The sequence below is a fragment of the Cyclopterus lumpus genome, chromosome 12 (genome assembly GCF_009769545.1).
Source record: "Cyclopterus lumpus isolate fCycLum1 chromosome 12, fCycLum1.pri, whole genome shotgun sequence".
In the NCBI taxonomy this organism is placed as follows: domain Eukaryota; kingdom Metazoa; phylum Chordata; class Actinopteri; order Perciformes; family Cyclopteridae; genus Cyclopterus; species Cyclopterus lumpus.
This window is the reverse complement of record NC_046977.1, coordinates 9,741,775-9,848,492: the sequence shown is the minus strand read 5'-3', so window position 1 is coordinate 9,848,492 and position 106,718 is coordinate 9,741,775. Positions and strand designations below refer to the sequence as shown.

Here is a 106,718-nt window from a genome sequence, read left to right as displayed (position 1 = left end):
TGTGTAAACATGTCTGGAATGACAAACTCAATGCGTGTGTGTGTGTGTCAAGTGCACTACATTCAAAGCCGACTGAGTGTATGGATCTGGGAAGTGAAGAGGAATGAATATATGAGATCCAAGAATGTTGTTCATTTTCATTAGTCTAGTGGCTCTCAACCTCGTGGTTGAGACCTCTCGGGGGGGGTTATGAAGCAGGTTTTGAAGGTATTTTTCCGATCTTCTATTATTATTATATATTTTCTGCCTGTTTTGTGACAAACTGAATATTTTCAGCCTCTTTTGACACGTCATTAATAGTAACAAGTATGATGAATCATATATTTACAAGGGTAGCCCGTTTGATTGTGTAAGAGTTCAGAGAGTCTCGAGCTACCTTGTGCTTGGAAGAAGAAGCTCCGAAGCCAGAGATATATAATAATCATTATTTAATCATAACAAACAAGAGTCATCTGTATACATACATGGTCCAGGCCCGGACGCGCTCACATGGCTTCGCTTCCACAGTCTCCTGACTTAGCCAACAGTTTCTGTCTGGCGTCACCACGTAAGAGACCAAATTCACGTCTCACAATTAGTTTTATTCGCAGTCCATTCGCTGAGCTAAGCTCCCATTGGTTAGTGGAGGTATTCATGCAAATACCTTTCAGAGACACAGCATGCTACGCTGACCAGCGAATAAGACATAAGGTTCACACCTGAAGGTTAGTTCCATTGGCCACTTCAAAGAATGCCTCAAATCGATAAACTAGCGGGGGTCAAAGCTCACACTTCCGGTCAAGGACAGGAAGTTCCCCTTCAGAATAAAACCCTATTATCCTGCCTACAGAATAAAAGCAACATCTCAGGTTTCAATCGGCATCCCTTTAACTATTGTCTAAACAATAAAACATCCATTCATTCCCATGCATCATACAATGAATCTTTACATTTGTCATTAACAAACAGAATAATAAAACAGTGATCCTCTCTTATGCTTCATAATACATTCCTCAGAATATTCCTCAAATTAATGATCATATCTTTCTTTATGTATTAATTTAAAACATAACCTCTCTTATCTACATGTGCAAGTGTACATAAAATCCACTACAACCTAACAGTCCCTCCTTTTATACTATTCCATAGTATAAACAACTTGTATTGGATTTTATTTCACCGCACTGTAAACATCACTGTAATACAATCTCTATTATCAATACCTGTGGAAGAAAAAACAATATCACTCCCTCCTTTTGACCCTGCTCTGCAAAGTAACTAAAGTCTAGGAGTGTTGTGATCAGATATGTGTCTATCTGTGCATATGTCTATGTGCATCTTCTTCCTCTGCACTCTCATCTTCTTGATGGTCTCCTTTCTCTGCATGCTCATCTTCTCCATGGTCTCCTCTCTCTGCATGCTCCAATCCTCGATTTCCTCGGGTAAAAGGAAAACAGCAAGTTCAAACACTATATTTATTTTATTATCATCATACTTCTGTGTTTTGTTATTTGAATCAATGTGTTAAAGGTGCACGATACTCCTCTGTGGGCAGCTCATCTGTTGGTGAGGTCCATCACAGCAGGCAGTCAGGTACACGATGAAGGTCGACGATGGAGACAAGTGTAGCTGTGGAAGAGAATTAAAAACACACAGAGCGGCTTTCTGCGCCGGCTCTAACTAAAGTTGGATATCTGAAATATATTTGGAAATAATTTTCATATTTCCCGAACCAATTCTCCAAAATGTCTGAGAAGTAGTCATTCTATTTCTATGTTTTCTTTTAATCTTCTCAAAAATGATCTCTTAAGGAACTGAATTATCCAGGTTCGGACTAGCAATCTCAAACTAAATTATCAAGGATCAGCTTCTCACCCGTGGGAGGAATCAACTATTAAATGCGCTTCTGTTGTCCAACGGAGTCTTAATTACTCGTCCAATCCCATCTCTCTTAAATTTATTTCTCTCTTAATTTATTCATCTCTGCGGATTATATTAAATGTAATTGATCAACTCTATGTTCTTTTAACTATTTCAAATCCTGCTAGGATCTGATTGCGAGCTGGTATTCGTTCGGCTCTCCTCTCTTGCTCGAACACCTAGATCTATTTCTGGGGGGAACAAAACTCTTGCCCCTGGGGGTGCAGTTAATGGCAAGTCTAGTGTAGTGAGCAGTGCGATTCAGTGTCGTTTGTGAACATCTTTCTGTGTTGCGGTCCTAACTCTTGTGCCAATGTTTCACTGCTGCACCTACCACAAAAATAAAAAGTAATACCAATATAATTTCCAAAACTATTGCGCCTAGGCAGAAATGTGGAAGTAACCTCACATCTTCTCCTAGTTCTACTTCTCTCTGGGTCTTCCATTCTACTCAGAATTACCCTCCTGATTCTGCAACTCTTCAGCAGCTCGTTGTGATTCTTTGGCCTGCGGATCTGCAAATACACAATATGTTATAATGGTGCCATTTTGTTTTCATGAGGCCTCTTACCTGGAGGGCGTGTGACGTTTTATCAACGACTTCAAACAGCCCTGTCCACCTTCTTTCGTGAAGCTAGGACTTTCTCCTAGCTCTCTGTAGAGTCCGCATGGGTCTCCTTGACAACTCTCATGGCGAGAGAAATGTTCTCCCTCCTTTTGGAAGATATTTAGCCATTTTAGAATTAATTGTTTAACTAGCTCTCTTGACTAGGTGATAGACTGCTCTATGTGAATGTGTTCCATCTATATATATTTCTTAACTTCTTGTCGGTGTTTGTTTGCACAAAAATGTGTGTGTGTGTCATTGTCAGACCTAATTCTCCTTAGAACACCATATCTCAGTATCAATTCTCCTTCCTCCCTCCTTTTCTGAATCAAATCCAATTGATTCAGAAATCTGAAGGAAGGGATCGGTGTCGTCGTCATTGGCTGGTGCCACATTTCTCCATGGCTCCTGCAGGCATGTGATGCTAGTTGGGGACATCCTCTCCACGTCGTCTTGTTCCATAAGGTCGACTGTGGCAGTCCCTAACCCAGTGTCCAAGCTTCCCACAATTATGACAGGTTAGCCGATCTGTGCCAACTCTGTTGTTTCCTCGTCCGTCTTGACAAGGCTGGTCTCTGTGATTTTGTTCCCTTTTCTTCTCTTGCTCCAGAGCATTGGCCACTGCTTCTTGGATCTGGGTGGCTATGTCACTCACAACAGTCATCTGGTTCTGTGTTCTCAGTCCTCTCCTAGTAGCTTCCGCATCTTCTTTTGCTATCTGTAGCTTCAGCAGTCTTAGCGACAACTTCTCCTTGTTCACTCTGTCTTCTTCCTCATCCTCATGGTGCAGAGCGATGTGGTGTGTGATGTGTTCCTTCCACACCTCATAGGTGGCAGCATTTGTTTACGTGGACCTGTAGTCCTGTAGTTGATGTTGGATCTTACTTGGCTCCTGAGTCTACTTGGCGTGAGGTCAAGGCGGGGGAAGGGTTCCGCTACGGGTAAAGCGGGAGGTGACACAGGATGCTGGGTCTGTGGTGTGACTCCACCACATGGTGATGGAGGTGGGGGTGAGGGGCTGCTATGGCTCTGTCTATATGCACCCATCCCCCGTTCTTCGGTTGGTGTTTCTTCCTCCAGCAGGGTCTTCACCTCTATGCATTTCCGGGCATCGATGGCTTTACTCTGTGAAATTCCATATAGCAGCAGTCTTGCCGACACAATGGCTTTACCAGTTCTGGTGATGTCCGCTGAGCGGGACGTGAACCATCCTTTCCCCTTCTGTTTCTCCCTTGCCACGTCATGCCTCAGCTTGAGCACTGTCATCAGCTGCAACTTCTGGTCTTCTGTGGGCCCCTCCAGGGTTGTTACATCCAGTAAACCCTCGGCATTCCATTTCTGGATATTTCCCATCAGCTTCATGTGTGTCTTCTCCCTCCTTCCTGGATTCATCATGTCCATGGCGGCATGGCATGCTGCTTCAACCCATGTGAGTGGGGTCGTGGTTGGAGAAGGCTCTGACATTGTTAAAGGAATCAGGTCCTGACTCTGGCGCTATATAAGAAAATGTAAATGTAGGAAAAAAAAAAATCCTAAAAGTAAAATAAGTGTCTAGACGTGCAAGTGTGGTGCAATTGGAATAAATTGTTAGTTAGGGGAAAACAGAAAAAGTTACACACTTCACAGACAGTAACTGCACTGCAGTTCCATTGGCATTTATCATACAAATCAATATATTGACAATAAAACTGGAAAAAAAGGTTATGTCATTACTATCATCAACATACTAATGAATACATCAACAACAGTAATGCTCTGGCCAAATGTTCCAGCGAGTCAATGAGTTAGTTGGTTAAAGGCTGCAGCACTCTGGCTGGGGGATTTTCACACCTGGTGGCTATTCAGCACTCCCCACCCCTATTCAAATGAGTGAGTTTTAATGGCTGCAGCACCCTTTGTCTGAAAACTCATTTTCCTCTATTTTAACAAACATTTCTAACGTAGTATTTACAAGACATTAGCACACTGTACTCTATTTACAACGCGTTTGCAGTAATACAGAATGGCAGTTCAGCGACTCCATCTGGCTCTTACTGTGTTATATCAACTGGTTATCCAATATTTAATTGTCCGCAAATTTCGTTGTCTAGCCCGGAGCTTTGGGCCCTCAACCGCAGGCGTCGTCATAAGCAATTTAAATTTCGGTTTCTAGCCATGAATTCCTTGCCTAGTAATTCATGCGTCGTCTTTTCCAGACCATAATTTATCCGTGCATCCAAACAGAACCTGAGAATTAGTATATAGACACAACAGAGCACCCGTCGGTATAACTCAGCGAACTTCCAACCGTTTCCCACTGCAGACCGCTAACATCTTAGCTCCTACAGGCATATCAGACTTCAGTTCTGTTGGAACTCAAAACGCACAAGTGTATGGAAAACCAGTATCTAACATATGGAATATTTTCGCTTCCCAGCGAGGACAACCGGCATGCACAAAACTTCCAGTCAACATATATTCATCCATTCAACAAACAAATATACTGATGACCCCTTCACCTCTTAGGTAATAGTTTAGAATCTATGTCGTGTTTCACGCTAAATTTAAAACCTCGCACAACCAGCTCTGACATCCCCACACCTAAATGTTTCCTGTATAATCTACACAGACTTCGGTCAAACGGGCTCTGCAGACCGTGATTAATCAGCGCTGTGTGTGGGAAAGTTCAGAGAGGCCGTCCGAGAGGCCCAAACAAAGTTCAGCCTTCTCTAAATCATGCTACTCTGTAGCCTCGAGCCACTCCTCAAAACACAAGGCTCACTCGAGCCCCACGTTGGGCTCCAAATTGTAAGAGTTCAGAGAGTCTCGAGCTACCTTGTGCTTGGAAGAAGAAGCTCCGAAGCCAGAGATATATAATAATCATTATTTAATCATAACAAACAAGAGTCATCTGTATACATACATGGTCCAGGCCCGGACGCGCTCACATGGCTTCGCTTCCAAAGTCTCCTGACTTAGCCAACAGTTTCTGTCTGGCGTCACCACGTAAGAGACCAAATTCACGTCTCACAATTAGTTTTATTCGCAGTCCATTCGCTGAGCTAAGCTCCCATTGGTTAGTGGAGGTATTCATGCAAATACCTTTCAGAGACACAGCATGCTACGCTGACCAGCGAATAAGACATAAGGTTCACACCTGAAGGTTAGTTCCATTGGCCACTTCAAAGAATGCCTCAAATCGATAAACTAGCGGGGGTCAAAGCTCACACTTCCGGTCAAGGACAGGAAGTTCCCCTTCAGAATAAAACCCTATTATCCTGCCTACAGAATAAAAGCAACATCTCAGGTTTCAATCGGCATCCCTTTAACTATTGTCTAAACAATAAAACATCCATTCATTCCCATGCATCATACAATGAATCTTTACATTTGTCATTAACAAACAGAATAATAAAACAGTGATCCTCTCTTATGCTTCATAATACATTCCTCAGAATATTCCTCAAATTAATGATCATATCTTTCTTTATGTATTAATTTAAAACATAACCTCTCTTATCTACATGTGCAAGTGTACATAAAATCCACTACAACCTAACAATTGATAATCCTGTTTCCATGCTACGGATCATTAATTACTGAGGTCAACCACCACAATATATTACAACTTCACATTGTCCCCTTGATATTTAACCCCGAGATACTCTCTGGACTCTCTGGTGCATAAGCAGAGTCCAGCTGGCTGTTTCGCCCTGCGTTCAGTATTTATGCTAAGCTAAGCTAATCATCCCCTCGTACAGACATGAAAGTGGTATTCTCAATTACCCCTCGGCAAGAAAGCAAATATTCGTATTATGCAACAGGTCTAAGTATTTCTTAAATCATGTAATAATTCAGTTTAATGGTGTGCATAAAAATGTAACCACTGTCTGTCTTTAAAAATATAAATCTGACTTTTGGGAAGGCTTTGAAGATTCAGTCCTTGAACTGCTCAATCTATCTATTTATTATTCAGTTGATATGTTACTGCAGAAACCCAAGCAGGCTGTAATTCTCTTGTCCACGGACACAAGTTAATACTGGACCCAGTACAAACAGAGTTCATCATCATCATCATCATCCCGATGTTCTCAGCCCCCCATGAGTTGACCGAGTGTCTCACTGCGTCTAATCGTTTCTTCACCCACTGTCTGTCTATGTTAGACACAGGGTGACAGGACAGCTGTCTCTGTGCCTCCTCTTGGTCCATGTATGCATGCACAATGACGAATGAGTGCCTTTGCAATAGATCTAGCATGGCAAATTAATGTTATGTGGCTTGTTTGACGGAGTACTGCTCCGGTCTCTGATCCTGACATTTGACCCAAAAGGGGAATCATCACCAAGGAATTTGGGTAGGCTTTGATCAGTGAGAGTGCACGGTTAATGCACCCTGTGAAGAGGAAAATATGACACACTCATCTTATACTGAAGAATGGGTCATGTGTAACTGCAAATGTATCATTCAGTGCAAGTGTGCATTGTCAGTCCGGCAACTGTAAAAATGTCCTCCTGTGGTCAATTATCAATCAAAAGCAAGTTTCCTGCTGTCAAACACAAAGAAGTAATTAACAATCATTGCATCATCTTGAAGGCCAAGAACCACAGATGACATAAAAAACAGGAACCATAATGAGACTACAATTACTTTCCATGACTGTTCACATTCTTTCACACAGAACCTTCAGATAGAAGCTCAACAGATCACAAGAGAGTCAAAACTGCTGCTTGGCATGCGCTAAAAGATGATAAACGTACCATAGGAGATCATCCTTTCAGAGACACTTCACCCAGTTCTCAGTCAGCCTAAAGCATTTTAACAAGAAGTCAGTATCCAAAATGTTCCTCCCGGAGCATCCTGGCATTAATCATGAGCATATGGTAAGAGAGAATGCAGCGGGTCACAGGGTTACGTTTCAAAGATGATTTTAGGTTGTCCTGCAGGATTGCTCTGCTCTAGCTGCTCTATAGTTCCCTGTTTGATTTTTCACCTTCAGGATTGTAGTTGAAAAATAATTTAGAATGATGCAACAATATAAAAGCATGTATTCAAAGCAACCAATAGCAAGGTAATCAAAGCCATATTGACCTCACATAGATGAAATATGAATTTAACCCATGGCGAACCTTGAGAAAGTAAAGTTATTGTAAGGCTATGTCAGCAGGTAGTAGTACATTAATGAAACCTGTGGGATAATACCCGTGGAGCTGATGGGAATATAGAGTCTTTGATGCTTTGAGGATCCAGTTTTCATACCTCTGTGTTGGGTCCTGCAGGGGAAAGGGCCTTGTATAAGCCCTGGACACTAGCACGAAGATAAAGCCGAACAGAAACAGAAGTCCTTTTTTGAGAACCTTTCGAGTGGGAGGAAATGGCCATTCATCATGGATAGCATGTGATGACATGTCTGACCCTATATCCTCTCCCTCTTCCTCTTCCTCTCTCTCTCCCTCCCACTCTCTCTCTCTCTCTCACACTCACTCACTTTTTCACCGTGAGAAAAATTATCAATCGCACAATATATTGCTTACCTAGAGAACGTAGACCTCCGCCAAGGCCATTCTCAAAAGTAAAACAAATAATGCATGGGATTCAGATCTGCTCCGTGAACGGGTTGTTCCTTGGCCCATTCTACACCCTTCCACCAACCTTTCATGAAATTAGGCAGTAGCTTTTTCAACCAACCAACAAACTGAATTGAAAATGGATTGTAAAGCCCTCTGAGGCAAATTTGTACGTTTTTTTTTTTTGGGCTATTCAAAATAAATTGAAAACGTACGTCCTTGGTCTGAGTAATAGTAATGATGCATTGACCAGAGAAATACAAATGGAAGCAAAAAAAGAAGCATTCATACCAATCAGTGTGATCATCTGATTTGTAATTGTTCTGCTATATGGAAATATAGTCCAAATCTGTAGCCCAACAACACCTTTTATCTCTTTTGAAACAAGCAATGTTAAGATAATTTGACCCATGCAAGCAGTAATGCACACAACAACATAAAAGGTATACAAACAGTAAAGATTAATAATGCAAAATAACAATCTTTTTTTATTATAGGCAATGTGCCATGGGAAGCCACTCATGTACAGGTTAGAGCATCTTGCTGATCAGTTCCTCCTCTGTGGTTGAAGCTGAGTTCATCAGTAAAAACGCATCACAAGTCGTATTGCAGGTTGGAATTAAAACCTGCAGACGTGGATCCTTGTTCTACTTCATCACTCTGATCGGAGAGCCAGAGTGTGGAATCGTTAGCCAAATGGAGAATCCTCATCAATTCAACTTTTCTTACTCAAACCTCCCTCGCGAGGTCTCTCAGCCTCTCCTTACAACATGCACCATACTTCACCGGTGAGCCCCGTAATCCACCACAGCTGCTCAACTGTAAATACAATTAACCCCAGTAATTGTGTGATGTTGACTTTGGATTTTGTAAATTTTCTCACTGACTGCCGGTAGCCTGTGCTCTCTGACGATGACATCATGGGGTTTCAGGTTGCCCGCTGTGGCTTCGGTTTCCCAGGGGGTCGAGGGCGGGGGGGAGGGGGGTCCTGATCGTAGACCTGGAGAGCAGATCCACACTGTGAATAGACACTCATGCTCTCTGCCCAGACACAAACACACACAGTGGACTGACCTCTCTGCCACCTCGCTGTGAGCTCGGAGATTGTTACTGGATCAGTTCTAATGTGTTGACAGATGTGTGTTCCTCTCTCGTAGATAGTTTGTCGGTGTTGGTTTCAGAGTTGTTGAAGTACTGTAATTAGCTGAGCAAAGAGAATATTGTGGCTTCATGGACATCTGGTGGGATGGTTTCTCTGTTTAAGAAGCCTATGTTGTCAATTAAGAAACACTGCTTTGTCTAGGAGTGTGTGCTCATATTTTTAGTTCCTCTTGTTTTCAGGAGGGGGAGCTATCAATGCCATCTGTAAGACAGATGACATGCTGTGTGTATTATTGCTTGTACAGTTTGCATTTTCTGTGTGTGATTTTGTGATTTTAAAATGCAGTGACAAGAGCCACATTAAAAGCTTTATGGCCAGTCTGTTTTCAAAAGTAACTTTAACGCTGCAAAACAGAATGATTCAGAACAGAAGTCAGACATCAAGGACAATGCCCACTATTGTTTTGTGAACATTTACAAACCATCAAGGCAATGAAGCAGGAATTCTTTGCACAGGGACCTCGTCCTTGTAACACTACCATGTAAAGCATAAAAATAGGCCGTATAGCTTGTTGTGTGGATTGGTAGGTAGTGTCAGTCATTCTGTCAATCATCTGTTTTAGTTATTTAAAGTCACTGGAGCCTACAAAGTCAACCTCTTCCACTGCAAATAAGCAGCGTGGCTCAGCTTTCCTGTTTTATTTTTCCACTCCCCACATGGACACACCTGGTGATGGCAGCCACTGAATCAGCTACACACACACACACACTCGCAACCAAAACTGAGGCGTCTTCAAGTAAATTCTGCCTTTCAAAATCACCCGGCTTCATGAGGGGAAACCTTTAACACGTGAAGATTGTACACACTTAAAGACAATGTTTCCATAACCCTGTATTGATCCTTCCTAGATGGGCCGTCTGGTGGACGGACACTCTGCCATACCTACATGCACACAGCCACGTGCCACATCTAACTATAGAAGTGAAAACACTCCAAGGTCAATTTGTGGCAGATTTAATGTTGCACAGAGGAGTCGTTCTGAAGGGCTTGAGAATGGCTATTTTGTTTTCCAATTTTAAATGTCAGTCGCAGAAGTCAATGCATTATTAGCTCATTGTACGTAAAGCCTGTGTGGACATTTCACTGCTGATGACTAACACACCGCGGTCACATCCTAATCAGACTCAACTGCCATAGAGGGAGAAGTCAGCTACTTTAGAAAAAGTAGCCAGCCAGGAGTCTCTATAGAAGCTGAAATTAAACCCCCCTGTAGGTTGTTTGCTGCCTATTTTGTCTCTCAACACAAAAATGATAAGACCTACTGGTGCTCTGTAAACCAGCCATAATGAGTCGACAACATCAAGATGAAGAGGAATTGAATTGCATCTGGAATAAGGAATAAGGAATAGTATGATCAGCCAATCTTAATGAAACCTGACATTAAATTATTTTGACCATCTTGAGTTGTTTTTGGTATAAATCTTCCTTTTTGTAAAGAAAACACAGAGACATTTAAAACTAAGCCCACCAGTATGGAGGGATGAGACTTCCTTTTAGGGCCAGTCCATTCGTGATTATCAATATGATACAAAATATCACATTACTAGTGGCAGCAGTGTTTAGTATCCGTAGTATTCACAGAATTCAAAAAAACATATTGAAGAGATTTTTGTTAAAGGAACAAGGCCTTTTAGTATTTCCATGAGATAATAGTGTATCTGAACCAGCCGGCTGTCTCATTAATTGTGCAGCTTTGAGCATGCTGCTAGCATTTTGATTGGCTGAGAGGACTGGAGGAAAAACGGGTGTCTAGGAGGAAGGCAGAAATAAAAACGTGATTGTATCATGTTGCTATTTACAGTACTGTTTATACCTGAGAGTAGTTGCCAATACCAGTGATGTAATTGGCCAGTAGCCTAATTATATGGAACTGGCAGTGATAGGAAGGGGAAACCTCACACAAATAATTACATGTGAAAGCTGGACAAAACACACTAACAATCACACTCCTGTGCATGAATGCAACAAAAAAAAAATCACAACTTGCATTCTTTAATGGATAAGTACCTTAACAGTGAAGTAATGTTGGATCAGAACACTGACTGTGTTGCTGAGGTTTGGCTTGGAAAAAAGTGAGAAACAAGGGTAGACTTCTTTCTGTTATTTCCCAGAGACCCAATCTGAATAAACTTTGACTTGCGGAATGAAAGTAATTTAACTCTATTTGGCAGTGGATCAGCTAAAGACACATACATGCTACTAATGATCAGTATATAGCTATAAATAGATGTGTTTTACTGCATGCTTCATTAACAAATGGACTCTTGATTTCAGCCATTGGATGTTTACACTGGTAGATAATTGACTGAAAAAAAAGAAAGAATCACATTTTAGTTTAATGCTATCACAATCTTTCCTTTCTCTTCTTAAAAAAATACAGCACATAGTTCAAATTTTTCTAGTTAAAAAAATCCTGTTGTAACAATGCTGTAAAAAAACAGATTTAGTTCAGTGTTTTGTCAGGTCATTGTTTACCAGTCAATTCAACCATACAATCTCTCTTGTTGCATTATGGGTAGTGTAGGGTTGAACTTTTCATGGAGCCGGACCTATATAGTCTGTATATCTCACCCTCTGCTGCAACCATTGTTGTTGAGCACAGGCGCCCTAACTTTATGAAAGCGCCCCTTTGATAAGTGTAGTAAGAGTAAAAGTATATCCGTAAACAGGCGGTCTCAGTTTAAATGGAAGAGTCAGCAAGCTTGTTTGAAACACCTGTCTGTGGGACAGCAGTTACCCAGAAATCCCCATCAATCAGTTTGAAGAACTCAGCCTTGGTGACCAACTGGGCTGCACCACTGCTTTAGATGTCTGTCATGAAAGAATCCAGCTCTCACAATACAACAATGATGAATATGAAAAATGGAAATCAGTTGCAATGACTAATGATGTTGGATGAATATCCACGCTCTGCATCTTGCAGTGTATTAGTGTGACGGAAGCAGACGAGAGAGAGAGGGAGAGGGAGAGGGAGAGAGAGAGAGAGAGAGAGGGAGAGAGAGAGAGAGAGAGAGAGAGAGGGAGAGGGAGAGGGAGAGGGAGAGGGAGAGAGAGAGAGAGAGAGGACAATTGCTGGAGTGTGACTGAACACGCAGCCGAAACGTGTGGTTGCATTCTCGCTTTGTTCCATGAGATCACAGTTGTGGCAGATGCAGGATAGACTGGGAGCAGCTGTTTTGCTCTCTGTTCTCCAGTTACAGACGCTGGCACTGCCTGCACTCTGGGGATGGGCAAAGGGGCACGTTGTCGAGTCTTAATAGTGTTTGTTCTCCGAGGGTGGGCACAAAGAGTCCTCAGACGCAGCAGTATACTCCACCAGTATTCTTGGCATCAGAAGAGAGGGACGTGGCCGAAAGTGTCAAATAGAGTGGGACTGGTGACAAGACATAACCAGCAGCTGGTCCCACTCTCACAGGACCTGTGGCGCCATTATTTACACCGACTGCGGAGGCCACGGTGAACTCCAAATATTATTGGAAGGTGCACTGATGTATTGTGCTAGTCAGTGGAAGTCGGATCAGGTAAGACTCAGGTAGAAATCACTTAAATTGACAAATCTAATAAGGTGTAAAATGTACTGGAATTTGTCAGAAAAAGACTTGCTGAGAAGGGACCTGGAAAACGTGGTCGAACAAGAGCTTGTTTTATTGCAAAGGAAAAGGAAAAACTGAAAGTTCTAATGAGAATTTAAACACAGCACACACAGCTGCCTGACTGAGTGCAATGAAGCTCTACGTTGTGCAAAAGAAACATTTATGATTAATATCCAAACAGCGCGTTACATTATTTACATTATGAGCAGGCCTTCCTTTACTGCATTATTGACGTGTGTGTGTGTGTGTGTGTGTGTGCCCAGCTTAAAGCACGACAACGCTGCTAAAGAAATGTACTGAAAAGTTCAGTTTTATTTCTTGAGCTCCAATATTCTCTTAACATACCGCAGTGGATTCAAACACATTGGGTGCAGATGTATTATTCTTGCTCTAAACTTAAACCGAGTGCTGTGTATGGAATTCACACAACAATAATATGTTCTCTGTGTTGTCTCTGGTTTCCATCCATTTTTATTGCTGTCCCATTGATTTTGCATGCACCTTTTTACAGTATGTGCATTATAGTTTCCTGCACTATAGCTTAGCTTGAATTGTAAAAGCCTGATCACAATAACCAAGACTTGTTACTGCTGTTGTATATTCCAGAAGTGCATGAGGAGCACAGAAGGTCTGAATATGGAAACAGTCTAATAAGATGCGTCTGCCAACAAGTTTCCAGCCTTCACAGGCAATAGCCCGAGTCAAGAGAGCAGAAAACAACCAAATATAATAATTCTCTTAAAATCCACACTTTTCCATGGAGTCAGGATGGATTTTACGAGTGTGTGCTGCTGACTGCAGGCACCTTGACGTGGTGAAGCATGCAATGGCCTGCAGAGTTAATCACAGATAAAAGATGTTTGGGACATTTGAGATTAGCTGAGTGATGGGGGTAGTAGAACTAGACTAATAAGCTGTGTGTGAAATATAGATTAATTGATCCAAGCTACTTTTTTCTGCGAGCAACATGAGTCATACAAGTTTCTCTCAGGAAATGTTTTTCAGTCTATGGAATTACTGTAAAGTATCACCTGAAAGCAATGCATCTGTAATTGTTACTAATGCTATTACTCCACTTTTCAAAACATTTAAAGGTTGACTGATTATATATTTATTACTATTTGTGTTGTTGTTGCAAACACACTCAAGATTGGAAGGATTACAAACGTATAGCAAAATGTCTGCAATTAGCTACCATGTAGCGATATATGGGCCAAGCTGAGTTATCCCTCTAGCTAGACAGAAAGGCCCGGTGGGGCTTTGTATTTATTCCCCTCACTCTCTCCAATGTAAACTAAATGTATTGTCAAATAATTAAAGAGTGTAATACATTTGGAAGTGTTCATCCAGCTACTCCAGTTGGACTCTTATTTAAATGTGAATACACTTGAGAGCTGAGAGGTGTTGCTCTACCAGAGGACGTCAGGAGAAAAGTCCATCATATCATACTGCTTTTATCGTCTGCTTTTCGTAGGTTGACACTCACTCCTGGAATGATTTCAAATTCCGGCTCATATTTTACAAATGAGAGCCGAATTCAGACATGCAGTCTGTTCGCTGAAATTGTAGTATTGAAAACTCCGACTGTGGTTGCTGATCTGATGAGGTGTTGTCTTCCTCCCTGTCAGCAGTGTGGGGATGGAGCCCACAGTGATGCGCACTTACAGTAAGTGAAGGAGTGATGTTTCAGCGATGGATAGCATTTCCAGTATTTATCGACTGCTGCGAGGCGGCCCTGGATGACACTGCATTCAGATACATTAGTGGTGGAGGGAGACTTGACGGGCCTGGTGGAGGGAAAGCGGGGCTCGAGAAGTGAGGAGGGCAGACGCTGAGACCTCACCTAGCTTATAGTCTGACACGGAGACATCGATCGCAGGCTCATTGCTCTCTGAGCGGCTTCCTGTGTTTTCATTGTGCTATCATTGGATGAGAGCAAACAACAACGTCAGGGGGAAAGGCTACTGATAGCTTCGTATCTAATGCGCTCGGATCTCCGGGGAGAGAGATTTACATGGGCTAGAATGCCTAATGTAATGTCTGGTTGCCTCTGAATAAGCTATTACTGATAGAATAAGAGCTGTAATACTTACAATAAACTCTCACAACACAATTATATTACGCGCACACACGCGCGCACACACACACACACAATTCCTTGTCTAATATTGGTCTTTTTTGCTATTAAACATGGGTCCCTAGGCTTGTTGGGAAAGCCCTAAGAGACTTTATCCGATTTAGTTTCTACATATAAATTGGCTAAACAGTTTGACTTTTAGATGACAAATTTAAAATAATAAATTTAGAGGTCAGAGGCCCTGATAACATCCCAGAGTAAAACCAGGAGGCCCCTTACATCTACAACATGGTCTAGTAAGTAAAAGTAAGTACAAATAGCTGTTCTAGGTTTTACTCAGCAAAGTTATGCCGATAGTCCAGTAAATCTGCTTTTTGATTTTGTCAGTGTTTGTTGTCACAAAACAATTGGGAATAATTACAGGCTCCAATCTCCCAATCTGTTATACATTTTGAACGAGAGGCCCTTTTGTTTATGGTTGGATCACACTTGGCTCCTTTTAATTATGTTAACACGTTTATGGCTTTGTCCCCTCCCTTAGTGTGTGATATGTGCTTAGGGAGGTAAGATGGTCACACGCGCAGTAATTAAAGTCTGGATGAAATTTAATAGGCTTAGTCAATATGTGTACGGTAGTTTGCATCTAAATAAATTGACTAGAGAAAAACAAAATATGCTTAACAAGAGCCGCTGTATGATGTCAACACTTGTCTGAGAGTTAAGAGGAACAATTCTTTTGCTAATTTCCATATCACAACTGAGCATGAATAACAATGAAAGTGCTCCATACTTTTACACAGATGTTAACTATGAAGATTTATTATGTATCTTATGAGGCACTCTACTCCCTCACAGACAGTCTATCACGAACATCTGTTTTTTTTATTTTCACATTATTTTCCCTCAAATATAAATCTGTTGCCTAAAATAATAAATATTCTGCTACAAATGTAATTTCATCTGTGGATCAGGATTGTAAAGTGCGTTTTAGAGTCTTTCTTTGTACATTTTAGATATGTAATACAACATAGGAACAACTTTGGGAACAGGGGAATTTTGCATTAATTTGTTTCATGGCTACATAGGCAATTTAGTTTCAAACCAAAAAACAGGTGTACATTTTTTTGCAGTATTGTGCGGGGCTAGATAGACGAGAGGGAATACAGACAGACAAGGAGAGGAAGATAAACTCGCTTTTCCACTGAATGACAAGTTTCTGCTCACTAGCTGTTTCTCCCAATTAAGGGAAAAGATGCCTGATTGACAAGCTCCGGGTCAGAAAGCCAACCAGAGAGCGTTTCCCCACCGAGACTGCACGGCCTCCGGGTTTCCCATCAGCAGGGGAGCAAACGGTGTAACGCCCACTCAGGCTTTCCCTGAGGAGAATGGGGAAGTGAGGCAAAGCAAAAAGATTACTGTTAAAAGGATAACAAATATAATTTGTTGTTTGCTTTTATTGAATTGTCAATGAATAATCTTATAATCTTATTTGTTAGACTGTGCATGGGATGGAGATTTAATTTTGCACTCCAGTTACACTTCAAACTCGACCTTCACTTGCTTTCATACTGAACTCCAGACCACTGACATGTAAACTGTTATGGTACTGCTGTTAAATAGAAAGGCTTGTGTTTACTGTTCAAACTTTGTATAACTATGACACATCTCAACTTCAAGAAACAAGCTGTAGTGTATGTCGTGGTGCGGCAAAGCCCAAAAAACGGTAATTGATGCATCAAAAATAAAACCTGAATTCACGTTCCTGGTATATAATTACGCCAGTGTCCAAGGTTCATGTTATTCTTTCATTAATTTCAGTCCCAACATTCACATCTGCTCTTGACTATATCTAAGCTTATTGACTACAGGATGGACAACGGAAATATCTGTTTATAGTGATCATCGGCAAGTGTTTCTCTCTATGATGAGTGGAGTAACAGCTGATTGTGGATATCTTTGTTAGCATCTGCATATCCATCCCTCCTGGACACAACCCACCCTGAGTTGGGAGAAATCGTGAAAGAGTACAGGCTTATAGTGCTGTGACGGATGTGTGTGTGTGTGTATTGTTGATGACAGGAACAACATATAGATATCTATTTAGACCTAAACAATCTGTATTTATCAATTGAAGGAGACAGAACTGCTTAGCAATAATGGCTTTTATGATGAAGAAGACGATGCGGATGTAGTTGGTGGAACAAGTGATGAAGTGTGATGGTGAAGAAGAGTTTGCTCCAGTCAGCAGGGTGTCTGTGTCCTCGGACGCTAACGGTAATGATTAGATTTTATGTTTAACTTCTGCCTCATTTCTGTCATCGCTTCTGGTGTAATTCGGTGAATTTGACATCAGTTAACTCGTTCTTTTTCCATTTCTGTTGTGGAGCGTGGCTGCACTGTCCACTACGGGTTGAAAGGAATAAGTCTCTTTGACCACACCATCATGGCTGGTGGGCAGAACATATCTCTGGTTGCAATTTATGTGAAGAAGTATATTGCTTTCCTCATCATTATAAACTGAATTGATTTGGGTTTTCTTTTCAAAACAAGGTAGACGTTACCTTGGAATATTTTTTTATCAATTGATTATTTTAGAGAATAGTCAACAGATTCATCAATAATGACTGTAAATGTGACCACATCCGAGTGGAATCCAATGGAATTAAATGATTTAATTACAACATGCTGATGTGACTTGGCAGTTTCAGGGTCGTGTGGGGATTTAACCAACTCAAATTGAAGCATCCAGTACATCATACATGCGGTTTTGTCTGACGGATAAGAATGATGGGGCTCAGTGCAGATACGTTGCACTGTGATAAAAAAAGAAACCTCTAGAACCATGAATGTAGCACACAGTGAAGTGAGCTGCACGATGTCCTTACCTGACACATGCTTGTATGTTCAAACATGCAGTGTGATATCCGATTTGTATTCCTCTGGTGTGCTTCCAGCTCAGTGAGACATTAGCAGTCACAGATGAAAGGCAATTCACTTCTGCAAAAGGTCAGTGTTTGATTTGCTCCAACATGGAAATAGGACCGTAAGTATCGACAGCTGTGAGACATTACGACTACCGTGTGTCCTTGTCAGAAAAGGTAACACTTCATTTATCCAGTCAGGCATTTACTGAATTTAATGAGTGGCAATTATGTGCCAATTAGGGGCAATTCATGGTAATGTTATCTTTCCATATCTCTCTTTTTTCCAATGTCTTTATTTGCTGACTGAGTGACTACATATACCCTCCAATTATTATTTTTTACATGGCACCTTTCAAAACGGGTTAAAAAGTCCTATATACTATATTAAATGATATACTGTATGGTGGGGCTAGACCATGTAGCGCTTTAAAATAAGTAATGAGTAAAACCTTCAAACCAATCCTGAAGTTACCTGAAAGCCAAAGCATGGAGGCTGAAATGGGGCTTATGTGATCACCTCTGTTTGATCCAGTTAACAGTCAGTTGGCAGCATGTTGTCTAACTTGAAGGAGTGAAGCTGTATCACTGTAGCCTTTATACCACTCACACATGCACAAAAGAGCTTTCAGCACTACAGCCAAGGGAGGGGTTTGGGTGCGCATGGAAACTATGGCTCCCTCCTCCTGCTCTCGGCCTGCACTCCCTCTTAATCACACCACCAACAACATGAAGCTGGTAGTTTGACCAGAGGCATTGGACCGGCCCAATCTATTAATTGCCTCTGAATTATAAAGCAGTAAAACTAAATTTATCCAAACACCATTAATCATAACGACTAGGAGCCTCTGTTTTAATGAACACAGGCTTTCTGGGGCATCTACGGGCAGTTAATGTGCCATTCAAACCCCACCTGTCTGTGTGAACTAGTCCGTAGAGAGGGGCATAAATGTAGTCCAATAGGTGGTGCAAGTGTTGGGTTGTATCCATTATTTCATGCTTTACTACAGCCAAAGACCGGGCATGTTAAAAAAAACAATCCAGTGGGCAAAAGGCCCCGAGGAATAACATACAGGCTTTTTATTTCCAATCCTGTCAATTGACCTGAATGTTTCTTTGTTCTAAAATAAAAGACTTAGTGCCATTGAAACACCATTAGATGACAGTATTTACTCCCAAACCATTCTAACCAAGGGGCATGAATGCTGGACTTGTCCAACACAACTAATCAGCAAGATCACATTGAGATTGTGCTCGTTAAACATTAACATTAATCAGATTGCTGATGCTGTGATTGGCCAGTTGCACTATTGAACACTGTTTCCCCCTGTGAAGGGATCACTGCGTCTTTTGTTGTCTTGCTCTGATGATGGCCCGAGGCTGAAAGCTCATTTATTTGGGTGCATAAATATTTGTTCTGTAAAAACAGAAGCAAGTCAGATGAAAATGATCAATAATGTGAAAAACACATTTTGTTGTTGCATTTTTTAAATATTTGACCAGAAACATTTTGGGCTGTTCAAACCACAAGACAGGATGACCTTGTTTATTGTTATTGTATAGATAAACACTGGCCTCTTGCAGCCCTCTTTTTTGACACATTTTTAACCCTTTGAAATTAAAATTGGTTAAATTATATTGTTAAATGGTCTACCCACCAACTAATGGACTTGACTTTTATTTAAATATATTTTCATAGCTTTTGTTACAAAAACGAGAATTAAAAAAAGCTGATAATTTAGTGACCACCCTCCTTCATTACTCAGTCTGTCCCCGTCAACTCTGGTTCACACGTTTTGGTTTATATTGCTTTTGACAGATTTGACACAAACCATGTCGTCCAAGCTGCTCTCGTCATTAAACATTTCCTGCAGCTTTGGTACGACATTCCTACACGTGTTGAGTGCACACACACACACACACACACACACACGCTATTAGTGCTTGTTAAAGAGCATGTGATATGGTGAGTACACGACCAGTTTCCCATAATTACAGTATCCTGTGAACCTCAGAGGACGGAAGTGCTATGGGTGACTAAACTGGGGCATCTTAACTTCCCCCTAAATGTAATGCTTCCTCCTCTTTTCACAAAAATGTTGTCTTTTAAACTGAAACTTTTAAAAATTAAACTATTATCTCTGCTTCGCCTCCATTCCATGCTTTTCTTGCACTTTTACATTTCTTTGACCCTATTGCTGTCATGTCACTTCCCTTCCCGCTGGTTATTTAGTGGCTTGCAGGACTAATTGGAGCAAGAGACAGGTGGAGCCCCTCTGTAGCAATCGGTCTTGTTAGTGCTGGGGCAAAAGCTCACACTGGGCGATCTTCTTGTTTTTGCAGTGTGAACGGTGGAAGGAGGGCATGAACTTTTGACACCGCCTTATATGGGGCCCCTTAGCAGCCTGCCAGGCTTAACTTGTTGTGCGCTAATGTCAAAGTTCCCGATGTAACACCAGAAGTTATAACACCTCTCTCCATCAATATGCTCAGAAATACATGCTACTTTTCCCCTGAAAAGGTAGTCTACATTATTTATGTTTGTGTTCATAGAGATATAAGATATATATATATATATGCTCTGCAATGACACTTCTGCATGATCACTTGCTTATTGGACCACTTGCCCTTTACCGTCTCTTTGCTCGCCTTTGTGTCGGTGTGTGTGTGGTAAGTACAAGTTCACTAATGACGTGTCAGTGTGAGCGTGTCCACTGTGCGCTGACATGGTGCAGTATAATGCAACCAGGCAGGTGTGAGGGTCACAGCCAGTTTGTGGGCCAGCGTCTTGACCCCTGCTGTCTGCTTTGTCGGACCGTCAGAGGAACCCCTTAATTAGACCCTTTGGTTTGCGGTGTCGGCCCAACGCAGCCCAGCGAACACTCGGCAACAATCCCTTCATTAAATGCTCCTGGTTGACTTGGCAAGAGGAGCCTCAGTTTGCCAATTCCTGCTGCACAAAATCCATGTTAAGAGATTCTCAAATGTTTCACTTTGAATTGTAAGCATCTGTACCTCTTTTTCATTACTGAGAAGTAGACAATTCTGATTCTTTAAATGTATTGTTGACTGTTTGGTCACTTTGTCTGAATTGATTGTTCCGTCTCTAAATGTGAATTAATGCCAAAAGCATACAACTGGAAAAGCTGCTGAACTGAAACATACTTTAGGTGTAAATACATTCATGTAGCCTATGTCAGATCTATAAAACATGGATTACATGCTTTTATCACCTCCCCAAAATGTGTATCGCAGCAGTTTACACACAGCTAGCACCGTTTTATTTCAACAAAATGTTGCCTTTGGTTTGGTGTATTTTTTCAATCTGAGTACAAACTATTATGTAAGATTTCAGAGTAAGGCCGGAAAATGAAAAGGAACAGAGCTGTGAGTGAATTAACTTAAGTACAGCCCACTGACAGCCATGCCATGCTGACAAGAACAAGGAGGTTTACTCACTAGAGATCCAGCAAGGCCCGGTGACCTTCGGTGGTTGAGAGACTGACAGAGAGAGAGAGAGAGAGAGGGGAGGGGGGGGGGGGGTATTAGGCTGATCTTGGCCGGAGCGTGTTGTTGCCTCAGCCGTGGAAAATCCCAGGGCACTTTCTTAACGGCACCTTGAGAGCCAAACGAACACTTCTTCACATGGAATCCATCTGTCGGGTTGTGTGGCCGATTTTTAACCATCGGTGCCCGAGAGGGAAACCCGAGCCACAGGTGTGTTTCAGGTGCAGTCACCAGTGGGTCCACAGAAAGAGCCTTGTGTGTTGTTGTAATTGCAGCCTTTCAGTTGGATTCAGTGTTTAGTCCTATATAAGATATTGAGATTACAACATCTTTGTCCCTCCGAGTGAGTTGATGACGTTTTCATGAAGAAGCTACATCAGCGGGTAAAAAGAGTTTATGAGGAAATCTTCTCAGGTTCTTTGCCGTTTACACTTTTTCTATGATGTCCCACAGCTGTAGTTGTTTAATACAAGACTCCCTTCAGGCTTATTTCAACAAACTTAAGAAGAAAATGTATTTCATAACATACGAAAAAAGAAAAAAAATGACAAGCAGACCGTAGCTGTCTGTCAAAACAGTGCACACAACTGTTGCATTATTACATCGTCTAAAATGTAACATCATGTTGTCACAGGCATCTGCAAGGCAATTAGTCTGTTATCCTGTTCCAAAACAGGGAAATAAGTTTAATACATTGATGTAAAAGGAAACAAAGCCTATTTAGGAAAATACCCCGAGAACGGTTATAATTATCAGCTGGAGACTCACCAAAGCTTTTTTTGACACGATTACAGTATTACCGTTTAACCATTATTAACCATTCCCCTCGAGGTAGGTTCAAGCTTCAAATTGTATTCCTTCAAAAATGCACAGTTGGACAATAGATAGCCAATTCCTTGTTCATCTGAATAACCATACCAATTCCTGGACCCATCACATCAGGTCCAGGTCCTGGATGTGTAGTGATGGGGAAAAGGAGAAGGTTTCCGGTGGGTCATGGTAGGCTTTGTTTGCATTGGATCCGCTGTTGGACTGGGAACCAGGATATAGATATGTCTACTGGGAAAGGTTTGTTAATATCTATACCTTATTGATATCTCAGATTGTGTGCATTCATATAAATCAATGTGCCCGATATATATATATATATATATATATATATATATATATATATATATTGGAGATTTTATTCATATTGCGTGTGCCTGTGGGTGTGGGAATACATGGGCTCTATGTAAAATACAAAGTGACAAATTGCTGCTTTGCGTGGCGTCTATTGGTTTAGTTTTTTCTTGACACTAGAAGCGGTGTTCAGTGAAAGGTTTATGGGTATCACAAAAGTTTTGACATTTACTGCGTGAAACAGACAATCGCCTTATAGAAACTGTGCGGTTGCAAAACTTAATTATTACCTGCACACTGTGCATCTTTATGCGTGCCTGAAAGCTGTAAATTCAAGTATGTGGATACATCACGTTCTCTCCTTGTTGTCTGGAACGCACTCATGAGTTGTACAACCGTTGCTCTCTTCTGTCAGGCAGGTCAGATCCTGAATTAAACGGGTAAACATGGTATATTCTTATGGGAGCACTTCATCTTCTGTCGAAGATTAATTTTTGAGTGACATGCAATCAATTAACCATGACAGAAGTTGGACAACATAAATATTGGCAGAAAGAAACAATTCAAAGAGATCTTGTTGACGCTTTGTTTTCTTTCTTCTATATCTCACGACGTCGTGAAAGAAAAGAGACAGTGAGACAGACGGAGCGAGAGAATGAGACAGCGTGACAGACAGACGGAGGAAGGGGAAGGAGGGCCAATCTTGCTGTGACAGCCTTTTCACTCTTTATAAATGACGTTTTTCTTCCCGCTCAGCATTCTCTGGGTACTTCAAAGCGTCAATCTCAGTGATATGGCCTCACTATTGTGTGTGAGTCGGGAATATTCATTAGGGTCTTTCTTTTCCTAGAGGACTTAGACTCTGCTTTGGATCTGCAGGGATCTCACAATATAGTAGCAGATATAGATAACGATTGTATAGAGATGGATGCCTGAAGTCTGGGTGTCAATCATTTATATGGATACATCCTCTTTCAGTAAGTAAGTACAGATGCTGGCTCCACCTTCTCACGTGAGGTTTTGCTCTTTTCCGATGTTTTATATCAGAGTAAATTGAATATCTTTGTGTTTTTAACTGCTTCTTGGACAAAAACAAACAATCTAAAGAGTCAAGACTGGAAATAGACATATCGTGGAACTATCGTGTTTTTATTGTTTATGTAGTATTGTTTCTAAAACCTCAATAAGGAGAGGAAGCACATCTTTGTCTCACTGGATGATGAAGATGGTGTCACGCTTTCTTGACCCTTGCAACCTGATTGGACCATCTGGGCCAGACAGCTGTGTTGCCACGGAAATAAACTGCTTTCCAGGATTCTGTGACAGCAGGTTTAACACTGAGCTGCCGAAAATCCTCTTAATTTCACAGAGCTGGGGGTCAGTTTGGCCCCCGGCTGGAACGCCGCTCATGATACGCATTCCATCCCAAAGTAATTTCATCATCTGTGTTCTGCCGTGGCTTTTTGTTTCACAGGTTAGCGGTGATTTTTCACAGTCATCCATCCCGCTCCTCTCGCTGTATGATGAAAGGTGCGTTTGCTCCTTTAAAGTCCTTTTTCTGAAATAAAAAACGTAACTCCTTTTTCATGGCGCACTGTAGCCGGTATTATTGTAACGGGCTCTATTTCATAAGAAAATGTTTGCCTTATGAAATGGAGACAGATTATTACAAACAACCAAACTGCATTAATTGATCTTTGACTGCTGGAGGGCAGAATGTGGGGGATACAGAGTCTGCAAAACAAATTGGAAATAATCGCAGAGCTCAACTACTCCCCAGCCTCACTCCCAAATCCAAACTTAATGCCCACTGTAAGAGGTTAAAGCCAGAAGTGGAGCAGCATGAATAAAAACATGTGCCACCATGACAAGTGAAGAGGTAATTGATTTACTGAAGTATATTATGCGCAATAACTTCTGACTGGTTATGTGGCAAAATATTTACTGTACAAATTGTGTTCAATGAGGTAATATGTTCTCACGGTTTGCAGTGCAGACGGTCTCTGTGTGGCATGGGCACAGCTCCTTGAGGACGCTTTTATTTGTATTCCGATATTAGAACAAGTATTGTAATCTCTTGGGGCTTTGATGGAATAACTTTTGAGTTTACTATGCTATTGTGAACAAAAAGAGCAGTAAGCAGAGGTTCTATGGTGTTAATAATCCTCGAACAGAGCAGGTGTGGCGTCAGGAGTCCCGAGGTGGAACGTTTCGGTCTGTTGAAGAAAGTTCGAGGTGAAACCACAGATCTTATATGAGAACTGGAAGCCATTTTCCATGATGGCCCTCTGGGCACATACACAGAACAACGTTGTCAGGTTCTCCATGTGTTTAGCCCAACGATCCCGCTCACTCGAGTCATTCTGTGGTTGAGCCAGCTTGGTGACTTCCTGCTAACATTTCACACTTAAGAACATTTTACAAATACAGCTCTTTGAGACTTTCACATGTTTTATTGAACCCAGTGGCCTTCAGTAAAGCATGTTTGACCCTATAGGAACACTATAATAATTGTGATACAGCAGTGTATATGGTAATTATTGTGGATAAGAAAGGTTTTTTGGACCTGCAATTCTGATTGTGATCGCTACACCAGAATTGCTTCACAGCCGGGCACTGTTTTTCTTTTCTTTTTTTTGCCGAAACATGTTGCCTTGCAGATCTGTAGTGGACTTACAGGCTATCCTTCACTCTGCATGTCTGTAATCATTGAAGACAAACAATTTAGCACTGCACTTTTCATAAAATTGGGTGGCTTGCAAGAGGGCAAAAGAAGAAGAATTGTCATCAAAATCAAAGCAGTAGAGGATTACCCACATTACCCATAATACAACTCAATCACTTTAAATTGCCCACCCTAGTTTGTAATACAAGCTTTCTGTAAAAACCAAGTTAACTGAACTATTCATGCCAGCATAAACAAAACCTCTATTTTCACGTTAAGTAGTACACTCCCTGATGAGTAAACTGAACCTCGGTGTGGGGAACCGGTGGAGGGACCCTTTAAGGCAGTTTTTGAATCCTTTTCTGGCGCTTGCATGTCTAATGTAACTATTTTTCATTCCAGTTGCAACAAACATTGTGGTTTTGCAGAATGATCAAGGCGCTGACAGACTGATTTCACTGGCAGTATTAATCATCCCATAACTATGTGTGTGATGACAGACGGGCTCTGCAGTTAAGCTTCTAACTAAGAGAGGGAGGCGAAGAACGAGCAAAGTGAAGAGTTAATTTCAGTAAAAGCAAGTTTTCCAACCAGTCAGCCCCACGTTCAACCCCCTTTGTATGTGGTGAAGTGACCCCCACCTACAGAGCTGCTCACTCCCCTGGACCCCCCTCCCATCCCTGTGGGCTCAGTAGGCCGTCTGAGAATACAGGGAGGCTCCACGCTGGGCGTTTGATGGAGCGCAGAAGGGTGTGTGAGGTGCACTGACCCATTCACATTGCTCCCCATGCACTCGTGCTCCAGAATAGGCTGACTTATCACATGTAATGCACAGGCCTGCACAAATCAGGAGTGACAGCTAGAGAGCCATAGGAGCACTGAAGGGAAGAGGTGGCTTCTGGGAGCCGCTGTTCCCACCCAGTCAGACTTTAAGAGAGAACAGGTGTAGACCAGAGAAGCCCATTTGTTGTTGTTGTTGTTGTTGTTGCTGTTGTTGTTTCTCCCTCCTCCATCACTGCTTTAACACCACCTGGACTTTTTTTTTTTATAGTTGCTTTTTTTGCTTGCCATTTTAAATAAACGTCTCTGTCTTCAGCTCTCTCACTCACAAGGATCTTACATGTGTGCCTGAGGCAATGTTTATAATTTGTGTAGGTGCTGTAGTTAACCTTGATTTAATCTGTCTAATAGCTTGCTTAATCCTCTTAAACTGTAACCCACATAAATCGTCACCACTGGAATGTGTCCCTATTGTTATTGTGTGGGTTTTATTTATGTGCTATTGCATGTTTGTGTGGGTTGGATTAGTGTGAAATTGCAAAATTGTGTCGGTGCCTGGAGGTGTGAGCTCTAATCACCTCTAATCACCTCATGTGTGATGGGCTGATCCCTCTACAAGTGTTTGTGTTTTCACCCTTTTCACACACAGACTCACATGAGAAACTGAAGGCGACGTAGCCTACGTCTGAACTTAAATACCAGACTCTTGGTTACAGATTAGTGCCCCGGTCTTTTACCATTCACACAGCACCTGTGCTTACAGCTGTAGGTCCAGACACATTACATGGAGATGGGGTTTTTTGAGCCGATTATTATTATTATTTTTTTTTTCATCCTTGTGGCTTGAATCCTCTTTGTTTTTTTTGTTTAGTTTTTTCCAGACAGATGAAACGTGCAATTCAAGGTCTTTTATCTTTGAAGTGCTTGAGTACTTTTTGAAGGAGGGGGGGCCTTACTTTCATTCTTTTGGTGAATTTAAGCGTGCAGACTTCCTTTTGAATGCGCAGTTGCATTGTTGAACTTTTACAGTTGTATTGTGGAAAATGAAACTTCCTTATGCAAAGAAGAAACAATTAATGTGCTGACTGGTGTCTATCTGACAGAACAGTAACCTGAAAAGAATTGTAAATGTAATGCAACAACTTATTCTCTAAATATTTTCTTTTGCAGTTGAAAGAAACATAACTCAGCCTTTCACACCAAAGCTTTGCAGTTTAGAAAACACACACAACTCAGGTTAGGACACGGTGTTGCTGAGCCAGCATGGATAACCTGCGTTGACCCATTCACAACAATCACAAATACATACGTGTTGTTCTCGCTCGAGTGCTTCAAACACCTCTTAGCTCTGACTTGCAGGATTTGATACCAGATGGTTTTACCAAAGTATATGTTCATGTCCTCTGTACGTTTACACTTCTTAGCTCTAACTGTAGTTTCTGTTTCCCTGTTGGCCTGCTGTGTGTTTGTATGCCTGTGGCCGTAGCTCATAGTGCTTTCACACCTCATTGTTGCCCCCTTCTTTTGTGCTCTACTTTCTGTGTACGAGTGATATGATAATCTTGAACGTGTATTTCTCTGTGTGAAAGAGAGAGAGGCTATACGTGGACTCGCATATACTCAGCTGTTCCCTATAGCGAACCGGTCATAGAGAGGGCCGGACAAATGGCACAGGGAGAGAGCAACTAAGTAACACCCTCCTACCCCCTCTTTTCTCCCCCTCTTCTTTCTCTGTGTCTGTCTCTCCCAGGCTGTCAGTGTGGAGTAGAGCTGGAGGCTGCAGTGTGCTGTGGGAAGTTCCTGAGAGGCAGAGTGGAAGTCGCACACAGAGAGACACTTGTACAGCAAGCGGACTGGCGCTTTTTTCACGGGAAGGATATAAAAACACAGTCTCACACCGCCGCCTCTTTGCACGGGCGTGTTCGTTGTGGCTGCGCCTCCAGGATTTGAAGGAGGTGGGCAACCGGAGTGATGGTGGTGGTGTGGCTGCCTCAGGAGTGGGCCTGGCAGGCTGTTCTCCTGGTGACTGGACTGGCATCACTAGGCTGTGGGTCCGATGGTAAGTACTCTGCTGGAAACCAGCTCTTACTGTGTGTCTTGATGCTGCCTTTATGTTTTAAGTCACATGACAAACTGTAATATAAAGAAGCACATTGAAAGATACAATTTGTGAATATTTACTTCTTAGGTATTTGTGCTTTGGGGGGTTGAATACACTTTATTTGACTGAAGTCAGAAGCACACATTTTATTGTGAGAGTTGTCAGGTTACAGGTTGATCGTTTGTAGCTGTAAGATTATCCGTCTATTTTTTGCCCTGCGGAATTTATGATGAGCCAAATTTATTATGATCTCAACAGAGGCTACCATGAGAACGGGTGTGCATTTATCTGCCCTGTCTGCTCCCCCCCCACCCACCCCCATCACCGCCACCACCACCCACCCCCACCATCCTGGTCATGTTTTGAATTGTTTGAAGATGGACAGCCAGTTGTCTTTTTACGATGAATGGCAACAGTGTCATGGTGCCCCGTAAGGTTGTGACAGACAGGAGGGTCGAAAGGATGACACGTTGGTCAGTATAAGAGTTAGTATTAGTATGGTTTGGGATTTGTACGCATATTGAAGAAGTAATTTTATAGTTTCTTCATGTTGACCCGTCGCAAATATGAATATTTCGCTTTTATGCTTTTATCTTTAAGTTTCCCATTTGTGGCTTTTTATTAGAGTTGAGTCAAACAATCCATTAGTAGCCCTACAGAAAATTGGTATGCAAATGTTTTCATAATGGTCATTTATTTTCCTGATATGATTGTATGATGAATATATATTACAGGTTGTACTGTTGGTTGGACAAAACAAGCCATTTGAGACATCATCTTGGTTTCAGGAATTTAAAATTATTTTTCCATATATTTTTGCATTTCATTTTTTACACCGAAAAATTAATTTGATTGATAGAAAATAAATTCACAGATTCATAGATCATGAAAAAAATCACAAATTGCTGTGCCGACAGTGTTTATAAATATTGTCATTAAGTGATGTTCTGGAAAATGTCACCATATGACTCTTTGCTGCAACTGGGTTTCCCTTAACTGATAAATGATGTGTTGGTTCTTTAATTTAACAACCTATTGATGCGCTCCTGTTGGTGCTGTGACCACCTCATGGTATTTAGTTACAATGTACTTACAGTGTGTAACGCTACGCAGTGTGTATATGTACATGTTTCTAGTACTCATTTATTATAACTCATATAGTTAGTGTATAACTCTATTGTAACTTCACATTAGAACACAAAGGGATGTTGTTACACCCTGAAAGAGATGCTTCACTGAAAGTGTCAAAAATCAAGACCAGCTGTAAAATCCCAGGCTGACTGAGTATCAGAGCTATCTGTAACTTTCGCAGTTGGTCACAAAATACCTGAGCTGCTGATGAATATTTCTTCAGAGAATTTCCTTCATTCTTATCTGTGCAGACGAAGCGAAGTGTTTAACTTCGCATCCAATATTAGTCCAGCGGCTTTGAGCGTCAGTAACCACACAGAGAGAAAGGATGTGGGAAGATGAAGTCAAACAGAATAATGCGTGAAAGGCAGCATTGATTATTATTATTCCAACAGACATTGTTTCTGGTTGTTACTGTTAGTGCAGACTAAAGACGCGGTGAGCCTTCTTGTAAGGATTCTATACTTATGCTCTTTGTGCAGTGTTCCACAATTATACTCTTTGGTCGACTTTCTTTCATCAATACTTGAGCCACCAGTTGCTCATATGGTTTCCTCTATGATCTGATTGTGTAAAGGTCTCCCAAATGAGTAAAACATGTGGAAAGTTGCCCATAAATCTAAACAGCACGGTCAATTTGCCACCTGTTGCAATAGGCTGGTATGGTTCACAGAGACTGGATGAGTCCTAGCCTCATTCTTCCAGTTACAATGCCGTGGAAATACAAAGACGTTGGTCATACTTCATGATGGTTACTTTATATTGGTTTAGGCTTATTTTTTTCCATGTACATTTTTGGTTTTACTTCATCCCATGTTTGGAAAAAAAATCACAAAACCACAAAAATCGCTGTGTGGCAATACAACCCAGTGTGTCCAGGACCTGGCTCCAAATAGGACTACAATCTATATTAAGAAGGTGAGATGTTGCCTGACACCCACTAGGATAGACACTAACTCTGACTGATACAAGCTGTTTATGAATACTGCTGTTTTCAATCTCATCCCATGACTGAAATACACAGACGGCCAACAATATGTTCTCTTTATACCACGAAAGCAATCCTCTGTTCTGCACGGACATGTAAAGTCAACTCGCTGTTTTCTTTCACAGCGATCTTCAACTATCTGACAATGTCAGTGTGTCTCTGTAGGAACATCCAGAGGAATTTTCAGTTTACTTTATCAGCCACCCGTAGTCTTCTCTAGCTCCCCTTCAGTTACAGCAGTGTGAAGGACTTTGAAGCACAACGTTTGTTAGAAATGGACTTCTACTAATTACAAACCTTTGTTTTTACTCTAGGTGAAAACAGTATAATTGGGATGTTCTGTAAGGATGGTTGTATTTTGTCTTGAAATACAAACATGGTGCTTTTTGGTTCCTCCATTTGTAACACCGTTGATGATTATTCTAAGTTTAGGATAAATCATGTCTTAACAGATGAAAACAAAGAGTGCATTGACTCACTTATCGCTCTTTGGAAGACATCTGCGTGGAGCAGAGTGTTGTGGAATAAGGTCAAAGTGTGGTGGGGTGCAGTGGTCCAGGAGTACGAAAACAGGAGCAGTTGGTCTTCTGCAGGACCAGACTGCTCCTGCCTTCTGTGCGCTGCTTCCTGTCAGGATGTGGATACGGTTCCCCCACACAGAATTTGATCCCCAGACTGATGTGCTGCTCCAGCGGTCGGGCATGGGAGAAAATACTGTATGTGCATTTATGTGTTATAGGTTTTCACGTGCACCACATGAGTATATCTGCCTAGTGAGATTTAAGATGCTCAGGACTACTTTTTTGTGAGTTTGTGGAGTTTTTAAAGTTAGTCATTTCCAAATATTTTGGATAATGTAAGTATACAACTCTAAATATAGAACATAGATATAGTCATCTTACACATTTTAAGGTTATATATTAAGGATTGCTACTTTTGACCCATGCATGAATAATACATATCTGGTTTTAAGTGATACAGACCTTGAAAAACCTTGAAGAAAACACATCTTTTTATATTGTGGGGTAAAATGACATGCTGTGGTGGCGCTATGGCTGTAGGCTCTCAAAATGTCTGTAATGGAGCCCAGCATTAGTCAGTGGCTTGAGGCTTTTTCCAGTAAGTCCAGACCACATGTGCAGATTGACGACGTGTGATATGAACTGATGGGATAGACATTGTTGAAAAGATATCTTCAACTTGACAAGAGCAGGAATAAGTTGAGTTCTCTGGCTTCCTCCCACTGTCTGAAAACATATAGGTTGGGTTAATGGATGACTCCAAATGTGTCCCTACGTGTGAATGTCAGTGGAATGGTTGTCTGTCTCTGTGTGGACGATCCGGGGTGCACTCTGCCTTCGCCCCATGTCAGCTGGGATCGGCTCCATCCCCCCCCAGTGAGCCTGAAAAGTATACGCGGTTACAGATCAGGGATGGATGGATGGATTATATTCACATATATGTGAATATAATAAATACATACTGTACAACTATACATGAAATGGTAAAGATGAAAATAAGTATGGAAATAAGGTAATTGTAAAAATGTCCTTCAAAATATGGATTTATATGGTTCCTCTGAAATCACTGGCTTTCTCACCCTTTTTATATCCAAGATCTGCTGTCACTCTTTCTCTGTTCTTGATATTCACTGGAACAGAGCAAAAGTCAGTCCGTCTGCGTCTGCTGGCTGTTTGAGTATTTTTGCTGTGGATATAGCAGCTCTCTGCTGTATTCACACCTGTGTGGAAAGTTCTCTTTTCTCCACACACATTGTGAATCCCTGCCAGTTGAGCTAGCATTTCTCTGTGTGTGTGTGTGTGTGTGTGGGTGGGTGGGTGGCGGGTGCAGCGGCATCTACAGCAGACGCGTCTCCCCTCCGTAAATTAGTGGTAGCATTATTGCTGCGGGTGTTGGGGGTCTCAAAGTGAGGTCTTCGGCCCTCCAGAGCGTCAGTCTGGTCACGGCCGGTAAACACAGACCAGGTCGCTGGAAGCTGCTCGGGGGAAACGGTTGACCCCATGTGGTCGTGGCAGATATGGAGGAGAGATTATGGAATGTGCTCCTTGTGTATATGTGTGTGTGTGCATGTGCAATATGTGCACATGTCTCGTGTGGCAGAGTCCTTTGAAGCCTGCAGTGGGTTAAGAGGGATGAGGGCTCGGTGGTAGGGTGGAGGAGGATGTAGGCCCCTTTTGCAGGTTGGTTGTGACCTCCTCAGGGTCAGAGTGCACTCTGGAGACATTGGGGAAGATGTCTCCTTTGAGGAGGTGATTTATATTGGCCACCTGGAGTAACTTATCTCCCTTTTCTCTGATGTCCTCCTCTCTGCCTGTGATGAACTGTCCGCGTGAAGGGCTCAGCTCACAGATTAAATGGCTGCGGTGCTGTGAAGTTGGCTCTTGTGAAACGACCGTGTTAATTGGAACACTTTATGCAGAGATTTTTTTTCTCTTTTCTTCCTAGACGTTGACTCCCCCCGCAACATTTCTCTCCTCCCTTTTCACTGGTAATGGCAGTAATTCTGTTTTGCATTGATTTTCAGTTATTTCTTGAATGGAAACCCAAACCTAATATTCTAACAGTATATTTATTGATTGCCACTGTCTGTCTGGATTGCAACATTAGCAGTAAAGGTCGCATCACGCACTTCTGTCTGTAGTGCACAAAAGAAATCCAAAGTAGCCGTAGACGATATAAATATTTATCAGGAATTAAATTCAGAGATTAATAGAGAACATTCTGCCTTTACCTCTGGCATCAAATGTCAGTACATAATTGGTACATCATTTCAGATACATGTTTCAACAGTCCACAGCAATACACACACACACACACACCTACATTAAAAGTACATACCAGTGTTATTATATTTTAAAGTTGTTTGTCTTGCTGTTGCATTTGTTTCATACGTGTCACCGTGCACTGATCATCCAGGTATGTGTTCCTTGCTTTAAGATAATCGTCCTTATCCCCATTCCTGTACTGGTATGATGGTGAAATGCAAGAAAAATAAAATATTACTACTATCTTGCCAATGCTATAGCCGACCGTTATGCAGCTACTCAGTTGGTTGGAGAGTGGGGGATTTGTGTCTTTATAAACAATCAATAAATATATTTCAAATAAATAACCATCTGCTAGCCTTTTCGGTGAAACTAATTCAGCTAAAACAGCTATGTCATCCATAAACTATGTCAGTTACTACAGCTAAGTCATTGGTTTTGGCCTGACCCAATACTTTTTGTTGTTTTGTTTTTGCATCAAGGTCCATATGGGTTGTTGTATTCCAGAACAAATCAGTAGAGTATTTAGTATGTATAATAACAAGTCAATTCATTATGACTCAAGTTTGTTTGTCCTTTACTCATAATTATTGTCTAAATGAACAACAATTGACAGACAACCCAACCGTAGGACTCCGTAGGAGTGAGATCAAGGGAAAGCCCCCACAAAAAGGTGCCTATTTAAGGACAGTCAGACAGAATTAAGGGCTGAGAATAAGCAAACAAAGGAAACACATATTAGATAAAGATATGATGGGAATTTCAATGTCAGTTTAGTTCCTGTGTGTCATTAGTATCATCATAGTGACCACTTTCATGCTCCTCTGTCACCATGGAAAACCTGAAAATACTGGACGACACAACAACGCGTGATCTGTCATCACTAATTCAGATACTTTTGGGAAAGCTGTAGCCAGTGCGGACATGTCTAAGATGCAGTGCCACTGACCGTGATGAGCTGTGACGGAACATCTCCAGCTGGAGCAATTCACAATGTGTATGTGTATGTGTGTGTGTGTGTGTCTGTGTGTGTGTGTCTGTTTGTGTGTGTCTGCGCGCGCTGAGGAACAGCCTGTGGAATGTGTGGGGGATGCAGATCAGATTTCGGGGTGACCTTGAGTGTGCCTCGTAGCTGACACAGCGTGTGTGTGTGTGTGTGTGTGTGTGTGTGTGTGTGTGTGTACAGAGACAAAGGGACAATGAACTATGTTCATTTATGTGTGAAAAATAATGGAGTATTAATAATGTAACTTTTGATTTGATATACCCTTAGTATTAGTCTATCTATATGCAGGGTATCTTCTAATAAAGGTAGACTATATTATACTTCTGAATGTGGTGTTTTAGCAAAGGAAGAAAAGCTCTTTGTTAGTAGCTAAGTGTGCTAAGCGTAACAAAGAAGTAAGGTAGAGCCTTACTGTAAGACTCCTGCTGGCTTTACATCCTATAGCCTCTTTAATAGTCTGTTGAACATACAGTGACTCTGTTGTAAAAAGGCTTTTATGTACCAAGCAAGACATACCACAAATATTAACTTATAGCATACATCCACTCATGACTTAAATGCTCAAACTGAAGCCCCTTGTGCCGTTAAGTGTTTGCTGCACAAACATGACAATAAATAACAATCAAACTCTCAATAAGTCAATTGTAAGCCTGTTTTTGACAGAAGATTTTTGTTGGTTTTCTTGATATAAATATCACATTGTTTTCCCTAATAAACAGTACAAACGGTAAGTTTGCTTGGAGAATAGATCAAACTACTTTTGCTAATGTATTTAAGTTCACTATGTTCGTCATGTGATTGGATTATAAAATAATGCTTATTGTGTAGGAGGTTATGCATCCTGGAAGACAAACTACTCACTCCGTGGTTTGAACAGGTTAAACAAAAGAGAGAACTAATTGGCTGCCTTTTTAATCTGGTTTCTAAGGCAGCACTCTGACTCATTTTATCTTTATAGATCAGCTTTATAGATCAGTCAAGTTTGAGTGTTATATCTCTTCAAGGCCACATTTGCTTTGTTATTCCAAAGCAGGATCCTCCTTCCCTTACGTCAGCCTTCCTGTAACACCTCTCTCCGGAGAGACCTGCCCCTGTCTGCTTATTCACTTTCCGCCCGTGTAAAGGTTTGAATAAAACTGAGCTGATGTGGACAGAATGGCACATCTGGCTTCCTCGATCTACTCACTCATTTTACACTCAGTCCAAGGAAGCTATTCTTGGATGTTGTGGATGGATGGATCCAATGCAGAGATGCACACCTGTGATGTCTCTGCTTTCGGTTTATAGTTCTGCTTGTGATTGTTCTTCACTACAGAAAAGAAAAAATCTACAGTTTTACGATATCAATAATTGAATACGTGATCAGAAGAGGAAAGGGAGAGAGAGAGGAAGACGCTCTCTGACCACAAAGGTCTTCATGGACGAGTCGCTGTCTGGACTGGTTTTATCCTCCACTCATGAACATCTACACCTTCAGCTTCTTGATAGTACACATAAAAATAAAGGTTGCACATTGTAATAATCATTCTTAGTGAATAATTGAACTGTTTAACAGGTGTTTTTAATCAGATAACATTTGACGATGAGCATTAGTAATTAACTACAAGTGAACAGTCCATTATTCCTTTTATGAAATAAAATGCTTAATAAGTGAATGCTAATTATTACAATATTTCTTTCAGGGTACTTACTGGCGTATGCGTTAATGTTTTAAAATTCCAGTTGCTTCCCAGTTGTTCCTCCATAAACAACATTTAACTAAGTACAGTTTATGAAAGTTCCAGTTGATAAAAACTTATAATGGATTTCCTTTTTTTTTCAAAGCATAACGTTGGATTGATTCAATGTTCAGTGGCAGCTTTTCAACACTTAATACTTTCAAGGATGAGCAAGTCCAGAGCAACACTATGTATCTCCTGGTTTATGTGAAGACACGTGCACGGTGTTACTGTACTTTTGGTACTGTGTTGCACTGCATCCATCACCTCTCAGGAGATGAACGCTACATCCTGCTGTATATCTAGTGACCTAGACTTTGATCACAAACTAATGCTGTCTGTCAACTCTCCTGTGCTATTTGGAGATTGATTCTGGGATGGGGGATACAAAAGGTGTACAAGAGATAATTAACCTATTACAGTATTACGTTCTATTTCTTTCTGTTCTGCTATTGTTAGTATATATGTTAAGGAGTGACAGTCTCATCATAGACTAGTTCAACATTTAACAGGTTTATTTAAACAGTTTTGACTGGATTATCAGTTCTTTTGACATTCAATTCTACTGTTGGTTTGGATGATTTGATTTATTGCAGATCAACATGAAGAATACCATACATTATATAAGAGAGCTCAAGCTCTGAAAATGTGTGTATCTTCGCCAAATATTGGTAGATGGATACTGCAGCCACACACACACCTTTCACACAAATACTTCTTTCTGGTGAGCAGAGTTATTCTAGTTCCAGACTTCATGCAGGTACATTGAGTCCTGTCTAGAACAGCATGGTTGCTTTCAGCAGCACAAACTGCATCCACATATTCTGTGGATTGCATTGCCATGGTTACCGTGACAAAAGACCATTTGGAAATTAGCAGAAATGCTGTTTGGATCCTTTTGATTTATTCCATCTTTAATTTCCCTAAGGGGTCTGTACTTAAGTTTTACCCCTCTGGCTTTCCTGGAGCCAGACGAGTGACCAGATGTATTGGCCTGATGTGGCGCTAAGTCTCTCTCTCTCTCTCTCTCTCTCTCTCTCTCTCTCTCTCTCTCTCTCGCTCGCTCGCTCTCTAGCCAAAATGCTTGACACCCTGCTGCTGAAGAACGGATGGAAAGGGGGATCAGACCGACGGGCGGAGGAGAGCAGCGGCACAGTCACAGTGTCGGCTCAGAACATGCTCCGGTGTCACTGCTACCACCACTGCCCGGAGGACTCGGTCAACAATACCTGCTTGTACGGTGAAGCACACACACAAAAAAACAAATGGTTATCTACAGTAATTATTAGAGATTACCTGATGAGGCTTTATTGCCTAATAATTGGATCCACCAAGTCCCTTGAGATGAAGGTAGCGAACACATTCACTAGCTGACCCTTCGTATGTGTGCACTGCTGTACAGAAATGTTGGTGCATGTAATGAGATTTAAAAAAAACTGATTTAGTCTCGATGAGCAGTTTCAATACTGGATTTAGTTGCAATAAAAATAAATACTATGTCTTCTGTATGAGGATGAAGACAATGATGAAAAGACAATGTTTACTCATATGATGATGTATGTGCATTTTGGCAGGACTGATGGTTATTGCTTCACTATGGTGGAGGATGAGGAGGAGGTGGGTGTGGCAGTACTCACCGCAGGTTGTTTGGGTCTTGCCGGCTTTGAGTTCCAGTGCAGAGTAAGTCAGCTGTGTGTGTGCTTTGTATATATGCGTGTGTATTTGTGCCTATTTCTGTACTTGTGTGTCCTTCTTCATGAGCTGTTGTTAAGCCTTTATGAGCTTTCCTGCACTCACCGCCCCTGTTTACGAGACCTATTTAAATCCGACTTGTCTTGCCCCGCTATCTTTACACAAACATTTGGGGAAAAACATTTGGTATATTATAAAATGTTTCTCATTAGGAGTAAGAGTGGCTGTAAATATTCCTTACTCGTGTGTCTTCATTAGTTTTATGTGGAAAAGCATGTAACTATGTGTGTGTGTTGGTCCGTGACAGGACACGTGGAATGCTCGTTCCAGGAGAGCTCTGGAGTGTTGCAGCGATCAGGACTATTGCAACAGAGACTTGCATCCTACTCTTCCTCCACTAATGACTTCAGGTAAGACACACTTGTTGGCTCAGTTTTTCACACACGGTAATCCTGCCCCACTTGAGGGCCTTTTTAGAACGGGCTAATTCAGGCCACGCCGGGTGGTGATGGGTAGTGACAGTTTAAACTGTTACAAACCACAGTGTGGTGCTGGAGTGAAGTGGCACATGCTGCAGGGAGAGGGAGAGAGGGAGGGAGAGAGAGAGAGAGAGGGAGAGGGAGAGGGAGAGGGAGAGAGAGAGAGAGGCAGGTGAAACAGCGTATGTAGGCTCAGCTTGTTCTCTCACCCTCTAATGAAAAGGACAGCCTCTCCCTAGGGCCTGCTTGAGTTTCTTGCCTCGGGACGGATGTGAGATATCTGTCCATCTGTTACACACACACACACACACACACACACACACACACACACACGCACATTCCTTCTCTCTCGTTCCCTTTCTCTGTCATACAAACAAAGTCTCACACACTTCGTTTTGACCTTCAAGCAAACAGCGACGAACAAAATAGTCAGTTGGAGAAAATAAAGGACGACACCAATTGTTTTCCAAGTTATTTATTATTGATTGGCCATCGATTCATACAGCTACATGACACTCTACTCACACAGTCCAGCAAGATCTGTATCTGTGTGTGTGTGTGTGTGTGTGTGTGTGTGTGTGTGTGTGTGTGTGTGTGTGTGTGTGTGTGTGTGTGTGTGTGTGTGTGTGTGTGTGTGTGTGTGTGTGTGTGTGTGTGTGTGTGTGTGTGTGTGTGTGTGTGTGTGTGTGTGTGTGTGTGTGTGTGTGTGTGTGTGTGTGCCTGATTGGCAGGAGCACGGCAGAAAGGCTAGAGTCCCAGAGCTGCTTGAGGCCTCTGGGGTTTCTGTAGCGCTGTCAGCGTGACAACTGATCTGTGGAGTTCAGGAAGGGGATGTGATCGATCACACGCTGTGAGGAGGGAGGAGGGGGGGGGTGGAGTAAGAGGGAGGAAGGGCAAAAGAAGCTTGTTCATGCTAATGAATATTAGAAAAATGTGAGAGCTGAAAAACTATGTAAAGAAATGAATGTCACCACCTATACATCACCTCTAATTGGACAGTTTATTAAAATGACATTAAATTATTATGAATATGTCTCCCCACTTGTTTAGATTACGTTGACAGCAGTAACCAGTACATGGCTCTCTTCATTTCAATCACAGTTTGCATTATCATCCTTGGTCTCATCCTCATTTTCTGCTACTTCAGGTAAGCTTCTAGAAGACATCTCATGCATGTACCAACACATTCACACTCCTGGTGTGTGGACATAATATACTATGAATTTTATCTTCATTATGCTATGCCTTTTTATGATGGGACATACTAGACTATGACGTTTTTATTGAATTTGAAGGACATATTATACTATGACTATTTTATGACAACGCAAAGGGATTACATTTAACAATATTCAATATTCATTTTTATGGCAGATATAAGCGGCAGGAATCCCGACCACGCTACAGTATTGATCTGGAGCAGGAGGAGACCTACATTCCCCCTGGGGAGTCACTGAAGGACCTGATGGAGCATTCCCGAAGCATCGGGTCTGGCTCAGGGTCCGGACTCCCTCTACTGGTAAGAAAATATAAGTGCACATCTGGCTCAACATCACAAGCCCAGCCCTTAACAGTAATACATTACTGCGTTTTCTGGGTGATTTGACTTATTTATCATAATTTGTCGAGAATAATTATGTAGTAATTATGTAATTTGCAACATTGAGACTGAATCTGCCCTCATTTTAAATGTCTTCCATGGGAGAGTTTATACCAAAAGGTTTAAAGGTTGTTGCAATCATGAAGTTTCAATAATCAATAAGTCTATAAAGAATGTTTTAAAAAAGCCGATTTAAAGGCAATAGACATAATAAACCACACATTCTTTTTTATAATTACTTATTGCCAGGTGCAGCGCACAATCGCCAAACAGATTCAGATGGTTAAGCAGATTGGAAAAGGGCGATACGGAGAGGTCTGGATGGGCAAGTGGAGAGGAGAGAGAGTGGCCGTTAAAGTCTTCTTCACCACAGAAGAAGACAGCTGGTTCAGAGAGACTGAAATATATCAGACCTTCCTGATGAGACATGACAATATACTGGGTAAGTTGATATAAATGTGAAAGGTGAGTGTGAAAAAAGAAAGTGTGGCTGTAAAGACAGAGTGCTTAAATGAAGGTAACCCCCCCCAAGGGACTTTAATGTTAATATTGAGCAAAATGTATTGTGTTATCTTCCATATGCACACACATTTTTTCATTCCTCGCATCCCCTCTTTCCAACCGCCAGGATTCATAGCAGCAGATATTAAAGGAACCGGCTCGTGGACTCAGCTCTACTTGATCACAGACTACCACGAGAATGGGTCCCTATACGACTACCTCAAGTCCAACACCTTGGACGTCAAGTCTCTGCTGAAACTGGCCTACTCGTCCATATCAGGCCTCTGTCACCTGCACACGGAGATCTATGGCACGCAGGGCAAACCGGCCATTGCACACAGAGACCTGAAGAGTAAAAACATCTTGGTAAAAAAGAACGGATTCTGCTGTATTGCAGACCTTGGACTGGCGGTCAAGTTTAACAGGTACCACACACGTCTTTGAAGACTCATTTCAATAGAGTTTTGGAGTATCTTGGACATTTCTTGACATATCTTCCTTCCATTTCTGTTTCTCGCCCCAGTGACACCAACGAGGTGGATATCCCTCCCAACCTACGAGTTGGTACGAAGCGGTATATGCCCCCTGAGGTGTTGGAAGAGACCCTGAACAAGACCCAGTCTTTTATAATGGCTGACATGTACAGTTTTGGCCTCATTGTTTGGGAGATGGCCCGACGTTGCATTTCTGGAGGTCAGGAAAAAAATCATATAGCACATTGTTTTACACTTGAACTCAAAGTGCTTTACATGTACAAAATACAAGAACATAGATATCAGCATAAGTACATATCTATTTTCTAAATGATGATGCTGATTCCCATATCTGTTTTTTCTGAAGGCATTGTGGAGGAGTATCAGCTGCCCTATTATGACCTTGTGCCCACTGATCCGTCCTATGAAGACATGAGAGAAGTTGTCTGCATTAAGAAACAAAGGCCTTCATTTGCTAATCGTTGGACTAGTGATGAGGTATTTTAAATGTTTTTTCTATCCCCCTTTCAAACAATTCATATTTTTAAAAGTTTATACGTGCTAATAGCTTTACTAATGTTTCGTGAATTATTTATACATGATTTATATCACAGTAATAAACCATTAAAAACACTCAGGGTTGCCAGGTTGGTTTTTATTCTCCACATTTATCACTGCAGAGTAAGTGGCATATTAAAAAGTGAGTCAGTCATGAGTCATGGCTTTCTCACCAAAAGCCATGAGTGGTTCAGTTATACTGTACATGGTAGTCAGTGGTCAATAAAAAATAATTTAAGTGGTGTTCTGACTATTTAAAGAGTTAGATAAAAAAGACATATTGCTTTTAAAAATGCTTTATGACGTATTTATCATCAATAATCCATTCGTTTCAACGTACACACTTTACTTTTATTGTTGTTTTATTCTTATTTATATGTACATGTGTCTTCAGTGTTTACTGCAGATGGGGAAACTGATGTCTGAGTGTTGGGCTCACAACCCGACCTGTCGCCTCACAGCCTTGAGGGTGAAGAAGAGCCTGGCGAAGATGTTAGAGACCCAAGACATCAAACTGTGACAGAGAGATGCTCCCATCACCAGAGACTTGTCACTGCCACTGGCACAGCGCCACTTACACTGGCCAATAAAAGAAGGGGGGGGTGAGAGACTGTGAAAGATAGGACAAAGGAAACCGACCGCGAGGATGAGCGATGGGGATGATGGTTGACAGGGAGCCAGAAAGATGAGGGGCAAAAGATTTCTTATGTCAGGGGAGATGTACCCGCCTGTTGTATGAGGCCTCAGACCAGGTGTCCGGGTTGTGCTTTCTGTGAAAGCTGAGTGGTTGTCAGGTCCAAACGGCCCAGATGGGCCGGCGGACGGGGACCATTGCAGGAGAGGAGCACTGATATGCGTCTGCTTCCTTCTAAACGGAGGAGCCTCTGCTCCACCCTTCTAAAGCCATATTGCAGTATTCTATGTGCAGTCTTTTGTACTGTCTCGGCTGTCTTCACGTTTCTTTTTTGGACTCGGTCACTGTCAACTCCATCAAAAGAAATGTCACGATCAGTGACCTCATGGTCAATGATATTATTTTTATTATTATTGTTATTATTATTATTATGACAGAACAAAGCAGAGTAAGACCAAAGTAAAGATAAAACGTGTCCAGCAGAAACCAAGTGTTCTATATAGAATGCATATGCACATTTTATATCTATTAAAATAAGACCTCTGCATAAAACACTTGACAACTTGGGAATTTTTGATTTTCCTTCAAAACTGAGGCTTTGCTCTCTATCATTGTCTCTTCTTTCCACTCACAATTCATTTGCATATCATTTGCTGACATCTATCGATTGCCTTGCTGGATGTTAATATGTGTATTTGATGAATTATCTGTGTACAGAATATGTCCCGTCCACTCTACCACTATGGCATGTGCCTTATTTAATCTGTACATATGTGATTGATGAGTGTGTGTGAGTGGATCTGGATAACATTCCCAAATAAAATGACTATGCATCTCGATGGCTTTTCTATTAATGTCAAACATATATGCTATAATATCCCTGCAAACAAATTAAAAATGCCTTTTTAATAATGCTTACAATTATACAATTTATATTTTTGCATTTTATTGACATTCTATACTGTGACAGGTCTTATACTAACACTTTGTAAGACATTTTGTATGACTTACTGTACACAGTATGACTCTTTCATGACCTTTTAAGATATACACTCACAATATCATTTAGAAGAACCATGGACATTTCCTAAAATATACGTATTTAATTTCTGTTTCTTCAGCATCTCTCAGTGACACCAACAAGGTGGATATCCCTCTCAACCTACGAGTTGATACGAAGCGTTATATGCCACCTAAAGTGTTGCAAGAAACCCGAAACGAGACCCGCTCTTTTATAATGGCTGACATGCACAGTTTTGGTCTCCTTGCTTAGGAGATGGCCCAACTTTGCATTTCTGGAGGTCAGGGAACAAAACTTTTTGTTGTTTTATATATTCATGTCTATATGCATCCTTAATTACATTGTATTCGTTTAATGAGGTGTGTCTTTGGCAGATGGTAAACTGATGTCTGATTGTTGTGCTCACAACCCGACCTGCCGCCTCACAGCCTTGAGGGTGAAGAAGACCCTGGCGAAGGTGTTAGAGACATCAAACTGTGACGGAGTGTTAAGGAGAGATGCTCTCATCACCAGAGACGTGTCACTGCCACTGGCACAGCGCCAAGGGGGGGGGGGGGGGGGGGGGGGGGGGGGGGGGGGGACTGAAAGATAGGACAAAGGAAGGAAACCGAGGATGAGCGATGGAGACAACAGTCTACAGGGAATCTGAAAAATGAGTGGCAAAAGGTTTGAGGGATCTGCCCTTCGATTGTCTGAGCTGCCTGTGCCTCTGACCAAGTATTCAGGTTGTGCTTTCTGTATTCATTTCATAGTATTCGCATCTTAAGTCTGATCATCTTACATATCAAAATAAGTCCTCTGCATAAAACACTTAATTTCCCTTCAGTGCTGAGACTTTGCTCTCCCTTATGGTCTCTTCTTTCCACTCACAATTAATTTGTTCATAATTTAGCTGAAATCTATGGTTAATTATTATCTTTCTGAATGTTAAAATGTGTTTTAATGATTTATTTACGGATAAATCATCAAATTGTCCTGTCGACTCTACCACTATTGCATGCTTCTCATTTAATCTGTATAGAGTATAGAAAAAGACTGAATAAAAGCTTGCCTATTTATGTTGAACGTTGCTGTAAGATTCGTGTTATTAATCTTGCAATGCAAACAAATGAGACCCTCATGCTCCGCGTTCAATGTTGCATATAAATATAATTTATTATTAGTCTTAAAAATTCTTTCTTACACTTTGTACAATAACTTGACAGATGAAATGCAAGCAGTTGCGAGGAACATCATGAGTGCCAGAAACAGACAGGCTACATTCTCACTATACACAATAATAATCGTGAAGCTGAAGAACAACTAGGGAATGCAAAAGGCGAGCCCACTGAGAATGTAAAGATTGTTTCAGAGAGATGCAAAGATTGCATAGACGGCTTTTACGAAAACTGGGACAACTGCCATTAAAAGAACAAAATAAAACCAAGAGCCAAACAAGAACACTTGAAACACTCAAGTGCGGCTGCATCAAGGGAATGTTGCATTTACAACTATCAGATATTTTTACGCACACACACTCAAGTGTCATCAAAACACTGACGGCTTCTGTCTTTAATACACAAACACAGAAGTCTGAGTCTGTTCTCCAAAAATTACAGATGAGTGTCATTTGGTTCTGAACACAATAAATGACACTTTTTTTAAATGACGTGCGATATATAGTTAGATGACCGCTCTCCGGTTGACCTCATACACTGTCTGTCAATTATTTGGTACAAAGCAGTTGTATTCAGTTGCATTGGTCCTACAAAAATATACTTATTTGATTCCCCTTCTACAGTTTCCACCTCTCCTCCCTGACTAGTCTCTTTGATGTAGATGGTATAATCGTGAACAACATACAAATCATCAGCGTCAATCATGAATTTATTCAGTATGGGAATAATGTCTCGGCCACCCTTTATTTAGGGGCGATAAATTGATGTAATTAGCCAAATGACCTGATAATAAACATGCAAAGAAAAATAAAGAAGAATCATAACCAATGCAACTTATCAAAAATGTTTCAAAGATCTAAAAATAATCACGTAAAAAGAAGCACACATAATTGAAAAATCATTAATTATACATGACATGAATAGAAAGTATTAAAAGTAGTTACGACAGCAAGACACAAGCTGTAAAATGGTTACATTATTGATTCCCCTCTGTACACGTAAAGGAGTCATTACTGCAAGAGTCCACCTGGAGGCGCTATGATACAGTCAAACAGAATGGAACAGGAAACAAAATGCGACACTAAAGTATTCCCTAACAGGCAGCATAAAATACAAAAAAGATATGTATAAATAGGCATATTATTAAATACTATGTTATCACAGGACACATACTCATCCATGGGGTTGCTATGGAGACTGTTTTTTTTTGTTGAGAATGAGATATGTTTCCTTTGATCCGAGCAGCGTTCCTTTGCTTCTTTGACCTTTGATAGTGTCACACTTCTCAGACTGTTGTCTATGGCAAGGGCATCATCCACATAGTCTATCCAAATAACCGGACAGCTGTTTCCAAGGAAACAAGGGCCAAAAATATCAAGTTGTTGTACCAGAAGGGGAGAGAGAGAGGAGCAGCCAGAGAGAAATGACAGAGATTCTTGTTTACCCTCCAAGTTTTTACACCCTTTGTTGCCAATGTTTAACTGGGTCACGGCTGAGTAGACCTCGCGCTTTCTTTTTTCTTACTTCTCCGAATGTGCACACACCCACATACACACACACACACACACACACACACACACACTACCTGTGAGTGTGCATCTGCATTTGTCACGGTGATGCTTTTTGGGCGTCCACCTCTCTTATTTTCTTTTTATGTCTTCTTCCCCCCTGGAATATCACTCCCTGGTGGGCAGGTGTCAGTGTTCAGTCGCTGCAGGAACAAGGCTGTCATGGCGTCCCATCTCCTCCAGCACCTGGGCCAGGCGGCCGAGGTTGCCGTCAGGAAAATGCTGGGCCTCCCACAAGTCGAGGATCACTCCCGTAGGACTGGATTTGGTGGCAAAGTAGTTAAGATACCTGGGTGAAGGATGGTGGAAAACAGAGGAGGATGGAAGAAAAAGGAAGTAAGAGAAGGCTGGAAAAAATATTTCTATATTTCTATATATATATATATTTCTATATGTGTGAAGGCACATTCATAATACATTATGATGTGTTTATGAGGCCTTTGAAGAATCATGCCAGACAACTTATAACAACAGGTATATTCATAATGCTTTATACCTCCATATCAAACAGTGTTTGAAAGAAGAATCTGATTCCTGCGTTGCACAGCACATTGTAACCATGATGACAGTCATAACAAATTAGAAATTCTAGTTTTCTAGTCCGAGTATGTCATCTTGGAATAATGTCTAAAAAGCATTTATAACATGCCATACGATGACTAAATTATGAGGACTTATGATTAGCATTATCTGGCTGCAAGTAAAAAGATTCACAATGATTATCAAAGCAATGTAAAGTTATTATTTTGCGTGGTGCTGGAGCCCGATGTATAGATGGATGCTATGAATCATGACTGTGAATGAGAGGTTGGTTCAAGTCTCTCCTTCCTTCACGCCACACTCTGTCAGCGGTCTCGTCAATCTGCAGCTGCTGCCTGTGATAAGGCCCCCCCGCTGGGCTGGGACCTTATAACTGGACACACACTGTATCTCCATCACACACACAGACTATCAAAGACACATGGGTGACGTTTTGAAAAGAGAAGCATCGCTATATCTTTGTCTCTCTCTCTGTCTCAGTTTAGTCAAACTCAATTCATCTCAATTCAGTAGATGCTTATTAAAATCCACACTGCCTCAGAAAAATTGTAATCGAATAAAAACAGACTTCAGTTTTGTTCCCTGTGTTATCTTGTTACCTAATTCTCGTGAAAATAAAGAATGTGGCAGCTAAAATTGCACATCAACAACTTTTTGAAGAAAAGGGAGATTGTCTATATTTATAAAACAAGTCACTCTCATTTATTTACTTGATCTCTTTCATTTCCCCTTAATAATATGAGCAAAACCTGATAAAGGCCTGTTCTCTTGGCCAGACTGTGACCACTAAGAGCCTAAATCTACTGTCACTCCTTTTCTCTCTCTCAGGCAGCCCTTTTCCTCCACCCACCTGTCAAGGTTAAGTTTGTGGGCCAACATCCTCCAATCATTTCCCCGGGTCTGAGGTGCATCCAGACTGCCACACAACTTTTGTCGGATGGAGACAGGGATGCGGAAGGCATTGGGCCCCACCAGTGTGGTGATGTTACTGGCCGGGTCCAGCAGAGACGTGTCAATACTCTGGGAATCCTGCAGAGAGAGAGAGAGAGAGAGAGAGAGAGAGAGAGAGAGAGAGAGAAAGAGAGAGAGCAGCATATACATAATTTAACAACATATTACAAAATCAAACATAATGTGCCTTTGTACATATTCATTGCACAAACAATGTATGTTTCCATGTTGTATAAAAAGTATACATTTAAAATATGTACGTATTAACGTAAATGTATTGATGCAAGTGACTGATTTTCAAATATGTCGCAGCCGCAGGAATAAGTGCTCCAGAAACCAGAGCAAGACCCGGAGACAAATGAAGCAAGGTCAGGCGGCTCTGGACTGCACGTCCTGTAATTCATCTCATTACGGAGCACAAAGCCAGAGAGCTCCGCCATCCCTCAATCTCTCTCCTCCTGGCCAGATGGCCTTTGTGAAACAAGTGCAGCACGACTGGAGGGCGATTATTCCCCCTCTGCTCTACATCGGCCTGTCAGGACTATATGAAGGCCGGAGGGTTGAGACTCCCACCTTCCACCCTGTCTGTCCTTTTGTGAACATTGCAAAGAGAGGTAAAAGGTCATGGGAGGGAGGGCACATTCATTCAAGAATCTCTCACAGCAAAGAGAGAAGGAAAGCAATGTGATGGAGGAAGGCATAATCTACATTATTAAAAAAGAACATTTTAAAATCTCTTTTGTGATGCATCGCTCATATCTAATCAAGGAGAACCATTCTTTCACGTAATAGTTATGGCTGCATTTCATTTATTTTTCATTCATTGAGATTAAAGGGATAGTTCAGGTGTTTTGAAGTGGGGTCGTATGAGGTCAGCGTGTAACCTCCACTAGATGATGGCTGGCACGCCAACAGTTTGGAGAAGTGAATGGGATGCAGTTTAAGTGTCTGCTATATTTAGAATATTTTCTGACTGAGGGTGAAACTTATCTGTCCTGTTTTTGACAGATCCCCATTTGGAAAGGGATATCCGACGTCAGGATAAAGTGTTGAACATATTCATCATATAGTATGCACTTAATGGATATTGATTTGTTCTTTAGGTGTCTAAAATACATTTTGCTTCTGCCCCGGTCCACAGCAGTGCATGAAAACCAGTTCTGCCAACATAAGTGTGTACATGAGGTGTATCCACAGTATTGTGCCCTGTAGTTACTGGATTTAACAGTCTCGCAGCTTTATCGTTAAATGGCATAAGATTGCTATTTCTTCTCACCTTCAAGGTTAACCGTGTGATGCAGAGCACAATGAACAGTAGGACATTTGTCATTTATGATAAAGCATAAAGCACAAGGTTTACCAGCTCAAGTGGCAGCATGACAACACAGTCAAGGACAGACAGGAAGGTTGACAGCATAATAGTTTTACGCCTGAAAGGAGAATGTATGCAAGTACAAGCCCTACCTCTGAAAGTGTAGTGTCCAGCTGAAAGATCTGTCCTTCTCCCTCCACCTGGCGCACACATATCTTACACGCCAGGTCCACAGTGCTGGAAGAGAAGCGCTCCAGGGTGAAGCAACAGTGGAGGTTTCTCTGTGAGCCGCACCACACCTGCTGAAAGGAAAGCTCCTGCAGAGAGAAGAAGATGAACTCAGCCATCGGCGAACGTATGAACATGAGCGTTTTCTTTATCTGAGAAGGAGTTTATTTTTATTTATTTGCACAATTCAAACAATAAAATCACAACAGAGATAAATGAAAATCACAGTGCAGGAAGAGACAAAACGCCAACTGGGCTTAATTTGAAGCCTCCACCTATATAATATTTAAAATGTTACAAAATTACAAACACGACTACGAGCAGTTTACCTGGTACTTGGCGAGGAGTTTGCTTTTCCACAACGTGTGGGGGACATCGTGAATGGAAAGTCTCAGGTTGTGGGTGCTGTCTTTAAAGTTGAGCGACTTTGGTTCATCCAACAACTTGCCACCCATTTGCTTCTCCATCTGTAAGACCTCCTGAATACACAAACACACACTTTTAGTTTTAAAACCAAGATTACTGACCTTGCCACAAATGAGTCTACTATTGTGCAGCTGTAAACTGTTATACTTTTGCTACAGCAGCTTCTTGCAAATGGTCTAATATTAATCTAGAAATGTTTGTTATAGTGTATTCATCACTGTCCCTCTGGGCGTTAAGAACCTGGATCTGGACCAGCCATCTGAAACAAACTTCAATGCCTTTGCAGCAGGATTTCTATCACTTCTCATTACCCATTCCCAAACCTAATAACCGTGTTTAATATCCCTGCTCAGTACAATAATCCGTTCTTATCTTTCCTCCATGTAGGTAGATGGAGGTATTAAACAGAGGGAGACAATAGTAGAATAGAGGGATAAAGGTGGCTTATTTTGTGTTGGTGCAGCAGCTACATCTTTCTTACAAATGCAAGCGCTTGTCTCCACTTATTATGACACACCAACACAATGATTTCTCATTCTGCCTCCCAAATCTACTGGCTACACACACACACACACACACACACACACATTAACAAGTCAGTCGACATGACACACTCACAAACATCAATAATGCTCACAAACACATGCAATTTCGGCTGCATAACCTTTTTGCAAACAAAGACACAACAAAAACGGTCCCACGCACCTTGAACGCGTCCTGTGTGTCGTCCAGGCAGTAGACTCTGATGTGATATTCCATGGCTGGGCAGGTGACAGGGCCGAAGATGGCTAGTTTGAGGCGCTTGGTGGTTGCAGCGCTGAGAGATTGGCCCACGAGGCAGGAGGTTCCCAGAGTCTCTGTCAGGATGTGGCAGGCCTCATCATCCATTTGAATGTAGCACGGCGTGGTGAAGTTTTCCTCTCCTACCACCACCACATCCTAAAATGTGGACAGGAAGACCCAAAAAGTAACACGAGTGTGGGCGATAATAAGAAAAATAGAAACAGTCTGTGTTTCATAATTTTGTTACATTTGGTAGTAGTAAGAAACATTATAGAGAGGAAAAAGATGAGAACAAAATACATAATTAAAAGCATTTATAATGCTGTCACTCTGGCTCTGGTCCCCTTGTATTTTAATTTGTTGGCAGTAAGTATAACCATTAATATCAGAGAAAAACGGTCACTGTTGCTTTCTCCGAGACACAATTCATGTTCTTCTAAACGTAATTAATGTGATTTCTTTGCATTCCTATAAATGACACTATGCAATGTTAAGCACTATAAAATAAATTGTTGTATTTACCATTCAATGGAGATAATCCATCACAGCAAGTTGAGCTCAATGTGTTGTTTTACTTGGTCATTTGAACTATCCCCTCCATGTTTGTGAAACATAGCCAATATACCAAGATTTACTCTGATTGTTCAAGTTTTTAAAACCTGGAACGAATATACTTTGGCCAAGTAGATAACATTGCTCATTGACAGTTTAGATCACATGAAAAATCTGTTTTTCATTGAGAAACTGTATTTACTCATTTTGGCTGTTGAGGTAGGAGTTTAGAGTTGAACATGCTGATCTGTTGGGGTCTCACGACTCGGGTCAGAGGACCGATGGAGAGAAAATGGCTGACATGCTAAAACACAATGCGCAGCAGGTTTTTCAACTATTTCAATCAGAAGATTGTGTATGTTCATTGAATCGCTGACAATGAGAGTGGAGACAGTGCATAGGACAGTGATGAAATGGGACTCAAAGAGAGAATGTCTGTGGACAAAGAAGACACCACATCAATGTCTACGACAGACTGGACCAAAACATCAACTACTTTCAGATTAGAGTTTATTTCAAGAAATGGTAAATGGACTTGTACTGTTCCAGTCTTCCAAACACTTAAAGAGCTTCACCACTACATTCACACACAGCCATGGGCACAGTGTCCCACATGGACGTGGACCAGCAGAGCCTTGTACTCTGCTCCACCACTGAGACACAGTCGGTCATTCGTGTGTGTGGGCATAATTATTTGTATCCATGCTTGATGCTGCAATGCATGAATCTTTCATTGCAATTCACACAGGATACATTTTGAAAATGTAGGCAAGCCCAGAGAATAATTCCACCAAGGGAATTTTTTAATTAATTGCAGTGGGCACAAATGGGCGGATTGAGTTCAAATTTCAAATTTCAATTTAAGGGAGAGAGTACAATTAAGGGTCATGGCTTTTTACATAAGATGGGACCTTAAAATATATAACACTTGTAATACACAAGTGTGTATCATGTCATTGTGTGCGTGAGGTAATAGAAGACTAATATAAGTGTCTGGATTATTTGTAGTACCACTGTAATGGCAGTAATCCCAGGACATATTTATTTTCCAATAAAACCGTCTCTTGATCTCTCTTGATCTTGCCTTCTCTTGCTCTCTATTTCTCTTTCTCTCTCTAATCCAAACACTCCTGTGAGCAGCACATTGGCTTTAACTCAGCCTATTATGAGAGACAGAAGAGGAATTACAGTATTGTATTGTGGGCTAGGCCGTTTAACAGCAGTGTTATGGCTGATCATTAGACTCTTTAACTGCTCCTGAGGGAAGGCACTGGGGCTCCTTATTGGGGGATAATTAGAACACACAGTGGAAAAGTAGGGTTTTGCTTCATACATATGTGTGCAGGCACAAACATGAAACCACACACACACACACACACACACACGCACACACCATTAATTATTCACAAATTTGTGACTGCATTCATCAGCTTAGTTTTTGTAGAAGAGTTACTGAAGCAGAAAGCCCCACATGTTCCTCACTATATGACCTGCTGGCTTCGTCATCATCATCATCATCATCATCATCATCATCATCATCATCATCATCATCATCATCATCATCATCATCACAACACCATGTTCCCTGACAGGGATGGTGTGTGGTGTGTATGTATGTATGCATGTATGTATGCATGTATGTATGTATGTATGTATGTATGTATGTATGTATGTATGTATGTATGTATGTATGTATATATATATATATATATATATATATATATATATATATATATATATATACATACATACATATATATTGGATATTACCATCTGCCTTTCTGACAGCTCAGCAATCTAATCAATAGCAAGTGTGGAATCACCTCAGGGGACCACATCCCCTTCAATATATGAAATATGGATAATGTCCTTCCCAATATGTTCAATTATCCCAAGCTCCAGACTTTGTTCGAGGTGTGAGCACATTTTGATATAAACAGGAGGACTGATTAGTGAGACACCAGCCCAGAGTTGCTTTTGATCAATATTATTCCTCCTTAAAAACCCTCAGTTTACACTGAGCTTTATCGTCTGCCTCAGAGTGATTCATCAATGTCACAGAGGCATGTGGGCCAGTCTTTCTCTGCTTCATAAGTCATATCATCAGCAGTGGAGATGGTGCCTTCCTGAAAGTGATTGTATTCAAAAAAAAATAAAATATATATATATATATATATATATATTAGATATAGCAACATTTCAAAATGTGACTGGCCTTTACAGTATGCTTCAACATTCACCCTCCCTTAAGAGGAGTACCCTCTTCAAATATATGTATTATTCATATGGGCCCTAAGCCTTGAGAGACTAATATCCAAATTCCTAAGAAAATTAAGCGTTTTGGCGTTCTTTCTACTGCTTTTCCTTCTGCTCGTGTTCGGCTGTTATAAAACTGATTAGCCTATGGGTTGTTTTTACACTTCCAGCATCTTACACTTAAAAAATGTTTCAGCACGCTCTTTCCTGTGAGAGTTCATTAAAAACCACACGGAAGGAGAGCTTACTCAGAAAGGCTCTCTTGGCAGGTAAAAATAATGATGCTAATAACGGTCGTAAACGAGATCTTTTGTATCATCAGCGTTGTACTACCAGTACTCATTTTTGCGGAGAGAGATGAAAACTGGACCAAAAGTTTTTTGTGAAGAGCTTGAAAGCACAGTTTCTCTACAAATGATCTGTTGTGTGTCTGTATGTTTGTGTATGCGTGTGTGTGTGTGTGTGTGTCACACACACACACAGTTATTCATAAAAGATAAAACGGTCCCAGCTCGTTCCATGCTATCAGAGATTTTCTATTTCAGCACCTGGTTCGCTCCGAGTGCTGAGCAGCAAAACAAAGCAGGGGAAGTGGATCCCCTCACCTTCTCCATGCTACCTATGGTACTATTGCCACAACATTATTTAGTTTTCCTCGAATCCTTTCCCTTTGCTCTTTGCCAGGTAGAGTTTTCAACCAACCAAATGCAGTGTGGATGTGGATAAATCACATCTGTGAATCTTATTTTAGGTGGCAAACGCATCATATCAATATCATACTTCACATGACTGCCAAAAGCATGTTTTCAAACTTGGGATAGACATAAGAGTCTGCTACACATCTCACCTCCCAGTGGTTCTGCTGTGACTGGCTCTTGAGCTGGATCAGCCAGTCCTGTTGGCCGTCAAACACGGCACAGTGGTGCATGGTGATGATGAGGGGCCGAGTAAACAAGGCCCCGTGGGGCCCACAGCTCACCACAGGGCTCAGCACTGTTTGGCCATCTTCCACAGAGGGCCTGGAGGTGCACAGAGAATAGCACACATACAGGTGCACACACACACTGTTTAGTGGCAATGTGACAGCAGTTTCAGTGTTTGTGTGACATGGTGGACTTGACAGGGGTAAACACAGCTCTGGGCCGTTGATGTGGCTGGTGGCACTGCATACCTCATGTTGTCCTTCCTCTGAACCGTCACATACATCTCGTACACTCTGCCCTGAGGAATGGCCCCTGCTGGAATAAGCAGACTCACGCCTGGGGAGCACAGATACAGACAAACAAAAAAGGCACACATGAGAGTTGTGTTGTCAGGTAGATCAGAGTCTTTACCATGGTTTTTGCTGCCAATGCCAAGAATGTGTTCAATGGCTTTCTTCCGTGAAGCGTTAAGTCAGTGAGAGACAAATCAGACCAGCATAAAGGCGTACAAAATGTATTAGTATTGCATATGTATGTTTACACAGTGAAACAAAGGTCCGTAACACTCTAACTTAACAAAAAAATGGACAAATAAATATAAACCAATTACTTATAATGGCTATATATTTGGGTATGTGTTACTGCACCAGTAAAGAGCATTTAAAGCCCCAGTGAAAAGTGCTAATTATTTTAATAACAGAAATAGAGTAATAATCTCAATTCCCCTCAGCCTCATTTATAAAAGCTATGGCAGTGTATTGCCTTCTCCTATGGCACCAGGAAATGGTGTGACATTTCATTTATAAAATCAATGATCTCTCTGCTTTTCATAGCATTCTCATAATGCTGCAGACAGCATGATTTACATTTTTCCATCTCCGATTGATTTGATATGATGTCCTGTCCAATGTCTTTTTTAGCCCCACCCCCCGCCTCCCCACCCACCACCACACACACACACACACACACACACCCCACACACACACACACACACGCATTCCCTAAAGCACAAACATACACACAGAAACATACACACACGCACACATTCTCTCTGGAGGGGTTTCTCAGATAGCTCATTGATTTCCCATGTCCTTGTACTGAACTTGTCAAAAGGTGACAGACAGCTTTTCTTGCTAGCTAGCAAGGCAATCACAACTCTGCCATGGGGACGTCTCGCACACTGCCACTCTCCCTCACAGCAAAGCTTCAAAAGAGATAGGAAATGCATTTTAAGATGCAAAATACCAAACAGCCACACAGACGGTGTGAAAAATATTTCATTACCCAGACTCACGAACAGATCATATATCAAATGGGCTCTTTCCTCTCCCTCTGCCTATGTAACATGATGAGGTGGCTGAGCACAACTAGCAGCTCAGAACATTTTTACAGGAATCAAAACGGAAAGTTAAGAAACTTGAGGAGTCGGTGTATCCTTTAATGTCTGCTAGTTTGTCTTTGCCTGTCAACATGCATCTCTGGCAAGTTACAGACAGCCCACATGTGTTTGAAGTGAGGACAGCATGGCTAATATAAGCTGCCTGAAACAGTATGCCTCTAAGGTCAGTGCTTCCAGTGCACACACCTAAAGTATCCATCAACCCTCGTCATACTGTGTGCCGTCAACATACTGATGGGTTGCATATGGTTTGGCTTATTATTTTATGGTCACATCTGTGTGACGTGACCTTTATCCTGTTAAAGGTGGTCAAGCTACAGCTCACATCTCATACATCTGGAACATAATTTGTACTGTATTTCTACAACAATCATACCAGTAGGCCTACTCATTATTAGTGTTGGCACACTTCACCATGTGTATGGAGAAATGTGAGTATTTGCTTCCTTACAGAGACTTGATAAAAAGATTATTACCACTCTCGTCTGTCCGCTAAATATAAAGCTACAGCTAGCAGCCAGCTAGCTTAGCTAGCATAAAGACTGAAACCACCTGGCCTGATTCTGTCTGAAGGTAACACGATCTGCCAACCAGCATCACTAAACACTAATTAACACTTCCTATCTGGTTTGTTTAATCCGTATATCAAAAGTTGTTTGAAGGATTTGTGTGCAAGACTAACAGACGAGATACCAGGAGGTTACTAAGCAAAGCCAAAAGAAAGTCTGGAGTTTCAAGTGGAATCTTGAAGGGAAATATTTCAGGCTGAGAATATCATGACCACTTATTATGAATTAAAAATGTAATGGCCCCCGCAGAGGTAGAGCTGATGGATGATCTTTTCTCCAGACTAGACTGTGGAGAGGACTATCAGTATGAAAATATGTGCACACCCACACATGTTCACATGTACTCACATGCACATAGACAATTTTACTAAATGCACCTGAAAGGAGATCCACGGGTAGATGAAAGCGCTCCAATCAACACAGACAAAAGACAGTTCAGGAGTATTAAGATGAACTATGATGTTGCTGGAACTTGTTGATCCCTCTTTCATGAATGAGAGCTCATTTATTCCTTTCTTACACAATGCTTATCTCTGCATATTTTGAAATATGCAACAACTTTTGCCTGGTTCACAGATCAAAACACACAGATGTGTACACACGTCATTGTCTGGTACAGTACCTGAGTTGGGCACAATGAGGTGCCCTCCCTGGGAGCTGAAGGAGCCCAGCGCGGTGCAGGACGGATCCCGAGAGCGGAGCAACGTCTGGGTCTGTGTGCGACGGCCCATCGTGCAATCATTGCTGTCCAGGAGGCAGTGCGGTAGCTTAGGCGACAGTTTAGAGGAAAATTCCCCTCCCAGGTCATCTTGTGGGGTCACTAAGCCAGAGGAGTTGTACACCTTAATCTTCAGGTTGGGAAGAGGGTCCAGCAGAGGGGAATTAGTCATGGGGATTTTGTCAGCCACATCATGGAGGGCGTAGACGGGGCCACGGTACATGGCGGCCGCTGAGGTCAGGTCAGGGGGTGATGTGAGGAGATCAGCTGGAAAAGAAAAGAAAGTGACATCAGTCACGCAGAGTAAATGTCTTGAGAGAAGTTCTGTGGTCATTGCATACCAAACCAATATAGCTGCACGGAACTGAAGTGTTGGCGGCAATCAGCAAGACTGCTGCCTGACTGTAGTCATTTCTTTCTCACTCATTAGGGAGGTCCACTTCACCACCACGAAGCATTACTCAGTCAGGGAAGTTATAGGCGCAGCTGTGATTCATGAGTAACAGATGGCACCAATAACACTCAGTTTACCCAATAGGTACAAGGATTAATGTTTATTAGCTGTACTGAGTGGGTGGAGCGATAGCAGTGGGAGCGCTCTGTCCTCCAGCTTTTCCACGACCTCCGACCCCTCTCGGCTTTCCAACTCCACCAAGTTTCTGCATGGTTAAGATGTCAATGTAGGTCATAAATATTGCAGTATTCTCATTATGTCTCAAGCTTGTTTTTTTGTTTTAAAGAAGTAAGCCAAACTGTTGGAGGTCACTAGTTTAGAAATGGTTTTAAAATAAATGACCTAATATTATCATGCTGACATTGACAGTCAGTCCAGATGTACAGATTGGTGTTGATTTGTTTATCTTACCAACATCAGATCCTGTTTGCGGTCATCTGGTTCAGACTGATGTGGACTGCCAGAGGCTATCAATATAGTTGTGAAATATATTTGTAAACACATTTTTCTTTCACAAATATTCTTACATTTAATCAAAGGAAAATCTGATGCAATAACATGTCTTTGATGCATGTCTAATTGTGACATAAATCACACATTTAGCAAAGATTTTGCTTTGAAATACCCCAAATCTTCTTTTTAACTCGTCTTTTATGTTCTCTTTTTTTTCCAGCTTTTCTTTTTCTGGTTCCTAAAACCTCAGACTGACTTTTACATGTACAACACCATTCCTATGATCTGTCTGTTGCACTGCTGTCTTATTGCCCAGCTCACTGCCACCTGTCCTCAACTCTGCATCTTATTTTTAAGTCATGCGTCACCAGCCCAAATCTAATTAGAGTTTAATATGCGACATGCAGACTGGCCTTATTATGCCTTAATGAAGGGCATAGTTCGCTCTATCGTCACAGCGACGAGCATTTTAATAGTTTCATCACCTCGCCCGCAAAAGCATGCTGCATATATTCCTCTCACTCTTCTTGCTTTTCGTCTTCGATCAAAAAGGGCACATTTACATTCACATCATCACTAAGACACATGTGGCGCCAGAGCAACTTATCTCGCCAGGTTAATGCGATGGGTTGCTATTGCAAGTGATTTCCAACGCCTGACATCACAGTTATGCAATCATCGGTGTATGGAAACGGACTGAAATGTGTCATTAACAACACTGAGTATCGGACACTGTCAGATGGAATGCTCGGTCAGATGTGTTGTCTTGTTTACTTATGCTTCAATCTAATATATACTGATTTAACTCATACCGTTGCTAACATTTTGGTATCTGTATTATGGTATCATTGTATCCTTATAAGTATCATGTCAGTCTTATGTTCACTAGTTCACTCACAGATGATATAAAGGAAATAATGTGCATGCATGTGAAAACAAGAGATAAAGCATGTGCACAGAGATACACACTAATACATGCAGGCAAACACACAGAAAAATAAACATGAATCAATCCTGCACCCCACCTTTGCGGGCGGTCTTGATGCTGACTGGCTGGAAACCTCCATTGAGGGCGGAGGAATCAATGATGTCAGAGTCAAAGTCACGGTGGTTCTTCCTGTAGATGAAGAGCGCCACGACGACCGAGATAACCAGGCACATGATCACCGCTATGACAATACCCACATACAGAGCGACATCATCTGTACTGGGCGCCACTGGAGGAGGAGTGGGAGAGGGACAAAAGACAAAAAGAAAAATAGTCTTTTAAGATCTCATGAGTTCACGTCAACAGCTTTCTTTCTCAGTATGCAGGGGTTGTGATGAAGCCATTATCAGCAGACTAATATCCTGGTCCAAGATGTAACCGGATATTAACAACCATCTACTGGGAAATAAATGCATACAGTTCTCCTGTGGTTAATGCTGGTCTGCTGTGGCAAATAATCTGGCTGTTGATTAAATAATAAAGGACACTCTTAATTGTCTAAAGTGAAAAGGGATAGTGATACTTTTAGCTTGGGCATCTAATTTTAAATTTTGGCTACGCACTAAAGGGCACACAAAAAGCTCTCTCAAAGATATCCACTCAACATATAAGTCATGTTTTGTATGTTAGAGGGGCCTGAACACCATACATCATACAGATAACTAGAAAGAAGAAAATAAATCTAATGATGATGAACTCTGTGCACAACGACGCAATTAATAAGGAAGGCTCTCCAGTGCAACCCAATGACACACTGTCCTAACAAGCAAACTCAGAAGCGAGATCAAAAGTTCTGAAGACGGAGATATAGATGTTTTCATCTTCTACGTGCTATGTGTTGGAGTTCAGAGTCTGCCTCGGTCTTTGTTCTTACACACTGAAGATAAAATCTAGACATAGCTTGCATTCCTCAAACTGTCTTTCATCTCTGTCTCCCTTCCAGAGTCTTTCTGTCCACTTTCCAGCTGGAGTAACCTCTGTGATTAGCGGGCCTGGCGTGGATATGGTGGCTGGTGGGAACAGAGACTCAGAAAGGCACTCATTACCGATCAGACCTTTTAACAGATGCCTACTGACAGTCTGAACTCTCTGTGGTGTTAGGGGAAAGAATGTTCTTCAATGTCACCATGTTGACAAACGAGGAAAAACTCTTCTTTAGAGGTAGCGATATGCCTGAAGGCATGTGTGAGACTGTGTGTGTGCATTCAGCCCATGTATACACAATGTGCATGTCGGGGGGCTTTGCTAAAAGAGAGAATAAAGTTATTCGATCAGAGAGAAATATAAATATAAATATATATTTTTTTTTTAAAATAATTTGGGTATGCAAATGCAACAGAATCTGCACCAGCAGATGGCAGCATCAACCATGGATCCATACACAGCACTTTCCGGACATGCATGATGCCGAGCATTTGTGTAAATTAGCTTCATGTGTCTCAGGATACAGATGGCACTCAATCTGTCTGCAGTGTCCTCTTGTACAAAGGAGAAAAGGAGGAGAACAACAAGAGATGGGAGTGTCTTTTTGACAATCTTAAGCCATAAATTGTGTTTTTTAGTAGATCCTTGGTCTCCAAGAGAAAACGTGAGGGGCTTAAATTTCTTTAGTGATGACCTGATGTTTATTTAGCTGGATGAATAGGTTTTAAATCTAACTAAACACGTATGTCAATTAACATTTAGTCAGTTTAAAATCCATTATATTCAATGCTCTTAGAGAATCTCTATCAAATTGAAATTGGATATGACCTTCACCAGGGCATTCATTTTTGCTCGCTTTTGGTTCACAGTGATTAAGAAAGAAAGCAGATAGTTTCCTTCAAATGTACTGAATGGCCACAATTAAAGAGGAACTGGTAGACTTCATTTCCCTTGGTCCCCAGGAAGGATATGTGAGGATGTGTGTGGCCTCACTCTCTTTATGCAATCTTAACTGAGACATCACATTAAAGGAGTGTCAAGATCTATCCTCATGTTGGGCCTATAATCCTTCTTCTAGCACAGACACAAACAGAAAACAGAGCAGGGAGCCAATGATGGAAGTCTGAAAATGTAATTTCACTGTGCTTTTTCTGCCTAGCTTTCCTGCAGTTATTTAACATATATCCTCTCAGTCAAACAATCTCCCATCCACGCTTTGATGATAAAGGCAGCAACCTGCTCAGTGTACGCATTAAAATGTATCACTTAGATTAATACATCCCTTTGAACATGAGCCATTGTCGGAGGGGGAAAAGTACAAGAAATGGAAATGAAAGAGATTATTGAACACTTCATTCTCTGGGAGGACGCAGAGATTTACAGAGGGAGGGTGAAATACAGAGAGAGAAAAAAATATTAGAGATATACACCGAGAAAGACACAGTGGGTTAAATTATTTGCCAGAATCGGTGCCTGAGCTCCCGACGAGGCAAAGTGTCTGGCTGAAGTTCTGGAGGAGAAATCTGGTAAAGGGCAGCTCGGAGTTACACAATAGTTGGTAAACAGATAGCTATCGAGCAGAGACGCATCACGAGATAGAGTGGAAAGCAAAAAAGGAAATGCCCTGAGGTGCAAATAAAAAAACAAACAGAATAGCAGTAATACAACCGAGATGGACATAAAAGGACAATGGCAAACATTTGTTGTATTGTTTTTTGTTTTTTACGTGAATGGAAAAAAATACCACTTTTAAAATGTTACCGTTTGCAACACAAGAAATGACTGACTGTAAACTTCTTGGACAACATTTCAATGAAGATCAGAGACAGACATGACAATGAATGAAGACATAATGTAACAAAAAATAAATGATAACAAAAAAAACAATAACTCACATGGATTTCCAAAATCATTCTTGTCTTTTGCCTCAGAGGACTTCTGATATAAGGAACCTTAAAGAGAGGTAGAAATTGTGGGTAGGAGAAAGAGTTGGGAAGGTAAGGATGGGGGCGGGTGGGAGGGGAGATGGCGGGAGAGGGATGATGAAAATCAAATTTAAGCCAACAGAAAAACAAACTCAACAAATGAGACAGCAACAAACTCATGAGTAGGAGTGATGACACAGGGAAGCGATCTTTCTTGATTTGGCCCCTCCTCTCCAGATCTGTGTACAGAGTATAGAGATGGATGAGAGGAACGGGGGGAACACAGAGGTTCTTTGAGGGAGTGGTGTGATCCATCAACTGGGCTTAGTGCCTGAGCAGCACCAGGACTGATGCTGGCAGGTGAAAAAGGGAATGGAGGGACTGATAACGTATGGGCTCCAACAACAGTTCAATAGAACAGCCTTGCATTGGTCACTGGAAGGTGGATGGAGAGGTTAGTGCAAGACATAAAAGGATTGCTTATGTTAGGAAAGAAGAAATGGAAAAGTCTTCCATATAGATGGTTTTTGGGCCACAACCTGGCTTTCGGCTGGCTTGGTTGTTGTTGTTGACGTGAAGGAGAGGCAGCATAGAATGGCATCCAGGCACTAGTGCACACAATATTTAGTCTCCCTGGGACATCCATAAACAACTATACAAACAATGAAGTCCTTATTGGAGAGAGAGAGAGCCACGGGCAGACAAGTGGACCGACAGGAAAATCAATGGCTTGATATATGGAGCTGGTGTGTTCATGTAATCAGGCAAAAGGAAGACCAGGCCAGTGGGGGGAGGGAAAGACTGTCAGGGTCAGTGTAACTGATGGCCCATTTGAACCCATCCTGTAGAGTTTCTATTCATCCGTCAGTCTACAGTATAGCGAGAGTAAAAGCATGCTTCAGTGGGTGGCCTCCAAAGGAAACCTCAGAGCCCCAGAGAGACAAAGATTATTCCTTACTGACAACAGAGAGCTGGGGAGGAAAAGTACAGGAAATCACTGTCTGTGTTTCAGCCATTACTTCCTTGAATGTGGCAGATTTTCATCCTCAGAGAAGAATACTGTCATGTGGCAAAACTGATGTTGTACTACTTCTTGGTTATCAATCTGCATTCACTGAAATTCATGATTATACTCCAAATATATGTATATCTATATCTAATAGTATTGTGTGATGCAGCGGCTGGCAGCCCAAGACAAATTTCCCTGCGGGACAGTAAAAAAAAAATCTTATTTTATCTTAATCAAAACTTTTCAACCACTAGAGTGTAAATAACCTCATCCTCTTGTATGGCTGACGTGAACCTTAGAATGATGATTTCCCTGTCTCTGGTGTTTGATAGTAATAAAGCATTTGCCCTGGCTGCAGTATGCACTCCCCTTTCTCTACATCAATATGTCAAGAAAATGTCATGTCTATGAGGAGGGTTACCAAAGGCTGAGAATCAGGGAAGGCAGAACAAGAGATTTAGACAGGTCAGCCTCAGTGAACTGTGAAAACTACACTCTTGTGTTAAGAGTTGGGAAGTTCTATCGGAACAGGCAGAGTGCAACCTCTCTAGAGCAATCTGTAGATACATAACTTTGTTAACTCCAAACCCCAAACTCCCTGACAGTTTAAATGCGATGAACACGCTGCAAAGTAAGTTATAATACAGCTATCCCCTTTTTGATTCGGGTCAGTTGTGTTTTTGTGCAGCAATGGACACTGAGCATCTCGAGTTCTATTTCCAGCTCTGGTTATATATCAAATTCCTTTGCCAGATTCCTGCAGTGGATTGCAATTGAAATGATTTAAATAAATTCAAACAACAGAAAATAAGATCAAGCTGCAATGGAATCCACAGACACGTGTTTGCTCAGATCCCAGCCCTGCACTAGAGGGAGCAGATCAGCAGTCCGAGGTGAGTTCAGATTGCACACAACTTCCATTCCCAATCATATTTGCCATAATGTGAGCTTTTAGATAATGGGCCGTTCTTCTAAATGCTAGTGGAAATGGTCATTAGCATTGACATAAGTGGCTTCACCCTCTTAGCTTCCCAAAAAATCAATCCCTGAAACGATCCTGAATCTATAGCGTTATAGCTTTATATTCTCTGCAAGCTGGCCATCAATCTACAGAGAACTAATGCTTCTGTGAGAGTCACAGAAATAAAACAAGACGAATAAGACAAATAAGAGTACTTATAAGAGTTGTTATAGATTTCTTTCACTGATGTTTTCTATACACTGTAGACATAAGACCATGGCTATAAAATCAGCTAATGCTCTGATTCTAACAGAAAAGGAAATAATTGAGCACTGAAGTCACAGTTTCCTTTTGGTCCTTCATACATATGACCATAAAGTACAGTATGAGTTTACTTTGGACAGACGCATGCCAATCCTAGTCTATATAGTACATCATGTCGACACCAAACTGCAGGTAACCGTTAACAACCCCATAGTACTGCAAAATCTCTCATTAGCCCTCACAGTGACGGCCAGCTGTATCAAGTTCTAGACATCCAGCAGCAGAGACCCTGTTATATTATTAGTCACAATCACAATCACCATCTCTAGTAGGTTATACACATAATGGAGGCATCTGTGACGGTGTGCGGGGGTCTAACACCTTCAAGGATGTTTATTGGAGAGGATCTTATAATAAATAATAAAATAAAATAGCCACAGAATTTAACTCAGGTACTGTGCAGTCTTCACAGCTCCCTCCTTCTCTTCCAATTCCTCTTATTATTAATATAGGCACAGAAACGAAGGAAACGATTGTTTTAGTAGATGAAGTTCATGGTATCAAATACCAAGTAGATTCTTAACACTGCAGTAAACACACACACACACACACACACACACGTGCATCGGAGATATTGCAGCATGACTCCAGTCTGTGACTGTATTATAAAGCTCGGCTCCACTAAACTGCGTGGCTGTTTTCAACTCGCTGGAAAAAGAGAAGCACAGAACAATTTTTTGCCTGCAGAAAAATATCTGTCTGCAGCGCAAACTGGCTTTGGCCTTTTTTTGGTCAGCAACGAAACAGTAAAACAAATTGAAGGATTATGATTGGTGAGAAAGAAATGCTGTCGACTCCTTGAGACTTTTGTGTACTTTGAAATTTGAAATTGTAAGACTAGATTATTATGTAGTCTGCAATACGTGTTCACGTTGCATCACATGTGATTGCCAACAGGACAAGGAGCAAGTCTACACTCGGGCCACTTTGTGGCCGCGTGTTTCCTCTCCTTGGACCGAAGGAATCCAGAGTTTTTAAATTAAGGTAGTAATCAAAGCGGTCGTGTAGATGTGACCCGCTTTACGTAATTCCAATATAATCACTGATTATTATTTTAAATATAACTCCCAAATGCTTAGCCTGTGACGAGAATAATTACTTAGAGCACTTCCCCATGTGGCCTCGTCTTTTTTTTTTTTTAACATATACTTAAATCTGAAGCGGAGTTGACACAAGAAAAGACGTGCTGTGTTTTCTTCTTTTATGTCACTTTTATCCAACAGCTTTTGTGTGATATTAATGTGCAGAGAAAGAGTTTGAGTGCAGAGTACACGGAGAAAGGCATTTTCGGCATGTCTTTTTGTTTATGCATGAGTGAAGTGAAACAGAGTGAGTGAGAGACAGGGTGAGTGTTATGTGGGCATGTGAAACACAGCGTGTCAATGAAAGAGCAAAGGGAAACTCTTGGTCAAAGGGTGAAGAGATTTCTTTGGTTGGCAGGTCAGAGAGAGTAGCAGAGGATTAGTCGGGTACTCACTCTGCATGCACATCCCATCGGTGCAGTTCTTGGACTGGAGCACCATGCCCTCACAGTCCTTTCCCCCGTTTTTGGGTGCTGGAACGCTGCATTCTCTCCTTCTCCAGTGGGTGCACTCTGTCCCACAGGTGGACCACTTAGTCCACTCTGTCCACAGGCCATCCACTACCATACAACAGACAGGACAGACGGGGGCAGAGTGAACAAAATGGCAAATGAGAAGATGAAGACAAACAAGTGCACGAGTGGGTGAATGTGTACGTGATTGAGACAGCGAAATGTGTGGGAGAGACACACACACACACACACACACACATACACGTACACACACACGTAAGGGCGGAGGCACAAACGGAGCGAAATATGCAAATACAGAGTTGTATCATATTTTATGTATTTCTTTTTTGTGCACTGAGCTTAACCCTTTCCACCCACGACTGAGTGGGTTTGTTGTAATTCGATGCCATACCTGGGCAGAGAGGATTGCACGGCAGCTTCTGAATGCCTTGCCCGTCGCAGATGGCGCCGCCGTTGAGTGGGGCTGGGTTGGTACAGCTGCGTGTGCGTTTCTGGTAACCGCGGCCACAGCGGCTGTTACACACTGACCACTCTGTCCATGTCGACCAACCGCCGTTCACTAGTATGCATGGGAATAAAGCATGTTAAAACATCAGACTACTTGTCTTCTCACCTCACCCTTTAGATTTATATTGCTTTTTTTTTTTTAAATTGTAAAAAAAGGTGCTTTACAATAAAATGACACAAAATAAAAGAGAATTGAAAACATTTTTCAATAAAACATTTTAAAAAAAGAAGAAAACTCCAGTAAAAGCACAGAAAGACACCGAATTAAACACTTTTTTATTTTAGTGTGACCTATCAATACATGATTTACATAATGTATCATTGCCCATTGTAAAATGTATGAGTATCTCTGGTTGTTACTTTGCCATGCAGCCAGACATGAGTCCTGGTCAGTTAGCTGCATTTTCCATTCACCGAGTCCTCCTAAAGCCTCTCTTCCCTCTCTCATCCATCTCTGTCAGCGACTTAATCCAGTGCAGAGTGACACCAGGGCTTGTGGCTGAGAACAAGTCTGTGGCATTTGAGATGGTGCAACTGGGCCCCTTGGAGCCTCCGACTTTCAAATGTGACATGCTTATGAGTGAAGCCCAACATATTGGACTGCCAAAGCCCCACATTTCTGTATTGTGTGCTTTCTTTCCTACATGGATTATGGATCTATCTCTTCTTCTTCTTTTTTTTCTCCATTTCTTGTGCTCCTGTTTCCAGTGTCCTTGTCGCGAGTTGGGCCGGAAACCACTGGGCTAAAATCATATTGTATGTTTTTCTCACTTTTTCATCGCTAATATCAGACACAACTCTCTGTCTCTCTCTCTCTCTCTCTCTCTCTCTCTTATGCTTTGGGTTTCTCAAACTACTTTATGTGTACTTTCACAAACTGTGCATAAAAGGTGCAAGTACCCCATTTGGATTACAAGCAAGGGCAGCATTAACAGACGCAGTGGTCTGTTGTACTTTCTCTCAAGGATGAGCTGACATCAAAGCAGTTATTCAACGCCAGTGACAGGAAAGCCTTGCGCAGACAGCAACCCTTGTCCCTGAAATCGTCTCTCTTGAATTTACAATTGGTGTATCTCTAACGCCCTGACCTCCACTCACCACATTGTTCTTAATCTTCACGAGACAGCGAAAAGTGATGAGGGAATTATAGATTTTAAACTTGACCCCGGTGAAAGTATCAGTTTCAAGCATCTGTTCACATTTGTCTGTAGTCCGTATCCATCCACATGCATGCAGCGGTGCCTCTTTATTCAGTTTGAAAATGCACAGCCTCGAGCAGGCGTTGTTCAACTTCACAGTCGCACTGTGCAATAACAGTCACGTCAGCTGATGTGGGCGAAACAGTGGGTGAGACTGTGTGAAGCCACAGCAGGGGGCTCTTTAAGTATGGCTCAGCCACATCAGCACCTCGCTTACAGTTCAGAAAATCACTTATCTTCCATTCGTTGCACACCTTCCGGCGTGAACAAAATGAGCGACTGTTACACGCCCCGGGAGGGAGAGGGATTTCACTTTATGCAGAGTGACTTTGAATTTTGTTTTTTTTGGAGTTGAGCTGCCTTCTTGTAGGAATTCAACACTTTCCTTCTGCACTAGTGTCTGACTTTATCGATCAATAATTGGTGGCCAATAAGGAGAAAGAGTGATTGCCGGTCAGGAGATGCAAGACTATTGTGAGATCTCATTGACTGTGTTGCTCAGTGTTAAGATGGGGGCCGCTCACCATAGACGATGACCGTGGCGGTGGTGCTGCGTCTCTTGGCCACAATGTTCTTAGCGACACAAGTGTAGTTGGCGGTGTCGGAGAGGCGGGCTTGTTTGATGATCAGGTTGTGATCGATGGTGATATAAAAATTTCTGTCATCTGCAGGATCAATAACTTCCTCGTTCTTCAACCACTCCACCTAGGAGGAAGGAGAGAGCACAACTTGAGAAAAGAAAAGAGCAAAGGCAAAGAGCTCCGAGACAACAGAAAAGTCTTCTAAACAGACGTTGTGAGAACATATGACAGGTTGACCTTGTTAAATAGTAGAAGAATCACAGCAAAGTGTTTAAACAACTACAGTTGTTCTCGTCTCCGACTAACCTCTCAAATAGCAGTGAGTGCAAAGATTAGAACACACTTGTTTCCTACTCTGGAATCCGGCTACAACAAGTCAGTGGCAATCAGGCTCTTTGCACTCTCCGCTTAGAACAAAGCACTACAGTAACAGCGGGGTTGTCAGGCACTAGAGAAAGTTCCCGAATCTGAGAGTCTCTCTGACCTTTCCTTATGAGTTTCATTTCTCTCAATGATACGGATATTGAACCCCTGGCACTATCACAGAACAGGAGACCATTTAGAGCCTTTATACAACAGTAACTCACAAGATCCTTTTTCTCTTCAAGAGGTGTAAAGGTTTCAAAAAGAATAACATGTGCCGCCTCACACTCTGAAGCCACTTCGATTCAACAATATTTGCTGGTTCTCTGGTTTTCTTCAAAAGGAGCTGTCCAGCGATGGGGAGACCTGGGAAATGGCTAACTTCCTGTGTATTGTGATACCCCATAAGGAGCGGGGCCTGATAAGAGATAAGACCCTAAGGAGCAGTACAGGCAAAGATAAGTAGGATGTTTATAAAAGCTTGATCTCAGGAGAGATAAAGTATCTCAAAGGAGTGGGACAATAACCTGATATAAGAGCTGCCAAGACAAAAACGATGTGCGGGCTCACTGCTGTTAGATTTCCTAAGAAACACAGACATGGCATGTCGTGGTGCAGGGATGTACAACACATTGGGCAATGTTGTAAGACCATGCATTGTTAGAACTTTCTCAAAAGAGGAGATGAGCTGATTGGGACATGCACTGAGTTACATCCATCACCAGCTTCAGAAGTATCTGTGTTTGCTTGAAATGACAGATATCAAAGACGCCATCAGCGTCACACCTCAGCGGCCTGCTCTCTTATCCAGTGGGAACACATTGGAGAGGCTGGGATGAAAATATGTTCCATACTACACAATGATGTCACCGTCAAACTCTGCCTACTCAGCCCCCCTCCGCATGAATGCACACAACACTCACATTGTGCACATAAAACACTTGTCAACATGACAAACTTACATCTGACCGAACACTGGGTGCTCAATGTCGAGCAAGTAATATATTAATACTTAATATCAGCAGAGCTTTACAGTACACCTCTGTAAGTGATGTATATTCTCTGCTGATTTGGTGCTTATAAGTGTTTTCCTCCATCAACATATATTAGCTGACTCAATCTCATGGAGAAAGGCAGGGTAGGATTCCCAAGCCATCTTGTGAGCCATTTCACGAGATGAAATTAAATCTCTCTCACAAGAGCGCAATGAAATAAAGTGCAATATAACATCAGTTATACTGCACTTTATATATAAGTTGCGATGTATACATTACATCGGTCACTCAGCCGGAGATATATCTTATACATCATCTTAATTCCTTAACGTAATGGTACAGCAAAGAAAACATGTCTTTATATATGCTAATTTAATTTTAAAGCAGCTTTATCATCACACAAATCAATGAGAAACTGCGGTATGGACATAAGACACAAAATATTGAACTATGGTAATAGATGTGTCCTTGTTATGCTGTTGACAATGTCAATTCTCAGGTGTTTTCTTTATTTTTTACTTTAAAAAACAGCTTTTTAATGGTTATTCCAGGAACTTATAGCAACACCTGTCCATATGTGGGAAGTGTATATATTTAGGCATTTCAGTATAATGCTAATAAGTTGCAACAAATTTTACTGCAACAAATGTGCCTTGACATCTGCCGAGGTGGCAATTAGACATCTGTCTTGACTTTCAGGACTGGAGCTCAATAATTAAAAAATAACTCACTTTAAACCTCCCTGAGATTTCAACAATGTAATACATTTTGTAAAAGTCATTTTAAATAAGATAAATAACGCCTGTGCATTATCTTGATTTCAAACATGCAATCATTATAATGAAAGCACAATGCATTATTACCACTAAAGTGATTATAGTGAATGCATCAATCTATATTCATTGAACAAGGGTTATGGAGGTTGTTGTATTTTCAATTCCAATAACGCCACTAATTATGACACAAACATAAGCAAAGAGAAGAATCGGAAATCAACCTGTACTTGTAAAGCGCTTTTCTAGTCTTCCAACCAACACTATGACATCATTCACCGATTCACACCCATTCACACACTGATGGGAGGAGCTTAGGTTCCACCTTCACATCAGCAGTAACTAACATTCACACACCGTAGGCACAGCTACAGGAGCAATATGGGGTAGCGGAGACGGGCATCGAACCACCGATCTTCTGATTGAAGGATGACTCTGCTCACCACTGAGCCACAGTCACCCTTGTGTTTAGGGAACAAAGAATTCAGAGGGATCCGATTTCCATTTTATGTCCTTTGTTTTCTGCGTCATGTTGAAATGTCCAACAAAACAAATAAAGATGATGCAAACAAGAGAAACGATGGCTTTTGTTAACCTCATACATATTTAGCTACTTAGAGCTCACATCAGTGAGAGCAGAGCACAGGGCGTTGGTTTGTAAAAGGTCTTTTCTTCGAATGGAGATGGACAGCTGATACAAAGAGGAGTTTATCCAATTGTGCACCAATCACAGAGGCAGCCTCTCCAAACGTGCTGCGCTGAGATGTCAAGAGCAGTTTTATATGAGAAGGTAATTAAAAATTTAACAAAAGCGCTTTTCAGCGCAGATGGAGGGGTGGGAGGGAGACCGAGTGACGAGGGATAGAAAGTGGAAGAACCTTATGTCAGAAGTGGGAACGGGTGTGCGAGAGCAAAAGTGAGCACAGTTCACCCATCATTTATTCTGTACCGACTATAATTAGGACTCATTAATAACACCAGAAATGAAAAGGTAAGCCAAACTACACCACACTTTTGAAAATATTTCAAATGAATAGAATTCTGCGGAAGACATCTCAGATAGCATTTGTCCGACTTTCTCGCATGCCAACAGAGTCAATCAATCACACGCACGCACACACACACACACACACACTTGCAGCTCGTTAGCATCTGATTGGCAGTGAAACATCCGGAGAGGTAATTGGCACATTTCCTGTCATTAACGAAGAGAAACTGCCACATGTCAGCAGAGAGGGAGTCTCCTGCCTGGTCAGAGACAGCCAAGTGAGCGAGAGAAACAGCAAGAAGGATACCTGAGCCAAGGGAAGAAGTGAAGGAGACAAACAGAAATTAAGACAGGGAGGAAACAAGACAGAGAGGAGGAGTTAGATGAGCAGGACGGTCAGTTGGTGTGCCAAAATATATGACATATCATAAGTGAGTGGCAGAAAGGAGAACAAGACCGAATAAAGACAGGCAATGGAGGGAAATAGAGGTCACTTTGTCTTTAAAAAAGGTGTTGACTAAGTGAGTGAGTAATGAAAGAGAATGAGAGAGACTAGAGAGGTAAACAAAAAAGAGAAAGATGACTGAGAGGAAACATATTTTTCATCCATTGAGCTCTGGAAACTTCACAGACCAGGACGCATCTGATGGTATTGCGGAAAATAACAAAGACAGGTTAGAAAAATAAATTGGTTAAAGGAAGGGTTGCGAGATTCCTGGACTATTCAAGATATAAACTTTCCATTGGAATTAAATCGAAGGCATGAGGAATTTATTGGAATTAAATCCTAACTTCCACTAGGTAGGGTTTAAGTATTAAATCAGACTTATACCTGCACTATCTACTGTAACGGGTGCATATGTATCATACTGTATATATATATATATATATATATATATATATATATATATATATATATATATATATATATATATATCACTGTTCATTATTCTGCATATTACTCTGCAGTTTAGTGTTTTTTGCACCTCTGTTTACATGCTATACTGTCTCAGTACCTGTACTCTGTGTAATGACAATACATTTGAATCTGATCTAAAAACAAAAATAAAATGTGATAACAGCTAACCAACAAAAGGTTATAAACTGTGTGGTTTGCATTAGGCTAATATTTGTCAAAAGTTACATGAAAGCATGAAGTCATTTGGCTCAGACAGAACATTGTCTTTACAGTGTGGTAACAATTAAATTAAATGGGCATACTTTTCACCAAAACCTCCAATGAGACCTAGATTGTACTTTCCCCCAAAAAAGTGGTCTACATCCTCGACACGTCCGTTTGAACGCAGCGTCAGCGTCCTTTCACGGTCTAATACTAAAATACTAAACACACTATATACAATCCACTCACTTGGTAAGAGCCAGTGCAAGGCAACACCATTCACCACTCATCCCTGTTGTGTCAGAAATAGAAACGTTCTGCAGAGTGCGGGGGTGGAGAGGGGCATGTAAAGGAAGAACAGGGAGAAAAGAACGTTCCACAGAAATGTGTGAGATTCCTCTACAGAGAAGTCATTATGAGCTCTCCTGCTCCTCCACAAGAAGTCTAACTATCCATCGGATGTAATTTATTCATTTCCCCTTTTTCACAGCATATACCCGCCGCAGGCTTGAATGACACACCTGGAGAATGAGCCACGAAAGGTTGCAAACTGATTATTCAATCACTCACTATGAGACAACGAGCCATATGCTCTGCATCTGCCTGCATGACAATAATGGAAATGTAAGCTGTGTAAATATTAGGAAGCTGAAATGCACTAAGATGTGATATATTGAGGTGTGATGGGCAGAGTGTTTGTTTGTGTGTGTGTGTGTGTGTGTGTGTGTACCTGTGTTACTTGCTGGTATTTATATCTGTATGTGTGTTTGTGACGGTGGATGTGGAGGAGCTGGAATGGGAGGGGGGTTGGGAGGAAGGAGAGAGGCTGAGGTAACAGAGGTGGAGTTGGAGGGGTTCCGGTGTCCATACAGAAGACAGATATCTGAGACTTGAGCCAGGAGTAATGGCCTCCTCCAGCTCAGTCTTGCCTCAAGCTCTCCACAGGCTGCTGAAGGAGAAAAGCCATTTCTTGAACTAGCTCCAGCCAGACACGTCACTGCTGCAACACAACTCTCTCCATTTTCTCTTGCAGAGTCCGTATGCTTCTTAAATGTGATTCCTAGAACACCTCACTGCCTGCAGTGTAAACAACATGAAGACGGGAGGTGTATGTTTTCACCACTCTCTTTGTGTCCGTTGATTAGGGAGGCATAAAAAGTATTTGTTAAAAAACTGGCATACAAAAGGGTCGATTATATTTTGATGGTGATGATGTAACAATAGGATATCTGCCATTATACTGCACATTTATTTTTTCAGCCAACATTACACTATATTCAAGTGTGGGTGGGCAAGTACAAGTTGGCTGCAGAGAGACATGGAAGACAAATGGCATTTTATGTCAATATTAAATTAACTATTATAAATGTTATTAAGGCTGCAGCTTTGCAAGGTGGAGAACTGTTCGATACACACTGTACATGCAGTCCTTGGTCTCCCCATGTCTCCTCTGGCCTTTAGAAAAGCTCAGTTGATAACTTCACCTAGGGACAAGGTTGTTGTGCACTGTCTTTGTATGCAATGCAACCTTCAGGAGTAAGGATAAAACAGGCTGGAACCATTTTTAACAGTTTAAAATAATTGTAAAGTGATAAAGAAATGGAGAACTCCCTCATGTACATCTCATTGCCACGTTAATGGAAAATACCACAAGGCATCCAGCAATTCCCCTTCCTTATGACGCCAGGTTTCTTAGAGAAAGGTGATTTTTATAATTGTATGCCCTTTTTGGAACTGTAAACAAAAAGCCTGTGTTTACCTCGAGGGCTTGGGAGAAAGCTGTAATGGCAGGTGAACTGATTCAAAATACAAAGAATGCCGAGGGTTTTTTTCTCCACGCTGCTCCAGTAGCAACATACATGGAGTATTTTCTTGGATTTGTTTTCTAGTGTCAGTTTATCTTTGCATCATCCTAGAGCCCGAAGCAGTGCTTCGTGTCTTTTTCCTGTAATTCATTATATTTTCTTTTCTTTCTCACAGGTGGTTCGATGGATTACATGCACCCCCTGGGGTTCAACATTGTACATTTAAATGTTTGTCGAGGCCTGACCCATCGGAGGTTACAGTAGACTTATAGAGGGCGGCAGAGCTCACACATTTTGAGCTATTAGAGTAAATCACAGCCTTTGCACAGGGAAATTGCAGTGATTGACAGACGGGTGCCTAAAGGGCAAATGGTTTGTTGCCGGGGGGGTTAGGGTCTGGCCTCCAGACACTTTCTCTCCCATGGGTAAACTAAATGAAAACACACTTCCTGTTTGACTGTGCACTGACGTCTTGACCATCCTGCCCCCCCCCACCATAACTACACATACAGCATGTTGACTGGGTTTAAGCACTCAGATACTTTTTGACAAGGTGACCCGATGAGCTGCAGTGTGTGCTATGCCTTCACATTGCCTATTAAGTGGAACTGGACCTAAAATCAACAGCAATCACTGCCATTTACATGGTCTGATGGGTGGAAAATGTGGATGCTGGATCTCCATAAAAGAGCCACGGTCAAGATATTCGAGCCAGATTAGATTTCATAACATACCAGTCAATGCTGAGATTCATACAGGCACATTTAGTCACTAACAAAAAAGGTAAGAAAACTAGCTTAATAACATAATGTCTGCCTCTATGGATTCACAGAAGTACATTTGAAATGCTTGAGTTTGGCTCTGGCTGCTGTTCCAGCTGTCTAAATTCATCAGACTTAGTTTTCTTATTTCTCTGGATGAGGGAGTGTGAAGTAAAGATCTTTACGTTTCCTAGCTTTCTTCTCAGTAAAGCGAGTGGACTTAATCATGGCAGCAGGGCCTCTTCCCTGCAGTGCATCAATGACTCGTTACCCATGATAACACGGCAGGACCCCGGCTGACTGAGGAGATGCCTGAATTAAAAACCTGCTTCCATGGAAACAGGCTCAGCAGCTCACAGTGCTGCATAACCTCTGAACTCTTGTCTTTCTCTCGGGGCTGTGACAAGTGCTCTGAAGTGGAGATGGAGATGGAAAGCATGGGAGAAGAAAAGAGAAAGGAACAATAAAGCTGCATTCTTTCACAAGGAGATTCAAGTCAATTTTATGAGCCTGCCACATGTTCTCGAGTATGAAAAGAGGGTATTGTTACTTCTGTAGAGGCCCTTAAGATGTTGATGAAAGAGCTTCATGGAGGTATTAAAAGAGAATGATCAGTGTTGAGCTGAGGGAAAGTTTTCCATCCCCATCTTTACCTTTACTCTATCTATGGCCAGCGCTCAGCATGTGAGGCCACGTAATACAGAAACCAAGCGGTTCCTGCCAAATCACTCCTTCTCCCTTCCGTCCAATAATAGGTTACATTTTCCTTCTGCTTTTGATTAAGTATATATCAAATATTCATGGCAATGGAAATGTGTAACAATGACTTTTAGGGGGCCTGGTGAGTGTCTAATGTATTCAGACCATACAAGACGTTCATGACTAAATCCTTGTGCTATTTCAGAAACCTCACTCGCAGTATTTCAGTCCTGTGAGGCCAAAGTTCCATTGGTAATGGTCGAAAGGAGCCAAAATAAATGCCGGCTGCTTGTTTTCTTTGTGTGTGTGTGTTTGTGTGTGTGTGTGTGTGTATATTCCACAACTCCAGGACTATCTGTAGACCAGAACATCGATGTATGAAGTTTGAATAACAAAATTAGGGCCAGGATACCTCAAATTCAACTGTGAATATGAAAACCTCTAAGATGTCAGAGATGTCAACGGTTTCATATCTTCTGTTATGAAAACTTGCTGCATCATCACAGGAGCAAGCCTGATTATTCAGCATAATGTTTAATTTTCGGGGCAACAGCCGCTGCAGGAAGCCAACAAAGACTCAAAACCACTTAAATAGAGTAACAGAACGTCATTACCGTGGTAAACCATCGTGAAACCCTATAATGTAAATCATCTGTAAAGTGGGAAGTCAAAGAGTGAACACAAGACTGACACTGGATAACTTCAAATAGCTCAGTTCCACTTTGTAATCTGAGATCAAAACTAATTGAGAACGACTTACTTTGATTGTCGAGAACGTGGGCTTTGCAGCTCTGACAATGTTTGTGTGTGGGTGAGTTACTAACTCTTCATCTAAAACAGCCGCAACAATGTGCATAGCTGATCTCAGCAGAATCATTCAAACTGAAGTAAAAGTGTCAGTGCTTGCAACCATTTAACTATTATAATGTTAGTTAGGAGAAAAACAATATGTGTGTAACATAATGTGTTTGAACCTAAATTACACATGTTCTGGATGAAAGCTCTTTTATTCTAGATTCAAAAGAGAAAGCAAGTGAATGTCTTTCTCAGCCACAATCACACTGTTCACGCCATAGAATAGATGAATAGACTGTCAGTGCTCAGATGAGTTGTTGGCAGCATGGTATCACACGGCACAATGTCCACCACATACAGTCCACATGATTTAAAAGTGCTCTAAGAGTATGGGTTTTATGGCTCAGTCAAAGCCTGCCATTCCCTCTGCCTCGCAAGGCAAAGCCCTGCAAACGAAGCCCAGAGCGAACTGACAGCCCACTGGAGGCCTGACAGCAACCCACCGGATCCAACCCCGACAAACCGCAACAGCTCCTCTCCCTCTGCCTTCAGCCTCTCTCATCCCCTCTATATTATTTGTGTGTCTTAGAGTGGGTGAAATATGACAGATCCTGCCTTCAAAACTGCTGCTACACATTTCTGCAGATTTCATATGTAACCACAGACTTAGCCCATCTGCTTTTATCCGAGGCTTTTTTTTTTTTTTTTCCAGGCCTAAAAAACCCAGTTGAAAAAGCAGCCTTTGCTTTTGTCCTTTTTCCCACTGAGGCAGCTGTGTTCAACTTTGGGAAAAAAAAGAAAAAAAAAAAAGAGTAAAAACAACTTGTGGAATGGAACTGTTGTCTTTTTCTGTACCCATGAGCTAAGTGTGAGTAATTAAATGAGTTTGAAAAGGGTCTCTGTACACACACAAAACTTGAGCATAGAAGGAAAATTAAACAGAGAAAACAATCACTGCTCTTAGTCAGAATACAGAAAATGATGCAGTTCAGCCTTGTTTTTTCTTTTAGAAGAGGTGAACTGCCTGCTACAAATACCGAACATCATATCCTACATCTTGACCTCATCATATACAACTTTAAATTGTACACATAATTGTTCCACTTGTTTGCTGAATAGATGGCCAGTTTGGTAATAGGTGATTCAAACAACATTTATTCTACTTGATCACACACACACACAGACTCACACACTTTTACCCAGACTGAACACACTATACATGTTGGCATGCCTCTTATTTAACCTTCATTGAAAATATAGGTTGCCACAGCAACTCCATATCTCATAAAGCATAGATGTGTCATGATTGGACCCCAGCTGAGTCTTTAATCACTGCACAGAGCCAATCCAGGATTGACAGTAAGACCTCAAACAAGCAGCAAAATCACCAGTGCTATATGGTTGTTACAGCAACACTATCAGACTGAAGCCTGGATTGTATAAGGAGAGTCTGTGGAGTACCAGTCCCAAACTTTGGTCCATTTAGCCTGTCAGCACTTTGAGCGGGGATAAATGCTGTGCAGTTCCACTCACTTAACTCGGCTTTTCCTGGTCAATCACAAGCCTTAACAGAGTTCAGGCCCAACACCCCCCTCTTTCATCCTCTATTTATGTTCCTGCAATCACAACTGAGCCTTTTCAAATGCAGCAGTGACAGTGCTCTACTGTAGGGTGGAGAGGGAGTAGAGCAGGGAGGTGATATTGGCTGAGCTAAGGTAACACAGGGACACAACTGTTTTTTTATTCTTTTTTTCCCCACTGCAGATAATTACAATTTTTTTCTCCTCTGACCAAATTGCAGTGACCGGCCGAAATACCCAAACAGCTTAAATAGCCCAGGCAGTGGTGGAAAAATGTCCTTATCTGAGCGCCGGACCGTGTCAGATTTATTCAGTGTTATTATATTACAACTTCTAAAATGAGCAGAGTTCAAAACTGAGGAATGCTCCGCTATCAACACAGTTTTTATGTGTCATGAACAAACAGAACCATGGACTGGTATTATCAAAACATATAATACATGCTAATAGATACATATAGAGATATCAAATGATGGGGGAGTTGGACATGTTAGCTATCTATTAAATAGAAAAAAAGAAGGTAAGAAAACATTTCGACTACAATTCAATGGCCCAATGAAATGTGTTTTGAACCTTACCTCAGCAGCTGGGATGCCTTCAGGTGGGCGACATTGGAGCAACACTTCCTGTTCGAGTGACACTTCCTTTCCAAGAGGTTCCTGGTCGAATGTCTTCCTCAGGTCTACAATGAACAGAAGAACATTGTGTATCAATATTGACTTATTGACAGGTAAATGTGAGGGCAATTTTAAAGCTATGATTAAGTCAATCAATAATATAGTATTGGTATCCTAACAATAAATCATCAGAAGGAAAAGGCAGGGTAACTCATCTATAATAATTGCTACTGTGAAAAAGCAGGACACTTCAGTGTGCGTTTGAATGTTAGAAACAGCATCTGAGATGTGTGCTTTTTGTTCTATCTCCCTCTCTGCTTCAGCTATCAGGTAAACCTCCCTGAAGTAGACATAGAGAAGATAGATAGATAGAAGGGGATCCCTCACCCACCAATGAAAAACTAATATTTTGGTGGTGTGAGAGCCCTGACGGAGTAGTGCAAGGCAGGGATAGTGGAGCTGACAGGGCAGGATTACTGAAGGTGTCATGCTACACTGGAACCCAAAGCCCATTAGACATATATCATAACCTGCTGCACAGACTTAGACAAGAGCGGTGGGTATCATATACAACAACAGAGGGGAGGGGAGAGAAGAGGACTTAATGGGGAGTTACAGCACCATTTGGGAACGTTGGGAGTTACTGAAGCAGCAAATCTACAATCAAACCTCCAAACTCCACTGATACCATTTCCACAGTCTTTGCAATATTCTTGGCAAAAACCGTCCCGTCAACAAAGGCAAACCTGACGAAAGAGCGAGCCAAACCAAGTTGAAAATGATATGCGATGACTTCAAAATGAGAGGATACAGTGAAGCTCAGAAGGGTTGAACTACAGCGGGAAACATACATGTTGAATGACACAGAGATACAGCTCGAATAAAACTGCAAAAAAGCCATCACAGTACGATGTATGTATGTGTTTACTTCACTTTTGATATCCAAGTTTGTGATGCCAACACATCTTCAGTTCCTAACTGTGTCCATGGAAACAAACCCAGAAATGAGTTTAATCTGTGGAAGCTATATGGCAGTTCTTATACACGATGCTATTATTACAGTTATGGTAGTAAATGGTAAATGGACGGACTGCTTTCACACCACGTGTCATCATTCACCCATTCATACACTGATAGCAGGGGGGTACCATTCAAAGTGCCTCCTGCCCATCAGGACTCTCTAACCATTCATACTCATTCACACACCGCAGGAACCGCCTGCGGGGGCAAATCCGGGTTAAGTGTCTTGCACAAGGACACATCGACATGGAGTAGAGGAGCTGGGGATCGAACGGCCGATCCTTTGATTGAAGATCAGCCATGCTCTACCACTGAGCCACAGTCGCACATGGCAGAATGTGAACTTCAGTTGAAGCAGACTGCACATAATAAGTGTAATACTCTTGAATACAATGTAAATATAATAGGCTACAGTACCAACGTCTATAAACTAAATAACTGCTGTTCAATGTGTGGGGAGATTGAGCTATGTGTGTGAATGGATACAGTAAAGATATAGCTTTCTCACTATAGGTTTTTTATATTCATCACTACTATAAAATACAAAGAAGGCATCACTAAAATATGATCAAAATAGAGGTTCAATTTAGCAATTTTACCACTTCCTTTCTTTTTGTTGAATAGCTATTACACAAGGACACATTATACTTAAATAGAGACAGTTCACAGCTAACGGTTCCATTTTCCCTGCAGGAGAAACTAGATCATGTTCTTCTTACAGAATACATGACCAGGCTAGACCTGGAGGCCCCAAAGAATACGTATAGTCATTTTAATGTTCATTTTTTATTTGGAAAAGTTAACCTTAAAATAACAAATTCAAACCGTGTCCCAATTCCAATTCAGGGAAATAATAATAACCCTAACTACAAGTGCAATGCAAAGCTGAAAGGGTGAGTGTCGAATTGAAAGCAATTTCTGTAAAAGTCTGGTATGAAATTAAAAAGAAGGAATGACTGGAGGGGCATATTGTGGGACATATAAAGCATTATGGAATTTGATCCAAGGACAACAGTTTGTTTTTATTAAGATGGAAAGGTAAGGAAAGGAAAAGAGGCAGCAAAACTATGTCTCAAAGGGGCACTGCTGTTTGAAGTTGTGAGAGTCATTCTACTGTTGTCAGAACTACAATGTAGAGATGAATGCTAGTTCAAACTGCCTCCACGAGATAAAAGAAGATGTAGTCACAGTATGACAGGTAAGGAGAAGCAGCAGGCACACTATCTCCTACACAGGAACAAACGTCATGCTATACAGGACTATTGATGCTTTGCAACGAAAGCTGATAAATAAAATATGAATTCCCCATAAACATACTGTAGAGAATGCCAGTCTGGCTGCTCAGTCTGCAGTATTGTAGCAGAGTGGAGCACAATGCGTAGCAGCCATACTGGAGGTGGTGTCCATGGTATGGTGCAGAGCAGGTTTTAGTTTGGCCCAAACATGTTTTAAATTAGAAGTATAGCATGTTTATCAGGAGAAGAAGTACATACTTTATAACCTCATTAAACACAAGCAAGCAAAACAAAAATGCTTTGTTGCCAAATAATAAACTTGTTTGGATCGTGACATTTCTGTTTTTATTTTATTCTTTTAGTATCAAACCAGCATCTGCTACTCCCACAACTACCACCAATTAGGGCACAGACCGTAAATATCACAGAATAGCCTGGATTTCATTATTAGAATTAATTGCATTGGCCAGTGTTTCTAAGAAAATGTGATAGATTCATGCTTTTATTTTTTTCCATTCGCTTGTTGTAGCAGATCAACTCCAGCTTGTTCAACCACAATGAAACACCCAGCGCTTGTTTTGTTAATTTCATCATCCTTTTGCAAACCTCAGACATTCCTCTTGATGAAACACAGTAAGTAGCATGCAAGTGATTATTTTGTGCTGCATATTTTATCGGATGTGGGTTTAAATGATGCTCCCCGTCTAGAGTCCCTCCTCTCCTCACTCCTCATAACCCTGAACAATACTGTGGGACACTGAAGGGTGTGGGACCAGCTATGTCGACATTCCTGTGGGAGTCGCACAATTCCTTCCTCAGCACATAAACACTTCCAGCCTCCCTCGCCCTCAGAGGGATACACATATGACAAGGTTACCTTAAGAAGATACTGTATGTTTGGCTACTTTTAATGCTAAAGTACACCAACTTCCTGGTTTAGTAAATCATAAAGTTCTGATGCAAACCTAGATTAGAAGTGACCGGGAACACTCAACTTGTACTCGTAAAATCATAAAGCTACAAACAAGAAAATCTATTTCCAGCTTTAAACTTCCCCCTTCGACGATCTTTTGAAAGGCATTTCAGTTGATTTGATTTGTTTATTTAATTTGGTTCTATGCACATGCTTTTAGTGCCTCTCTTTGGCAAGCAATCACTGCTCCCCAACGATGAAGGCCAGTCAAAATGGTTTTGTGGAGGTCATAAGAAGAAAAGGCAATCACGGGGAATTTAAAAATTCTTCCTCCAACAGGCGCACAGAATCTCGGACAATACTTTTCGCCAGACTAGCCTTTTTGAAAGTCTGAAAGCCAGTTCTTTAATACAACAACCTCTTAACTTGCCAGTGGTGGTGGCGCTGACTCACCGACTGATTAAACCGTATATGTTTAGATGACGGGAATGTAGAGGAAAACATGCCCAGTTTCCATTAGCCTAACAGGATCGAGCCTGACTCTGAAGATGGCTGCCTGAAGAGAGAGCACAGTAGAGGAGCTAATCCATTCAGCAGAAGCTAATAGGAGGGGAAGAGAGGTCCATTGTGATTTGAGGGATAGGTTAGTGCTGGAAGACTGCTCATCATGGGTGATTATATGAGGTGGAGCAGCGGGAGTGGGCTCGGCGGGGGAGACTGAGAGGCATGATTCTGATTCACCAGGCAAGTACAACAGCAGCAAGCAGTAATGAGAAGAGCTACCGGTGTTTGAAAAAGAGGGAATGCACTGAATTCAAAGAGCAACTGTAAAGAAAACCACGGGACATCGTAAGTGAGAGAGACAGCCCGCGATATATAGATGCAGAGAAAGAAAAGGAGAATTAGGAGAGATCCAAATTGAGAGGGACAGATATATGACTGCAAATGCCCTCTAAATGTAGTAGATCACCTGAAAACCATGGATTTTGACTATATACTGTACTACTGTGCTAAACTGTATAGTGACAATGAAATCATTCTAACAGTGACACTGAGTTGCCAGCCAAACAGTGATATCCCTATCCAGCAGTGAGACCAAAACATGTGATGCAGACGACAAGTAGGTGCTGCATCTTCTGTCTGTTTGCCACATGTCAGTCACAAGGAAGTGACAATTGAAATGACTTCGTCAGGAATTGAAAGTGCGGAGCGTGATCAAGCCGATACTACAAAAGAAGTCCCTTCAGGTGGAATTTTGAAAACAATGTGGAAGCAGTTGTGTTATGTAATATGTGTTGTGTTGCAGAAGCATTGGCTTGCTGTCACAACTCAAACTACTCTTACATCTCTGCTTTCCTCACCATGTCCTCTGGGGTTTCATTACTTTTCAGATTTTGATTGGCACATCCTTTGGGAAACAGTTATAAAAATAAATTAAAAAATGAGCACAAATTTTAGAGGCAACAGAATGTTTATCTATACTTGGAAACGATTTGTGTTATGCATTTCAGTAGAAGGACAAATGCAATTGCAGAGAACAAATGAGGACCACCTACAGAAAAAAGAGGTAACACTGGTATACACATGTGCCGTAGCCTCTCTACTGTGTATACACTGCTGAAGCTCTCCCCATCCTCTGTACTGGTTTATACTGTACACAAGGAAAGGGAGTCAGATGTCGGCTTTTTACCAACTCAAGTTCAAAGGGACACTTGAGTCCCATGTTAGTAAGACCTCTTTTCACTGCTTCTATCTCCAGACTCTGTAAATCTGTCCTGGTACACAAATGCAGTTCCTTGGCAGACAAGACACTTAGTTTGGAGAGGAATACAAAGATTAGAGAGAAGATAAAGACTGAATAATAGGATGAAGAGAGGGGAGAACACTCACAAGCGATGCGGACGTGGGCTTTGCGGCTCTTGGTGGTCCCTGCAGAGCTCCAGGCAACACACTGACACCAGAAGTCCTCAGGCCCAAACAACTCCTCCACCTGCTGCCGAGTGATCTCGATGCTGGCCTCTCTCACTACCAGTCCTGTGAGGAAAGAAACAAAGGATTGAAAGGGAGGGAGATATAGGGAAAGTATTAGTACTGGTCAACAGAGAACAACGAGCTCCAATGAACTGACAGACCAAAATGTATCAGTTTATATCATATGTACTACCTTGTAATCACGAATCGGTCAAATTTAAATGAGTCACATCACATGCTTTGACACTGGGTATTTGTGTCAGTCTGGCCCCGATTCCAGAGCCAGAGAGCTGAGCTGTTTGGGTCCGGGCCCTGTGGGGGAGGATTCTCGGCGTCATGGCTACCACAATCCTGTTTGCTAACTCCTCTGATTACTGCTCATCTGGGTGCCAGGACCCAAACAAACAAATCATCTTCAAAACAAATGCCTCTACCCACAGCTGCCCCTCTAGAGTGGATTACGCTGCAGCTACAGTGTGTATGTCGACCATGCATAAGAATTGTGTGTATATATAAATGAATGGGTTATGTGGTGCACGAGTATTTACTGAAGCTACCGATACTTTGAGTGCAATATTATGCCTTATTGCAGCTCAGTCCATCACCCTGTTTTGATTGAAAGTGATATTTTTGAGGACAATGGTGGTACCATGAGGTCCTTATAAAAAGAAAGAAATGTAATATAGTAACTCATTGTACTATAGTATTGAAACATGTTAGGAGACAATTAACCCTTTGATGTATAGTATCTGAACCTATCATGAGCTGGATTGACACAAAAAAGGAAAATGATTATATATGTTGATACATGTTATGTGGTCAGGAGACAACAGTACTGTGGATATTTCGCAAGAACATGCTGAGAACATGCTGTGAATAGCCAATCCCACCTCAGCATCAAAGTGCTGCTCTGTTAGGAATAAATGTGGAGGGGTGTTCAGCCCACTGGAAAAAGTTAAGTTGATGTCATTTACCTGGAACTGTCATGCTCATGTAACTAGTCATCAATAATGTGAAAGTGGACTGGGGCATTCAAATTATGCCCTGTTGAAGGGCCTTTTTTGTGTGCCTTGGAATGACTTAAGTTAATTAAAAACGTGTTCTCAAACATCCCCATTGCCTGCTAATTCAAAAACAATGGGGAGGCGGATGTCTCTTGAGGGGACACAAGTTTAAAGGGCTGCACAGAGTGCGTGCCAATGCAAACAGGGGCAGTTGCAGAATTAATGATGCGGCCATGTTGTCAAAAGGCTAGCTAAGTACTAAACTGTAGCTTGTCCAAACAAAGGTGTCATGTTTTAGTTAGTGAGCTAACTCAAACTAGTATTGGGTGTTAAAAGTTAGCCAATCTCCTTATTCACTTGTTTTATATTGTAACACACCTGGGAGAAGTTTACAGATATTACAGTTACCATAAAAACAACTATTGGGTGTTAGAGCTAATTGAATTGAATTGAATGGAATTGAATGAGCTAACTTAGCTAACATGCTGTCAAGGTTGGTAGGTGAAATATTATGATGATGTAAGGTTACTACAGTAACTTTAAAGACTGTGTGCTAAACTAAGCTACTAGATGAGAGCTGGAGCACGTTTAATTTGCAGTGATAGCAAGTAATACAATGAATGACTCCTGGTTTAGGTGTCCCTTGTAGCAAGCATTGCTTGGTAAGACAATTACTTATCGTTGTACTTACCTTAATCAAACCGGTGTTTTTTAACGCCGATTTGATAACTTCTTTCATGGCCTAATTTCTTTTTGTTACTGAGCTTACCCAAGAGATGGGGTGTGTGGTTGATGTGACTTCATTAAAATGCGCTGCTTTGTGTCACAAATCAGTGACTCATCGTGTCCCGATGTTCATTCAATCAGTAACCCAATCTTTGCCTGAAATCTAATTCATTATATTGTGATTCACTGGGCTACCTGCTGAGCTAGACATGAAATGGACCTTTTTGAGACACACTGAACCTTTGCCAGTAATCTAATAATGAAAAAAAAACGGTCTAGTTTAATTTGTGAAAGCTCACTCATAATGCAATACATGTATCAAGACAAATCTGGCTATAATCTGTTGGCCAAGTTTTTCTTTTTACATTGATGGTTTGATGTGGAAACGTGAGAACTGTTATGTTCCCTTAATTTCCCAAACATTGCATTTTAGTTTATTGTGCCATTAAAAAGACTATATCACAAAGCATGCACATATTTACAACTGCTATTAGAGAAATAGTATTTCCACAGAGACCAACGGTATCTTAGCAGTCAATACATTTGTTTCAGTCTTTTTATGGATATTTTAATAACCACCTTTATTCTCCTCTTCTGGATGCTCTCAATTTGTACAAAAGTTCAGGTTCTGCTATACAGTTCAAGTAGGTTTACACTGTATGTGTCAACATTTCTGGTTGAATGTAAAATGCAAAGAGACCGGGTGGCTGAAAAAATGAACATGCCATTTTAATTCAGGTTCGGTGCATTCACACAGCCTCCTTGTTCTGGCACACACACACCAGGCAGAGTGGCATCCCACACACCAGCTTAGCGCTCATGTAAAATTTACACAGTGTGCCGACAGGCAGGAGAACAGCCGCGTCTGTTGGGTGCACATTTGCTGCTGCATGTATGTGTCCACATGCACGTGTGAGTCCCAGGGCGTGCGTCTGTGGTTGTCTGTACTGTGAGCCAATGTGTCTGAGAGGATGCGTATTGTTACTTTGAGAATGCCAAGGATGGATGTGATGGATGTTAAAACATCACACACCGAGTCGGAGAGGCAAAATCAATATAGTGGAAACAATAAGAAGATAGGAATTCTCCAAGGATGTAAAACACGCGCCAGAATCAGTTAATTTTTTTCCGTCTGTGTTTCAGACTGTTTCTGAAGAAGGTTCTTCTAGAGTGGGTAATTATCCGTCTGATGTTAGAACAAGCTCTCTGCACCGTAAGATAGCCTCAAGCGATGATGACGAACAGCTGTAAGTCTACTTTAAGAGTAATTCATGACTTTATTCAAGCAGGAGTAAACTCTTCCTGACGTTTGGCACATCAGAAGGAGTCTAGCAGATCAACGGGGCTCTTATCTGGGCCTGCTGACCTCATCCAGTGACTTCATGTGTTTGCTCAGCTGGGAGCTCTCAGTTCACTGTATATCATTACAAGGATGACAACAAAACAGACACACACACACTGACTTTGACTCAATTTACAATCAAGAGGGGCAAGCAAGCATGGCCCATGTCAGGACCAGCGTTGAGGGGCTACTTCACACATGTCAATGTGGCCATTAGCAGTAGAAATTATTCTACAATAGGTCCCATTAATAGGCTCAAGTAGGGCGCCTCATTGGAGATGATATATTATTAATGTGATCATTACAATGAGCTAGTCTAGCTCCTTAGTGGTAGCACTGGCTAACATTATTGATCAGACCAGTCAGGCGGAAAAGGAGGCATTGGTCATTGAAGGAGCACTGAAAGAGGAGGGAGGGGGTTAAGTGCTCGGATTATCTGGCCAGATGAAGAGTACTCGTTTGATCTTCTAACTCGTTTTTCAGAGAGTATGACTAGCTGTCTCCAGTGTATATTACACTACTGTAGCTGTGCCTACTTAATATTAATTAGCTGCTCATTCACTCATATATCAATTTTCCTTTTGCTCACAACGAACTCTAACCTGCCCTCAACACTGGGGGGTAAATGCTCTGGTGTTCAGGTGACAGCAGGGGGAGTATCTGAAGCTGAACCATCACTATGCGGAAGGTGAAATGCCATCACGCTTTGTTCCTTCTCACCACCTTTTTTTTTACTCTCGTCTCTTGCTAAATCACATTTGGTCTCTTTTCATGTGCGTCCTCATTATTTCACAGAAAGCTGGTCTCAGTTCACATCAGAGTGGTTCATGGTCATATGTTCACATAATTAAAACTTGCCTTCACTGCCGCTCACGAGCTGAACTTTAAAAAGAAAAAGAAAATATCAACTTTCTTCTTTTCTTGCAAGTGCTTGTGTGTCACGTGCGCTACACATGGCCCCCTGTGTGTCACATTCATTGGATTAAAAAGCATTTAGGCAGGAAATATACCTGATTGACGTCTCTTGAAAAGTCACAGTGGAGAGCTGCAGGTGAATTGTTTCATGCTGTGAAGAACATTGTGCAGGGAAAGGCTAACAGTGAATCAAGCCCCATATTGCTGATTACATTGCAACTACTGCGGGCCACACAAATTGTGTTTTTAGCAGGAAGTAGTTTTATGATACGTCTCAGAAATGAATGTTATTTGCATCATACAGCGCATATAAAAAGTATTCACCCCGTCGAGAAGTGTTCATGTTTTATTGTGGTACACATTTAAAAACGAGGTAGATTCGATGTCAAAAGGGAAGATTGATCTTTAAAAAAAGTTCCAAATGAATTACAAATAGAAAATAAAAAGTACGTTTTAATAACGATTTACCCCCTCATGCATTATTTAATAACTGCTTTGTACATCTTGGCACTGCAATAATTGTTTGTGTCGTAATGGTTTAGGTCTTGCCATTAAATCTACTTTGATTCCCTGTTGTAAGACAACAAAACATGCTAACTTTTTATTGGCACTGCAATTCACCATCGAAGTCACTTATTTGGGGGATTCAAACCTAATCCACCACTCTATTTCAAGTGCCAAACACACGTGATACACAAAAAACGAACTTTGTTCCTGTGTATGTATAGGAAGTGGACAGCACCTTGTTGTCATACGAGTGCGTCAAACATCTGGATAAACATGCAATGGATGCAGCCTGTAGTTTAAGTCTCTTGCACTCTCTTTATCTCATTATCTCTCATTTCATCTAAGTTCTTGCCAACATGAAAGTGACACATAAAGACAGGACGAGAGAGAAGCAAAAACCCAGGGGGATGGGCAGAAAGCAGGGTAAAGAGGGAGAGATCCAATTCCTTCAGGCTAAACTATCTGTGGTATTGACCAGGCTGGCCACTTTCTATCGGTGCTCCTTTTCCATCAATCTAGGGAAAACCAGAGAGCAATGGAGTGGGTTGAGAAAGGCTGCAAGCATCTCTGTGTGTGAGCGCGTGTATGTGTGTGTGTGTGTGCGTGTGTGTGTGTGTGTGTGTGTGTGTGTGTGTGTGGGGGGGGGGGGGGCAAGGGCTTAAATGAATGAATATATGTGCAGTAAATAGCCCGTGGATATGGTTGTGTAGAGTGGGTGCGTGTGTGCTGTGTGGGTTGTTTTCCATGTTGATGCTTTTAGCACAAATCCTTCTGACACAAAAGGTAAAGAGCCACTGATACCTTCACCCTCTTCTTTGTCATAATCATAACCATGAAACACATCTTCAGATCTGTGTTTTCTTCCAAAAGTACACTGGGTCAAAATGAAAGGATTTTAGGTTGCGATTGAGGTTGTTTTTACAATACTCATTTTATATTTGTTCGGGCTAGAGCACTCTTCTGTATCTGTGCGTCTGCTTTTATATTGTGCACCAGCCTGCAACAATTTACATTCAGTAAAACAGCACTTCATTGTTGTATCTTTACAAAATACCTCAGAAACAACACGGAGCAGACCGCTTGCCGATCCTGTGTATGTAAGTGTGTGCTTACAGGCCTAAACATTGAAATTTAAGTGGAGAAGCAGCTGTACGAGCATACAGATGTGTGTGTGCGTGTACGTATGTGCGTGTGTGTGTGTCTGTGTGTGTGGCAGAACAGTGGGATGAAAAGGGTAAATGTGATGTGATTGGTACCTGTGGGCGACAGAAAGAACTCAATTTCCAATACAGCAGCTGAATGCAGCCAATCAGTGCTGGGCTTGTTGTGTGTAATGGCTCTGATGCCGTTGGGGGCTGAAAACAACCCTGCTGGAGCTTCGCTACCGTTACCTCCTCTAGATGCGTATACACATGTGCATAGACACACAGCTACACACCCAAAAGGCCCACACACCACAAGTTGTGCTGCTTGTCAAACCTTTACTGCAGATAAGGCGATGCACTCGTTGATAAAAACAAACTGTCCTTTAAAATAGATAAGCAGACAAAAATAGTATATATGCTTGTACACACATTTTATGTGTTTGTTATGATCAATCCTACAAAAATATGATTATGTGATTAATTTGCTATCGGAAAGTTATGTCGGTCAACTTTTTTGCCAAGTATGATCTACTTATTATGCACAGAAGTCGGTCTGTCGTGCTTCAAGTTAACATTGACCTTTTCAATATTTAACTAATGCAATTATTTTTCACTAATCCTTAACCAACTTTGATTTAGATGTGCCCTTGAATGCGTATGCATGTGTTCTACTGACCAGAGTTCTCGTCAACCCGCTCCTCCACAGTGTGCTCCTTCTGGTGAACCCACTCGCTGTTGCACTTGAAGTAGATCTGGGTGGCAGGCGTGGCCTTGCAGTACAGGTTGACCGGCTTGTTCTTGACAATATAGGCCTCCTCCGGTTCCATCAAAAACACTGGCAGCGGCTCGGGCGGATCTGAAGGGAAGGTTTCCGGCAGATCACCGAGTCCAAGGAATTCATCCTCAACTGTGAAGAGAGAGATGGGAAGAAGATGAAGGGAGGGAGGAGCAGATGAAAGGAAAGATGGACAGAGGGAGAAGTTGAGAACAGAGGCAGAGAGCCCCAGAAAAGAGAGAGAAAGGATATGTTGGGAGAGAAAGGCAGACAGACAAGAGACAGTGGGACAGTGTATTATAACCACAGTCTTTGCATGGGATTATCCATCCGCGCAGCACATAGTGAAATCCCTATCATTTGATATTTTGGAATGTTTACACAAGTGTATTTTTGGAGCGCAGGAAATTCTGGGATTCCTCTCAGGCAATAAGGCTGCATGGCTTTACAGAAACAGGGCCTTGCTTGGTCTAACCACAACCAGCTCCTGCTGAGAACCAAGAGAGAGAGGCAGAGCCAATAATGAGAAGCACAGTTCAGAGGTTGACTCTGAGGAACTGAAGTTATAAGCTGATCTCACTCTGTCTCCCATTTTCTCTCTCTCTCTCTCTCTCTTTCTCCTTGCTTTTGTCTCTCTCTTTCTCACACACACACAAGCTAATAGACACATGCACGCATTTTCACACGCACACACACGCACACACACACGCAGCAGATCTAATGACCTCAGGCTTTTGGCCCAGTTTGTGCCATTCCTCGGATACTTCTGCAATAGACAGATACGCTTCCCTGTAATTACAACTCCCTTTCATCTCCCTGTCTTAAATCACATACACACAACTGCATGTGTATGCACACTCGCTCACACACAAACATGAACACATGCTCACAGAGCCACAAAGCATCACAAATATATGGGCACACACGTCCACGAGCGAGCATGGCTAACGTTCTAACTCTTTGAACACAGGAGGAGGATGAAGCCTATTCGCCACCCCATTTGTCACCTCCAGAACTGTTCTATTCTTACCATCGAACCGGTAGACATCAATTATTCACAAGTGTGAAAGATAGGAGGCAGAGTAATAGAGACAGAGATACAGTGGGAAACAGAAGGTGAGAGAGAGAGAGAGAGAGACAGAGAGAGAGAGAGAGAGAGAGAGGGAGAACAGAGAGAGATGGTGAAAGTAACTCAGACAGACATAGATTGAGACATTGAAATGGAGTTGGGAGGACAGACAGAAACCCAGAATGGGAGAACAGAAACAGGAAAGCAGACTGTTCGGATAACAAAAGAGTTTATCAGACCATCAGTAATTCGTCCATGTCCTTCTATCTACCCGCCTCCATGTCCTGTGTGGACACGCTGGAGCCTTGTTGTCTGCCAGAGGTTGTCTCCTGGATGCCTTGGGAGCACTAAATAATGTCTCGGCCAGGCAGATATCTCTCCACCATGTCTCTCTAATGTTATCGCTCCCTCCATACCTGCCACAGATTGCAGTTGATTGCTAGGAAATGAAAGGCCAAGGGGGAGCCAATCAGAAAAGGGCCAAGGCCATGCTCACCACGCTGGTTTTTCTTTGTACTCTTATAAAAGGGTTTGTCTTAGTAGGTATTATGCTAGGGAGTTTTCTTTTAGTATGTTTGTGAGAGTTTGAGTTCTAACTCCTCTCTTTCCTTGGCTCCTAATCGGCTGCTAATTGAGCGGAGGCAGTAAAACCTCGAGTGAACTCTGACCTTTAAGAGCAGTCGCCTCCTTACACTGTTTGTGTTTGTGTGGGTGCAATGAAGAGCTGGAACAGGATCATAGCCGTTTTGATCAACTTTCATCTTTTGCAGTCTAAATAAGAAAAAAAACATTTCAACATTCTCGAGTTATGTCTTTATGAAGGTGATGACTCTTTAATGTAGAAGTCTATTTCAGCAGACCATGGGTTAGTCTGTTTTTTTCTGCTCCACAGTCCACCCACATCCTCTGCCAGGGGACCCTGACCCAGAAACAGGCAAAGAGAGCCAAGGAAACTCATTAAAGATTGTGTTAGCCTTCTTTCACCCTCCATTCCCATTATCTCTCCATCTCTCTCTCCCTCCTGGCTCCCTCGTTCTGTCGAACTGTGAGGCAGAGAGATCTGAAACAGCCATGAAAGCGTCGCTCCCTTACACACTGAGAGACGAGCGCCTCACACGCTCACACACATACACCCGTGCAGGCCTTAATGCGCACAGAGGCACACACAAACTTGCTCACAGATATTCGAATTCATCAACTTCCTCAGTGCGAGAAATAATAAATTCAAGTGAATGAAACTTGCCCTCTAGTGAAAAATCTGCCTCGAAATGAAAAAAGACACCACATGACTAAATGAAAGACCCTGACTCCTTCCAATCACACACCCCACAAACACACGCACAAACACGCGCACACACACACACACACACACACACACACACACACACACAGCATCCCCCTCCTCCCTCCCTGGTGAACAGAATTCTGAGAGCAACATTTTTTTCCGGCTCCTTCTGCCACCGTCTCCATTCAATGACAAAACAGTTCCAGACAGAGGATAGTTTGGAAGTTTTGGCCACGTCACGTTAAAGATGATGCAATCTTTGTGGATACGCACAGCTGCGGTGTGTATAATCGAAACTCTATTAGCCAATATAATAATAAAAAAATGTCACTCTCTTTTTTTCAGTGTCATATCCCTTTAATAGGAACATTAACATGGCATGCCTCCACTGTTTGATATGCAATATGGATTTTTCCGAGCATTTCTAATTCTGTGGCTCGATTTTAATCAGAAAATTTGCCTCCATATTGAGTGTTTAAAAATTAATGAAATATGTCCTTGAAGCACTTTTATTCAAATTGTATTTTGCTCTGTAATTGGGGTGAGTTTTCCTAACTCATATTGTAAGTCTTATTAGTGAATATTTTAAGACTCAAATTGAATATTAGTTGAATTTTATATCAGCTCCACATCCCAACTACAACAAGTTTTGAAGATAAATTAGCTGCATATTACAACCTCAACATACAGTTAATGAATTAATGAAATGTTCCCCGTTGCATTGTTACTGAATTCATCAGGTAGGGGGCAAATAGTTTGAAGAAGAAAAAAAACAATTTCAAAAAGGAAAAGAATGAATCAAATTAATACAAGATTAGCAAGTGGGAGAGGTATGAGAAGGTCTTGGCAGGCAGCCCCTCTTTGGCATGAATCAACTCCAATAGCTGTGGGAGTGGAGCAATATTAAGAGATGATGACATTATGGACATGAGTAAATCAAAGGCAAACCTCAACACTGGCACCGCTACATATCAAAGCTCAGTCTCGGAGATAAGACACACCGAGCTGGAAAATAAATTTGCACAAAGAGGCCCATCTTGAGCAAAAAAAAGAAAAAGAGTATCTGTGTAAAATAAATACATAAATCGTTGCACAGAGAAATGCACAACACCCACACCAAACACAAGCATGCAGACGTTCACATTAAATGTAAGAGGTTATGCGCCCCGTAGCACTATGGGGTAAACAACTCGCCAAGACCCAAACAACCTGTCCAATTTGCCAAAGTCCGAGTTTCCTCCAGTGCGCTCCTTATTTCCTCCACACGTTCATGTTGACAGTGTTTTCGTCCAACGTAGTCTGGGTGACCGTCATCTCACTGAATCTTAGACACAACAGGGGCGTAATGACGAGCGTATATCAATAGCTTTCATTAGAAATGAGCACTGGCTGGCTATAAAAAGAATCATCCAGCGATTGCAGTTCACGTATTTTTTATTTTTTTTTAAATGAGCTACAGCAATGCCTGCCGAAGCATTATTACTACTAACCACCGCGATCAGTACACCACTTTTACTGAACCATCAATACCTTTAGTCACATTAACGAGGTCCATTGTGCTGAGAACAGTGTAAACGGATGGCAAGACATCCACAACTCCATGAGGCATCGAGCCAGTCTTCAGGCTGCGATGACGCCGTCGCTCTATTGCCTTTTTGCAAATGCACTTCAGACCATAACTGCTCTGGTAATTTTACATTTTGACATCACGTGTCAAGAGGAGGAACTCAAGACCTGGAAACGATTTCTGTAGAGTGAGCAAAAGTAGTATTTCAAGGCAGAGCTCACACACAGTATTATGAACCATTTCACCAACAATGTGAGTCCATCCAATTCAAATCCAGATCAAGCAATAACTAGAATTGAATAGCGATAGAAACAGATACTAAAATGTCTTCCCACATACAGTATATACTGTATATGCCCTATAGACCATATATAGTTGATATATCACCTGTTTTCCTGTGTGTCTGTGCTGAATATTTGGAAGACTGTATTTCTTAAACCATATATATGTGAGTGTCTACGATAACAGCTTTTGAATGCTGGGCTCTGACACCACTGTGCAAGATAAGCTCTCTCTATTCTCTCTGTACTCACATAGATTTATTGTCCCAAGGAAAGCACTGTATCAGCCGGGCCAATGTTTCCCTTCAATCAGGAGAGAGTCAAGCATGAACGAGGATGAACACTGGCATAAATCTTCTCCCTCCTCATTCCTATTTTATTCCTATTTATCCTCTTCACCCTCTGTTCTGTCCCACTTGCCTTCTTCCCGTCACTTTTCTTTCCACTCACCCTTCTCATCATTCTTATGTACATTCCCGCTTCAGATAGAGAAAAAGATGGTTAAGTGGCTGGCCCAATAGACAACGGGGAGATTTACTAGCCAATGTTTTGCTATGCCGCAATGGGGAAGGACAAGAGGTGGTCAAGCAGAATAATAAACCACTCAGCTGTCATGTCAATTGAGACAGGATAAATAGACTGTCAATCAGATCTACCTATAAATGTACTTTGAGCACACCTACCCATTATATTGAGTGAACATAAATCAATGGTAACAACCTTTTCCAGTCAATACTTGTTAGTATTGGACCCATACATCCCAGTGGCTGAAATCAATAGGAATGGCTGTTGTTTTTAAAGCAAAATCCTCTAGAAGCTCCATGAGAAACAGTCAAAGTGAGCAAAGGCTTACTTCCACTCTAATGTCTCTTTCCAGCCAAGTGCTTTATAAACACTAATGTGTCTACACACATTGTCTAAAGGGCCCCATCTAATGCTCGGCTGCAGCAGGTATTTATTGATTACTGTTGGGGTCCAGTGACCCCTCCCTCGCCCCGTCCTATCTGAGCCGCTGTGCTGGGGCGTGCTAAGTACGCTCATATTTCATCTCTGGGGAATCCTGCCATCACACAACCTATTGTAAGAGAGAAGAAGCCAGCAGTCCTTAAAGTTATAAGTCAGGTGGCTCCAACACTGACCTCCCAATCGGTTCACAGCTAGTTTTTTCATTGCTGGCCAGATTCACAATGACCTGGAGTGAACCCTTGCACACTAAAACTGCCAAATAAACCAAATTAATAATTCAATCAAGGCATCATAGAGTGGTCCAATTCACAGGTCTTATCTTTACTAGAGTATGCGATGTAATTGGAAAAATGAATCTGCAAACAATTTGGTGTGTGGGCCCACGGCAGTAAAGTGCAAACAGTCAGCTGGAAAGAAAACAGTCGCAGAGCTGAGTGGGCCTGAAGATAAGCATTTTAAATCGATCTCCTAAGAAATAGACATTCAAGTGATAAACAGTGCCCTGTGGTCCCTTCCCCCTTTTCATCCATCTCCAGTGGGGAACCTTAAGTTGTTAAAAAGACAAAAGAAGAGAAGCTCATCTAAAAGTAAAATATTGTAAAAACTGTTTTAAGGTGAGTTGATTTCAGAGCACAGAGCCAGCCCTTTCTTCTTGTCTTTGTGCAGCCAGTTACATTTTTCTCATTGGAGGTGTTTACATGTTCTCTCTGGTCCTCATGCCTGACCTTCACTTCCTCTCTGGCTGCACTCTGGCAGGAGACAGCTGGTGGTTGCCAGGGTCATGCTAGGCCTTGGCCACTGTCGATCCATTCACATCACATAGCCAGGAGAGGCAAGGTCAAAACATCATGATAATGAAGGCTCATCGTTTACATTTGTTTAAACCAATTTAAAAAAAAGTTTAAATAGAATTTCATCCAGATTTAAAACGTTGCATCTTCTTTAATTCATTAGTAAGATAATTCGGTCAAGATGTTGAGATGGATGAAGTGATCTCTGGAAAATGCACAAATACTGTAGCGCCAAAGTGGGATCAACATTAATATTGTCTGTTCAACAGGTAAGAATGTACCAGAGCAAGACATTTGAAATATGTGTGTGAAGACCAGTGTAGGTCTCTCATCTTAGACAAGAAAAGGGCACATTGCTTGAGAGCACAAACAAGTAATTATCACTGGCAGTTACAAAGCATTTAGCTGCATGCTTTCTCTTCCTGATTTGTTGTCTATCCTTAAAGTAGCTATTAATTAAATGCTTTTTAATGCATGACCAAGTAAAATCTTCTATCTATTCATTCTCATGTTGGGATCTGGTTATTTTATCGCTGTTATTCACAATCTCGGTTTATCTGCCGCTTATCTAAATGTTTTCCTGGTCTCTCGCCAGCAGTGATGGTTATTCAGCGCGCTTTCTGCACGGTATTTTCCCACCCTCTCCCCTCCCCCCTCTCCCCTCTCCCCTGTCCTCTCCTCTCTTCTCTCCTCTCTCCTCTCTCTCCTCTCTCTCCCCTCTCCCATCTCTCCTCTCCTCTCTCTCCCCTCTCCCCTCTCCCCTCTCTCCTCTCTCTCCTCTCTCTCCCCTCTCCTCTCTCCTCTCTCTCCCCTCTCCCCTCTCCCCTCTCCCCTCTCCCCTCTCTCCTCTCTCTCCTCTCTCTCCCCTCTCCTCTCTCTCCCCTCTCCCCTCTCCCCTCTCTCCTCTCCCCATTTGCTCCCTCCTGGATGAAAAGACATTTTGGTGGTTGATTGGAGAATGATGCTGCTACTTAGAGAGTCACTCCATCAGCACAGAGGGAGGAGAGCGCAAGGAGAGAGAGAAAAGCTCAGGAGGAGTAGTGACTCCCTGGGGCGCTGTAGCTGTGATGGGTGAGCTGTCAAACGCCCCATTGTCCAAATTACCCAGCAAGCACCATGTCACCACCCGGGACTAATTTACGGTGCAGTGCAGTGCGGCACAGACATCGCTCTCCGAATAGAGTCCGCTGGAGAGACACGTAAGGTAAAGGGGCGTAAGGAAGGAGTGGAGGGGTCCGACCTAACACCTTCCAAAGAGGGAGAGCAGGGCGTCAAACGCAGACAGTCACAATGCAAACCACAATTAACGTCATGGAGGCTTTCTGCTTGCTTTCTTTATGCTTCAAGGCCTCAATGACAGGTGTCAATATGAATATGTGTCATGCCCCAGTGCCTCCCGGCCCACCCACTGCTCTCCAAAAACTCACATTCACTGATGCACAAACACTTTAATACAGTTTTAAAGCAGCCACTGCATACAGAAGCCTCTTGCTTGACTACACTTGCAGTCATAACGACTGGTCCTTTTAGCACAAACCAGCATGCCCATTCACGTGTCACATGTCACACCCCTGGGTGCCCCAAAGTCAGACATGGCCATCACCCTACCCCATACTGACTGGTGGACTGTAGAGTGGAGTGGTTCTTGTCAGGGCAGATGTGTCGCACTCTCTGACCCCTCACTGTGCCCAATGGTTTGAAGCGATGCCTCGACTATGGCTAATTGGCCCAGAGCAGCGGGCAGCCCCGTTCTGCCACCAGCGAAAGGCCAAAAATCAGAATGCAAAACATACAAAGGGACGTATGACAATAGGAGCACAGGATCTTCATGAATGAACTCTAGAAAATAAATGGTGAATGTAAAGAAGGGTCGACTTGACATCATACCAGAAGTCACAAAAGAGACAGTGAGGCCTGAGAAAGGTTCCCTTGAATATAACAATCACATCTCCTGAGATCAAAAGTGGTTCTATCAGAATCAAAGAGGAAGCATTACACGGTGACACAAAAATTCAAAATGGTTTGCCGAATCCGGCGTCATTCACAAACACAGCAAGCACTTTGAAGAATGAAAAGCAAAAAATAAATTAGAAAAAATAGAATAATAACAGACAAAAACAACAAGTCATTTATTTTCTGTGTCGAATTACAATCATGAAAAGACAATATGTCTAAAACATATTTCCTGACAAGGCTATCGAAGACATACACGCATAGATGTATGGATCATGACTTTGATTATAGTCAGTCCTTCATAATGTGTTCTCAATATAAGAATGGAATTTTGCAGAGGAATATGTACCATCCCCTACATACACGCTTCACACACATATCTCCTGAAGCACTCCAATGACCAACCCTCCTCACATAAAACAATCCTGGCAGAACTTTATCTGAAGGACATTACACACTGGAAGTGTGTCAGAATGTGTGAGACAGTCCCCAGAGCACAGCCTATTCTCCATGTCTGTCACTGAATCTGGCTGCCTGTTTAATCCTGAGAGACCCCCCCCCCCCCCCCCCCCCCCCCCTCCATACTCACATCAACCTCTTAAATCTCATTCTCACCATCTCGTCAATCAAATTGCAAGGTGGGAAACCACGAAAAAAGACATTTGCGGTGCTTCAAGAAGTTCTCCTTTATCTTTAAATGTTCTCTCTCTCGGAGGGGTTGGGGACACGAGAGAACTGTATGCTCTCTCGTGTCCCCAACCCCTCTGCTGAGCTGAATATAGGAACCTGCAGCCATCTACTAAACACCTCAGATGTGATGGGAAATGAGAAGATCAGGATTTACTGTATGCCGTAATACACCAAACATGGGTCTGTGCCCGAATGCAGGCTTTAACGGTGTAAATGTGGGTAAGGGGGGAAGGGGAGGTGGCCTACGTGTTTGCGTGCGTGTACATGTGTCCGTGTGTGATGGCTGAATTAATGTGACAAGGCAGATGTAATGCAGAATCATAAATCTTAGCCCCGGGATCAGTAGAGGCAGAGCAGGAGGTGATATATTAAAGGGCACACACACACACACACACACACACACACACATACACACACCACCGTTATGATGCTGATAATAAAAACAAGACCCCAGCCGCTATAGCCTGCTAATAGACATCACTCTATATCTGGCCCTAAGGGTTATGACATGCGCACACGCAGGCACACACACACACACACACACACACACACACACACACACACACACACACACACACACACACACAAACACACACATGCAGAATGACACACAAAACACAAACTCTATCTGCTTTTCCAGCAATTTAATATGCTGCTTTGAGCCCAACAGCTCAAGTGTTAGATATGGTTGTAATACTGTTAAAATCTTAATGCTGTTATACAACATGCAAATTCCTTACTTACTGTGTAGAGTGCATGGGGATGGGGCTCTGAAAACACATGACAGCATTTCTGTTGAGAATACTGTCGCAAAAACACAGACGAAGCGAACCAGTGTTACTGTAAATTAACACGCCTTGCCGTCAAAATCACTCTGACCAGCTGATCAGTAATCCAACTGTTTCTAAACAGACTGCTCAGCGAACTGACAGCTGTCCCTATCAAATCAGATGGTGCGTCACTGTAGATGACCGACTGATTTGTTTGCGCCCCCATAGACTTGACTGTTGCTTCCAATCACGATTGTCATATCCTACGATAAAAGCTGATCAATGTACATTTACCTCAATTTCTAATGGCTTCAATAGGTTGCTTGGTATTTATAAGGCTTTGATGCTGCTGGTGAAGAGCTCGAGTCATCACACTTGCACACTTGGTTTAGAAGCACACATATTTTCCCATGAATTAAAATAATAATTATTGCAACCCCTCATACGGTGTGTGCAGTCCTGAAAACACTGGCTATTCAACTCGCATTCACCATCATAAAAATACATCTCATTGGGCTTGCGTCCTTACTACGGCAACATACCTGTTCTTTTATATGGGCAAGATGCATAATAGAATATTTCCCTTGCATCAGGGTATTTCAGTCCATGGCGTACTGTATCTGCTGAGCACACTCAAATGAGAAGGGCGGTACAGGTATTTTGCGGGAATTGCAACATGTGCTAAAGTCGTGTGCTGTAGAATGAGCCCATTGTTTCTTCCTGCATGTTTATTCAAGGGTAGCCAGGATGCTTGCTGGGCTTATTCCTAAAATGAGAGGAATTGCAACATAGGGGTTGCTGCACCTAGACTACTATAGGTATGTGTACAACTGCAGAAGGCTGCTGGCTTTGGTATTTTGTACAGTACTCAGACTTACCAGCGAACACCGGGAGGGTATTTGCATGCACTTGATTCATTTGGGGTCCTCCCTTATATGCATCCCTTTTTTTTCGTTTTGTAGAATATACAGTATACCCAGTCCTGTAGCACAACATACTTTGAGTGTGGATTTGGAAAATCAACATATCAGGCCTTTTATATTGGCTATAACGGGAACAACAACAATCTGTTGTCTCAGCCCATTTCACACAGTTCCTTTCCCCTGTAATATTGGCTTGTAGAGGACTGACAACAGAGCCACTATTACACATTGGACAGGGTATCATATTCCCATTGGCTCTTATACTGTACACTACACCATATCCAGCTTGGATCATTGATTGCATTCTTCAAAGCCAAAGAGCCACTTCTGTCTGATATCACTGCCCTCCCGGCCTTCGGGTTCCCATGCATGGTTGTTTGTATAAGAAGAGAGCTTCCAGAAAAGATCACAAATTAACAGTAATTGGGCCGCTTCGTTATGGTATAATAAACACTGACATAAGTGAACATTTGCAAAAGTTGCACTTTTTAACCCTGTTATTTATTTATTTATTTATTTTTCCTCTCCTTTCCCTCAAGAGGTTTTTAGCCTCTGGTCAGGCCACAGTTGAAAATAAGAATTTGTTCTTAATCTGTTTGGCCTGGCTAAATAAAGGTTAAATAAAAATAAACATGCCTACACGCAGATAAACACAGATTTTCACTGTGACCCTGTGACACGGTATCAGAGCATCAGATATATCTGGTCTGTTTCTATATGTGGCTGAAATAGATGGCAGATCACACCTGAAGCAAAGGTTCATCTCAAATATATTGAGTGACCAATTAAATCCTTTCTGTGGGGAGACACATGATATACTGGTTTAAACTACTAAATAAAACGAGAATGTAAGAATTCTGTTACATATTAGAGCGACAGAGAGAGGGAGTAACAAGATGGAAATGTGCCTCCGGTAAAGACTTTTGTTTTTGTGTTTGTGTGCTTTGTCTTGGCGTGCGAATACTGCAGAGAGAAGGCCTTTCTTCATTAGCGTTGCCATGCATCCCCAACCACATCAGAATGAGGCCTGAGAGATCAGATCCTGACTTGTTCTCATTGCATTTTTCGGTGCATTCATATTCATACTTAGAGACACACAGCCTCCAACAACATTCACACATACAGACAAGTGTCAACAGGAAAGAAACTGAATAAATGGGTGGAAATATATAAGAAATGCAAATGCTTCCATAAAGGGCACACTAGCTCAAATATTAGTGGCAATATATCCAGAAAAAACTATTACATTATAACATATAAATAATGTTGACGTATTGATTCATTCAACACCTAACAGACACAGAGAAACACTCCCTCACATTCGTTTCACATGCACGCACATGCATGCACACACGCACACACACACACAAACACACACAAACACACACACACACACACACACACACACACACACACACTGAAAGACGTACACAAGCACGCACAGCTCTCACACCTGTTAATGGACGTGTTAAGAGGCAAAAACCCTTGGTGGGATGGAGGGCAGTTAGTGTGTGTGTGTGTGTGTGTGTGTGTGTGTGCATATGTTTGTTTTGTGTGAGTATTAAGGGAGGGGGCACTGCATTAGGGAATCACACACCCAGCTCCACTCACCAGGGGACTTCTGTCAGCCTGTGATTTTGCCATGTACCCCTCCCAGCTCTCTCCCCTCTGCTGCTCACTGCTGAAATAGGTCAACCACAAATAATGGAGGGGCAATGAGGAGCAAGTATGTGCCCTCCCTCCACCCCACCCTGCCCCTCAGCACTCCTCCACCCGTTACCTCTACCATCCAGCAACAGAAAACAAGCTATGCCCCCCCCCTCCCCCCTATGGACAAACAGAGGCTGGCTGGATGGAGACAGGCACAGCCAGCCACAACACGCCGACTTCCCAGCCACAACAGACATTTACACAGCCACGCTTGAACAGAGCGGATTCCAGCGTTTCGGATAGAATGAGCACATTCATCAGACAAAAGAAAGAGAAAAATAAACGCCTTAAAATGCTCATCTCTGCAACAATTAAATGAGAATGGAAAAAATTGGAAAAATTGAATATTGGATACTATGTATATTGTGTGGAACTGTTTGCAATCACCAATGGTTTGTCACTCACTCTCCGTGGGAGCATGCGATGGCGGAGGGGAGAGGCTTACAAAGAAGCATGTTTACCAGGACTGCAACATTAAAAGGACACTCCACCAAATGTGTCATGGTCAAAGTCAAGTTATTAGTCTCCAACACTGCAGAATGGATTTGCATTATAGGATTTTCAGTCTGATTTTCAGTCAGAATATGTTGGCCTAGTCTGCTGCATTAATGTTGACCCATCTTTTTTTTAACTTTCTCTTGCAAGTCCCTCGACTTGATGAAAGTGCAACACTAAAAGGTAAATGATAAATTGTAGGAGTGTCTTTTTTTTTTTTTTAACCTGAGCATTTCATACGTACAATTTGATCAAAATCATTAATCTCTATACCGCATGATGTAGTATTCTGGCTTGACAAAACATTACCAAAGATTGTCTCTCGGTGAGATATGCAAGTCTGTGTCTCAACCGTTGTTTTTGTCAATGCAGCACATAGATTCAAAAGGTTAATCCAATATGCTGCGTATGCTGCTCTTCTTATGTCAAATGCTAAAACATGTATGCAACCTCGGGACACGTCACAGCTCTCCCTCATAGTCCAGTTTTCCATCCCCCCTTTCTTCTACTTATCTTACTTCTATACTTGCATCTCCCTGCACTCTCAACTCATGTTGTCTTTTCTCCGCAGTCTCTACCGGCTGTGACCTTTTCTCCAGTGCAACAGGATACTGCCCATCTCCATCTTCCTCATGCATTAATGATCTGTGGTAAGCTGAGGGCATCAGTCTGACTCTCCGCCTGTCCGCTGCTCACCCACTTCCAAGGACGGAGCTCAGCCAGAGCCGAGCTCAGCCACATTCCCTGTCACCCACAGGGAAATGCAGATAAATAGCCACAGAGAGCGATAGCTTCACAGTCTAAAAAGTGGATGCTGCCCCTTCTCATCTCTACTGCATACATCTCTTTGACACTCCCCAGTGGCAGATATATAAAATACTGCAGCAGAGAGACGACAGCAGGCAACAGACATAAAGAAACTCAGCCAATTATCCCGGTTTCGTACTGAACCTCACTGCAGACAAACAGCTGAAATGAAGGTTCGTCCATGGGATAGCAATGCAGATTATTCTCTTCCATACCTTGTGTTTGTCAGCATTTAATATATACGATAATAAGAAGAGATAAAATGCATTCATTCTCCATTTAACGCATTTAGCCACAATTCTTAAGCTACCCTCGATGTCCTTTTCTCAGCATATTCACGCAGCTTTTCCTGAAATATCCCCAAAGTGCTCTTCTGGCAAAAGCTGGAGGAGCCAGAGATATATTTCTTCAAAAATGTAATTTTATTGGTTACAAAAGCCCTTTGTGTTTCTCAAGACCAGAATAAGCCCGACAGGGATCATATGCAACAGTGGTGACCACCTAAAGCTCACACCATACGTCAAGTTTAGTTCTTGCCTCACCGCGACAATCTGATCAGTTGCCTCATTGATTCCTGAACTCTTCAGGCATCAGCACTTAACGTGCAGTTAAACGTGCTGCCTCAAACTGAAGATATTCATGTCACGGTGTGACATTTAGTTTATAAATTATTGTATCCTCCACCTGTGCGGCTTTTAAATTGTTTGCATTAAAGGCAAGTGCACTACAGAATCGTAATGACAATTGGAGGGCTTCTGCTCTCTGCAAGGCCCTCGGGTGGCCATTTTGAAACTCTCCTTTTCCGAGGCCTACAACGGTCCTATCAGTGATCTTAAAAGACAGAGCACACAGGTTTGTGGTTTCAGAGCCATTCAGAGGTGGATTTGGCTTAAAATGTACTATTGTTGTTGCAAATATAAAAATATTGTAGGAATACAGAGTTACTAATTTGGCATCCCATAGTTGCCCTATCAACAACTTCTTGTGATTGCTTTTTGACGTTTTTTCACAGCAATTGGTTTTCAATCATGTAGATTGACTGATTGCTGGTCTTTCTTCTCGGTGGCACTCACAGAAAGGTGTTGCTGTTACAAAGTAAACATCCCAGCAGTAGGATGATGTACAGAATGAAGATGATAGCTCAAGCTTTAAATTAAGTCGTATATCCCTTTACGACAACAATGGGGAGCAGCTTGGCCAAACAGATGGATATTGTAATCAGCTTCTTTGGCAAACGTATCTCTCACCCTGTCACCGGCCGGGACTCATTCCTCAAAACCCTACAATGCATTCTGACAGCTGCAGAAATCCTCATCTGGGGAGGAGGGATGAAAAGATTTCTTCTGTGCACCTCCCTGACGCTCCATGCCCAAATAGTTGACTTTGCCTGTGATCCGCAGCCCTTGAAGGTGTCTGTAGGGCTTTTCCACACGACTGATCTCTGTTCTCAAGCAGGTGTTTAAAACACAACGGACACAGACGCCTCGACAGTAAACCAGAATGGAGGGAGAAGAAAAAAGCATTTTTAAATAATTGCAATTTTTCAACTTAGAACTACCATTATATATTTGATATATACACAAATAAGACTAGGCTGAAAGGTTGAATTAGACATGACAACCACATCAGATAGGAGCATATCTGTCTGCAAATGCTGATGCAACTCCCCGAGGTTGCCGTCCATGGCGAGCCCTTGATGTCACTGCTACACACTCATGGCCTTCAGTCATGAAATAATACACACGCAAACACACATGCATACTCAACACTACATGCATGTCCACCCAAGAGCATGTATTGAATGGATCACACTAATGCAGACACACAATATACACGAAGAAACTTCACAGGGAAATCAAGCTGACAGATCAAAGAGTACACACACACGGGGATGAACCTTTCTGAACGTTTGAAAATCTACCAACGGATGTTTTCATATAAACCAATTATCCCTGCGGTTGTGTTAAGGAATGACCACTGCTGTTTCCAGCTCATATCAGGATTCCACACGATGTTTCTTCCCCGGCACACAGAAGTTAAAAGCAGCGCACTTGACATTCAAAGCAGCTTTACCGAAGAAAGAAATCATTTCAAAAATACATTTTTCATTGTTTTCAGCTGTCAGAAGCTGTGTGAGTAATTACATCACAACTTGCCATGTAAGGCGTGAGTTTACAGTATTGTTTTTGTCCATTTTTAGTGTTTTTTAATTTATCTACTCAGGTTTGGAAATGGTTTCATGAATCAAGGGGTGTGTACGTTCTGCTCATCCCATTAAAGAGCATGTAATCCTGGAACTAAATTTAAACATGAAAGGTTTTTACTTGACAGCTCACACGAAGAGCTGCTGCAGTGACATTTACTGTCGGATCATATTAGTCAGTTATCACAAAAAAACTACACAGTGAACTTATTGCGATTAAGTTACCAGTGGTGCCTGTACAGCCTACTCACATGCACACAACGATAAACACACATGTACAAATACATAAACAGACATATAATTATGGATGATGTGACCCAAAATCAGTAACAAGATTATTACCTTAAAAAGAAAACAATAATTACTTTTTGGTACAGGATGGCAATTTCATTTGGTAAATCGAATAAAAATGAAAAGTATAAGACATTCATGGTCGCTGGAGGATGGAGATGTCCTGCATATAAGCTTCATCAGCAGGTCGATATTTTAATTGTCTGTTACTTTGGTTTATGACCAAATACAAATAGGTTTAAATTAGCAAATAGGGAACAAAGGTTCTGAACATCAGCACGTTAGCATTGTTAATGTGAGCCTCTGAGTCTAGTTATATACTTGTTTTATTACAATACAACCTTTCAAAGACACTGATTGGCTGATTGGTTGTAATAAAGATTTTTTTTAAATTGCCGTATAAGTACATTTAGGTGGGTAAGAGATTCATAATCCCAGTAACCTATTACATTTGTGTGTATATACTTTACCCACATTTCACACACATCTGAAGAATTCAACCGATATCTCATCGTGACATGTGCGTTGTAACATTCAGTTGTGTGAGTGACACTCAGGCACAGGAGATACACACCAGGCAGTAAACAGAGAGCCAGAAGAGCGGGGATGAAAACACGGCTGGTAAGAGAGAAGAAAATGACAGCGAGACGGGGAGTGGTAGCTACACAGTGAGAGATGGCGTGATATGGGGGAAGATGGGGGGTGGGACTTCTCCACAGGCGAGTAGTTCAGCTCACATCACCTTGGCAAACTGCCCCCTACGCCGACCCCTTCCAACCCCCCAACGCCCCAACCCCCTCCCTGCCTCTCTCCGTCCTCGACAGAATGATTAATGGTGTATCTGGTCATGCGAGCACCACTGCCCCTGACTACACTAAACATTATCATAACTTTGCTATAATCACTGAGACTAGGAAGAGCCCACTGTCCTCCATGACAAACAGAAAAAGAACGCCAGAGGCGTATTTGTCTGTCATTGTGTTAATAATAGGAGTAATAAAGAATGTGTGCTCAGATTAATGAAACAATTCTGGAGTGAAGACTGATAAAATCAGCATCATATCACATCCAATCTCCTACAAACTGGAATAATCTGAAACTATTAAATCCAAAAATGATCTTCCATGTACTGACAAGGGACGCAGCTCAGCACCGAGCGCCTCCCAGTGCCTGGGTCATTTTTTCCTAATGTCTTTTTAATACAGTAATGTCATATTCCTGCTGTTCTTCTGAACACCATTGCCCATCATGGACTGTGCGGCACAATGTGTCAACAACACCATATTAAAGGCAATATAACATGAGAGTGGCCTCCACGTTTCATATCAGTGCTGTATCCCCTTAGGCTCTATTACTGCTTATAGGACTTTACATTAGCCTCTGTCTGCTGCCATTATATCCCACACACTGCGAGGGACACACTCACAAAGAGAGCTTTCCACACTGTGAGGACACTCAATGTACACACAGAGGTAGGAATGCACACAGATATATATATATATATATATATATATATATATATATATATATATATATATATATATATATATACACAAACAGAGAAGAACGCATGATACACACACACACACATCAAAATCTGCATTACATACGGCAGAGGTTGCTTTCTGCATTCAGAACACAAAAGTGTGTTGAGCTACAATGTGGTAAAAAATAAATAACATTTTTAATGTGTGGCCTTTCCAGACAGCACATGGAGATTTAAGTTTCATTGGAGGAATGTTTAGGAAGATATAGTTTCAGTTTTCCATTACTCTAATCAGGGGAGGGAGAGGAAGAATGAGCACTATTTCCTTACATACGGAAAGCCCCCTTTTAAGCCGGAATTGTACGTCTGTAGTGATGTAATGTTGTAGGCGCTACATTAGGGAAGCCATCACCATTTTATTCCAACCGCAGAAAGTGTTATGCATTCATTTCTTGAGAAAAGCCCAAAGTAATGGCGTTATTTAATGTGTTTGTATTCACTTTGTGATAGAGGGCGGTAACCATTATAGAGGAAAGAAGAATTGTGCTTTCTTTT

At 41.8% G+C, this 106,718-nt stretch overlaps 2 protein-coding genes across 2 annotated transcripts; one reads left to right on the top strand and one right to left on the bottom strand.

The window, feature by feature from the left end:
- The first annotated feature begins 36,687 nt into the window (after positions 1-36,687).
- Positions 36,688-41,850, top strand: bmpr1bb (bone morphogenetic protein receptor, type IBb). Its single transcript, XM_034547252.1, has 10 exons — positions 36,688-36,842; positions 37,182-37,287; positions 37,607-37,709; positions 38,829-38,925; positions 39,153-39,297; positions 39,628-39,820; positions 40,007-40,304; positions 40,403-40,572; positions 40,720-40,850; positions 41,305-41,850. The coding sequence occupies exons 1-10, from the start codon at positions 36,688-36,690 to the stop codon at positions 41,428-41,430; spliced, it is 1,524 nt and encodes a 507-aa protein (XP_034403143.1). The 3' UTR covers positions 41,431-41,850.
- A 3,486-nt stretch (positions 41,851-45,336) lies between these two features.
- unc5c (unc-5 netrin receptor C) lies at positions 45,337-94,827 on the bottom strand. The gene is made up of 17 exons (XM_034547251.1): positions 94,770-94,827; positions 88,778-89,008; positions 82,382-82,525; positions 77,285-77,388; positions 66,771-66,951; positions 64,932-65,099; positions 64,463-64,627; positions 60,662-60,718; positions 57,880-58,071; positions 55,852-56,214; positions 53,510-53,597; positions 53,186-53,357; positions 49,453-49,686; positions 48,651-48,800; positions 48,246-48,410; positions 46,681-46,859; positions 45,337-45,579 (listed from the first exon to the last, which is right to left on the bottom strand). Exons 1-17 carry the CDS (start codon positions 94,825-94,827, stop codon positions 45,420-45,422), a joined length of 2,811 nt encoding a protein of 936 aa, XP_034403142.1. The 3' UTR covers positions 45,337-45,419.
- Between the last annotated feature and the right edge of the window lie 11,891 nt (positions 94,828-106,718).

What these genes read in the sequence shown, in the direction of transcription:
- bmpr1bb (XM_034547252.1), top strand. Translation starts at nt 36,688, where the DNA reads ATGCTTGACACCCTGCTGCTGAAGAACGGATGGAAAGGGGGATCAGAC. An exon ending in TCGGTCAACAATACCTGCTT is followed by an intron (nt 36,843 to 37,181) that starts GTACGGTGAAGC and finishes GCATTTTGGCAG; the next exon opens with GACTGATGGTTATTGCTTCA. An exon ending in CCGACGTTGCATTTCTGGAG is followed by an intron (nt 40,573 to 40,719) that starts GTCAGGAAAAAA and finishes TTTTTTCTGAAG; the next exon opens with GCATTGTGGAGGAGTATCAG.
- unc5c (XM_034547251.1), bottom strand. Translation starts at nt 94,827, where the DNA reads ATGACCCTGGCAACCACCAGCTGTCTCCTGCCAGAGTGCAGCCAGAGA. An exon ending in GAATGATTTTGGAAATCCAT is followed by an intron (nt 58,072 to 60,661) that starts GTGAGTTATTGT and finishes CTCCTCCTCCAG; the next exon opens with TGGCGCCCAGTACAGATGAT. An exon ending in AACTCCTCGCCAAGTACCAG is followed by an intron (nt 48,411 to 48,650) that starts GTAAACTGCTCG and finishes TTCTCTCTGCAG; the next exon opens with GAGCTTTCCTTTCAGCAGGT.